Raw genomic sequence first — 144,179 nt, 5'->3', positions numbered from 1 at the left:
TTCATTCACTCTCTAGCTCCCTCTCTCTCTTTTTCTCTCGTCTTTTTTTAAAATGAGTCCGGAAACCGACAGCAAAGCCTAACTTTACTTTTAACGTCATCAAATGAAAAGAAATGTCCACCCCCCTCCTCTTGGTGTCTGTTATAATGTGACTGTGGTTTGTAGTAATGTACAAGTGCCACAAGATGGCGGCAGCTATATTTGAAGTACCATATAGGACCTGTACAAGTGTCAGTGACTAAATTTTCCATAACACCAATGCCACAACACTGTAGAGAGCGAACATGGCACCAACCAGACTGAAATTTGATGTCAAATTCCAAGAGAGAGTTTTGCAATATGCGGAGGAAAATTAAGGAGTGAAAGCTGCAGGACATTTTGACACTGACCCGATAAGAATCATATACTGGAAAAGACAGAAGCGTGAGCTGCTGTTAGCTGACAAGAGGAGAGCACGGCTAGCTGGAGGTGGGAGAAAGAAAGGTAGCTTGGACCTAGAGAGACAGCTTATTGATATTTGATATTTGGCTGTGCTGTTAACTGGCTATTAATGTTTATATCCAGCATAACATTACCTCAGATTTGTTTAGTTTTTATGTGACACTGGCCATATTTCCCCTCCGGTACTTGACCGGTCATACTTCACACAAGTTAAATTGAAATGTTTGTGTAATGTTTCACAATAAAAGTCAGGAAATGAAGGCATTATGTCCATGGGCTTTTAATTTTATTAATAGCATAATGCAGTAACAATAATTTAACAGAGAAAACAGAAGCAGATCAGAAAACAGGGAGGCTTCGTACTAAAATATGAGCAAATATACTTCAAACATCAAACAGAGGGAATTAGGAATAAAGGCCTCTCTCTAATATAAGCCTGCTTCCAATAAAGGCCTGGTACCCTCTGCAGTTGAGGTAAATAAAGGCCCCGGCCGCTATACAGTATGAACACAATGGTATTGCATCTCAGAAGTAGAAAAAAGTAGCAGTAGTTAAAGTACAATTTGGAGAAACAGTATGACAATATTAGGCAAATATAAGGGGTTTTTACGGTAAGCTTTGTGATGGAAACTTAACCATACAACTTTTTTTTTTTTACAATCTAGATGTTACCACACAACGGTCAGCTCTGGCTGGGTAACGTAACAAATGGAATTCCAATGAGAAATGGCAGCTAGTAGCTGTAATAACACTAACCTTGACTGCACTAATCAGTTAAACCTTGCAGGTGGTGAGAAATGAACTGATCTCCGTCCTTCTCACCCTCAGCATTGAGTTTCTGCTATCTGCCATCATGATATGCCAGATACTAGACACATGCAGATGCAAAAACTTGTCACATTAGAAACCTGCAATATTAGATAAAGAGATAAAGTTTCAGAAAGTATTGGGAGATGGAGTAACACCATGTTGTTTTAGATTAGGTTTTTCAGTCATAAACTGGCACCTTCATCATTCCAAACTCCAACCCAATTAAACTCAGTGGCACTTCCTGCCCTGCTCCATGTGTTTAGTCATGTAGAGGTCAGATATCTCCATGACCTAGCTTCATTATGCATCACGTGTCGGCTTGATTTTTACACACAAGGTTGAAGCACTTTTTTTTACCCATAAAAAACAATCTAGTCAGACACTGAAGGAGTCAATGCATGAAAATAATTGGAGCCCAAGGGGTAATATTTGTTCTCCTGAAATAATAATTATTCTCATAGTCTTTGTGTGCTAATGCTGAGCCACAGAGGGAGAGCAAAATCCACCATTATGTTTTCATCAATAACCGTTTGTGGGGGTCTGTGGAGGCAGCTGTATTTCATGCATGTCGCTACCCTCACTGTTTACATGGATAACATATCTCCTGCCACAGAGTACTCTGCTCATTTACCTTGTGGCTTTCTGATGGACCACATTATAATAACTCTCTCTTTTTTTCATGTCATGTTTGGGGTATTTTTACATTTTGAACAGGCATTGCGAGTGAAAAATAGCTTCAAATATATTTCCTAAATGACACGAAAGAAGAAATGAGGAGTGGATGCTGGTAAAGCAGAGTGAACCTTGCTTGTCAATGCTATCGACTCAGGAAACCTTTAAATCATATTTCAATCAGGAGGGACTCAATTTTATGAAGGGAATGATGTTTATTTGAACAGCATGAAAGATGAAGTGGAAAAGTCTTTGGATGAAGTGGAAAAGTCTTTGGCGATTAGACCCCATTGTGATTTCACCGGATACGAAAGGGGGAGGAGAATGCGAGAGTAGAATAGGATAACCCCCCTGATGGAGTCTAGACACTGGTGGTGGTGATGAATGGCGTGGATCTTGGTGGTGTAGGTCGCTGCTTCTGGTGAACTCGGGCCTGGTGCTGAAGTACATGATGGAGAAGGCGAGATGGTGATTGGGGATGAAGAAGAGAGGAGCGAGCTCCGGACACACCGTGGAGGAGGTTGGGGTGGAGGAGGGTCGCGATGATTGCTCTGAAATGACAGCTGACAGCGGCAGAGAGGAAAAACGGATTTTAAAGTTTGACAGCTGAGCCATGATTGGCGGTTAGAGATCGTGGAGGAATCTGATTTGATAACTAGGAGTGACGCCCCTAAACAGCTGATGTGAAGGCAGGACTAGCAGGGGAGAGTGAGTGAGTAGGAAATGAATGAATGATTATGATAGTCTTCCTGTCCGAATTTATGCTAAGCTCCATATTTTATTTTTGGTCAGTCAAAATCAAATCAATAGCTGATTTGATCCACCTGTTTTTGAAAGCTCAACAGCCTTGTGTCTGTTTTATAATTTGAGGATAAAAGAAAAGAAAAGAAAAGAAATACTCAAGCTGAAAAGGTTAGAGTAAGGCCAGTATCAGCAATGGTGAGATGAGTGCTCAATCTGACTTTGCTTCAGTGAAATTATAGCACATAGTACTAAATAAAAGTGAGTTAAAGAAGTGAAATAATTGTGACTGTGTGCAACAATACACTCCCCTTGTAACCCTTTACAAGGGGAAAATAATGGATGAAAACACTGTGCATTCCTTCACTCACAATAAAAAGAATGTCTGAATCTAAATGGCCAGAATTCTTCACACTTTCAGACTCACAGACTTTATGGGCATGTACATGTGAAGTCCAAATCTACTTTTCATCAAGTCTGCAGGAAGCCTCAAGTGCAATTTCTGTCTGTTCAGGATGAAACCAGACTTTGTTTGGAAGATTACCGATAATACATAGCAATATGGATGTGATGATATCATAATTTTCTTCATCATCATGCCAAGCTACCGATATGTTAAACACAATTTAAATATACAGATGGATGACAAATTAAAGGAAAAGTCGGTACAGGACTGAGTGCTTGACCCCTACAGTGAGGGGATCTTGTGGTTCTGTTATGCATGACGCAAGTTGCATAACTTTAAGGAAGGAACTTTAGCCCACACCATGTTTCAAGTGATCATTTTAACCCAAGCCATGATCTTTCCGTAACCCTAACCAAGTGCTTTTTGTGCCTAAACCTAACCAGACCTTTACCACAGTGCTGTCACATCATAAAACATCATTATTTTTTAGAGTTACTGCCAGTAGAGGTGGTATATTAGAAAAACCTACTATGGGTCATTCTGGAGTGCAGGTACAATTGACCTATGTGGTCATTTCATTATGAGGATGTGTTGGATTTAAAATCTATATATTAGAATATATATTGGAAACATTGTTCTTCAGATATGTCTGTATGCTTGTCTGTAGAAACATTACATGTTTACATGTTCAGCCAATCTTTTGCGCTCTGGAATTAACTGGAATTAATAATGTGATTGTGTGGCAATTTATTATTATTTAGCAACAATTTATGGACTGGTAAAATTAATCATTTTATGTTGTTTATTTATGTAGTGAGGCTTACACACAAGTTGCCAAATTCCATTCAGAAAAATATTTAGACATGGATTATAGGGTCAAGATCTCAGCATTGGTTGTATTCATGGCTATGATTTCCATTTTACAGTAGCTCTGTCTCTGAGAGCATTTTATTTCCTCAGACCCCAATTCCTTTACAGACTAGCTGTGACAACAATGAACACTTCAGACATAACACAGTAAATATGAAAAGTCTGTGAGGGCTAAGTCCTTAATGATGAAGAACCACTACAAACTGAGCAAAAGTAAAGATTTTTATGTTGGAAAAGCTTTGCCATCTTTCACCATCTCTAACTGAATAAATATGTTTACATAGTTTTTTGTCCAAAGGGAATTACATTTTTTTGCCCACATATACAATATATGCATACACACTCACATACACACTTCAGTGTTCAAGGACACTGAGCATGAGGAGCTAGGGACTGAACCACCAATCGTATTGGACAACTGCTTGGCATATGTTTTGTATGTGAAAATTGATACCTGCAGTAGTCACAAAATAGATATAATCAAGTATAAATGCTTTAAACCTGTACTTGACAGCACTAGTACTAGTACTAGTACTTGAGTAAATGTACCTTCATTACTTTCACCCTCTGATAAGCAACAATAGGATGGGAAGTGTTGAGTGCAGTGCATTAGCATAGAAACACTCAATCAATACCATATCCTTTCCCAGACCTCAGATAAAGAGCTATAATAAGTGAATGAAAGAAGTTCTTATTTAGTCTAAAATATTCCTATATAAATATATAGGATATATATTTACATATATTCCTATATAAATCGACAATAAAGCGGAACTTTTACAAAATCATAATTTCCTATTATTGACATGTGGTAGTTGAAAATCGTTAAGCTGTTTGACAGCAGTCATCTTATCTCCACAAGTATTTGCCTTTCCTTCTCTTATATTAATGTTTCCTGTGATATTAAGCTGTCCTCCCAAGAGATAACTATCTGCTGTGTAGCAGCCACACACACTATAGCATTTGATTATTTAGCCGGGTAATTCCTTCATAGACATAGAGCTGCAGCTGAGCAGCCACATCATATTAACTGCAAGCAAAATATCAATTTCAAATTGAAGCTTGGATGCGTTATTGATTGACCGCTGATATTGTTCTCTGAGAATAAGTGCCATTGGGTTATTGTTTAATATGAATGATAATGCCAAGCCTCTATCTAGAAAGAAGGTCCTGGTATCCTACCCAACCCCATGGAATGAGCTCTGATTTGCTCAACTGATACTGTGGGATTGTGAGGGAGGCAATACTGGTGGAAGCTAATGTTCCTTCATTATTAGATCCACATAGACAGCAATAAGGCACACATATGTTTGGAAGTTTTTTTACTTTGCTCTTTTATGTGACTTTGATTTTGTTTTGTTGTATGTGTGCAACTTTTCTGCTTGTCTTGCTGTGGCTTTCTCTGCTGCATCACAAATAAACATACAATCAATCAATCAATCAATTTATTTTTTATTTATATAGCGCCAAATCACAACAAAAGTCATCTCAGGGCACTTTTCACATAGAGCAGGTCTAGACCATACTCTTTAATTTACAGAGACCCAACAATTCCCTCATGAGCAAGCACTTGGCGACAGCGGTAAGGAAAAACTCCCCTCAAGCAGAACCTGGCCCTTGGTGGGCGGCCATCTGCCTTGACCGGTTGGGTTGAGAGAGAGAAAGAAAGAGGGGGGAGGGAGAGAGGGAGGGGGAGGGGGGGTAGACAGAATAACAACAATCCTAACAATAACAATAACAGCAGCAATAGCTGGGGAAGGACACCAACAGGACTGCAAAGGACCGCGAAGGCTCGGCCTGCAACCCAGGGATTCCTGCGAGATGAAAAGCACAAAAAACTCCGGGGAAGAAGCCAAGTTAATAACATGCATTGATGGTACATGAATGCACACAGATGGAGAGGAGGAAGAGGAGAGAGGAGCTCAGTGCATCATGGGAAGTTCCCCGGCAGTCTAGGCCTATAGCAGCATAACTAAGGGCTGATCCAAGGCGAGCCTGGCCGGCCCTAACTATAAGCTTTATCAAAAAGGAAGGTTTTAAGCCTACTCTTAAACGTAGAGAGGGTGTCTGCCGCCTGAACCGAATCTGGAAGATGGTTCCACAGGAGAGGAGCCTGATAGCTGAAGGCTCTGCCTCCCATTCTACTTTTAAAGACTGTAAGAACCACCAGTAAGCATGCACTCTGGGAGCACAGTGTTCTAGTGGGGTAATACGGTACTATGACCTCTTTAAGATATGATGGTGCCTGACCATTAAGGACTTTGTAAGTTAGGAGAAGGATTTTAAATTCTATTTTAGATTTTACAGGAAGCCAATGTAGTGAAGCTAAAATGGGAGAAATATGATCTCTTTTTCTAGTTTTTGTTAGTACACATGCAGCTGCATTCTGGGCCAGCTGGAGAGTCTTTAGAGACTTGTTAGGGCAGCCTGATAATAAGGAATTGCAATAATCCAGCCTAGAAGTAACAAATGCATGGACTAGTTTTTCTGCATCTTTTTGGGACAGGATGTGCCTGATTTTTGTAATATTAGAAAAGCAGTCCTTGAAATTTGATTTATGTGGACATAATCCTGTGAAGGACATATCCTGATCAAAGATAACTCCCAGATTCCTTACAGTGGTGCTGGAGGCCAGGGTAATGCCATCCAGAGTAGCTATATCATGTGTTTCTAAGGTGTTTAGGGCCAAGCACAATAACTTCAGTTTTATCGTCCAGGTCTTTATGTCCTTAAGGCATGCTTATAGTTTGTTTAATTGATTGGTTTCATCAGGCTTCATTGATAAATATAATTGGGTATCATCTGCATAACAATGAAAATTAATGGAGTATTTCTGAATAATATTACCTAAAGGAAGCATATACAAGGTGAACAGTATTGGTCCAAGCACAGAACCTTGTGGAACTCTGTGTTCCACTCTGTGTGTGCCTTCATGGAGGATTCATCGTTAACATGTACAAACTGAAATCCGTCTGATAAACAAGACTTAAACCAGCTTAATGCAGTTCCTCTAATGCCAATTAAATGTTCCAGTCTCTGTAATAAGATGTGATGATCAATTGTGTCAAATGTGGCACTAAGATCTAACAAGACAAGTATGGAGAGAAATCCTTTGTCCGATACAGTTAGGAGGTCATTTGTGACATTCACCAGTGCTGTCTCTGTGCTATGATGTGCTCTAAATCCTGACTGAAAATCCTCAAATAAACTGTTGTTATGTAGAAAGTCACATAACTGATTAGAGACTGCTTTCTCAAGGATCTTAGAGAGAAAGGGAAGATTAGATATAGTTCTATGGTTGGCTAAAATGCCTGAATCAAGAGTAGGCTTCTTAAGAAGAGGTTTAATTACAGCTACTTTAAAAGACTGTGGTACATAGCCTGTTACTAAAGACAGATTGATCATATCTAGTAAAGAAGCGCTAACTAAGGGTAAGGCTTCCTTAAGCAACCTAGTTGGAATGGGGTCTAAGAGACAGGTTGATGGTTTAGCTGAACAAATCATTGAAGTTAGTTCAGGAAAGTCGACTGGAGAGAAACAGTCCAAATATATGTCAGCTTTTACAGCTTTTTCTAAGGTTCCTTTGTTTGGGGATAAATTGGTGCCTGTTGAGGGTAGGAGGTGGTGAATTTTGTCTCTAATAGTTAGAATTTTATCATTAAAGAAGCTCATAAAGTCGTTACTACTGGGAGCTATAAGAATACATGGATCAATAGAGTTATGACTCTTTGTCAGCCTGGCCAAAGTGCTGAAAAGGAACCAAGGGCTGTTTTTATTCTCCTCTATTAATGCTGAGTAATAGACGGCTCTGGCATTACAGAGGGTCTTCCTATATGTTTTAAGACTATCTTGCCAGACTAAGCGAGAGTGTTCCACTTTGGTGGAACACCAAATCCTTTCCAATTTTCGCAATGTTTGCTTTAATTTGCGGGTTTGGGAGTTATGCCATGAAGGGGCGATGGAGTCAAGTGTTATTCGCAATGAGCCTGCGGCACTATCAACAAGATTATCAATTTGGGAGGGACTAAAATTAGCATAAGAGTCCTCTGTAGTATTGAGACATGGCATTGAATTCAGTACTGATGGAATTGCTTCCTTAAATTTAGCTACAGCACCGGATCATCAGAGACAGCCACAGCACCGGAGCATCAGATAGACATCTAGTGAAGACATTTTTGTCTAATGGTATGCAATCCAGTAATAGGAATTCAAAAGTTATTAAGTTATGGTCTGATAAAATAGGATTTTGTGGAAAAACTATTAAATGCCCAATCTCGATGCCATAAGTCAGAACAAGGTTGAGGGTGTGGTTAAGACAGTGAATGGGTTTATTTACACACTGACAGACGCAAATTGAATCTAATAATGAGATAAATGCAGTGCCAAGACTATCATTATCGACGTCCACATGAATGTTAAAATCACCTACTATAATTACTTTATCTGTACTAAGGACTAATTTTAATAAAAACTGAGAATTCAGATAGGAATTCAGAGTATGGACCAGGAGGACAGTACACTATAACAAATAGAACTGGCTGTAAAGTTTTCCAGGTTGGGTGAGAGAGACTAAGAACAAGGCTTTTGAATGAGTTATGATTAAATTTAGGTCTAGGGTTGATGATTAGGCTTTAGTTGAAAATGGCTGCAGCTTCACCTCCTCGGCCAGTGTCTCAAGGAATGTGAGTATTAACATGACTGGGTGGAGTGGATTCATTTAGGCTGACATATTCTTCATGACACAGCCAGGTTTCAGTAAGACAAAATAAATCAATATGATGATCTGAGATGAAATCGTTTACTAATACGGCTTTAGATGACAGAGATCTAATGTCCAAGAGTCCACATTTTATTCTCTTATTTTGTTGTACTATTGCAGTAGTGATTTTAATTTTTATTAGAATTTTATGAATGAATCCTCTGCTGTTTACTTTGGATTTAATTGATTTATGTGGTCGGGGGACAGACACAGTCTCTATGTGGTTTTGGGTGGGTGACTGCTCTAATGGAAGCGCAGAGAAGCATGTAGGACTGCAGCTCTGCCTCCTGGTCTCAACTCTGGGTTGTCATGGTTTTGGTCTACTAATAAACTCAGCCATATTTCTAGATATGAGAGCAGCTCCATCCAAAGTGGGATGAATGACGTCACTCCTAATCAGACCAAGTCTTCCCCAGAAAGTCTGCCAATTATCTATGAAGCCCACATCGTTTGCTGGACACCACCTTGACAGCCACCGGTTGAATTGTGACATGCGGCTATACATGTCATCACTGGTCAGGTTTAGCAGGGGCCCAGAGAAAACTACAGAGTTCGACATTGTTTTTGCATATATACACACCGACTCAACATTAATTTTAGTTACCTCCAATTGGCGTAATTGAGAGTCGTTCCTGCCGATGTGAATAACAATCATCCCATATTTACGTTTATCCTTAGCCAGCAGTTTTAAATTTGATTCTATGTCACGCACTCTGGCCCCAGGAATACATTTGACTATGGCTTCTGGTGTTGCTAACTTCACGTTTCTGACTATGGTGCTGCCAATGATCAGAGTTGGTTTCTCAGCAAGTTTGTTGCTGAGTGGGGAGAACCTGTTATAAACATGAACTGATTGGTGGTGAACCATGGGCTTCTGCTTAGGGCTATACTTCCTTTGGACAGTCACCCAGCCACCCTGGCTTCCTGGCTGCTCAGGAACTACCAGGGGAGTGGCGAGCTACACTAGGTCGGCCTGCACCGGATACTGGGGGCTGGCTAACTACATTAGCTACTGATTGGTTTTCCATGGTGAGGAGTGCGCTTTGAATTCACTAAGCTTCTCCTCCAACACTGCAAATAAACTACATTTATTACATGTACTGTTTTCACTAAAGGAGGCAGAGGAATAACTCAACATTTGACACACCGAGCAAGAGAGAGCAGGAGAGCAAGAGGGAGAGAGAGAAGCCATCGCTAACTCTTTTGCTAGGTTTAGCTGCTAAGCTAACTGCTGAGCTAAAGATAACTAACAACTGTGGGATTTAGCGAGAAAAGTCGGTAAAAGAAGGAGAGAGCTAAGTTTTTGAGCAGAACTGGTGTAGGTTTAAATATACAGCAGGTATTTATGCACAGTAGTGGCAAATATAGCAAAGTCAACTGAGCTGGGAGCAGCAAAAACACTATCAGTAACCACAGTCGGCAACCGGAAATGACACAATACACTCACCGTAGCACGTCAGCACCCAATTACCCAACATACACTGCACGATAGTTTTTCCATGAATAACTTATTACTACATTCAGAGATTAATATAATCACCATTAACAAACAAGCTGTCACTGAGACCTGTAATCATGCATTTTACATTTTGTATCATCGTGTAGGTGTTAAGGTAGCACTGGTCTCTAGTAGCACAATGGAACAATGTTTTTTATGAGAGGGTCTCTGTTTTGTTTGTTCTTCTGCATGCGCATGAGGACACCAATGATGCAATACACATTCCTACCCATGGATGTCACACTTTTCCATCTGCAGGAGGGCATAACATACCATGCAGCAATACAGAAAAAAGGCAGGGAACACTGCTAGCAAGTATGTAAACTATGTGAGCTTCAAAATTTTTGAAACATTGCTTTGCAATGTTTTTTGAGGAAAAAAAATGCATTCAATGCATTTGTTAGACTTCAGGGAATTATGCCTTTCTGAAGATGCACGTAAATGTCTCTGTGAACCTTTCAAATCTCAACAACACATTGTGTGGACTTGCATGTCAAACCAGTTGATTGATTGATTGACCTCATGTTGAGAGGCAGGTCCAAAACAGAGATAACAATAAATGTAAACATTAGTGGTGTGCCCTAATTCAAATACAGTATTCTAAAAATAGTGGGGGTTTTTTATGTATGTTTGTTTCATACAAATATTTTAAAACTTATTTGTTTCCGGGGAGAAAAAAAAAACATGTCAAATACCAGCACGCAGGTCAGTTACATCGCTATCTCAGTCTCTCTCCTCTGCTCTGCTGTTACATCTATTAGCAGGTCTCAACAAGGGGAGTCACATCCACCTGCAACATGACACACATTTCCTAATTTGGACATCACTCTCGGTGGGGGTGTTCCCCAGAGATAAAGCTGAGCTACTGACACAAGCAAAGTGCTTACAAGGGACTCTCCATAACCTGTTGTTCCCCTTCTCCTTTCCACAAAGGTAGGTTGTAAAAAATAAGTAATAAATGAAGAGTGCAAAGCAATAATGGCCTTTGAAGTAGCTCCCTACACATTACATGCTGTGCTGTCTCTGTGTTATGGGTATATAAATACGTAGAGGTCTGTCTGCGATGAGGCGATGAGTAAAGTTTTAGCTCAGTAGTCAGTGCAGTCATCTATGATCTGGGAGACTGAAGCTCAAGACCCAGTGTGGGGACCTCCTTTGTAAGGTAGTTTATTCATGAGCACTTATCGTAACACTTTAATTTTCTAAAATTAAAAGCGCAATAAAAACAAAAACAGGATTTTTAAGCCTCTTTCCACTTTTATTCGAATACAAATACAAATACAAATAATTTTGCTGCCTCAACAAATATAGATACAAGTCCAAATACTGGGCTCTCTGCACATCCCTAGTAAACATACTACATACAAGTATAAAAGGACACGCTAATATCCTGCGACCAGCGACCAATGCCAGCGACACCTGTGCATGGGCAATTACGGCTTTTTTTAAATTGGTGAAATATTAAATAGAAAGTGTCATGTATGCATCATATACAAAGATTATGACAGACAAAGAGTAGGAAAAAATAATAGAACAACATATAACAGTTGAAGTGGTCAGGAGGGTCAGGTTAATTATCTGGAATGCCATCAAAAGAAGTTTCTGAGTTTTATTGTCTATGTAATTTTCCTATATGAGTGTTTGTATGTGTTTTCTATTTCATGCTCCTAATTCCAGCATAACATTAAATGTAAACAGAATTTTTGGTTGTTTAGAAGAAAACATCACAGGGCATCTTTAACCACCCAAACATGTTATAAATAACATGTTTCAACTGATAATTTCCACCTGTACATAAGCAGATGCAATGGCAGTTTCAGGGTTAAGTCTAACAAGTCAAAGGCTGGTGGAAAGAAAAATGTCTTTGGTAAAGCCAAAGACTGTCCACCAGAAAGACCTTAGCATTGATTTGTTCAGCTTCTGCAGCTGCAAGTTTCACTTTCTCTAAAGTAGACACTATGTTTAATGAGTTCTGTTTTGTTGAGCTACTCACTGGTGAATGCTCCTGAGATTGCCTGATGATGGTGATGAAGGTTTGATGATTATGAATCAATATACCATGCAACAAAAAATGAACTACTTTACTTTTTGTTACCTTGAAATTAGTACTATTACTATTTCCAAGGTAACAAAGAAAATACATATTCTATGCTATATTCTACATTCAGTTCACAGTTGAAAACTATTACGCTCTTGGCATGTTCCACCTGGATCAAATACCGTCAAAAACCACCTGTGAGGCTACCTCCTGTATTCTTGGGATTTTCCTGTTAAAGTAGCTAGTAGATAATCCCTTCAATAGATGCTGCTCCCTTCAACATATACAAAAATATAAAAGGTGCTGACGGCTTGAAACAACATACATTTTTCAGATTCTTATGGTTGTGCGTATAATGACTTTCCTCCCTCACAAGCAAAGGAGAAAGTTGTGTGATGTCATGGCATTGCAAAGTATCTTATGGAGAGCCTGTCCTCTCAAGAAAAATGACACTATAGGTTGTAAATTCAGTCGCCTAAAACAACCTATAGTTACGTTTGAGTGACAGACACCATCTAGTGGCCATAGTAATTATTACCCAGGGAAGTGACTCAGTTTAGATGATGTCAATATAAGATGACTTCCTTATAAGACAGAGATGTGTTGGGTGGATGGATAGATAGTCATTTAGATGGCAAAAAGTGACAAAAGCTGCAGGAGACCACTGTTTGATTCCCTTTTCCAACCACGACTGTCATGTTTTCAATTGCAAGCTGGGACATTTTTTAAAAAAACATAATGTGGTGTTTACTATTGCCATGATGGCAATGGTTGCCACCTTTCGCCATGTTTCAACTGATCTTTTTAACCCAAACCATGATCTTTTCCTAACTCTAATCAAGTGGTTTTTGTGCCTTAACCCAACCAGACCTTAACCACAGTGTTATCACACCATAAAACATAATTATTTTTTAACTGTGATTTTAAATGGTTTTGGAAAGTGACATATTACGGTCTATTTAATTTGGAGGACTTTTTGAGACAGATTGTGGTTCACATCCTCTTTCTTACCAGCACTTGATGTTGGTTTCTTTAAACCATAACTATGATCTTTCTCCTAACCTTAACCAAATGTTAACCAGAGGTGTCATTTGTGTTTGCAATAGTATTTTGTCACTGTTCCATTGTTTATACTAATTAAATATAAGGAACGTGACATACACTAATGAAAAATAACAATAAATGTCAGGCAGAACCTGCTCTTTATCAGAACTGTTTGGTCTGCTCAGTCTTTTTTTTATCAGGTTCATACACATTTTCAAACAAAACCAGGGTCCCTCTCAACATACATAAGGACTAATAACATCCACATCATATTTCTGACAGTTGATTGGTGGTTCTCAGGATCAGTGCCAGCCAAACAGATGAAAGGATTTGGTGGATGATGGTTTGTTGCTGATTGTGCAACTGGATGGCTTCCCTTGTAGTGAATCTATCGCAAATCTAAGCCTCTGGCACACATGTCACTGCACACTGTTTGCTCATTAGCAGTTGTCACTTAATTCTGCTTCCTGTACTCCACTGCTGATTGGCTGAAGGCTCCTCTGTAACCTGGGATGTATGGTTTCTGTGTCTAAGGCTAGATTATCTGTAACTAGGCTGGTGCTGTGGTAAATAAGAGGTAAAATTTGTTACTTTACACAAGGCCTGAACTCTTGTGCTGGTTTACTGTAACAATTTGACAACCATGCAGCTTTGCAGCCACTGTAGCATATTTGTGATTTTTTTCATCACTGTAAAGTCCAGGCTCAGCACATACTGTTACTTGACTGTGTAGCAGCTGTGATTGAATACTAATAAAATGGCTTATGAAAAGAAGAAATTAATATCACTGTTTCCCAAAGACCATAAAGCAGGTGTCCTCTGCCAGGATTTCTGATTTCTACAGTATTTGAATCCCAGTCAAGTGTGATTTATCTGAACCAGAGGCTGTTTGGATTTGATCCAGTTGTCTGTCACAAGCTCTGGCTGCTGATAAGTACATCCAGTTGTAGGGCATTGATTTATTCATGGTGTTTCCTTTAAATATTCACATTGTGGCAATCCATGGAGACATGCATTCTGTCTCCAGCGCAATAGATGAGGTGATATACAGCCAAAAGAAAAGGACCAAGGACAATTAATTATTAAATTAGTCAAAAATAATCAGCAATATGTCTCAGGCCTCTGAAGAGCACAAGCATCAGCTCTAGAAGGCGTGTCACTGATATGATGGGTGCACATAAACACTAAAACAGTACAGGGGTCATCAGCTGCTCAGGTCAGTGTTTAGGAGCAGGAACTTGACCTCTAGCTAACTCATGTGTTTCAAGAGTCACCTCCTCTGCAGTGCATTTGAAATCTGAAGACTTGTAGTTACAAAACCTAACCTCTTCCTCAACACATCTGCTCTAAAGTTAAGCTTGTTTGGCTGTGGATATTGGGAGACATGTAGGCAGTGTTTGTGATAGGCTGAGCTGCTAGGTTGTGGAGTCTTATTTTGCCATGATATGAGGTCTACATTAAATTCATAGTTGAAAAATATTACTCTCTATGCATCTTCCACCTGGATCAGTTACAGGTAAAAACACCTGTGTGGTTACATTGTGTATTAGGCTTTGGGACCCCAGTAGCCCAATGGTTAAAGTGCATATCAGATAAACACAATGTCCTCTATTTGATTCAGCTGGTGGCAGTTTTTGGATGTCACTACCTTTCCTTTACAATGTCAACCATCAAATAAGGGCTTGGGGCAGATAGCCACATGTAGGGTGTGGTATTTTCATGAGAGCTGTTGACAATAACAAAAATAAAGAATGAAGATAGTATTATATTATAAATTCAGTATATAACAGATTTTTAAGGTTCAAGAGCATGTATGTACATTTCATTTTTAGATGACTTATTTATTCAGGGTTCACTATAAATATTACAATAGCAAAAAGTTGCTACAACAGTGCAATGTGTGGGGACTTGCAGAACCTAAGTAATCACTGCTGCAGTTGTTTAGACCTGACATTTCAGTATTTCGACTGTGCAGGGATGATAATAAGTGTGTGGATCTTTTTGTTTATCTCCATTTATGTGATTTTGTATTTTTATGTTTTTAGGAGGGTATTTACAAAGAAGACACATACATGCTCACTCTCTGCTTGGACTTATCTGTCACAGTAGGTTCAATTGTGATAAACTGTGTAAATATTTCCCAACTGTGTGCCTTGCCCTACAAGCTATATGCCATTTCCAAAAAATGTGTTGGGAGTTTGGGAATAAAAACAAATTTCCATAGTCAACTGATGTGCAACAACCATGTATGTAATTGTTGTGTGAGTTTGTGTTTTTATATAAGGCAAACCAATAATCTCTACATTGTTATTACCACCAAAACAACACTTGGGGACTTTGGAAAACTCTATCACCACATTTAATTTCAGACAATATAAACATATAGTCAAAATATAAGATGAGCAGATATTTGCTTAAGTCACTTTAGTTTTTATTCATGTGAACGCACCACTTTAACATGCATTTGTAAAATATTGTAGTTGTGGTTGTTGTTGTACATTATTGTGTAATTTGGATACATGTCATGTAATAATTCAATTCAATTCAATTCAATTTTATTTATATAGCGTCAAATCACAACAAAAGTCATCTCAGGGCACTTTTCACATGGATTAGGTCTAGACCATTAAAGGAACTTTAAAGGAGCATCCTTTAAAAGCCATCCAGGAGCATCTTTTAAAGGTCATAGTAAAATAGGGAGACAGTCATCACATTGTTGTTCTAACTCAATATCTTGTTTTAGTGCAGTGATTCCCAATCATTCATCATTGGTGGGGAAAGAGTTAAAATGGAGCAGTGGCTATCAGATGGCAAAAGGAAAGCTGTTAATGGAGAATCAACCTCGACAAGCAAGTCATGACAAGATCAAAGCGAATCTGTGAAAACAAAAAGAAGGATAGAAACTACTCAACTGAGTACCTATTCCTGGCATTTACAAGTGTGGGACTAGAAGACAATCCCCTGCCTGTCTGTGTGCTATGCTCGTAGGTGCTAGTAAATGAGGCCCTGAAACCATGCAAGCTGTGCCGCCATCTAGACACTAAACATGGACAATATTCATCGAAGCATAAGCAATATTCATCAAGAATTTTTTTAAAACAAGCTGAGAGACTATCTGAGCCATAGGAAAGTAATTGAATCCACGTGTGTCACTGGGAGTGAAAACACCAAGGCATTGGAGATGTCCTACTGAGTAGCAAAACTAATTGCAAAAATCGGGAAGCCACACACCATTGGTGAGGATTTGATTTTACCTGTTGCCAAAGAGATGGTTGGAGTGATAATTGGGAAGAAAGCAGCTAAACAACTTAACTTGATTTCTTTTCTGATAACAATAAAGTGCCATATTGATGATATGTCTGAAGATATATTGAAGCAGCTAATGAGCAGAATACCAGCAAACCATTTCTATGCTCTCAAGATTCAATTCAATTCAATTCAATTTTATTTATATAGTGCCAAACCACAACAAAAGTCATCTTAGGGCACTTTTCACATAGAGCAGGTCTACACTGTACTCTTTAATTTACAGAGACCCAACAATTCCCCAATGAGCAAGCACTTGGTGACAGCGGCAAGGAATCCTGCAAGATGAGAAAGCACGAAAAACTCTGGGGAAGAAGCCAAGTTAGTAACATGCAATAATGGTACATGAATGCATACAGATGGAAAGGAGGAAGAGGAGAGAGGAGCTCAGTGCATCATGGGAAGTTCCCTGGCAGTCTAGGCCTATAGCAGCATAACTAAGGGCTGATCCAAGGCGAGCCTGGCCAGCCCTAACTATAAGCTTTATCAAAAAGGAAAGTTTTAAGCCTACTCTTAAACATAGAGAGAGTGTCTGCCCCCCAGACCGAATCTGGAAGATGGTTCCACAGGAGAGGAGCCTGATAGCTGAAGGCTCTGCCTCCCATTCTACTTTTAAAGACTGTAGGAACCACCAGTAAGCCTGCATTCTGGGAGCGCAGTGTTCTGGTTGGGTAATAGGGTACTGTGAGCTCTTCAAGATATGATGGTGCCTGACCATTGAGGGCTTTGTAAGTTAGGAGAAGGATTTTAAATTCTATTTTAGATTTTACAGGAAGCCAATGTAGTGAAGCTAAAATGGGAGAAATATGATCTCTTTTTCTAGTTTTTGTCAGTACACATGCAGCAGCATTCTGGACCAGCTGGAGTGTCTTTAGAGACTTGTTAGGGCAGCCTGATAATAATGAATTGCAGTAATCCAGCCTAGAAGTAACAAATGCATGGACTAATATTTTTCTGCATCTTTTTGAGATTTGTTTTATGTGGGAGTTGAAGGACATATCCTTATTAAAGATAACTCCCAGATTCCTTACGGTGGTGCTGGAGGCCAGGGCAATGCCATCTAGAGTAGCTATATCATTAGATAATGTGTTTCTAAGGTGTTTAGGGCCAAGGACAATGACTTCAGTTTTGTCTGAGTTTAGTAGCAGAAAATTGCATGTCATCCAGGTCTTTATGTCCTTAAGGCATGCTTGGAGTTTGTTTAACTGATTGGTTTCATCAGGCTTCATTGATAAATATAATTGGGTATCATCTGCATAACAATGAAAATTTATGGAGTGTTTCCTAATAATATTACCTAAAGGAAGCATATATAAGGTGAATAGCATTGGTCCAAGCACAGAACCTTGTGGAACTCCATGTCTAACTTTTGCGTGCATGGATGATTCATCATTAATGTGTACAAACTGAAATTGATCTGATAAATAGTATTTAAACCAGTTAAATGCGATTCCTCTAATGCCAATTAAATGTTCCAGTCTCTGTAATAGGATGTGATGGTCAATCGTGTCAAATGCAGCACTAAGATCTAACAGGACAAGTACTGAGAGAAGTCCTTTGTCTGGTGCAGTTAGGAGATCATTTGTAACTTTCACCACTGCTGTCTCTGTGCTATGATGCGCTCTAAATCCGGACTGAAAATCCTCAAATAAACTATTTTTATGTAGAAAGTCACATAACTGATTAGCAGCTGCTTTCTCAGGGATCTTAGAGAGAAAGGGAAGATTAGATATGGGTCTATACTTGGCTAAAATTCCTGTAGGGTTCTTAAGAAGAGGTTTAATTACAGCTACTTTAAAGGACTGTGGTACATAGCCTGTTACTAAAGACAGATTGATCATATCTTCTAAAAAACTGCTAACTAAGAGTAAGACTTCTTTAAGCAGCCTAGTTGGGATGGGGTGTAAGAGACAGGTTGATGGTTTAGATGAAGGTCATCAGGAAGGATTCAGGAAGGTCAACTAGAGAAAAACATTCTAAATATATATCTGGTTTTACAGCTGTTTCTAAGGTTCCTGTGTGTGGGGAGCCTGTTGAGGACAGGAGGTGTTGAATTTTGTCTCTAATAGTTAGAATTTTATCATTAAAGAAGCTCATGAAGTCGTTACTACTAAGAGCTATAGGAATACATGGATGAATAGAGTTATGACTTGTTGTCAGCCTGGCCAAAGTGCTGAAAAAGAACCTAGGGCTGTTTTTATTCTCCTCTATTAATGATTGGTAATAAACGGCTCTGGCATTACAGAGGGCCCTATATATTTTGAGACTATCTTGCCAGACTAAGCGAGATTCTTCTAGTTTGGTGGAATGCCAAATCCTTTCAAATTTTTGCGATGTTTGCTTTAATTTGTGAGTTTGGGAGTTATACCATGGAGCCCACCTCTTAAGTTTTATTATCTTCCTTTTTAAAGGGGCGATGGAATTGAGTATTATTTGCAATTAGCCTGCGGCACTATCAACAAGATTATCAATTTGGGAGGGACTAAAATTAGCATAAGAGTCCTCTGTAGTATTGAGACATGGCACTGAATTCAATACTGATGGAATTGCTTCATTATATTTAGGTACAGCATTATCAGATAGACATCTAGTGAAGACATTTTTGTCTACTGGCATGTAATCCAGTAATTGGAATTCAAAAGTTATTAAGTTATCGTCTGATAAAATAGGATTTTGTGGAAAAACTATTAAATGCCCAATCTCGATGCCATAAGTCAGAACAAGGTCGAGGGTGTGGTTAAGACAGTGAGTGGGTTTATTTACACTTTGAGAGAAGCCAGTTGAGTCTAATAATGAGATATATGCAGTGCTAAGACTATTATTATGGACATCCACATGAATATTGAAATTGCCTACTATAATTACTTTATCTCTACTAAGGACTAAGTTTGATAAAAACTCTGAGAATTCAGATAAAAATTAAGAGCACAGGCCAGGAGGACAGTACACTATAAAAAATAGACTCGATGTGAGTATTACTATGACTGGGGGGAGTGGATTCATTTAGGCTGACATACTCTTCATGACGTGACATTTCAGTAAAGCAAAATAAATTAATATGATAATCTGAGATTAGATCATTTACTAATACGGCTTTAGATGATAGCGATCTAATGTTTATGAGTCCACATTTAATTCTCCTATTTCGTTGTGCTATTGCAGTGTTGGTATTATTTTTTATTAGATTTTTATGAATAATTCCTCTTTTGTTTATTTTAGATTTAATTGATTTAAGTGGTCGGGGGACAGACACAGTCTCTGTTTGGTTTTGGGTGGGTAACTGCTCTAATGGAAGCGCAGAGAAGTGTGTAGGACTGCAGCTCTGCCTCCTGGTCTCAACTATGGGTTGTCATGGTTTTGGTCTACTAATAAACTCAGCCATATTTCTAGATATGAGAGCAGCTCCATCCAAAGCGGGATGTATGACGTCACTCTTAATCTCCTAATCAGACCAAGTCTTTCCCAGAAAGTCTGCCATTTGTCTATGAAGCCCATATCATTTGCTGGACACTATCTCAACAGCCAGCAGTTGAATGATGACATGCGGCTATACATGTCATCACTGGTCAGATTTGGCAGGGGCCCAGAGAAAACTATGGAGTCTGACATTGTCTGTGCATATGTACACATCGACTCAACATTAATTTTAGTGACCTCCAACTGGCGTAATTGGGAGTCATTCCTGCCAACATGAATAACAATCATACCATATTCACGTTTACCCTTAGCCAGCAGTTTTAAATTTGATTCAGTGTTGCCCACTCTGGCCCCAGGAATACATTTGACTATGGCTGCAGGTATGGCTAACTTCACATATCTCACTATAGAGCTGCCAATAATCAGAGTTGGTTTCTCAGAGGGTGTGTCACTGAGTGGGCAGAACCTGTTAGAAACGTGAACTGGTTGGTGATGAACCATGGGTTTCTGCTTAGGGCTATGCTTCCTTCTGACAGTCACCCAGCCACCCTGGCTTACTGGCTGCTCGAGAACTACTGGGGGAGTAGGAGCTATGCTAGATCGGCCCACACCAGCTACTCTGGGCTGGCTAACTATGTTAGCTAATGGTTGGTTTTCTATGGTGCAGAGCTGCACTTCAAATTCACTGAGCCTCGCCTCCAACACTGTAAATAAACTACATTTATTACATGTACCATTATCCCTAAAGGAGGCAGAGGAATAGCTAAGCAAATGACACACTGAGGGAGCGGGAGAGCAAGAGGGAGAGAGAGAAGCCATCACTAACTACTTATCTAAGTTAGCTGCTAAGCTAACTGCTGAGCTAAAATAACTAACAACTGTGGGATTAGCGAGAAAAGTCACTAAAAGAAGGAGAGAGCTAAGAGTGCTTGAGTAGAACTAGAATAAGTTTAAATATACAGTGGGTATTTATCTACGATAATGAGGAATATAGCAGAATTAGCTGAGTTGAGAGCAGCAAAAACGCTGCAAAAAGATTTATGAGCTTGTCAAACTTGCTTGCTTTTGTTAAACATGAATATGACGGAAAAATACATAAATATTTTCTATTTTGCAAACCTTTACCCTCACATACTACAGTGGAAACTTTTTGAAACTCTGAATGCATTCATGGTTTCCATTTAAATAGATTGGACAACATGTCTGGGACTAAGCACTGATGGAGCTCAGGCCATGGTGGGGAAACTCACTGGAGTTGTTAAAAGGGTCAAAGATGTGGCTCCGCAGGTTACAGCTGTCCACTGCAGTGTCCACAGAGAGGGACTGGCCACAAAGTTGATTTTGGATGTGAGAACAGTCAGTTTCATCAAAATTTGTCCATTGCAATCACACCTGTTTACAATATTATGCACAGAGATAGTAAGGTGCTCACTCAAATTTTTGAACTGCGTGACAAAGTCAGGACATTTTTATGGACTCCCAGTTTGAACTGTGGATTCTATGACTGAAGTGGCTTTGAAAGTTGGCATATTTGGCTGACATTTTTGGCTTCTTAATGGACCCAATCTATCCTTCCAAGGGAAAGCAGTGACAATGTTTCATGTTCACAGTAAGACAGAAGCCACAATAAGGAAACTCAAGCTGTGGGACAGAAGAGTGGTTCAGAATAACTACGAGTCCTTTGACAATTTGTGTGAATTGCTCAACAAAGAGGATAGGCAGATCCTGAACTCGGTGGCAGGTGCCATCAGAGAGCACCTGAAAATCCTGAGGAGGCAGCTCCAGGAATACTTCCCTGTGCTCAGTAAGCAATACAGTTCAGTACAGAATCCATTTGCCCCCCATAATAAGGATGCCACCGGATGTCTCAGTTCGAGGGAGCAGGACAGCTTTGTGGGGTTATCTTGTGATACTGCTTTGAAACTGATCTTTACACAGAAGCACTTGGTACATTTCTGGATGCATGTTTACTTGGAATATACTGATCTTTACAATACTTTCTGATGCCTTTTGCTACCACTTCTTCGTGTGAACCTGGATTTTCAGCAATTGTGGCATTAAAGACAAAGTACAGGAATAAAATGGATGTTGGGCCTGATCTCAGCTAAAGCTGACATTCATTCAGCCAGACATCAAGACTTTCACATCTGCTATGCAGCAACTTCATCCTTCTCATTAGATGAGTTGCAGGTGACACAGTGTAACATTACCCAATTTGTGATTCATATCCAGTGTTTGGAGGTAAACTGTGGGTGATCTCACAGAGAATGGAGTAAATCTTGTCAGTTTACGGACTTGTGACAGTGAGCACTTTGTTTTGTGACACTAAATGCCTCAAAATATTACACAGCAATGAGCCCAGCTGTGAAGGATTGCAGTAACTGCATCTGAATGCATGTGTTGAAAGATATGCAAGTGTTGGCCTAATTTAATGTGACTATGTTATTCAGCAAAGCACAAATAGTGGGTTTTTTACGGTTTTCGGGAAGAAAAAAAACATGTCAAATTCCAGTCCATAGGTCGCAGGTCAGTCTCTCTCCTCTGCTCCACTGTTACATCTATCAGCAGGTCTCAACAAGGGGAGTCACATCAACCTGCTACATGACGCACATTTCCTAATTTGGACATCACTCCCAGAGTTGGGGGTGTTCCCCAGAGATAAAGCTGATCTACTGACACAAGCGAAGTGCTCCCAAGGGACTCTCCATAACGTATTGTTCCCCTTCTCCTTTCCACAAAGTTAGGTTGTAAAAAATGGACAATAAATGAAGAATGCAAAGCAATAATCGCCTTTGAAGTTCTTCCCTACACGTTACATGGTGTATTAAGGTTGTATAAATAGGTAGAGGTCTTTAGCTCAGTAGTCAGCACAGTCATCTATGATCTGGGAGACTGAAGCTCAAGATCCGGTGTGGGGACCTCCTTTGTAAGGTAGTTTATTCATTAACACTTACTGTAACACTTAAAAATTAAAAGCATAATAAAAACAAAAACAGGATTTTCAAGCCTCTTTCCACTTTTATTCGAATACAAATGCACATATATAATTTTGCTGCTTCCACAAATACAAATACAGATGCAAATACAAATGCTGGGCCCTCTGCACATCCCTAATAAGCATTTTATTATCCAGTGTCAAACAGTCAGAATACTGGCTTAACAATTCACTATTTGCACTTAATTTCTTACATTTGTTGCTTTACAAATCATTGTGTCATTACAAACGTTGTAAATCATTACAATCATGTGTATGTGGATGGATTATTAATATGCACTGCATTGCCTATGACCCACGTTCACATAGAATTGTTCTGTTTATGAAATAAAAAATACATAGGGAAATACTTCATCTCGGTGTCATGTGTTGATCAGATTTGATTAAAGGGTTGGGTGGGCCAAAGAAGATTTTCAGATTTCAAATTGGGCTGCAGCATTCTTAAGTTTGGGAATGGCTGTTTTAGTGCATCAATCTGAAGGCAAAACTAATGGAATTCTGTGGAGCAGACTGTCTGGCATATTCTGATCACTAGAAAATTGCAGTATTGACCAAATGTCAGCTATAGAGCAAAGCAATGATTGAATAAAAAAGGATACATAATCGAAGCTGAGGAGTCTGCCAGGGCTGACTGCAGCCAAACTCCTAACAACACCCTGGGTAATTCTGAAAATCATTAGCACACATGTACACACACGCATGCACACACTAACATATCACTGTTTATATTATTACTTTTGTTTTTGAACTATATATACATATAAATCTTAGCCAAATAAAGTAAGGAAATGTGACACTGGACATAGTCTTTTTTTTTTTTAACAATCCAAACTATTAATCTGATAATAACAGATTACCTTTGGTTTCAATCAGTTAAATACTAGTACAACAAACAAACAAACAAACAAAAACAAACAAAAAAAAGAAATACTCCAAGAATCCACAAACAAATGTCTGGTGTGTAAATACTAAACCAATAATTTTTTGATTGGGATGCAACAAGTATTTTGGCTTTGGAGATTTGTTTACAAATCTAAATACAAGTATTTAGAAAACAAGTATTCATTATTCTTTAGTTTCCTAAGCAGTTCCTGACTTACTGCCTCATGTTCCAGCCTAGCGGGTAGCTCCCAGTCTTAAAAGTGAAGTCAGTGCGGAAGTGCCTTAAACTTGCTAATGGCCAGCAGGGGGCAACTCCACTGGCTCCAAAAAGAAATCTATGAGAAAATAACTACTTCTCGTTTAATTTATTACCTTTGTAAACATTTTCATAATGAGTTTATTCTCAATCGCTAGTTTCAAGTCTTCTTCAGTACAGCGTGATGTTCATTTTGTATGTATATTATGGTCCATTTAGAGTGATATAAACGATAAAGCAATTTATGCTTTAAGGCATGCCTACCTTGTGATTGACAAGTCGCTACCACAGCAACAACATGATTATGTAACATAACCATGGTGTAAACCCAGATTCACAGAGTATAGGCATAGCTGTCACTATTGCACAGTGTGTTTTCAGTTCATGAAAGTGAATTGTAACATTTTGGTAGCCTAAAAAAGTCTTGTTCAGTGTTTGGTTGTACTAATAGACCCTCTAAGGAGTCAGCTGTTCACTTTTTCTAGTAAGTACATTTTGTTTTAATGGTTTTAAGCCTGTTTTTCACCAGAGAAAAGTAGCATTAGCATTATCACAGTTAACCGTAGACTATAAATGCACTGTGCTAACCAAGCTAGGAGCAAGCACTAAGGTCAGCTCCCCCCCTCTTGTCCAAATATGGTCACTTCTGGCTCCAAAATTGACAACACACCTATGTCAGATGCACGCCCGTCTACAAACCAATCAATGTCAAGTACTGGGAGACACAGCCCACGCAGGTGATGACGACAAGACCTAGGTATGTCATGTAAAGTTCTTTAGTGTGCTTGCATAATTGCAATGTGAAACCAAAACTAACCAGATCAAATGTATAGAATGTAATAAAAACAACCTTGGTTCAGACTTTCAGGTGTGAAAAGGCCCTTAGAATATCAAAAATGAAGCCCAAGAGCACTCATTCAATACAAGTGTTGAATGAGGGACTGAGTTACAGAAGCTAGTGAAACCTTTAGAGGCCAGACAGGAAGTCTCTGTTGCTTTTTATCAATTTGACTATCAAGTTGTACTTACGTTGCTTTATCATTACTTGATAAGCAATGGGTATAAATAAAAATAAAAAAGTGTTATTAAATTGATTGGTTACATTTGCATTATTTTATTTTACATTTAGCATTAATATAATAAATAATATATAATAATAATAATATAGGTCTTGACAATCAAGCAGATTATTCAGGTGACAAACATACAGGCTTTGGATAGTATTCTCATTTGAAATGTGGATAGCATGGCCCCATCTGTTTCACACAGGCCCTCAGAGCAACCCTCAGTATCACACACTATTTGATGGGAACAATACTTGCCTAATGGACCTACAAGAGCTCATTTGTTTGAAGCAGTTATTCCAAGGCAACTACTTTTGTGAAGTTTCCCTTCAGACAAAGATTATTTGCTCCTTGCCTTACAGAATAACTAAAGGGCATCTGAAGACATCCCATTTCTTTGCAGTTGTGCTGCTACCAATAAAGAAAGAAAAGGTAAAACTCTGGGAAAAGCTATCTGCCGAGACTGTGTGTATGCAAAGGTGGAGGGGATCAATCAATCAGCTCGTAATGTGGGAAAACAATCTCAAAAATGAAAGAAAAGCAAGCCTGAGCCAGCAGTGGGCTTCCTTTTGGTGGCCCAAGCCTTCACATCAAAATGGAGATTGAAATGCGCCCAAAACTGTGACAACATGGTTATATGTCCTCCTTCCTCAACAGGGGCATAATTACAGATGACCTAGCTCCATATAATACATCCTGACATGGGGCTCATCGTTCAGATTTGCCACATCCAGCAGTTTTCCCATACAAAGGAGTCCAATTATCCTGCCTACTTTCTCACAGCCCTTTTCAACCATACAGTCACATTTAGTTTGGAGACTCTGCCAACATCTCGACGTATACGTCAGCAGCCGCGGCACAGTCAAGGCAACAATGATAGCTAAATGCCTATTAGATGTGTCACCCACAGTATCACTAAAATAAATTCTCATTCAAAGACAGACAGCTACAGTGTGTTGACAACTGACATCTGACATGTAAGGACATTAAATATCAAATTCTCCTTTTTATCAGTCAACTATTTTGGATTTCCAAACCTGCTGGATTCTCTCACTCATCCTCCCCCACACTGATCAGTGGAGTGCATTTGAAAACAGCCCTTAGCCAAGCTGAAAGGAGCCTAAGACGGGGGAAAATATCAAAATGGCTACAGAAGATGACAGGCCCAATGTGTTACGAAGCCTGGATCTCTCAGCCTTATCCTTTGTGATTCCCTTCCTTTTTTCCAGCATATCAATCCCCCCAATGGATAAGAGTGAAAAGAGACAGCTCTTCCTGTTTCTCCTGTCTCTATTAGCTCCCTGGTGGATCTGCCTGATGTGAAGTGACTCCAGCTATAATCTCTTGCTAAGTTTGTATGTTGTACAACTTGGCATGATTTAACTCAACTTCTCACACTCTTTTCTTAGACTTTTGTCCCCAGTCAAGCTGTGGTGCAGTGGCACACATGCATCAGACAATGAAGAAGCGCTGCAATATTGCAGCCTCACACACACACACACGCATGCACACACACACACACACAAACACACAGACTCAGTAATGCTATCAACAGTATAAGAGTGGCTGCACATTCATGCTGCTTATCCAGGCTGAATCCAGTTGGGAAATCATTCCCTAACAGGTTCCTTTCATAAGCCTGTACATGAGGCCATAAAATGATGGTACCATGCTCTTGGTACCATGACACTTCCACTCGCCTTATTATGTATTTGTCTATATGTCTGTGTAACTGTGTGATTGTATTTGTTTGCATGTGTGGGTTCTGCTTTGATGGAAGTTACATAGTTTGAATAATTTCTCATTTAAAGTAGAACTGGTCTGTCTTACAGTAATTGTAAATGCAAAGCCTATAAGCATAAAACATACCCACAAATGACAATGGCTGGTTTACTGACTGTAAACATATGGCATGGTCACTGGGTTCACAATTTTTCAAGTCTTAAAACGGCGCTCTGGTGCCCAAATTATTGCACACGTTTTTCTTGCTGTAGTCATCCCATTAGAAGATCCCTTCATAATGCACTTACAATGTAAGTGATGGGGGACAAAATGCACAGTCCTCCCTCTGTGCAAAAATGTATTTTAAAGTTTATCTGAAGCTAATATGAAGCTTCAGCTGTCCAAATGAGTCAAATCAAGTAGATATCTTTCAACATTACAGTCTTTTTAGTGCCAAAGTCCCTCTTTTTGTTACTATACTTCCACTGCAGCTCAACAGGGAAACACTGTCCCAGGAATTTGATGCTAAAAAGACTGTAAATGTGTCAGATATCCACTTGATATGACTAACCCAGACTGATGAAGCTTCATATAAGCTTCAGATCAACTTCTGCATTAAATGCATAAATGCATTTTTGCACAAAATGACTGTGTGGATATACTGTGGATTTTGGCCCCCATCACTTACAATTGAAAGCACATTTGAAGGATCTTTTAATAGCCAGTATGAACAGGAGGAATGATTACAGCGAGGAAAACCTCTTTCACTGTTCATCTGACTGACTTTCACTGGAAACCTGACTGTTTTTTTAAGACACACTTGAAAAATTGTGAACCCATCATTTAATATTCTAGTTTAAAAAGATTCAAATGATACTTTTTTTTATCAGTTTTTAAACACTGAAGATACCTAAGCCTTTAGATTAAAACCATCACTGTGCTAAATAGTTGATTCACAAGTTTGATAACAGTGGAATTAGTAGCTGGAGCTAATGGATTAAAAAGATAGGGATATTGAGCTGTATAGGTAGAACCTCTATAGGCTACTGATGTCATAAACTGTTATCGCATTGAAACATGTTATGTAAATGTGCTTAGTAAAATGTTTTAGATCAGATTTGAGTTCACCATAGCCCTGTTAAAATCCAGCAGTAATCCTGTTTAGATTATTTATGCTGTAGCACAGTAAAATTTCACAGGATCTGACATCATGTTAAAAATGAAGACTCTCTCCCCTCTCGAAATTGGCTAATTTAGGCTATTTAGTTTCTTAACAGGCATTTCTTGTTATTTATCTGCTGAGATATATGCCGACACTGATAAAGCTCTGATAAGCGGAAATTGAAATTCAAAATATTAGCTATGCCAATGTATCTCTTGGGCTCTATTTTGAAGAAATATTTTCCATGTGGTGTTTTAACAGTGAACCTTATGTATTTTAAACACATTCATTCATGAAATTAGTAACATTCCTATAATATCAAAAATCATCTCCTCTCTGATACTCAACACTGAAATTTGACGATCAAATTTTATTTAACTATTTAACAGGATGACTTGAAATGTTTAATGCCAGAACAAGATACATGTGATTCCAATTGGAGATGGATGTCAGAGTGTGACTGATCATATTTGGTTGTGATAGCAAGCAATTTCAACTAATAAAAATTGTGAGAAATTGTTTTTAATTTCCACCAAATTTTCAAAATAGAATATTTCAACTGCCTGTAAATATGTTTGTGTCACATGGTTTCAGTTGTTGTAAACATAATATGATTATTGCTGGACCAGAAATCAGTGTTACAGCATTTTAGTATGGCCTACTATTAGGCTTTCTGCATCAGGGTCTAATCAGTCAAACTCCATCAGTGGCTGGTCATTGAATTCAAAGGCCTGTTTTCAGTCTTTTAGCACCCTTTCAATCCCTGAATTGCTCACCATCACTGTAGATCAGAAATGTTAGAAATGTCCAGCTTGTTTTATCATGTCACTGATATCAAACAACAGGTTCTGAGAAGAAGAGTGACAGAGCCTGCAGCCACTGTGAAATGAAATGATTAGCCATCTTAATTAGCTGTCGTGTTTGGCCCTGGCCCTCTCTGCATAATGGAAAGTTGTGCTTGGAGGATCAATAAGGAGAAAAACAGCAGCCACCCACAAACCTCTTAAACAACCATTCCTCTACTTGGAAGCTGAAAAAATGCAAAGGTGGGCAGGCCATTTAGGGTAGAGGACACTGTGTGCCCTCTCTATTGGCATCTGCTCAGCTCATTATTCATCCAGGGAATAGGTGTTACACTTTTTGCTTTTCACATCAACAATTGTCAAACTCAGCACCTCTGACCTCTTCTGTGTATCCATATTAAAGGAAAACATGCTACAATGTTTAACTGGATAACGTAGGAATAACCACTGTGGTCCTTCAGTTTCTCCAAACACTGAAATCCATTCCAGTCCAGATCTTTTAATAGCTCTTTTCCACTGTGGGAACTCGTGAGACTTTTGGCTTGCTTGTGCACTCTTGTGCATTAACAATGTACAAGAGTAGTTGTACAGTGGACACTTCTAAAAATGTCATTGTAGTCATATTGTTGTATGCTTCCTTACACACAGAGTAAATGATAGTGTGAGGAAATATACGTCATGGGTAATTGGATATATAAATTGTACATTGTACATTTTTGTGACAAGTTTAAGTTTTCTAGTCAGTTAATATTTGTGGGATGACACCTTTATTTTGAAGGATTTGGCCCTCAAGTCCACTTGCAGCAGGCAGGCTGGGATGGAAAGTAACTCAGTACAAGTACTGTACTTAAGTACAATTTTGAGTATATACTTTACTAGAGTATTTACATTTGATGCTACTTTATACTTCCACTCCACTACATTAGTTAGTTACTTTTCAGATGAAAATCTGATACATTGGATAATGTTCAAATGATCCAATTATTCACCAAAAATCAAAGATTAGAGAAAAAGTCCAAAAAGTAAAAAAAAAAAAATAGATTTGCGTATCAGAACTTTGCTTTTTCTTCTTTCCTCTCCCATTAATCATCTCATGACCCCTCAGATTTATCTGGTGATCCTTTGAAGCAGCCTGACCCCTAGGTTAGACTGTACTCTAGACCTGCTATATGTGAAAAGTGCCCTGAGATAGCTTTTGTTATGATTCTGCACTATATAAATAAAATGACGTGAACTGAATTGAATTAGGTTGGGAACCACTGGATGAAACTAGCTAACTGTAAATAAAGTAGTTCAAACTAGCTGCACCTCCAGCAGCTGTAACCACAACATGCTGCTTACACACAGATGCTTCAGTATTTATAATCTAACGATGTCATATATAAGAATATTTTGCTGCTACTACTTATTTACTTTTACTTAAGTACACTTAAAAAAAGGAGACTGTTATCTGTTGGATTTATCTAAATATCTTTAATGCATTTAACATAATTGTTTCATGTTCCGAGGCAAAATGTAACAGTATTGTGTTGAAACTACATTTTATGCAGAGAGAGTGCATGAACTTGTTTAGCTCGTGTTAGGATAAAGTGAATCAATTATGTGTCAATATAATTTTCTCGCGATATCCCGCGCAATGCATTTGAGGTAAGAGAGACTGGCTTTGTCATGTCCACGGTCACGCCATTACTCAGCTCAGCTTGGTAAATATGGATTGCTGGAATAAATTTGAATATTAGCCAATGCGTAACCATATGTTGGTGACTTCCAACACAAAAACAACATAAGTTAATGAACTGCCATGAGGTTATTTGCTCTTGCACTGTTTAATTGCCGTGTCTACTACGTTTCCTCGGTGAAGATTTCCAAGCAGACGCCATTAACTTACTGGTAACATTACCTAACTTAATGCAGCGCTGTTCATCTCTGTGCGCATTTCTTTGCATTGGTAAGTTGACCGACCGTAATAGTGAGATAATACAGAAAGAGTTTGTGTTAAATTATTTGTGTTAACATCACAAATATTTAGTTGAAATGACATCAGTTAACTTGATAGGGTGTGGCCGCTGGCAACGTGCGTTGATTTGTACTAACTTCATCTGCTAAGTTAGCATTTGTTAGCAAAAATAGTTAATGTAGCATTAGCTTTGATCAACGAGGAGTGCGGGTGCTTTGCTGCGGTTTGACAGTCGGAGGATTATTTTATTGGGCTTGTGCCGTTAAAGGTAGGCTATCGAGTTATTTTTCTAGTGTTGAACATTTAGGACATAGATTGCTAGAGTGTTTTTAGCGTTAGGCTGCGGTCACACTAGCAGAAGAAACTTTGAGTGCCCGCGTGAATTAAAAGGTAACGTTAACCGTTACAGAAGGCTCTGGCTACTAAGCTACCAGGTCCCAGTAAAGAAGATAGGCTCATAAACCATTTGATATTTAACAATTTTGTGAATATTCGAAAATTGTGACGCAACCCTAGTTTATACAGTGTTTTTATTATATGTCACTTTTGTTTTGTGAGTCACAGTTTTGAATTGTAGAAATGTTTGATTTTAATGTTGTCACTCTTGTTGCTGCTGCAGATTGCTGTTAGACATTCATAACGTTAGCGCTGCTGCTGTGGCTCAAGTTCTATGGTGAGTATGTATCTTTTCTCAAATTAACAGGATTAGAAGTGTCCACACCCAAAGTTATATTTGAAAGAAAATAACACTATACAAATGTAGTGATTTGTATTTAGTGCAGCTGATAATGAGCCACTCTACTGTAGAACTATATAGCAGCCTTACACTCCACTATTATATGAATGTATAAGAGAGCATTGGTGTCATTTACATTTTCAGATGCAGAAATATATATTGGCTATTTGCTGCTCTTCTATGAAAAGATTGGAATCAGCCATCAAAAAACATAATTACTTCACACTGTACACATTCAGTATTTTTTGTGTTTAGAGAAATACAGTTTTACATTATAGAAGTGTTTTTTTATGCTGCTCTTTTGGCTCCAGATTGACAAGCAAACTTAGTCTGTCCATATCAACTGGAGTCAGCACTTTCACTATGTGCTGTTTTTGGGGTGAGAAAATAATTTTTTTAATTTGCTCTGTTATTGGCACGCATATATAATTTTAATTTAACCCTGTCCCACTCTGTTATCGCCATTGTCTGTCATACCTTTAGAAATGATTTCATGTTGTTTCAGATAAATGCATGACAATGCCTCTACAGTCAAGGTTTCTATCACAGCTTGACCTACACTTTGCAAGTCTGCTGAGGGTGTTTGCGAAGTGATAAGGGCAGCAGAGCAAAAAGCTTAAAGACATGGCTGCTAAGATGAAGGTAAGACCCTTTTAACTATTTAACTATAAATTGCATATGCATTGCATTAGGTCAGTAAAAGATTTGTAAGTATCCATTACAGTGGTCAATTTTCCCATAATTCAACAGCTCCATACCACTGAAAGGACCAAGAAGATTTATAATGCAACCATACTGTCCCACTATGAGAAATTGGTGTGATTGTTTTTTTTTTTTTGTTTGTTTTGTTCTAAATCACATCCACTAGTGCAGGATGAAGTCACTATTAAAGATGCATTGTTATCTATAATGTAAATGTGAATGAGTTAATTTCAGTTGGACTAAGGACCTGAAATGTCCAAAACAAGGATGCACCTGAACCTAAAATACAACTTTGCCCACATTCTTCCCTGCTATTGACAATTTGAGTTAAAATGTTGCTATGTTCTTTGTTCTAATCCTTGAGGATGACATTGATGCTGGCATCATAAAAGGACTCTGCATCTACCTCAACGAGGATCCTGATGATCTGGTGCAGAAGTACATGGTGAGTGTGTGCAAAAGTAAGCGGTGCCTTTGCCATGTTTTAAAAAAATAAGTTTGTTAAAACATGTAAAAAATAATAATAATAATAAGGGGCCTAAATTATAATAACTTCTTTTTTTTGCATTTCTTAGTCCTGAGGTAATGGTTGAAATAATCTGTGTGGCATAAAATTGCCATCTTAATGAGGTTGAGAGAAAAAAAAAAAAAAACAAATAAATGAACCTATCCTTTAAGACATTCTTTTCCTTTCACCAAGACATGACTGAGGCCAACACACTAAGTCGCCAGAGAGACTCCCAGCAGTGACTATTCTGATGTTGGAGTAATCATTGAGGGCGTGGTGGTGCTTCGCGATCTGCAGAATGTGGCCCTTGCATCTGCCATGCTGTTCGGACTTTTTTATACCTTAAATATGACGTATCCATCAAAGCTCTGCTACACCTTCGAAGTTCTTCAAAAGGTAATAATGGACTTGGATGAAGCTGAACTATCAAGAAGGGCCCAAAGCCTGAAAACTAAAATGCACCAGTGAGAAGAGCTCACTGCTTTTGTTTTGGCCCACCGCTCCTGGAAAAGTCCTGTATAAGAAACCTATAGCTCCTTTTGACCGAGTGGTGTGGCTTGTTCTCTTACTTCCAATATTGATGTCTTACAGTTGTCACTGTCAAGTTATTTGCACATTTTATTGTTAATATTCAATTAGCTGTTTTACAGTTGTAATTGCTGTGCGGTTCTGTGCATATTTGACATTACTATTTTATATAGTCATATGATATATTTTTGAATAGTCTTTATCGTTGCATGGCGCTTTTTAAGGTGCACTTGTTCAGTGTATTTCTTGTTCAGGGATGTGTGTGAACTGTATGCAGACTCCTATAAATCAGGGAAAAGGAGGAGGGGAGGTAGGGGGTCCCTTGTAACACCATTTTTGCTGCTTTCACACTGTTTATGTAATCACACTGCTTTCATACTGTTTGAACTCTGATAGATACACAAGGCAGTTTGGTAATGTAGAAATTGGTGTCACTAGGTTGATCTGCAGTGAAGTGCCTTCTCTTGCTTAAAATATGACATTTTATATGTGACATTTGAACCTGCCACATTTAAAGCTGGGACACCTGCTGTTCTTCTAGGAATAAAGGTTTTGAAACAAAACTGTTTCATCATTGGAGGAAAAAGTGGGTAATGTTGAGAATGATCAAGAAAAAGTTCATTGACAAGTATTATACACCAAGAAAATAATTGTTTGCTGAAATTTTAATTGTAATTTATTGTTTCTTTAGTGTTTTATATTTACATTAAATTATATTAAAATTTGTAAATTTAATTTAATCTTAAATATTTAATATAATAATAACAATAATAATAAAATAAATATTAAGTGATCAAACAGTGTTGGAATAAAAAAGATTTGAATGTGTTGGAATAAAGTGATCAAATTGTGTATAAGTAAAATGACCACAGTGTTTAATTTACTTTATTCCATCAAATTTCAATAACTTTGTATCAACACAAAGTACTTGTGTTGATTGAACATAAACAGTTTGTGTTGATATAACAATTCTGTAAGTTCCTGCCAAAGCAAACAATCTGTGTGCAACCAATGTCCACTATTGAATTGAGTCTTTTTTTTCAGTGTAGGATTTTTCATGCAGGACTTTTACAATATTTTTACATTGCTGTATTCGTACTTTTACTTAAGTAAAGGATCTGATTACTTCCACCACTGCTGGCAGGGCACAAGAAAAAAAAATCTATTTTGCAACATAATGTTTTGCAAAATAACAAAAGTTTTGGCAAGACAACTCAAAAGTAGGTCTTTATTGTTACCAATCTAAAATATTTTCCTGCACGTTCTGTCTATGGCTCTGTACAAAACACCATGGAAAATCAACAATGCATTATTTTTCATACATTATATTAGACTGCCACACTATGATAACTAGCACTCTCAAGAACTTTGTCATTTAATGGCTGCTTCAAATTAAAGTGTTGTCATGTTATTACGCTGATACCAATTTTCCCCATTTCTATATTTATTATTTTCTACACTACCTACTGCATCTAGCTCTTGCACTTGCAGCGCTAGTTCAAGTGTTGTGCCTATACCAAACACACAACTCAGTTTTGGCGGACGAAACCACTGAGTGAGCTGTCCCTGGCTTGCTCTGGCTTGTTCTGCGTGGTGATGTTCTGCTTGACTGTGGCTCAGCTGTGCTTCCCTTCAGGGGGGCTCATTTGTAAGACTCCCTCCCTGCGCTGCTTCCCTGCACTACTCTAAAGCAAGGACTACTTGCTTACATATGGCCCTCAATTAGTTTGGTTACTGTGGGACTTGGAGAGACTGCGTTGGCAAATGTACTACAGCAAGTGACACGTTATTGTTTATAGCCAGAGGAAATTGTGACTGTTGTTATTGTCCTCTCATTAGAGCTGTGAATGTAGAGAAAATCACTGTATGATGATGATCTATTGTGCTGCAGAGCTCAATCTGCTGGAGCTAATGCTGAACTCAGTGTCGTAAAACAACTGCAGTTGGTTAAAAACACAAATTAAATATTATCTGATATTCCATACAAAAACATATCTGTCACCTCTATCACATATCATTACCATTTGATAAATGAGTCGGCTTTTCTTTTTTCCCATTTCCTGTCACTATCTACTGCTAAGTCAGCCCAGTATCCCTACCAACTGCAACCATATTGAATCACCAAGTGCCAGGAAGTAGTATGTCCTTTATATAGTGAGCCAGAGCCAGAGGTCGGGGTGGTAAATGAGTGCAGTGATGGACCCAGGCAGTCTGAGGGGCAGGTGCAAAAAAATATAAAGGGCACCTGATACATGGTCATTATGGTCTGTTGGGATGTCCCTCTCAATGGACAACAGCAGAAGATCTGAAAGCCTTCCTTCTTCACATCTGTTTCTAAGCTGGGTGTTGATCAGCTGCAGTTCTCAGAATGATCACTTGATTAATGCAGTTGTCACTGGCAATGTAGCATATATTTTTATTTTAGTCCAAAATAAGCCTTATTTTTATTTTAGTTTTGTCAGATTTGGGAAGACTGTGTCCACATTATTTTCTTTAAGGCACATAAGCATAGCTTGGACATTGCTTGTAGGGAGGGCATAGGAAGAGTGAAACACCTTCAGTTCAGTGACAATACTGTCTTCCTCCATGTCATAGAGTTTGTAAACATCCTTGACAGATTTGGCAGCTCTGTCATTTGTCATGCCTTTCCAGTTACTTGGGGTGGTAAGGCACTGACATACAGCACTAGAAGTGCCCTTGCCTTTGTCATGTATGTTATTACCCCTACCAAGAAAGTTATGTTTTCACTCCTCTTTGTTTCTCTGTTAGCAGGGTTACTCAAAAGGTTCTCTTCCAGATTTCATAACAGTTTCATGACAGGATCTATTTCTAAAACTTTTTAACATGCCAAGGCACAGGTTTAAGTTCTACTGGGCATCCCTCTAATTGCTAATAGCTAATGCAAACATACCTCTATCTCTCTCATCTCCCCCCTTGCTGCCTCTAGCTGCAGATCCCTTTGTATTGTCTTCAATTTTCTGTCTCTTCTTGGCATTCTGTAATCATAGGGTAACCCAATACTAATCTCCCTCTCTACAAGTGCAAGTTAATCCATGCTCAAGGGTTGTAAACACATTTTGAATGAAGAATACTCTAATGATTTCCTTAATTTGATTTTACTACACCACAAGGTTGATTTGTAGTTTGTACCAAATATTTAATATTTAGTAGGCTATGTGTCTAGTTAGCAAGCTACTATCTATTTAGCATATTGTTTAGCTTTGGACAGGTCTACATATAAAACCAACTTAGAAAATACAGTCTACATATATTAGTAATGCATCCTTAATAAAAATTTAATCCAAACACTTAATTGCAAAATAGCCTTGCTATGTGACCTGTCTCATAAATTGTCGTAGTATCAAGTAGGGATGTGCGGCGAACCCAGTAATTGTATTTGTATCTATATTTGTTGAGGCAGCAACATTTTTTGTATTTGAATTCGAATAAAAGTGGAAAGAGGCTTAAAAATCCTATTTTTGTTTAGTGTGTTACAGTAAGTGTTACAATAAGTGTTCATGAATAAACTACTCTACGAAGGAGGTCACCACATCGGGTCTCGAACTCCAGTCTCTCAGATCATAGACAACTGTGCTGACTACTGAGCTAAAACATTACTCATTGCCTAATTGCAGACAGACCTCTACCTATTTAAACACAGAACCAGCACACAGTGTAATGTGTAGGGAGGAACTTCAAAAGCTATTCTTGCTTTGCACTTTTCATTTATTGCTTATTTTTTACAACCTAACTTTGTGGAAAGGAGAGGGGGAACAAGAGGTTATGCAGAGTCCCTTGACAGCACTTTGCTTGTGTCAGTAGCTCAGCTTTTTTCTCTGGGGAACACCCCCAACTCCGGGAGTGATGTCCAAATTAGGAAATGTGCGTCATGTAGCAGGTGGATGTGACTCCCCTCATTAAGACCTGCTGATAGATGTAACAGCAGAGCAGAGGAGGGAGACTGAGATAGACCAGCGTGCAGACTGAGATCTGCGCGCTGGTATTTGACTTTTTTTTTTCTTCCTGAAAAGAAATAATTTTTAACATATCTGTATGAAACAAATATTTGTAAAAAAAAAAAAAAAACACTATTCGTGCTTTGCCAAACAATATATTTGGCAAAGCACCACTAGTATCAAAGTTACAAAAACAATCTAAAGGGACACCCCCTTCAGATGAGCAAACTAGTGAGTAGTACTGTGCCAAAATCAGCTAAATGGAATAATGTCAGTTACAACAACTACAGAATGTTTTAATGGTGCTCTATTTTTCCTAATGATCATTACATAAAGGATACATTAATTTATACAATAATGGCCAGTTTACTCCATCATAAGGGCATTTTATAGGGCAAAGTATCTCATGTTCCTCACTGGAGGGGCACTTCACCATGTTTTTCTCCCATACGGTGTACCCTATAGGGCACCTTTTTCAGTGAAAGGGCACCCAATTCTGCACTACAGTATGTTAGACTTAGGGGAACCCTAAATTGCACTTTTTCCTTTTTTATTTTTTGTTCACAAGAAGGGCGCCCATACAGAACCTTCAGCTCACCCCATTACAATGGCATCATAGGGCACTGCATTACATCCTCTTCATTTTAAGAGCACATCATGTTTTCTTGCTTTTGGGAGTACTTTAAGGGGCACTATTACATTTTCTCCCGCTGAAAGGGCATGCATGAAAACAAACTTCCAGATTGCCCTCTATAGGGCATTTCATCCTGATTTACCCACAACTAAACAACAACTAAAACAGTCATTATAGAACTTTGGTATATTTTCTCCTTTGTGCAGGCACCTTAAGGCCTTTACACATACACAGCAATGCAAATAAACAACACGAAATTGCGAAATAATTGCCTGCGAACAGTTCGCATCAAAACTGTTCACGCTGGCAGCGATACGAATTTGCGACAGAAACACAGAAAAATGAATTTGTGAGGGAATTTGCGACAGCTCATTCTGCTGTCAGTCAGCCTGGTGAGGGCAGTTTGTACAGCGGCTGCTTCAGTAGACAGAGACGCTGAACGCAGGTCAGAGACGTTGTGGATTGAGCGGATATAACCCTCTCCTCCTCTTTTGTCGAGTGAGGAGAACGACAAGATCATCATCACTGGAGGATGTTGATATCATCCTCCAGTGATGATGATGATCTCCGACCTGCGTTCAGTGTCTCATGTCCACAGAAGCAGCCGCCTGTCAGCTGTAGTACCTGGGAAGGCTGAGGACAAACTGCCTTCACCAGGCTGACTGACAGCAGGGAGTTACTGAACCAAAACAGTTTGCATGTCTGCTCCATGAGAAGAAATCTACAGTGTTTGTATTTATAAATACATGGTGATGATGCATATGATACATGATACATCAATGTATTGATTCATGTTCACAGTGAGTGAACCTACCTGTCTGCCTTCAGTGCTCACAGACAGACTAGGAGCTGATCAATCAATATAGATACGGTAAATAAGTTCAAGACACACACAGCGGGATATTCAACACCCCACATGGGCCTTCGCAAGAAACAGCTGTCTGTGCAGGTTACACTTTGTGATTGGTTGATGCTTTTATTCGCTGTGTGAAAAGTCAGAAAAATCGACCTGGGTCCGAAAAAAAATCACATCGCTTTTTCGCCTTGTAATATTCGCATTCTGTGTGAAAGTACTCATGACACATACAGCAGTTCGAAAAAATATATTAACCTGCGAATTAATCGCACGAAAAAATCGTGTCCAGTGTGTAAAGGCCTTTAGAAGGCATTTTATAATACTGTAAAGGCACCTTCGAGGGCACTTAATCATACTGTGGGGGCACCTTAAAGGGCACTTTCATTGTATTTTTTGTCCTGGGGGGCACCAGCCATTTTCATTTACAAGACCAGAGTTCATGTCCTGTCACAGATCTGCAATTAGCATTCACCTTTTCACAGTTTTTTACAATCACTAAGTCAGTTGGACTTAACTGTGGATCACTTTTCACTGCTTTGACACAAAATGCTTTTGCATTTAATCGCTGCATATTTCAAGATTCATTAACTGTTTTCTCACTCAAACTCAACCACCATCAAAACTCTGTGTCAACTCTTGTCAAAACTGTTACAATTACATTCAAAAACCTAACATAACACAAGATTAATGTAAATTAGACTGCAATTTGCTGCATTCTACTACATCTACCTCTAAAAAGAAATAGAAAAGATAATGCAAAAACTCCTAAAGGGGACATACAACACTGAGCACCTCATACATTCATTGATGACCTCTATAAAAGACTTGCTCAGGTGAGGAAAGAGGGCAGGTGAGGTGAATCCAGAACATTTTGTAATTGTATGGGACAATGTGGCATTTCCCAGTTCTCCATTCCTCAAACTCACAGAGGAATTCTTCTGTTCATAGAGGTGAAAAGTTCATGACCACCATCCACATCATTAGATGTCCCTCTTGGATGCAAAGAATGATGGATATCTTGTCATATTTGCAAAAAGATTATGCAGGTGTGATGTCGACAAGAACTTGTACAGAAGACAGGGTTGACAAGCACTATTATATTTCTGTATCTGTAGCTATCCTTCGCATACATTATATAGTATAGTATACTGTACACACATGCATGTACAGTAAATATGTATAGTTTTGTGTTGCATTACTGGAATTACTCTAGTTTCATTTTGTGCACTATTAAAGCCTATAAGCACATACAGTAAGATAGCAATGTCCATGCAATAGAGAAGTGTCATTCTTTTTGTTGTAATTGAAGCTTGGTTTATGCAAAGTAAATGAATAGGCATTGTGGTGGTCATTGAGTAATGAGTGACAAAATTTTCTTGTTGGGAGTCAAACATTGTGTTGGGATGGGCAGTAGTGCGTTTGGTTATTAGCAATTATTCATAATTATCATAGACAATTATGAATTATGAAATCAAGAGATCATTAATATCAATCAATAATTCGGGCACCAACTGTTGGATCTGTGAGGAGCACATTTGGTTATTAACAATAATTAACAATTATCAGTAATAATTAATTGAATATAAAATTAATAGAATTAATATGTATTAACAAATATGGGGCACCACCCGGAAACCGGGACCAATAACCAAACAAGGTAGTCTCATAAAAGGAGTTCACCTAGAATGTTAATATCTGAGAGATATCAACATTCAAGGGTGAACAAAGAAGGGTTGAATTCGAGCTCTGACTCCTTCAATCAACCACTTTTCACAATATGTTAAACACAATAATGACAAAAAAACTTCTCTTTAAAGATATAACAGTATTTATTAAACTTAGCAAGGTTAACAAAGTTAACAGATACTCTGATCAATAAACTACTATTCTAAAATCTAATTCTACCAAGCAAAACACAAACGGGTATGTACAGGGTTGAGCACGTGCAGGGGAATGCATGAGTGTGTGTGTGTGCGTGCGTGTGTGTGTGTGTCTGTGTGTGTGTCAAGATGGCGATGGGGCCTGACGTGATGACGTTGTCGGTCTGCGACGTGGACGTGACTATGGGAGGAAGTCACGTCACTCAAGACCCGCATGGCGAAAGTGCGGCAGTGTCTTGGTGAGACAACAGCAAGATGGCTCCACCTGGTGGTCGGCATCTTGCGCTTACCCAATTCCGTGAAAAACACACGTGTCTGATGGCGGATAAGGAAAGATAGAGCAGCTGCTGTATCTAAAGTTATCTGAGCATCAGATGTGTAAAAAGATGTCGGTGCGTGTATGTGTGCTCATGCGTGTGTGTGTGTTAGTCGCAAGAGAGGGAGAAGGAGGGAAAGCGATCATGAGGGGAGAAGAAGCAGTTCCTTTGTCCACAGACAGCATCCGTACGGACGGCAGTCTGTAACGCACATTGTCTGGTTTCTGATCGACAAAGCAACTTACTCACTCACGGTGGCACAAACACAGCGGTAGTCCCAAGCGGGACAAACACAAAACAGTCTAGCGTGGTGAACACAACTAAACAGGCAGCAAACTTAAAATACTCCTAAGAGTAAGGCAGAGAAAATGGACTTGGCGGTCTGTCAATCCACACAACGAACAATAGCAATAAGGCTAAAAAGCTAAATGCTAAATGCTAAACAACAGCACTGATGCTGAAAAGAACACAACTAACACTGCCTCTGCCCAGACTTATGCCTCTTACTTGGTCGCTTCAGAAAGCGAGCAGGGTGTGTGTGAAGTCCGTCTTTCTGTCTGGTTCTGTCCGGCTCTGTCCTCGGCTCGGATGCAGACAGTGGCCGTGCCGCTGTCCGTGGGCTTACCAGGGGCTGATTCTCACGGCACGGCGGAGAAACAGCAGAGTCGACTCGGTGAAGAAGAGCGGGGCAGAGAAGTTTCACGTCTTCCTGAAGAAACTCAGTTTCTTCCTTTTCAAGGGAATTTGAGGGCGCAGCAGTGGTCTCTCTCGGATCCAGGGATGGTGTTCGGGTGAACACGGTCGAAGTCTCATCTCGTCCGGCGAGGGGAGTCTTCGGTGAGGGGAAAAACACGTGCGTGGGGTACCCCCTTTAGTCAAGCTGACTCACAGAGGGACAGAAGTTACCCCTAGCTCATAGGAAAGGCGTGTTTTTCAGGGCATGTTCAGTTTTTAAAGGGGCAGTGATGTCATGGCTGCACCAATGAGAGACTGTATGTTGACTGTTGCCTGCTGAGGTGTGAAAATTGCAAAGCATCACTGGAAATGGAGTTTGCAATGGACTCCCATTGTCTGTAAGCAGCATTTTGGCGCTATTCCTTTGTCTCTGGGGAAACAAAGGAAAAAGCACCTCGTTGTCAGGCCTCAGTGGGTACATGTAGGCCTTCTCTGTGTGACCTCATGGTTTGAGGCCCAACAATTGTCAGTGTTCCAGAGATGATCCTGAAATATGGATGAAGTATTTTGATTGCATTAGTGCATTTTGAATGTAACATTAACTTTTGTGCTGAGCTGCATTTGGTGAAGAGAACTGTGTGAATAGTTTTGAAAAAGTGAACTCAGTATAAAGAAATGTTCATTAGCAATTGTAAAAAACTAATAACTGTAAACATGATCTTCCCTATCCTTGATCATTCTGTAGTTTCCATGTGCTGATGATGTAGAGGATTTTAAAAATATTGGTACAGAACATAATCCAGGGTTTTGCAGAATCATTCAATACTGACATTCTTGTCTGGTGATAGGGTGGGCTGAATACCAATAAAGACAAAATGCAATAAAACTGAAGCCTAAAATGTCTCTTCATGTGACAAAGGTCCATGGTTGGATTCAACCCAGGAGACTGTAGTTGTGTAATAGACTGGTGGATTCTCAGAAGCCACATATGCAGTTACAGTATCCATAAGGGCTTATCATTTTTAATATACTGATGTGTACATGTTGTATAACATAAAAGGTTTGGGTTATGTGTATGGGTATGTGTGTGGAAAATGAGGGGGACACATCCCTCCTATACCCAGTGGAAAGTATGCCCTTGACTTCCTTTCAGTGACAAGCACCACCAATTATGTTGCCATCCTAACATCTTTTCCTTGTTGGTTTCCTATTAATTTATAATTTGAATTATGTGAGTCTGATGACTCTTATACTACAAATCACCAATGTCCCCATTTGACCATTTAATCATTTTTATTTCCCATGACCAACCTTTCCATGTAGCCAAGAAGGACATAAGTTGTTAAAGCAAATGCCCAAAAACCACAAAGTGCACGTATAAAGCAGGTTGGGGTAAACAGATGGAACTTTAACATGGGAGACCACTGTTCCCATTTTCTACCAACAACCAGGCTCGAGTAACCCCACTGCTCAAAGAACCAACAATTAATCCATCGGAAGTAGAAAATTACACACTAGTTTCTCTTCTCTAATTTTTATACAAAACACTTAAACATGCTGTGTTTTAATAAATCTCTCACATTCTCTCACAGAACAACCTACTTGATCTCCATCTGTATGCATCTGTATGCATTCATGTACCATTAATGCATGTTGCTAACTTGGCTTCTTCCTGGAGTTTTTTTCTGCTTTCTCATCCGCAGGAAACCCCAGGATCTGGGCTGTGAGGTGAAGTGAAGTGAAGTGATTCTTACCAGTCTGGCTTCAAGAGTGGTCATTCTACTGAGACTGCTCTGTTGGCATTTCTGCACTCCCTTAGGTCAGTGAGAGTGGCAGATGGGTCATCAGTACTCATCCTGCTTGACCTATCTGCATCAGATCCTCCTGCCACTCTTTCCAGCCTCAGCATCATAGAGAGTGTCCAAGTCCTACCTCTCTGGGAGGTTCTACAGGGTGTATTGGAGAGGAGTCAAAGTCAGGTCAGCTAACCACTGGTGTTCCTCAAGGATCTGTGCTTGGCTGTCTTCTCTTCACGTTGTAAACCAGCTAGCTGTGTTCCATCATCAAGTCACATGGCTTCTTATCACATGGGTTGCTCACCACTGCTACCCTGATGACATCCAGCTGTTCTTGTCCTTCCCCCCAGAGGATACCACAGTCCCAGCACACATCTCGGCCTGTCTAGCCCACATCTCTGCTTGGATGACAGATCGACAGTCTGAGCTTCTTGTTTTCCCTGTGAGTTCAGCTGTTCATCACAACCTCATTGTCATGCCTGCCACTACCATCCAAGTCTGCAAGAATCTTTGTGTTATACTTGATGATTGGCTGTCTATCACTGAACACATTGTGACAGTCTCCCAGTCATGTAGATTTACTATTTACAACATCAGGAGGATTCGGCTGTACTTGTCTGAGCATGCAGTACAGCTCCAGTCTAAGCACTGGTCATCCTATGACTGGACTACTGCAACTCGCTCCTGGTTGGATTACCAGCATGTGCTGTTAAACCTGTACAGAGGATTCAGAATGCAGCAAGTCTGGTGTTCAACCAATGCTTGCCTTCAAGGCGACTAATAGAATGGCACCCTCCTACACTGAGTCATTTATCAGGCCGTATGTCCCCTTCCCTCCACTCCGGTTTACAAATGAACATCTGGTAATACCATCACTGCCTGATATGAAATCATAATCCAGACTCTACTCATTTGTGGTTCTGCAAAGGTGGAATGAGCTACTCAGCTCCACTCCCTTGGTGCACTCAAGAAATGCCTGAACTCTTTTCCATCAATATGTCAACTCTTGAGCCCCTTTAACCTTTTAGTACTTTGCTGATTGTTGCACTACTTTCTTGTTATCGTATTGCTTGTGCACTTTTCTATTTTTTCTTTTACTCAGTTTCTTGCTTTAACAAAGCTTCTTGAGAATTCGTGCTACGTCTGTTTTGAGTCACTGTCACTGTCCTTATGATTGTCTTGCTTCGTTTGTCTGCCAAATGACAAAATGTAAAATGTAATTAACGTTTGGTTATCTTAACCATGACCAAGGCCATTTCCTTTGTAACTAAGTGTTGATAACAAAGTAGTACTGACCCATACCTTTATCTTTCCTATCAAAGTTGTTTTTGTGCCCAAACCATAGTGGTTGGGGTTTGGTGTCATCCTGTCAATAGAGGCATCAGATCAGAAAACAATTATATGTGCTGTTCTGTGGGGCAAAAATTAGCAGCATATTTTGGTTAATTTGAGGGACTACATTGTTTGGTGCAAATCCATTTTTAATTTTCAAGACACACTGCCAACAGACAGACAGACAGACAGACAGACAAAGTGAGATGCAAACATATGTCCCTTCCAACACTGGCAGAGGTAATAATGGGTTCAGTGTGACTATTGTCTTGCTCCTGACAGAGGTAATCACCTCTGCTTTATAAGATGGAGTACAACACAAACAATCCCTATGTACAGCAGATTGCTTAATGTCAGAGGTACAATGAATTTTTCAGAGATAACTGTTCATATTGACAGCTTTAATCCAGAGTGAGATTAAAATGTGAAAAGATAGTGTCATGGAACACTTTGGCATTTTTCTCTCCAATTTGTTCACAAGTAAATCAGCTGTGTTTATTTTTCTTTTTCTTTCAGCCTGTGATGACCTTTTTTGTCTTTCTTGTTACAGTGTCTTGAAGGATAGAATGGAAAATGATTATGGAGAAGATGTCTGGAAAGCAATATCCCATCATCAGTGAGGGAAAAATGTGCTCATAGGTATTAAATTGACTATTCATTCATGTATATGTAAAAATGGCAACCGCAAATCCAATATAAACGTCCCATTCTAAGCAGCACAGTTTGACTGTCAACTGATGCTCGGCACTGCAATCAGGAATTGTCGGCAAGAGATTAAAAGATATTTTCCTCTTCAGGCGGAGTAAATTGGTTTTGGATTAAGGCTGATTGATTGCTGCTGAGGTATACAGCAGTCTGTTTGAAATGCTCAGTTCTGAACACACAAGTAATTTCAGCCTGAGCTACTCAAGGAAATCGCACCGGATGGAATCGATAGATATTATGTAGCAGTTACCAGCATTGCATTGTTCAAGGTTATCATTAAAGGCTTGGAGAAATATCATTAAAAGGCTCATCTTATGGTTCTGAATGAGTTTGCACGTTAGTATGAGATACAGATGGAGACACTCTTCTTGTGTTAAGATGTTGTCAGTGTGTGTATGTGTATTTGAGTACGGGCATGTGTAGTGGCATCAAACATGTGCATGTGTTACAAATCATTTCCATATGTATATTAGTGTTTATGGATGAATGTGCCTTGGCTCCAGGAATAAAAAGGACTTGAAATGAGGCAGGCCAAACTACTGAGAGTACATTAAATACATTGCAAGTAATGCAAGTAAGTGTCTTTTTTTTTTTCTTTTTTTTTTTTAGCTTTTTTAAGACTTAAATTTTTGTCCTAAGATCAAAAGTTCATGTGAGTTTTTATTTTTCGGTAAACTTGATTCATTTTAGTCTTGTATTAATCAAAGAAAACTATAAACATTTTCTTCTAGTCTTAATTGACTAAAACACTTTTCATTTTAGTCAAACATAAGCAAACTGCTTCCACGGTAGAAATCACAGAATCCACAAAAGTTTGCAACAAACTGAGAGCTTCTAAAATTAGGAGTGCTGCTTTTCCCAATATGCAGAGAGGGTGCCTGATGTTAAAGGATCTAAGTAATACATTCAGATATGAAACATATTCTGTTCAGTATATTTATATACTATACTATATATATTTTTATTTGAAACCAACATAAGAAAAATAATTAGTATAATTACCAATCAGTTAATCAACACCACTGAAAAATGAATGGAACAATACAAGGATGACAAGATCAAAAGACAACACAGAAATAGATTTTTTTTAGAAACAGTTATTAAAAAAAATCCAAACATATATTAACAGTGTTTACATTTTTCTTTTTCTGTTTTTTTCAAGAGCCTGAACAACATGTTTGGTGAAATGTTCCAATCCTGTTTTGGAGCCACTGATGTCAACATGTTAAAGGATTCTGGTAAGATTACAAGCGCTAATGAACTTCAAAAGCTTATTTTCCAGTATTATATGTACAGTGCTTGTTAAATTGGTTTTGTCCATATCTCATATTTGGCATTGACCAAAGTTAAGATTTGAGAGATTTGAACAAAACAGGTTTTGAGAACTTGCAGGAACAGAACAATGTTTGAAGTTTGTAGTTTGTAGTTGTAGGAGGAATTGTGGCCCAGGCTTTCCTTTGTTCTCTATCTGCTCAGTTTCTGCATTTTTGTCATCATGTCATCTTGGCAGAGCAAACCCTGGATTTGACGTGGAAGTAAGGGGTCAACCTATTAGATCCTGTAGAATTAAGCTACTACCCAGTGTGCTCCACCAGCTTTTTCATTTTTTTAAAAGAAAACTGTGAACAGCCATAAATGGGCATGGCAGAGCAGATTCCGTGAGTCTCTGCATGGTCCAAACTGTTGACTTTTGAAAATTAATTTTATTTTGTGTTATCTCATTAATTTTGTCACTAATGAACTTCCTCATATTCCTGCCCAAACAAGCAACCAGAGGAATAACAAATGTGCGTCTGTCTGAGATGCACTATGCAGATGAGCTGGGCCACACAGCTGATAGAGAGAAGGTTAGGAGACAGCAGGTAGTTTACAGCCCAACCAGTGAGCCAGTCTTACTCATTTGTGATCTTATATTTTTAATTAACAGAATGTAACATTTAACAATGATTGACATTTGGACATGTCCAGCAAACAGGCTAAATCTATGTACTGTATATCCATGTATCTTTGTCTAAAATCAAAACAAAACTGGAGTTAAAACATGTGACTCATTTAGATTAGATATCCTATGGTCTGAAAACTATCACTGTATTTTATACTACATATATTAGCCAATATTTGTGCAAGTAACTGCCTGCAGCCAAAGCTGACCAATACGGCCGCATTATCGCTGTAGCATCACAACTACATTATATAACAGGCCATGGACAATCTAAATGAGCCGCTTGGATTTTAATGCACTTTTGTTTGTTAAAGACTATGTTTTCTCTATGTTAAAATGTACCAGAGGAGGCTCTTCCATAGAGGCAGAGGAGGTTGCTCCTCCTCTATTTTTGAGAGGCAAGAGGGAGATGATCAAAATATAAAAAAGAGTAATTGGTTGAAATAAACCATTACCAAATCTCAGTATCATTTATAAAATATTTTTTCTGTCTTGTTTGAAAAAAAATCCATTACTGAAATTCTTATTAAAATGCTTCATAAGTGACACCTGGGGGGCAGGCAAGAGGGGAAAGGGCAGTGTGTGTGAAGTGGTGGTGGGGGGCAGAGCATGGATGTATAATAAGAGCTTGATAGAAGGGTTGGGCCCATTATTTGGCAAAGCACAAATAGTGTTTTTTTTTTTTACGAACATTTATTTTGTACAAATATTTAAAAAATTACTTGTTTTCAGGAAGAAAAAAAACATGTCAAATACCAGCTGCAGGTTGGTTACATTGCTATCTCAGTCTCTCTCCTCTGCTCTGCTGTTATGTCTGTCAGCAGGTCTTCAGAGAGGAGTCACATCAACTTGCTGCATGACGCACATTTCCTTATCTGGACATCACTCCCGGAGTTCGGGGTGTTCCACAGAGATAAAGCCGTGCTACTGACACAAGCGAAGTGCTTTCAAGGGACTCTCCATAACCTGTTGTTCCTCTTCTCCTTTACACAAAGTTAGGTTGTAATAAATAGGCAATAAATGAAAAGTGCACAGCAAGAATTGCTACTGAAGTTCTTCTCTAAATGTTATATGCTGTGCTGTCTCTTTGTTCTGGGTGTATAAATAAGTAGAGGTCTGTCTGCACATTTCTAATACACTTGGTTTTATCTCAGTAGTCAGTGCAGTTGTCTATGATCTGGGAGACTGGAGTTCGAGACCCGGTGTGGGGACCTCCTTTGTAACATGGTTTATATTATTCATAAACACTTCAAAACTTTAATATCCTAAAATTAAAAGCGTAATAAAAACTAAAACTAAAACTGTATTTTTACACCTATTTCCACTTTTATTCAAATACAAATATAAATAATTTTGCTGCCTCAACAAATGTAGCTACAAATACAAATACTAGGCTCTCTGCACATCCCTACTGGATAGAGCTCCGCTGCTCAGCCTTGCAACCAATTTTTCCTAGTGGTCACTCACAATTTGCATTGAAAAATCCCACTGCAGCCCAAAAAGCATTTTCCCTATAGACCACCAATGTAAAAGACACATCTGTAAAACTGTTGACAGGACACCTCAAACTGCAAACAAGGTCTGACTTTTTATATTATGAGTTTTTGATCCATGGAGATTCTATATTTGTAAAACTTTCCTCAAGCCGAGAAAAGCAATTTAAAAATTTGTGACATCATCGCAATTTAATGTCTATAGGCCGAGCGGGAGAAACAATACTGTGCATATTCAGTGGGCCACACAACGTGTAACCAAACCCGGAGGCTAGAAACATATTCTGGGGTATGCGCCAGGCGAGAGGTACTTGTTGGACTGAATGGGCACCATTTTTGGTCTAGTATCCAACTCTTATAATACATCCATGGGGCAGAGGAGGACACGCTGCTGCTGTCCTCCTCATGGTGTAAAATGACAGGAAGGACATCCTCCCTAACAACCAGAATATAATATTAACATTGCATTGGTCCAAAGACCACTTCACCTGCAATTCTCTACCACTGTATGGTAAAGCGATAGTAAAAATGTCCTTTTTTCAGATTTAGCTGTTACTTTCCCTTCTTTTATCGAGCAGTACATAGCTGCTTGTGTTAGCCAACGCAACAGTTGGCTTGTTGTAGCAGCCCAGAAAGGACTGCTAAGGACTGCTGTTAAACTAACGGGAGAATGGATTTGGATTAGGGGGCACAGCAGCAGCAGGATGCCGCTAGGGAGCGAATGGAGAGCTCTGCTCTGCTGGAGCTGCCTCGGGCATCGCTGCCTCAGCTGTCCGGGCTGGACCCATAGCGAGACTATGGTGACGTGCTGCAGCCCAACATGCTGCTGCTCTGATGTGAGCTCCTCTCAACAACAACAGAAAATTAACAACACAATTAAAATGAAACAACCGAGAGAGTTAGCTTGTTTGTCATTGATGCTAATGATATCAGACTGGTTAACCAGCAGCGACAAAGTTCTGTTAACAAACAAACAAGATGACCAACCAAACCAGCCACAAATGGATGTCAAGACATAGATACTTCATCCTCATGAAAGAAAGAAGACGACATCAAGTAACGTGAGTCAGATACACCTTTTCGCTCTCTGTCTCTTTGGTCGCTAATTTCATCTCTGATTGTTAAATGTCTCTCTGTGGCTGCTGAATTTATCTCCTGAACAAGAGATCACATAATGTGCTGTAGGCAGTTTGCTTGTTGAAGAGTTACAGTGAGCTGTCTGGACTCACTCATTCATATGGAATTGATCCAGTTTTTAATTGAGTGGTTCAGTCACCTGCTGATGTTGTGTGATTTGTGAATGAGTGTGCAGGTCTGGCTGCTTGCTTGCGGCAATTTCTTCATTGTTCGTTTTTAAGCTGAGCAGTATATTGGACTATAAGACTTTTTAAGCACTAACATAGGAAACATACGTAGGACACACATGTAAATCATGTGATATTTTTTCTGTTTTTGATGAGAACATAAATCTGTTGACACAATAGGACAATACTATAAATTTGAAGTTAACTTTGTTGGTGAAATGACACATCTGTACCACTCCAGGGCTAAATAAGCACTTATTTGTTTAGAAACAATATGTATATGCTAAATGTCTTTAGAGAAGCAACCTTCTCACCACTTGTTTTATTGGCATATAAAATTGATTTAAAAAATGATATAGTATGATGCAGTTTGTTGCAAGATTCCATGTTGGTTATCCTCCTGTCCTCCCCAATTTTTTGAGTCATCAGCTTTCACTAAAACGTACAATATATTTAATGCTATGTACAGTTAATTTGTGCTCAGGAATTAGTGATTTGTGTACACTGTTTATTAATACAATATTATGCACAACTTATTCAATTCTACTCACTAAAGATGTTTTTCTTTCTGTTTGATACCTAATGGGACCATATAAATGTGCCTGGTACTAAGATACTAACAGCATATAATCATGGGCCTTCTAATTGCTTGTTTGGTTATTTGTAGTAAACCAGACCTTATCCATTAAAAATGTAGCATACTGACACCTTTCATTCCATTTCAAGCCCTCTTCATATTTATTCCTCAATAGTTTCTTCTTGAGCTGATTTTGAAACAGGCCGTGTTTTATTTTCCTCTAGCTACAGTAAAGTCGGATGTCTTGACCTTGTTAGGTCTGTTTCTCCATAACATATTCACAAGATTCAATTCCAGTCATTTTACAGTGCTGTTTTGATGTCCAATCTAATTCAATCTCGTGTACATAACTTTAATTTGCATTCGTTGCACAGAAGGCCAAAGGAAAAACTTGTTATTGTGTTGTTCCAATCAATAAGTCCCTGAATTTTACATTTGAAATGTAACAAAATGCATCTTTACTATTTGTCAGAAAATACAGATTAGAATATATTGCTTTTTCTTTTGAGAACCATGTTCACCAGAGATTTGCCCAATATTATCCAACACCAATCTCTTTTCAACAGTAATATAATTTTGTAGCCTACCTGACATCAAATAGTCATTCAATTTTAAAGATATTCTATCATCTATGATATTGTTAATTTACAAGGATAAGCAGGTGGATTACAAATAATCACATAATTACTACAGATTGAAATAATTCCTCCTAAATAAAGGTAGTGTTGATAAAGTTTGAATTTTGCTTCTTTTTTGAATCAGAAGAAACCAATATGATGTATTGAAAGACGTTGTTGACCTTCCTGCAACTGTTGTCATTTTCACTTTAGTGTAATAACTACATAGATTGCCTTCTAACCAATAAATGTCAGGTTTTAACATGTAAGCTAGTTGCCAGGGTCACAAGACTAACATGGCAGACAGAAAAAACAGGGAGAGGAGAAAGAAACTTGTCCACCTTTTAAATAATGATTTGCATACATGCAGACCTCACATTCGTCAACTAGGTTTAATATTAACATATTACATTCATCATATTTAATATTTAATCTGCAGATTTCTTTAATGTAAAGAACACACATTTTTTTCCAAATTCCATTCCAGTGGACATTAGGTCTGGAGTGACAACTAAAGGCAGATGAAGACAAGATTAGTTAGCACAGTCATTTCAGTCTTTTTTCACTTTTATAGTTCTATGGATTTCAAGAAAATCTGCCTGGAGGATCTCAGAATCCGTATAGCCTTGAATGTGCTGTAAAATAAAATACAAATATGAAAATATAAACTGCAAATAGAATTTCTGCCAAGGCTGGATTATCAGCCAGGCAAAGTGTGCAACTGCCCCTAAAAGCCCCTAGAGTTTTTTTGGCACTGCTTGTCAATTAATTTGGTAATTTGATTAATTGTTGGGGAATGTGCACTACTGAAGTTCAATATTAATGAAAACGGGTTCTGGATTATTACTTTATCTTGTACCCCTTCCTTGCAGAAGGGTTCTGTGTTGAAATCTAGTTTTAAGACCTTTTAGTTTACACTGTGCCCACATTGTGCATTGTCCTAAATTAAGTGATGTTAAATCAAATTGGCCAGCTAACTGACACAGAGCAATCTAGGTAGTTTTATTCCAGCATAAGAGTTCTGGTTGTTTTTTTTAAGTCTTTCAGTGTGTTGTACTTGATATGAATGTAGAGGTGGCAGGTATATACAAAGCAGAAAGGGTGGGAGGGGGGTGCAAGGGCACTCAATAGGGGTCCCACAAATGTCACCCTGGGGCAGCCCATTCTCACTCCCAACTCGTCACATACTGAGGCTTCGTCAGGACCCCATGGCGTCACTTTTTAATGCACTGGGTACCCCTTTAGTGTCATTTTTCAACATGCAGGGTAGTCTGATAGACTGTTGAACACCCACAATGTCTGAAATAGACGCCATGAGACCGATGATGTCTATATAAGGTGACAAATTTCAGCGTGGTTGCCAGAATAAAATGTTGCCATTGTACGTTTCTGCAAACCACAGATACGTTGAATATCTATATTTCAACACCTGTAATATGTAGCATATTAACATTTCAACAATATGTATTATATTAACATTTCTGAAGTGACGTACTTCACATGACATCTATATAAGCTGACTTTCTCATTAGGAGGTGGAGGGGTTGGTGGATGGCTTGCAACGTTGTTGGAAATCAAGTTGGAAAAGTTGGAAATCAGCAGAGAGCATGGTTTGAGACCACCTCGCCATTTTTATTTTATTTTTTATTTTAACCCAAACCATGATCTTTCCCTAACCAAGTGGTTTTTGTGCCTAAACCTAACCAGACCTTAACCACAGTGTTGTCACACCATAAAATATAATTATTTTTTAACAGTGACTGCCGTGATACTGCATGTTGAAAGGGGTACACAGTGCATTAAAAAGTGACGCCACAGGGTCCTGAACAAACTTCGGTATGTGACGAGTTGGGAGTGAGAATGTGTTGCTCAGGGACCTCCTTACAGATGAATCCAGCCATGACTTTTACAAAAAATGTGTTATTTTAAAAACAAAATTTGAGTAGCTTACTTCCGAGTCAGCAAGCTTAATAAATTGCTATTAAATATTTAAGGACATTAACTAGTTTTTACTTCTTAAGCATTTTGATATTACTACAAATTAAGTTCTACAAATTGAAACTAACCACACAAGCAAATCAATTTTGTATTTTTTTTCCTAAGGGCCGCTACACACTAATTCCTGATCCTGCCTCCATCTAATACAAGTAAAGGGATGTATTAATGTGTATAGTTAAAGGTGCCATGTGGAGTTTCTGACCACTACTATGCTGCACTACTATACATGTCTTTTCATGAGGGTCCACATTTAGTTTGTTCTCATGCCCATGCATGATGACACACAAACATGCATGTGTGCATGTGGATGATGCAATACACAGGTGAAGAAGACTGCAAGCTAGTAAACATGAATTTAAACAATGCAGAAGTCAAACTTTGAAGAAAAAAATGTCTTTGCAAATGTTTTTTGAGGAAGGGAATACATTTGACACATTTGTTAGACCTCAAGTCTAACATGGTGAGAAACACTTAATGTAAACAAAAATGTTGTTAACAAGAAAGCTCCACAGCACACCTTTAACATACATGGTTTAAACAATCATTACATCATATCCTCTTTGATTCACAAAAAAATTGCATTCATTTTTTACAAATGAGTTTCATTAAAATAACACAAATTCAGTATGAATGTTAGGTGTTTCCAAAAGGTAAAGCTGTAGCTGCCCTTTGATTGCAGTTTCTCCCACTCCCCCATCTCCCACTTGCCACTGGCCACTGTCTTTTATTTGCTGTTCAGAGTCTGAGGGGATGAGACAGCCTATTAACGTAGTCCCAGCTCTTTGACTGCTGCTGTTCTTGTTTTATATTCTGACTAAATGAATAGGTGCTTGAATTAAGTAATCTCCATTAACTCTCAGTGGAGTAATAAGAAGGGTCAATACTCTTTGGCCCAGCTATTCTTTAGATTTGGAGGGCTCCCTTCTGACCTATTACTGAAGGTGATTCTTCTGACTTTTTGTTGAGAGATAGCTCTGGAACTTAGTTCTGCCACTTCTCTCTCTGCCAAAAGACAAAATTGGCCTGAGGGGGAGAGGAAAAGTTGTCATTAAAATTACGTATCCCTTGACCCCACTTGAAGGTCGTATACTGGCAGCAATTACTGAGTGTGTCTTTAAGGAGTGGCTCTGCTGGTCGTTAGTGTAGACAGTCCCCTGGGTTATCCCCCTGGGGGAGAAGAGGGCGTGTATGTGTGTGTGAGTGTGTGTGTGTGTGTGAGGGGCTGGAGGACCAGAGTCCAGTGTCCAACCCGTAAGTTCCTGGATGGCCTGTGAGGACTCTATGTGGGAGGAGAATGATAGCAGTGAGGAAATGGAGTGTCCTCTAGTAAATGTCAAAGCCCTCAGAGAGGAGATTCTCTTAAAGAAAATGTTAATTTTAAAGGAAGTGAAATGTTACTGATGGGATAAGCAACTTTCATCTGGTAATAATGACAGCTTGATATCAGTATTTCGTATTGTTCCTCTCTGTTGCTTGTTGTGAGTCAGCCTACAGCCAATTCATGAAAACCTTTACATCAGCTTTTCTGAGCACCTGCTGTCATTGGAAAAATCCTCACACGGAGTGATATGTTTGTGGGTCATATGTTTAACATTTCCAGGGTGTTTGGAATAAATTGGAGAAAAAGAGGCGGGTAGTAAAGATGAGCAGACATAGCTGAACAGACAGAAACAAAAAAAATTCATCAGCAGGAAATCAAAGGTAAAATCCTGTAAACTTACTGAACACTAGATTTGACTGGCAAGGTATCTAGATGCAATGCAGACAATCATACTATGAATTTGCATTGGCATCTCACTTTTCTCAGGTGAGAAGTAGTGGTGGAATTTAAATTATTTGCTCTGTACTTAAATGCAATTTTGAGGTATGTCCATTTTTTGCTACTTTTTATTTCTATTGCATTTATCTGACAGCTGTAGTTGTGAGTTACTTTTCAGATTAAGAATTAACATGCAAAACACACACACACTGTCAGTTCAAAAATATTGTAAAGTAAATTTGCCTCAATTAAATACATGTTAGTTTGAAAGATAACTAGTTCAGAGTAAAAATATACAATATACTGAGGGGACCATTCTGGACAATGATAAAAATTATAAAAAATAAAATTATCACACAAGACTTACTTGGAATGGAGTATTTTTATGTTGTGCTATTGCTACTTTTACTTAAAGCTGTTAAAGCTGTAAATATGTGTCATTTTTTTTTTTTTTTTTTTTCATATTAACAAAAGACTATGTGGAATGTGAAAGCTGTTGCTCAAAGTGACAAACCCACAGCTCTACTGAGCTTTTTAGCCTCTTTGAGCTCATTGTTTTGGTTTTACAGACCACAGACTTTGCTCTCATCAACATAGTGCTGCTGGTTTCCAGTTTTGAAAGGGACTGACAAATGACGTCCTGCTGATAGTGGCATTGGATCACAAAATGATTATATGTGTACTTCTGGAGGGCAGTTACAAACTATATTTTTTACAGGAAGTAAACTAATCAGTAATATGTATGTTCATTGTCCAAAAAAACAGAAATTCACTGCAATTCAGTTTTATTTATATAGCGCCAAATCACAACGAAAGTCATCTCAGGGCACTTTTCACATAGAGCAGGTCTAGACCATACTCTTTAATTTACAGAGAGAGAAAAGCACAACAACAACAACAACAACAACAACAACAACAACAACAACAACAACAGATACATGACTAGCAACAACAAACAGCAGTAACGGCTGGAGAAGGACGTCCCCACGGCCACGGGCCAGAGCTTGGTCCTTGGTGTTTCCTGTGGATGAGAAAGCACAAAGAACTCCGGGGAAGAAGTCAAGTTAGTAACATGTAGTAATGAATAATATACAGATGGAGAGGAGGAGAGAGGAGCTCAGTGCATCAAGAGAAGTCCCCTGACAGTTTAGGCCTATAGCAGCATAACTAAGGGCTGGTCCAAGGCGAGCTTGGTCGGCCCTACCTATAAGCTTTATCAAAAAGGAAAGTTTTAAGCCTACTCTTAAATGTAGAGAGGGTGTCTGCCCCCAGACCGAATCTGGAAGATGGTTCCACAGGAAAAGGAGCCTGATAGCTGAAGGCTCTGCCTCCTACTTTTGGAGACTGTAGGAACCACAAGTAAGCCTGCATTCTGGGAGCGCAGTGTTCTAGTGGGATAATAGGGTACTATGAGCTCTTTAAGATATGATGGTGACTGACCATTAAGAGCTTTGTAGGTGAGGAGAAGGATTTTAAATTCTATTCTAGATTTTACAGGAAGCCAATGCAGCAAATCTAAAATGGGAGAAATATGATCTCTTTTTCTAGTTTTTGTCAGTACATAAGCAGCTGCATTCTGGACCAGCTGGAGAGTCTTTAGAGACTTTTTAGGACAGCCTCATAATAATGAATTGCAATAATCCAGCCTGGAAGTGACAAATGCATGGACTATTTTTTCTGCATCTTGTTGAGACAGGATGTGCCTGATTTTTGCAACATTATGTAAGTGAAAAAAGGCAGTCCTTGAAATGTGTTTTATGTGAGAGTTAAAGGACATATCCTGATCAAAAATAACTCCCAGATTCCTTACAGTGGTGCTGGAGGCCAGGGTAATGCCATCAAGAGTACCTATATCGTTAGATAATGACTTTGGTTGTGTCTGAGTTTAGTAGCAGAAAATTGCAGGTCATCCAGGTCTTTATGTCCTTAAGTCATGCTTAGTTAACGGATTGGTCTCATCTGGCTTCATAGATAAATATATTTGGGCATCATCTGCATAGCAATGAAAATTGATGGAGTACTTCCGAATAATATTATCTAAAGAAAGCATATACAAGGTGAATAGTATTGGTCCAAGTACAGAACCTTGTGGAACTCTGTGTCTAACTTTTGCCTTCATGGAGGATTCATCATTAACATGTACAAACTGAAATCGATCTGATAAATAGGACTTAAACCAGCTGAATGCAGTTCCTTTGATGCCAATTAAATTTTCCAGTCTCTGTAATAGGATTTGATGATCAATTGTGTGGAATGCGGCGCTAAGATCTAACAAGACAAGCACAGAGAGAAGTCCCCTGTCTGATGCAGCTAGGAGGTCATTTGTAACTTTCACCAGTGCTGTCTCTGCGCTATGATGCGCTCTAAATCCTGACTGAAAATCCTCAAATAAACTATTGTTATGTAGAAAATCACATAACTGATTGGCGACTGCTTTCTCAAGGATCTTAGAAATAAATGGAAGGTTAGATATAGGTCTATAGTTTGCTAAGATGCCTGAATCAAGAATAGGCTTTTTAAGAAGAGGTTTAATTACAGCTACTTTAAAGGACTGTGGTATATAGCCTGTTACTAAAGACAGATTGATCATATCTAATAAAGAAGTGCTAATTAAGGGTAAGACTTCCTTAAGCAGCCTAGTTGGGATGGGGTCTAAGAGACAGGTCGATGGTTTAGATGAAGAAAGACAAACAAAACCATCTAGCCTACCATTTACACACCACTGTGAATATTTTTACACTGTCTCATATTATGCTCTGAATGCAGTGTGAGAACATGTCTAAGAAATGGTTGCAGCTGGCACTGCACAGTGTTGCTTTGCACTGGCATTGTCAGCCTGTAGTGTTTTACTTGTGAAAGAAGAAGAGGAAGTAGTGACGAATAAAGAGGAACTGCATTAAATGGGTGAAACAACATGTAGTTGTCTGTGGGCTCTTAATCTGACTCTAAACTTAACTGTAACTCTGTAATTCTTAATTAATTCTTCTGTTTCCTTGTGTTTATATTGGAACGACGTCTATCCACAAGGTCCAGTTTTGGACCATTGTTTTTTCAGTAATTTACTAAAACAGCTGGACAATGTAGTTTTTAGCAAATGTTACTGAAACAGTAGGAAATAGTGCATTTGTTAGGGACTATTGTATTAGGGACTATTTTTGGGGTTTTGGACTGTTGGTCTGACAAAATTAGACATTTGAAGATGTAACCTTGGACTGTGGGGAATTTGAATGGATATTTTGCACTATTTTCTGACATTTTATGGACAAAATGATTAACCGATGAATCAACGTGTGAGTAGGGGTCCCAGGTAGACTTTGCTTTATTTTAAGGGGTCACGGGCCAAAAACGTTGGGAACCACTGCTCAAGTGAGTATTTCTATCAGCAGGACAGTGTAAACTACAGTATGTGTCCATCCATCCATCTATCCATTTTCTATACTGCTTATCCTCTAGAGGGTCATGGGGGAGCTGGCGCCAATCTCAGCTGACATTGGGCAAGAGGCAGGGTACACCCTGGACAGGTTGCCAGTCAATCACAGGGATGACATACAGTATACAGACAGACAACCATTCACACTCACATTCAAACCTACAAGCAAATTAAGATTCACATGGAACCTCCATGTGAGGCACGGCGGTGCAGTGTGTTGCCTCACAGCAAGAGGGTTCTGGGTTCAAACCCGTTGGCCGGCTGGGGCCCTTCTATGTGGAGTTTGTATGTTACCCCCATGCCTGCGTGGGTTCTCTCTGGCTTCCTCCCACAGACCAAAAACATGCAGATTAGGGTAATTGGTGACTCTAAATTGCCCGTAGGTAGATTGCAGTGTGTGTGTTGATGGTAATGAGAACATGTCACCCGTGAGTGTTTTTAGTAGTTTTTGGACAAAAATGGAGCACTATGGCACAGAGGAATAAGATATATCAGATGTGATACACACACTGTACTTGTAAGGATGAGTTCATAGTTAGTTCGTGTCTGAACATGAGAATTGTTGACAATAAAAAATATATAGAATATTACAAGACTTTTGTGACCTTTAAACTTGACCTCAAACAGAGGAAAGTATCTTAAACAGCAAACTATACATCTGTGCTTACTAACAGAAACAATGCATATACCGATACTGTCACCATCATGATCTCAGTCAGGAGCTGCAGGCCGCATACAAGCACAACAGTTTCACACATTGATGTGTGCTGTTGTGGAAACACACACACATGAAGCAACATTTCAATCTGGGTCATCATCCGTGACAACATAAAGATGTGAGAACATTTTATCCAACATTGCTGCTCAGAAAATACTTGATTAAACCCAATCACAAATAGTTTATTATGCATCAGTGTGAAAATTGCCTTCTTTTTAAAGTGCAAAAGCGTGACATTACCATCTCCCCAGTTTTAGCACGCTGACTAATTAGATGGGTGATAGGAGTGGCACTGATTGGCATTATAAAAGCTGCACTATCACTTCTCACCGGTTCCCAGCATCAGCTCTCCTCTCTCTGCTCAAAGTTGCCATCAGAGGAATTATTTAAGATAAAAGACACTGGAAAAAATATTCTCCCCTGACAGATATTATCATTACAAGCCTTTATGGAAAGTGCTAACTTACTTTTTTCCCTTCCTCTCTCTTTCTCTCTCCATCTGTGCCACTCACTCTGTCTCTCTTTTACTGTCTCTTTCTCCCTGCGGGTAGAAAAAGGCAAGGAGAGAGACAGGAGGAATAGAGGAGTGAGTGAGCTCTGTCAATTGGAGTGAGTGCACTCCTAAGTCTGGCTTCACTACAAAGGTTAGCAGATCTGACTGTCAATAGTGTCTTGTGGGTGGGAGGGGGAGGAGGGAGGAGACGTGGAGGTGAGGTGGTGGTGGGGGGGTCGCCTTGAGAGAAAGAGATACTTTGATATTTCGGAATGTTAGAAGGGTGAATGTGGAGAACTGGAGGTTGGGGATCTAATTACCGGGCCATAATTGGGGGCTGGGGAATAGGTTGCCGTCCTCTCAACTCGCTGCAGATCAATTATGTTAAGAGAACATCTGTAAGTAGAGCTTAATGAGGTCCATTAGAGCAACATGCGCTGCCTTCCCTAACGGTGCTTGTCAGCTTCTTGGATGAGCTGGAGTGTGCTGCTGACTGGGGACCTGGTGGAGGGGCTTAAATAGGAGAGGAGGCTCGACTCTCTGCCGCTTTTCCCTTCCAGAGAACCAGAGAGACACACACAGACAGACAGGGGAGGGAAGGTGAGAAAGTAACAAGGGAAAGGAGAGACGCCCTGTGAGCGGGGTCCGGGACTAAGCAGAGCCGCGGGGGGGGGAGCCGAGTTTAGGGCGCTCCGACATCCCAGGAACTTGAGGGGAGAAGCAACTGTTCTCTAACTCTTTCCGCCAAGTTTTCTTTAGACAGTTTGGAGTTGAACGAGTTTTGAGAAAGTTGCCTCGTGGACACTTTGAATCAAAGTCAAGAAAACAGAGAAGACACACCGCTGCAGTGACCGTCACCATTTGTTTTTGGGCATCCCTGGCTGTACTTCAAAGGTACGTGTGCAGTCCTCTGTTGTATTTGTGAGTTTAAAAAACGCTTTCCGCAGAATGACGGCTGCGCTCCAAGTCTCGGGCAAGCTCCGCAAGAAGACATAAACACAGCAAGCATATACCTGCTGAGGAAACGACATCTAAATAATTGGCTTCCCCAGGAAAAAAGGCTTTCTTCTCTGATAACCAGTCATCGGAGGTTAAATGAAGCCGCCGACGGTGCTGAGGATGTAGTGTCGGGTTTTTGGTGCAGGTCCCCGCTGTCATTTTATTTCTTCATTAGAGTCAGAGACGGAGGGCTGGCTCAGGTACAAACATAACAAGCTTCTCCTCTGTCCGTTTGCGCATACATGTGTGCGTGTTTTCGTCGGGATAAAGAGACTTGATCCGCGCCATTTGACGGTCTCCTCCATCCTCCACCTACACTACTGCCTCTTGTCTCTATTTTCCATTTATACGGAGGATGAATAATTGGTGGAACGCAGTGAGTGAAAGGAAGGTGGAAGGGCACCGGGAGAGAGGTGACAGTCTCACACACTACACACCTCTGCAGCAAATTGCATGATTGCCAAGATAGGCCGCCTTGAAATAATTCAATCCATGACAAAACCTAATTACTGGCAGGTAATACCCTGTCAGCTTTAATGCATCTCATCACTCATAATGGCGCAGAGAGCATTTTATGACCCATCTCATTATCGCTGCATTTTAGGCTGGAGCAGCATGCCAACTATTGACTTGTGTCTCCTCCTTCCACAGCATCCTCCTTATTTGCACTCAGATATTCTTATTTTCACACCAGTCTGTCACTGAATTGAATGGAAAAACACCGCATGGTAACCAAAAAATACACATGCTATGAACAAACGGTTGACTGGTAGTCTTCGTTCGCTTTTGTGCACAGACTAATTGTTTTAAGGTTCATTAATTCTGGCTCCTAATGAACTTGACTTGAACAGCCCAGTTAAGTATAACACATTATACCATCAGTCTGACTGCATCTCATGATGCGGGTGATTGGTCCTCATGCAGTCAGATGTTGGAGAGCTGGTGTTTGTCCTGGAATCACCTCTATGTACACATCTGAGCTCCTGTTTAAATAGTGAGACTGCACCTCACTTTAACACTGTCTGGGCTTTACTTTGCTGCCGTTAAGATCTATAGGTTTGAATGTTCTCTGGTATAATTATTGAAGGACAGGTGCCCGTCAGGTGTAACAATGGGCACCAGAGAGCAGCTTTAAACTAAAGAAATGCCGATAAGAACTAGTGCTGACACTGGCTGCTCTGTATGCACCTCTAAACAAACCTACCTGTGTTTCTGTCTCTATAATGTAATGAGTGTCGTGCGTCTGCGCGCTACCGCGGCTCCAAGAATGAGGGACGTTGGAAAAAGTGGGCGTTCCGGAGGCGCGCACGCGATGCATGCTCTCTGTTATAGTGGAGCAGCTCGTAATAAGTAAATGACCTTATCTTGGCGTATTGGTAGTCTAATGATTCACCGGTGAGGGACTGGGGATTTGGACAAAATAAAGGTATACTTCTCCCGTCTCTTGCCACTCGGACGCTGATGCATTGGGACGCCGGCCTGAGCCCCACACACTCCCTGCATGGTCCACGGCGGGCGGATGAACACCTGTAGCTGGGTAGTAGGCTATCCAACAAACCGGTGGCTCTGATCCATGTGGAGTTCATTATTTCCACCCTGATGATCAGTGCGGTCCCACATGCGATGTCAGTTTGGTGAACTTTTTTTGCTCAGAGGGGATCTGTAGCTGGAATCCGCTGCTGGAGTTCAGGATTCTGCTTAACTAGTTAAGAAAGGTGAGAAAGCTGGAGACGTTTCTATTTTGACATTTTTTTGCATTTTGAACAGTCCTTGCTGGTACTTAATTCTCATAATCATTCAAACTATACGGATTGAGATTTCATGAATACATGAGTATTAGCCTACATCTAAATATAGACTATGAGTGAAAACAGTGTCGGGGGAGCATGTTATGTTCCTGTGGTGATGCTGGGAAAGCGAACTGTCGCTGTGTGCGCGGTGCCCAGTGGCACGTCAAAGAGCTGATTAGCGAAGCAGCGTGCAGTAGGAGCCGCTGTGATTAGGTGGCCAGTAGGATTAGATGGTCGCTGCGCCGCGGAGGAGAAGCATCTCTTTGTCGTCCTGTCATTCGTTGCCTGCGTCCCATCGTACATACAGCTCCGGTCGGCGATAAACGTGCTTTCAAACGCCGTGTAACGCCCGACGGCAGCAAACAGCTCGCTGTAGCTCCTCCGCCTGCGTTTTGTTGGCCGGTGTTCCCCCTTCTTTTCATTCCTCTCTGATCGTCGTGCTGGATTGTTCTCTCTCTAACAAAGCCCGATCCCAGCCTGCCTACAGACAGCTGCTTTCCGGACCAGGCGGCTCCGGGTTGCATGGTGGTGCTTCGGCTGCTGAAGCGGCTCAACAAATGCAGAAAAGGGAGAAAAGTTTCGGTAAGGCGCATTCTTTGCGTTTTGGCTTCTATGAACCGCACGTTTCATGTGTATTTAGTGTGTTCTGCGTCGACAAGTTACAGCATCTCTGTGCGTCGACGAGTCAGATCTGACCTGCTGCCGCTCTAACCTGATCCATTTTATCTGTTATTCCACTGATTACCTTTCATTAAGATATGCTCTGATGTTATGTTAGTGATCATGCGGCTGATATGTTCCCGCGTTCATAACGGCTCCAATTTTCGTTATGTGCTTATGAAAGCTGCATGTCAAATAGAGTCTCTGCGTTAAATCCGTTATTGGCCTCTACCAGCACTCCGCTGCCATGGCAACAGTAATTAAACTGATAGGGTGAAATGCCAGCATCTCGTTGCCGAACAGCTGGGACTGAAATAGCAGGCTATTCTCCCCTCCATCCCTCCATCATCCTCCATCCGCTCAGGGCTCAGATGATGATACATGTGGCCGGGGACGCGCAGCGGCAGCAAGCCTCGAAGCCCACAATGAGAGAGTGGAAATGAGGAAAGGGAGGATACGAGCCAGCGAGCAAATAAAACAGATATCATTAGGGGCTTCGAGCAGCTGTGATTTCCCTTCCTTTATGGAAAATTAAGCTTTTGTTGAGCGCTTCCCCCGGTAATCGGAAGAGCGAAGTGGCCAAATTCCTTCCATGCTTCTCCCCTTTTCCTCTGAGTGGATTGCACAGTAAAAGGGGAGTCGAAGCTCTGCTTTCTTTGGTTTGGTAATGAGTGGCGGGGACTTTGTAGTGTTAAGGAGGCTGGACGGATCAGTGCCGCTGAAGAGGCGCGGCGGAGAGCAGCCGGCCGAGCAGCCGTGCTCTCTAAATCCAGCCAATTAACAAATCAGCAACCCCAACGCACTGGAACAAATGAGCTGAGCTGCTCGCCACACTGTAACCAGTTTGATACTGTCTTTGCAAATTATTTATTATCAAAGTTTTTATAAAACAATGTGTGGCAGGTGAGGAAAATTGATCTTTATGTACAGGGACAACATTTTCTATTTAAGAAGTGGGTTTTTTATGTTTTGAGCCCATTTATTACAACTCAGGTGTAATGTTCCTCACTGTCATTGTGGCTTAGTTTGTTCTGTTTTGAAATGTATTTCCAGGCAGCCACTGGTTTCTGTTCATTGACAGTATTACAACTCGCAGAAACTTGAAACCTACTTGAGGTAGATCATCCATTCCAGTGAACATCAGGTTCAAGAAAGTGTGTGGTCAGTATACTGTGTACAGACTGTAATAATAACATATCAGCTGACATGATTTTCACTGAGATGGAACAACTTACAAGTTTCTGTAAGTTGTTTGTAGTGAATTTAATGGAAACCACTGGCTGCCAGGAAGGTAGGAACAAACATCTGAAAAAGTAAAACACTACAGCACCTCTTTAGCAATGATCTGCAGTCGTGATGTGATAAGTAATAAATGGACCAAAAAACATTCAGAAACATTTTAAGTGTGCTTCCACACTAAAATGGTATAGTGTGAGAAATATCAGTAATGCAATTTGCTCATTGACATGTTTGGAAGAAAATGGCAAACAGAAAGTTTCACTGTTTCAAAATGAGTAAAACTGCAACTATACCTTAAGAAATATGGAGCGTGTGTGTGTGTGTTTGTGTGCGTGTGTGTGCATGTGCGTGTGTGCGTGTGTGTGTGTGTGTGTGTGTGTGTGTGTGTGTGTGTGTGTGTGAGTGTGGTGAATGGGGCACAAAGGAGAGTGGGGGTGTGCCTCTCCTCAGGGAATGGTAGGAGAATACTAATTCCAGTCTGGTACGAAGCCACATTGTCCCCCCCTTCTAGCCCCCAGTGGGCCAACAAAGGCTCTCCACAGTCAGTTCAGGCCAAACAATACGGACGCTGCAAAGCTTCTCGCCTGTAGCCACGCCCCTTTAAACACAGAAGAGGTCAACGTAAGAAAAAAGTGTCCAGAAAGAAATGTGAAACTGTGGCTTTGTGTCTGTGTGGGCCGCTTGTTGGTCTCACAACACTTAAATTGTTCTGCTGTTGGTGTTAGTTTGTGATCTACTGTCAGCTGCTGTTAGGTCAGAGCTCAGCCTGCTGACCACTAAACAGTCTGCATGCACTTCTTTGTTACAGTCTATTGCTGCCAGCAATGTATATATACACACGGATGTTAAATTAGAGTTTTGCTTAATATTGTTATGAATTTCTGTTGTCTTCAAATGACAATGGAATTACAGCCACACCTGTTTTGTGAAGCTTTACTTAAAATTACTTACATGCTGTAAAACATAGGTCAAAAATTTTAGTTAAGGCCAGGATAATGCAAACTATTTTCCATGAAAAGTGGAGTGCAAGAGTATGTGTTTCTTGCGTAACATACCACATCTTAAAGACATAAAGACTAATGTGCTAATTGGTGAAATCACCAGTTATATCCTCGATCTGTTTTATTTTGATAGACTTGGGTTGAAGCTAACACTGGTGTGTGTTCTCAATGTTTGATATAGTCTTTGGATTTAAAACAGACCTGATTGTGTCCCCAATTTGTACTATATACTAACTGTATGCTGTGTATTAATTGTTATGGCATACTGTTTAATCACTTAGTATTCAAGAAATCAAAGTATTTTACACTAACAGGAAATAATATATGACATGTCTCATCATCATTTGTAATTTATATTAATTTTGTGCAGCTATGAGCAGCTGCTCCATTTCCTTTGTGTATTGCATTGTGCAACAACACTCAAAAATCTGGTGATTTTTAATCTGCGTACTGAACAGTGTACTTAATGTACTAAAAATTATATAATTGTAATTTTAGTATACTTCCATACACTGGACTTCATGAATAATATACCTAATGTGTGGAGTATCGAATTAAGACACAGCTAAACTCTGACTTATGAATACCATTGCCAATTAAACTTATTTTTTTTCCTTTGTGTGAACTTCCTGAAGCTGTCTCATCACTTACACATTTGTTATGTCTTTGCAGCTCCTTGTGAAGTGTGCAAAGGAACAACATACTCAAAAACCAGACAGTCTTTAGGCTGTAAACAGACTTTTTGAGTATACTTAATTTTGTCCCTTTTCCAGTGAGAACACACTACATATTAAAAATCGTGTGAATTGGGATACAGCTCTGCATACTCTTAGCTCATTATGTACATATATGATACCTAGTATACATATAGGAAATTTACAGTCTATGAATACTGAACACATGAATACTGTACGAATAGAACCGTTGCTGCTTAATCATCAAATAGCATATTGAAAACGAGTTTCTGTTATCCTTGAAATATCAGTGGACTTGTATCTGTCATCATTTCACTTTTATCATCAACTAAACCAAACTAAACTTAACTAAACTATACTAAAAAAAAATCATCAAACGTTAAATGGTATTTTTAATGGGTCACATTCCTTGCTTGATCATGTAGCTTCATCGTGTCTTAGAGTTTTTGTGTGTTTCTTTCTTTCACTGTGAGGGCGTCATTATTAAGAAAACATCTGCTGCCTCCTCAGTTAGCAGTGCACCAGGGTTCGATGAGTGCTTGAAGCTTCTCTCTGTACCCCTCCCAGGTATACAAATGCTCTCCGTCCAGCCGGACACCAAGCCAAAAGGCTGTGCCGGCTGCAACCGGAAGATCAAGGACCGCTACCTGCTGAAGGCCCTCGATAAGTACTGGCACGAGGACTGCCTCAAGTGTGCCTGCTGTGACTGCAGGCTGGGCGAGGTGGGCTCCACACTCTATACCAAAGCCAACCTCATCCTGTGCCGGAGAGACTACCTACGGTAAGAGTGGCAGCCAACATCTTCAGAGCATCTGCGTGACGTTAAACAAACACTGAGTATGATCCAGATGGCATATAGTCTGGTCACTGTGTGAACACGGGTGTTAGTAGTGAAGACTTTTCTCACCAAAATGCACTCTCACATGTTTAGAATTCAGGTTGAGCTCTCTTATAGTTTGTGGAATGGACCACAGCCAGATTTTTATTTACAAGAAGGCTCTCCTTGGATTTTGACCCATGGCCTTGTTTCACATCTTCAAAATCTGTCACAACCCAGCAATTAGACAGCAGCAAATCTGACATGTAAATTACAGTATGGCATATATTTGTATACTTCTTCCAGTTTTTTAATTTATTAAATTAGTGTGATATTTTGTGATATTTTTTTCATATCGATTTGAGTTTTTACTGACACCTATTACTCAGAAATTCTCATATTCTCAAAGGAACCTTCTCTCCTCACTAGCAGATTATTTTCACTAATTTTAAAGCCCAGTATCTTTTAACATTCAATAACAAGCCGAATAAAGGTTAAAATGGAGTTTTTTTGTCAGTCTGTGGGTACATGTCATTTTTCTCCCCAGAGCTGTCAGTGCTGTGGGGGTCTTACTAAGGCCTGCTGAGAGACAAACAGCTGCTGGCACTAAAGCTGTTTACATAAGAAATGAATTAATAGCTTTTGGAGGCCTGACGTGTAACGCTGTCAACTGACATGGGTTTCACATACAAGGATTTCTGTTTTACCTTCATTCAGCTGGAGTAAGATTTGAAACATCCAGAATTTGATTTCTGAGGGACAAGATGGTGAATAGTTCAAGTGGTTTTCTCTACTGTATTTTAACATGACATAGTTTATATATATTGCACTTAATATAATTTTACAACATCCAATGCATTTTTGACAGACAGACATGTAGTATTTATTTAAAACAAAAAAAGGATGACAGGTTCATATATCATAGTATTGCTGCTGACACAGGATCACTTTAGATTTTTCTTGCCTACAATCATCCAACTGTTTTTGAACGGTTAATTTATTTTCCGCTGACATTGTTTACAGGCCCAGTCATTAATATTGATAATATATATAACAAAATCAGCAATGTGTTTTGTTTCTCAACTGATCATAAGGAAATATACAGGTCTGTTTTATTTTTGCTGGAAAAAGTGCAAGTAGTCATATTTTCATGTTGCATATTTCCTTGATGCCAGCTTCTTTTAGGACATGTTTCACATGATGATATACACTGTCATTAGATTGTTTTGGAGCAGGGAGCCTTCCAGGTGAGTTGGGACATTTTTTGTTATTACGGAAAGTATGTTTACAACTACTTCTTTTATGCACCTATCACATTTTCACATAGAAACATCTGACTGAAGAGAAGTAATGAAAGTGATGTAGGGACCGCTGAATCTCAGTTGATAGCACGGGTCATCTACTAATCAGAAGGCTGTTGGTAACTGGCTGGTCCATGCTGAGGTGTCCTTGAGAAACACACCGAACAGAAAATTGCTTCTGATGTGTGTGAAAGGTAAAATGTAAGTTGCTTTGGATCAGAGTGTCTACCAAAATACATATTAGATGACAAGCAGTAATCAAGAGTCACAATGTTTCACAGTTACATGCTCTGTCTGTATGTTTCATGGACATTACTGAAGGGGCCTACCAGGTGCAGGCACTAGCATCTAAGGTGTGTAATACAGCTGTGCAGTCGATGCTTAGGTTATAAGTGTATAACAAAATGAGTCAAAGCACGTCAAGTGTTTCATAACAGAATAACTTGTTGTCTTTTGTCTGGTATCTTAGAATCTTTTGCATTGCAGCTGATAATATTTTGTATAACGTATGTGAAGCAATGGTGAATCAGGGTACAGCATAACAGTTGTTCAGTGGGTGGAGGGGGTTAACCTGCCTTCTTACCTATAATACACAGTACCTGTTTTTAAGGGAATTTGAGATCTTACTGATATGAATCAGAGTAACCGTGGAGAATGCAGTACTATCAAATTAACCCAGCCCAATACTTAATATTTTTGCTAGCTGGCAAGTTGCAACCTGGTGACTTATTGTCACTGCTGATACAGTGTGTGTGTGTGTGTGTAGATCTGGAGTTGCTGAGTCATTTGTGTGTGTAATATGAACATTGTAATTTAAAAGTTGAAAATAATAAAGTGAGAGTTAATATTTAATGGTAAAATGTATATTTAATGCCCAAACCTGAGCATAATCCTCAGTATGCACATGAAAATGTTCCTGAACCAACATGGAACTGCTTGGGCCAAATTTCAGACTTTAACTGAGAACATCCTGTTTCTTAAATGTACTTTAACTGAAAGAGGAAATAGAGATTAGGTCTCCTGGGGACTGTTATAGTTTTGTTCAGTTGTCAGACAACTGAAACTGAAATATACATGAATGATAACACCTCACAACTCAATTGCAGAAGTTCTTAATGACAGATATTTCGGTTTCTGTTGTCAGACAATTGAACAAGCATGAAATAGCAATTTGAACACAGCTCATAAATGATACCTTTTAACCAAGCAAACGGTAACTCCTGCACTGCTGCAGTGAGATTTTGATTAAATCATAAAGTTGTCAAGGAAAGGTAAATATAAATACAAGTTAATGGCATTACCTGGATTGGGTGATCAGCTATTTCAACATTTAAAATGAGTGATCACAGAGGTTAGAGGAGAAATTTGTCTTCCTAACTTTATTGCCACACAGCATAGGTTTGCATCATTAAAAGGCTGGTAAGAAGCAGGTAAGAAAAAAGTGCGTAAAGAAGGCTACAATGGAGAGAAAAATACATGCATAGAAATATGTTTACATATCTATCTATACATATTAACTTTACGTTCACAGCACTATTGTATAAAGGTAACTTCTAAACCTGAGTGCCAGGCCCACTCAAAATATTAGTCCATGTAGTGCCCAGTGTCCATAGGTCCTTCTTGTCCTGGTGGTTGCTGTGCAACAGAACTCCAGAACAAAAACTGTAAATGTCATCAGTTAATCAATTAACGTGGACATTGTTTGCCTAACACCAATGCCTACAGTAGCAGAGAGGCTGGCCGAGCATTTCTGAACAGGCGTGCAGGCTAAGAGGGAGACCAATTCCAACATGTTATTCTTTCATCTTCAAAGTTCAAGGTGACTGAATTGATTTGATGCTTGCTATCATGCGAGTGGCCTGCCTGCGAATGCGCCCTGACATCTCCTCACTGCTGGCTAATGAATGGCAAATATAGCAAACCGCAGCACACCACATCTGATCTGCAGAGCAACAAAGAAAGCCAGGCTCCATCACTGAGTCAATCAATGGCTGCAACATCACAACGCAATACAATTTTACACACACACACACACACACACACACACACACACACACACACACACACACACACATACGCACACACACACAAAATCCCTCACTTAAAAAGCAACCTCAAAAACAGTATATTATTTCTACTTGTGTTTATCTCAGTGTGCCAGCCTTAGTTAGGGACAAGAGAGGAAAAAATAAGGATGACTTCAGATTTATTCCATTTTTATATTCCATTGGTTTTAAAAGTAAATTATTTCAGCATTCATTATACCCCCCGCCCCCCTTCTCGAGTCAATCCTAGTCTGTTTAGCAGGGTGGCATGTTATTAGGCCTGACATAACCAGGGTTAATAGAATTCTTCAGGGGTCTAAAACCATGAGCGATGTGATCCCACCAGCAGAGAAATAATAATCCTCTATCACAACACATGCACAAAAAAGAGGAGAAAAAACAAATACTAGGAGAAAAAACGTAAAGCTTCAGTAGTCCCTGTGTGATCAAACATGATGTACAGAGAGGAATTTGTGTGTGTGTGTGTGTGCGCGCGTGTGTGTGTAACTAAGCCATCCCTTCATAAACCTGTGACTGCAAACATAATTACAGGTATTATCTCCTAGAGCTTGATTTGTGCCTTGTTCTCTGTGTAAATGGAGAAATGCAGCAAGAACATTTTATCAACAAATGATCCCTTTGAAACCAAAGCTTACATTGAAGATACTGGTAATAGCGCGACGCCACTGTTTATGCTGATGTGTGATTTTCACAGTACTGAGCGATAATGTTTGAAAGCCCAGAGGAGGGAGGAGAGCAGACAGACTGACACATTTAAGTTAAAAAACGCTGAGAAAATGAAGACTGCAGCACAGCGGCCTGCTGAGTGCCACCGCGTACACACAACACCACCGCTGGCTCCAAGGCCAGGATGCAGGCGTGAAAAAGCTGTTGGGCATCAGTTAATGGAAAACTGTAAATTCCAGGCATCCATTTTAAAGACAGCACCAGGAGAACACTTATTTATTTATCTATGTATTCATTCATTTTTTTAATCCAACTTCAATTTTCCTCTACAGTGGTTTTACTAAGATTGTAAATGCAAGCAAACTCACAGAGCCGTCAACATGGCTGGATTTATTAACGTTTTGGAAAGCTGGCTATCAGTGAGAGATAACCAACATGTAGAGCATGGTTCAGTGTAATAACTTACATTTTTTCATCCTTCAGAATCAACTTTGTAGTCCGCCGCCACCTTGTGTAACTATGTATGTAAATGTAAATGAAAAATGTATCTTTTTTCATCTCACATCAGGCTTATGACGCATTGTCAGTTTGTATGTCGGCATCAGGCGTGACTATGACATCAAGTCAAGCTTTATCTCCAGGGACTGGCAGGGAGTGAAGAGAAAAGGCTCAGGCTCTCTGAAACTCATCTTTTCTTTTCAGAAATCTCATTTAGATACATTCTTTTTTATGAAGACGTGTCATACCTTTAATAAAAATTTTTTTAAAAAAAAAAACGCTGTTCGCTGTGTGATGGGAGTGGTGACTTCCAGGATGACAATACCCCAGTTCACAGGGCATGAGGGGTCACTGAATGATTTGATGATTATGAAAATGATGTGAATCATATGCTATGGTGTTCCTCAGCCTTGGCATTGATTCTACAGTCTCTGGAACTCTTCTTGAGGGATGAACACCATCCTTCAAAAAGATATTCCCTCATTTGGTGTTTTGATGATGGTGGTAGAGAACGCTGTCTAACAAAATTTTATTTGGTTCCAGTTAATATATATATGTGTGTGTGTGTGTGTGTGTGTGTGCTTGAATTTATTTGTTACCAAATTTAAAGTTACAAATAAAACAAATAAAATTTCAAATTTGGTAACAAGTTTTCACATTAGACAACAAACCCAGTATGAACTTTTAAAACCACTCCACATGCCTAATATATTTGGAGGCATGAGTAGAGTGATAACATGGCACAGACGCAGTATAGTTAGCAAGAGTTTAAAAAATATTCTTTTTGAAGTACACTGAGCATATTGAAGGATAGCAGAACATATCATTATTGGAATAATTAATATCATTGACATGAATCCAAACTGACCATAGCCATTATGAAAGACTAAACTACATATAAACTACATAAACTCTTTACGACCTCCTTTCCTAAAGAGTAGGCATGTCAGACTGAATAATGAAATGGTAATTAAATGGCCATTCAGTGTGAATATCAGGCTAAATATACATCATAGTACTACCCAAATTACGCATACTACAGTGCAGACTGGACTCCCAGCTAGACTAGTCATTAAAGCAGCAATGGATTGCAAACAGCACTAAGAAAGCCTGTGATTTGAGAGTAGCCACTGCACAACATCCCACTCACTTCACGATAGGTGTGTTCCTGGGAGATGTGCAGGAAGCTGGGTGTAGTTTGTCATCAGCTCTCTCCTCTCTGATTCTCTGCAGGCTGAAAGATTCAGGCCAGCTCCTCTTTCTTTAATGACTAGCGCAGATGTTCAGCTGTTCTCCCAGCTAACACTGAAGGGCACAAGGACATTCTTAGCTAGGCCACTGGTCAATGACACCATGGCTTACTTTTCTGCAGATACTCGAGCTGGAGTATAGGGTATGCATCTTTTAGTCAACACCTCACTCATTGCTGCGGACCATATCTATAGCATTTTGTTGTGTTACAACTTTTATCATGTTCTGTACCTTTTATTCAGGGAGGTGGGAAGTGAGGATGTGGAGGTCGGTTGGCAGCATATCCAACTTAATCGCTGGAAACTGGAGTTCCTGTCCATCCCATCCCAAAACCCTAACCCTAACTTAAGTGTTTTATTGCAAAAATGTTATCGTACCTTAACCAAAACCACAGTCCATTTATCTAACCTTTTCATCAGTATAACAGTAACCTTACTGTAGCTGCTAGGCATGGATATTCATGCGTGCATGCATGGGTCCCACATGGTTTCTTTTCTTTTGATTAGTTAAACATGTTAAAATTAACATGAGAATAAATTATTTCATCTTGCATGTAGCACATTTGGTGAAATGCATGAACGACACATAGAAGCATTTTCTGATCTGACGCCCCTATCAGCAGTAATCAGCAGGATGACATCATTTTGTTTGTGTCTTTTAAACTGTTACAAATCAGTGTTGAAAAATACATTTGTTTTATGATGTAACAACACTATTGTTAAGGTCTGCCTAGGTTTAGGAAAAGATAATAGTTTGGGTTAAAATAAGTACATTGTTAAAGTAAAGTGACCTTCATCGCCATGGCTACAATAATAACCACGTGATAAGGTTAACGGATGATCGTGGTCATGTTTTTAAAAAACCAATGTCGTCTCTCAGTTGGAAACAGGAAATGAACAGTGATCTCTTGTGTTAAAGTCTGTCCATTTGTTGACCTCCAATCCACCCTTGCCTACCTCCTCATGCAAACTTTATCGCTCTATAATGTCATCTGAAAAAATCTGTGACTGTGTCATTTTTACAATTTGTACAGATTGTATTGAATACCATGCTGCAACCACTCAAAATACATAGTTCTCAAGGAAATAAATGTAATCAGATTTTGATATTAAAATCTGAAAAAGAATGGAATAGAAACAGAAGAAGTATCATAAATATTTCTTTGTAAATCAAGAAGAACAGATTAATTTTGTTTAGCTCACAGTGTCCTCCTTTCTCCTGTTTAACAGCTGTAAGGTCAACTTCAGCAAGTGTATGACATCAAAGATAGTGTTTCTTTCTTTCTCTCCCATGACTGCACCTGTGCTGTAATTGATTTTGCTCTTTTTTTGGAGGAGAAAGAGGAACGTTGTGTTTTTTTGGTTGTGGTTCTCTAAATGTTACAGTGCCTGCTGTGCCAGTGAATGCCACCAGCATCCTTGTGCTTCGCCACATTTTTGTATTTCTTCGGTGTGACAGCAGCAGAATCGAGCTCTTTAAACAGCTGCAGTTTAAATCTAAAAGTCCAGTCAGTTATATACGGACAAACCCGCAGACTTTAGCTCATCCGCTCACTTGATTTCACTATCATCAATCAGGATGTTAAATTACACAAAATCACCCCAGGGTTAAGTTTAAAATCTGGAATGAGTAGGTCTTCATCTTTAACTCAGGACAAAATCATTTTTGAGGCTTCCAAAAGAGGTAGCCTTCAATTTGTTGAATCCCTTGAGCACTTGAGGGGGAGAATTTGTCTGGAATGCATTGCTTTATTCAGGCCCCAGATTGAATCCTGTCTTCACTCCTTGTTATTACAATAGAGCACTCAGCATGCTCAAAGGGCCTCTCCTGCTCAAGCTTTTAATGGGACTTCTAGGTGGAGAATGCAGCACTCAGTCTGTAAGCCTTGCCACTTTACCTACCTATTCCTTCATCTTTCTCAAACACCCACCCATACACACACACACACACACACACACACACACACACACCGTACCTCTCCATCTCCCTCTTAAGTCCCAGCCCTCCTGGCCTTCTTTGATGCTGCTAATCAGGCTCTCCATCACTTTAGAGGGGCCATAGATGATTACCTGATTCTAATTACATGCAAGGGGGGAAACTTTGTTTGATGTCTTTTGTGTATATCTCTCTCTGGCTTCTTATAGCTACATATGCTACACACACACACACACACACACACACACACACACACACACACCTTTCCCCTCTACCCACCCTCCGTCCCCTTCCCCCCGGAGACTCCTGTATGAGGCTAGACATACACGCAGTGGCCTCAGCGCTACAAGGTGAACTATTCCCCGGCACGTGTTATTATTAATAACTGCCAGAGAGAGGGGTCACTCGAGACAACTCCTTGAAAAGAATCCCAGGCGAGGCAAGTAGGCTGCAGCTGGGTGTGTTGTAAAACAATACACCTCCTTCCCCTTGAGGAGATGTGCTGCTTAAAGCAAGAGTAATGCATGGGGGAGAGAGGGGAGAGCCGTACAGCCACATTTTTTGGCTGTGAAAAATTAAGATCTCACCACCTGGCGCTTTTAAGCATACCTTTACCACTGAGCTGTAGGTATTAGAATATGAATAGGTCGGGGCTATAACTTTCAACACCCTTTCTCTCTGTCTTTTCTCCACACCCCTGCACTGTGTCGTTAAACATCTGATGGCAGCGTTAAATTCAGATGGCTGGTGAGCACAGAGCCACTGGGAGGAGCGGAGATGAAAATGAGAGAAATGCTAATCACGAGTCAAATTATGAGACATCTCCAGTTAGTAGAATTCATGGTGGTTTTACAGCCATTTTAGCAGTGCACTACAACAGTGTAGTCTTGGTAAAATACAGTGGTAGTAATTAAGGTGTGAAAGCATGGTCTACGTGTCTCCACTTACCAGTAAATACAGTAGATGCCACCATGGATTTGTTGCCTCAAGTATTTTGCACCCTGAAATTGCTTTACAGCATGGCTCACATATCTGAATCCCACATGTTCCTGTTTCTCTTAGATATTTCTTTTGAGCAAGGGAAATATGTGACCACTGTATCTTCCCTCTAACCTTTTCATAAGGTTTCTTTAGACCTCACTCAGTTTGTATGCATCAGAAATCCTGCTTTAATGTCCTCAACACCATGGCACAATTCACCTCTCCAGTCTCTCCAAATGAAATTGGTTCTGGTGGGGTCAAGGTTCACAGAGTGGTTATGTTATGATTTGATTTGATCTGTGCTGAGGAATAGAATGGGGTAATCTTCCCCATGCAGCTATCAGAACTGTAGCTTTGTATTTTCATGCCTCAGTGTTAGGGCCTAAAATTGCTGCATGACTTTCTCTTGTTTGTTTTTGGGATTTGAAAGGAACTGAGATGTGTCCTGCTGCAGCGATTCCTCCCACACGGTCAGTAAGTGGAGAGTCTGATGGTTCAGGCTGTTACAGTGAAAAGGATGATAGAAGATTGTCTGAGGAAAACTCCTGCATTGTTTATTCTGTTAACAATTAGATTTCTGTGAATCCCAGTGGATCCTCTCTTAGAAATATTTTTTTCAGCCGTATTGTCTACCACTGATATACAGCTTGACATATGCCCAGAGCAATAATGTAACTACTTACTGTAAGTAATGGATGAACAGTACTGTGTACAAAAGCTACTTTCTTTTTTTCTACAAATGATTTCACTTAAGGAATATAGTTTTTAGTTTAGGAAAAGTTAAGGAAAGTTTAGGCGGTGATTTACAGCTGTCAGTTCTGTACTGTGCGTGGCATAAATTTTATAAAAATTTGACTAGCCACTAAAACAATTTTCTTATTGTTTTCAGTATTTTTTATATTCTTCATCTTCGTATCAGTGTTTATCCGTGAGAAGATCTGCTCTCCCTCCAGATAAAAGTAAATAACTACAGATGATAATAAATAACTAGAAACTTAAGAACTATTTTGCCATTTTGTTATTCAGTGTAAAGCTATCCACCTGTCCTGCTGATGTTTCACATTAAAAACTTACTAATGGAAGGGATTGTGCCCTTTGACCTAATTGAAGGCTTGTGATGTAAAACATCTGTGCAGGAAGCTGTGTATCAACAATTGAAAAGATGGCAAAGTAGAATTATTTGGGGACTCAGAATACAGTTATGGACTTATAAGAATATTATAAGTGAAAAGAATTTTCGGTAAAGTGTTTCTGTAATTTTTTCATTCCCAATTCATATTATTATATTAGAGAAGACACATCTTCCTGCACCCCTGTACCTGATGTCTCACCTGCCACTGCCTCTGATGTTACTTGTGAATCCTTAAGAAAAAAAATATACATTTATGCCTCCTAAGAATATAAATTGTGTTACTGGAGATGTATTGTTGTTTGGTAAAACATATGAATGTTGATGATCATGATGTCATTGGTCATTTTGTTATACCCCTTATTTCCTTATTGTGGGTATTTGGCTGAGGAAGGCCTATAGTTGGACACAACGTTCCAAAATAAAATAAAAGGGAGCTTTGATTTAATGTGTGGGTACCCCTGGCATTGCAGTTTGATTATTTTTTGTACCCAAACCCACTGAGGGTTTGTTGATGTGCACATGACTACTCTGATTCAAAGTAGAATTTTAAGTCTGACTATCTGAGAATGGGCGGTAATTTGAATTTGAATCGTTCAAGTGTTTTGTCACATCGCTGTGTCATATTTTGTTATGCTTATGTGGATAACATGGTCATTCTAATGCATCTTTATAGCTTTCATAAAGGAAAATGAGCAGCCTGAATTTAAATCGTCCGGGAGCATTATCAACTGATTCTATAATATCATGTGTGCATTGGTAAAAGTCAAGGCATGGCATTAAGCAGTTATACACTGTAGACTAGCCTGGAAACATATCTCCTGGTAATCAGCTTGAGGATAGACGGCAGCAGCACCTCTGTTTTCTGTCCTTTAATTAGATCAACATTATTGTTGTGGGTACTTTCCTGGGATTTAGTGTCAGGGTCCACTCTACCTGGCTACAAATATGATTGACTATCATAAAATCCAGTGTGGATTCTCCTGTTGTTGAGTGTGAGCAGAAGGTGAGATGATAGTGATTACTCAGAGGTGAACAGACAGCTCACACTAGCTGAAATGGTGTTTACTGTAATGGTTCAGCAGTAGAGTGGGCTGTGTTTTGTGCAGCCTTCACTTTGTGCCAGTTGTTGTTCTCGTATTGATTTCTCACAGCCACATATTCCTGGTAGAGTTATGTAATTCTCTAAGGATTGAGATCCAACATCTTAACCAGAGGTGTCACTGGGCTCACATATTCTCACTCGCCATCCAACTACATAAGTTAGAGAATTTGTATCATCATGGCAATGACACACATAGACTTCAGGGCAAATCCACTTTAAAATGTTTCTATTATAATTGCTGTGATGTACTTTATATTATGTAAAATAAAAAGTATCCAGGTACAGAGGAAAGAGGTGGGTAAGATTAGTCATGTTTTACTTTTTTTTCTCAGCTAGATGAAATGAAGGAAAAGTTATGGTTTGTTCAGGCTGAGTGCAATTTTAGAAGCAGTGCAATTTCATATAAAGTCGATGCAAAGACATGAGTGAATCTGAAAAGATGAAAATTCATCCTTGGCAGTGCAAATCATTAGGTGATGATCTGAAAATGGTTCAGTTGGAGTAAAAAAGACAAACATGCTTATTCCAAGACTTTACACACCACAATGTACTCTGTGCATATGTTGCGGTACATTAACACACTCACCACAAACAGTCAGTTGGTCAAAGCCATGCAAATAAATGGAGAAGAGTGAAAATTTTCAGTCTTAAAATAAAATGCCCATATAAAATGTTGAATTCCTGAATTGAAGATTGTGTAGCTAAAAACAAAATAGTGTATCAGGTGAGTCACTGGATAATTCACATAAAATAACATAATACATATCCATACATATTTCTGTGTCCTCTAAGATATTGCTGTCACTCTCTAGTTTGTATTACTCACATATTTTTTTAGTTATTAGTTTTGTCAGTCAATTCTATCAGTAATAAATGCACTCACAAAATATTGTTGTTTTTGCCAAAATGAGAAAATAAGACCCAAGTTGGAATATATAGAGAAGCACATTGTTGCCCTCCACCTTTACTTCCTGTAGAAACAGGAAACTGAATTTCAGTGTTAACATGAGGCTAGTGGGCCACTACCTCTCAAAATAGCCTGTGCTTCAGTCATCATAGTGTAGGTCTCGTTTAAGTATACACATGGGCAACAAAATGTACAATCCACCCAAAACCTTCTCTCTTGATCTCTGTCCATCCATCTCTATCTATCGCTCAACAAAAGTAATTATTATTTGCTATGCATCTATGTGTTACTTCATGCACCTACAACCTTGGCAAAGCACATGGTTTCTCCTTGATCTACTATGGCTTGGATCGTACCTCATTTGTACGTCACTTTGGACAAAAGCGTCTGCCAAATTAATAAATGTAAATGTAAAACTGAGCACACTGATTTATCCATAGAGATCCTATGAGTCTGCTCTCTCCTGTATGGCCCTGAGGGCTGGCTGATACACAGCCTCAGCTCTGTGTTTCATCAGTGGGCTTATCTAATTCAGTGTCCCAAACATATCAACCAGGGTAATGAAAAATTCATTGAGTCAGTTACTTTGTGCAATTGAACACATCCATCATCTCCTGATGCTTTGTAATATTGTAAATCATGTGACTGTCCTAGTCATGAACCCCCTCTGACCAGGCAGACCTCTTTGTAATGAATATTGACTCGTATTGCGTTAAATTCATTCAAGCAAATCAAGCCTTTTAAATGTTTGAAGCCCACCATGCCCCACTTTGGTCACGGGCACCAAAGTGTCAGCATTAAATTTCTTTCAAGGTTTTCATTTAATTTTCAAACAGTGTAGAAGTTGATGTTGGTAACTCCATTACCTGCTGACTGGACTCAGGCTAAATTTAACTTTCCTCCACAGTGGTTGCTCATGTGGATTTCTCTGCTCATCCCAACTATTTGATATCCTCTCTCCTTCCAGATTAACCTTTATGGCCCTAATAAATGGTCTATATTCACATCAAAGGGATGAGAAGATGGCGCTATGCCTTATGGGAAGGGGAGCATGGGCCTGCTGAAAGAGCCTGAGCCCAGCTCTCCTTCTCACTGAACAGTAATCGTGCCTGTCCACTCCAAAATTATGCTCTTCTTTGTCTTTTTAATTAAACTCAAGTGCAGTTTGGAGGCTATTTGACCTTTGCTGGCCCCTCTTTATGGGGAGTGCTGCAGGTCATTTCCATGCATATATTAATATCCCTTTTCCTCTTAGGCAAGGCTTTACAGATTAAGGAGAGGTTTTGGTCTCAAGTATTGCCCATTTTTAATCTGCTATGTGGGAAGTTCTTTGTAAGAGAAAAAGCAAAATGTTTAAGACTTTAGTTAAAATTGTTAAGGAAAAGTGTATTTTAAGTGATTATGCTTTGTCTGTAGCCACAATTAACATTCTGAACTCTGATTTTCTCCTTCAGTTTTGTCTTTGAGGAATTTTTTTTTTGGGTCCACTTGTCCCCTTAGAGAGAAGGGTCACTGCAAATAAATACAAAGTTGTTCACTTTTATCCTATGATGAAACATTTCTATCCTGATGGGAGTGCCCCAGTTCATAGGGCACGAGGGGTCACTGAATGGTTTGATGAGTATGAAAATGATCTGAATCATATGCTATGGCCTTCACAGTCACCAGATCTCACCCCAATTTAACACCTATGGGAGACTTTGGATGTGTTAGACAGTGCTCTCCACCATCATCATCAAAACATCCTCCAGAAGAGTTCCAGAGACCTGTAGAATCAATGCCAAGGCTGAGGAATGCCATAGCATATGATTTATACATATTATGCACTGCCCTATTCCTTAATGGAGCTACACTACCAAGAGTTTCCCAGGCAACAACACAGAGGTTGACTCACATTTCGGAACAACACTGCACAGAGGCTCGCAAACGCTATTGATTTCCGAATTAATGGATATTTGGCTTTATTTTTGGCATTATTTATTTATTTATTTTGGTCTGGCAGGGGTTCTTGTTGTAATACTTATAGGAGAAACAGTGATTCAGTAAATGTTTAGTATGTTCAGTAAACACTCAGTAAACATTGAGTACACTTAGATCCACAGTTAGACCCAGCAGTCTCCATTAGGTTGGGCGAGTTCAAAGTTGTAAAACAACAGGGGTGTTTTGAATACAGGTACAATTTATAATAATTTGTTAGTCTGTCCCTTCCGGCACAGGAGATAATGAATTAATCCTGGAAGGCTATTGATGTTGTACTTAAGTAATATGGCGATTATTCAATCATTGAGAATTTGGTCAGACGAGAGCATATCAACCAACTAATTGACCGGTCGACCAGGAGACTACAGCCCTAGTTTAGACAGTTAAAACTACTTGGTTAAGGTTAGGGAAAGGGAAATCATCATTATTTTGTATGTACAACCATTCACCCAAATCTCCAACTTTTAACCTTTGCTTCTGAGAGACAACAGCCATTATTCACATGACTACAAGAGATCCTTGCCTGCAAAACATGAAAAATTACTAACATGATTTTTTTTCTGTTGTAGCCAGGATAACACTGAGGTCATGAATCTAAATCCACCTGGTGACATCCCACCTCTTGAAGAATTTTTTGACCAGCCACCAACTCTATTTAACCTTTTTTCATTTAATTAATTTATTTATTTGCAGAAACAGACTTGATTCAAAATATCACATGTGCACAAGAAACTTGTTTTGGTGCAAGTGATAGTACAGCAAAATAAGGAAATTTGAGAGATCAGGTCATTTAAGATTAGGATTTAAAAAATGTGTACTAGAAACAAATATAAATATGTATGAACATTACACATCAATATACAAACACACAAATACACAAAACAATATATCTAAGTAAGTTTAGAGAGGGAGTAAGTTTCTGTTTAATGAGTTAAATGTACATAGTGTGCAAAGATACCAGGAATGTTGAGAGTTTAGTGCAGTAGTTTGGATAAAGTTTAGTGCAAATATCTGTAGCATGCAAAAGTATTTGGATACATATGTGCAAAGTACATATAATGGATTATATATTTTAAATCAATTAACATTTTTTGTCTTAAACAATCAGATTTAAAGACATTTTAAACTGTTAAAAAACCTTTAAAAAAACAAATTCCCCAGCACGATACTGAGGACATGACCTTGGTGATAGCTACAGCCTTGTTGTGAGAACAGACTCACATTTTCCCAAAATGTGTCCTGTCAGTATTTGGTACCTTTTTGAAACTGGGAGCATGACTTGATCTTGACAACACAATGTTAGTTTAAACAATGCTACATCAGTTTTTAATGATAAATGGCAAAAAAAGGATGTATATGCCACTGGTTGTCAGGGGTTGAGTGCTCATTATAGGATCCTGTGGAAGAAAAAGAAGGAATTATCTTTTTTTTTAGTTGCATCACTGCTGAACTCTATAGCTTGCAGCAGTCTCCATGTGTTGTTTCCATTGTCATGTTTAATATTGTGTGTGTGAGTAAAGGGCCCTCCGTGGTCACTGCCTCTGCAGCACGGGCCCTATGCCTTGTCTGGAACACACGGCTGGCTGCAGCTCCACCACATATTTGGCTGACACCTCTTCTCTGCAGGCATGTGAGAGCATGATAACTGCCCTGCTGTTTGACACACAGTGATATGCAGCACCCCCTCCCCTCCTCCACCCAACAGGCTTCGGCACACATTGGTCTTGTTTTGTTTCAGGGCTATGTGTTTGGGAAGCATCCACAGTTTTCAGCCTGTATGCACTCACACACTCATAGTCAGTCCAAAAAGAAAAAAGAGGCCACCTCACCTCTGGAAAGTTGAGTGTGGTGGAGGGCAAGGTGGAACCTGTCTGATGTCTGTTTTTTAACTATTGATGCTAAATAGCTCCAAGTGACAAAAGCAGATGTGTTGTGGCGGGTGGGATCAAATGCCGCCATGATTAATGGGGCCTGCCGGAGCAGATGACAACAGACAAGGGTCTGGCTTTGTGCCTGTTGAAAAGAGGATGGATTGAAAGAATGAAGAAGAAGAGGGAAAGATACAGAGAGATGGAGGACAGAGAGAGAGAGAGAGAGAGAGAGAGAGAGAGCACCTGTTAGTTAAACACTCCCCCTCTAGAATGACCTTCAACCTCTGTGTCTATATGTATAGGTGTCTGTGTAAACACAGCAGTTACCAGCTCAGTAAAGATCCAGCCAGTATAGGGCTGAGAGCAACTCAGACCCCAGTGCACTGGTCTGGGATTAGCTGAGGCCAATGAGGCTTGGGGTGATGTGGGGCTGCTGCTGCAGGTTCAGGGAGACAGTGAGTTTCATCTCTTTCCCTCCATCCTCTCTACTCAGGGCTCAGCCTCCAGCCTCCACACACTCACTGGGGATGTTCGAGGTAGGGCTGAAGCCTCAACACGACCCAGATGAGTTTACGTACAGGAAGTAAAGAGAAGACTGTAGGTTTTCATGCAGATTTCTTTTTTTTTTAATAGTTGGACTTCTTTGTAGTGATGTCACCATGTTCAGATCTCCCTCTCTCTCAGATCAGTGTTACTATTACTGATAGAAATAATGGAAAACAAGACCAAAGTTGGAATAAATTAGAATTATCATTTAAGTAAAAAAAATAATGCAGGATTTTTCCTGTACATTATGGTATGTTATTTATACTTTTACCTAAAAATAATGTAAATACTGCCCTATTCCTATCCCAGTGTACTCTGCTAGTTTCTGACAGAAAAATCTGTACATTTGAATTTTGCTGAAACAATGTGGACATTGTCAATGATTGCAGTTATCATGCAGTTTGCTTGTGTCAGAGGTGGTGTTTCACATGAAGGAGGTTACCTCACCTCGAACCATAAAATTGTAAATGGAAGTGTGTAAGATGGAGTCAAACTCTATTATGGAAGCATGGAAGCAGCTCTTCTGCATGCATTACACTGAACCTGAGCTGCAGTCAGTCAGCTCAGCTTGCCAGCAATTAGTGTGGTGGTGTGTGTAGACATGGTGGTGTGTGTGGATGGCTTCAGCCAGGCCTTCTGTGCCACCCCTGGTTAATGAGGCCTTTATGGAGATAAAATGGGGGTGCAGGAGAGGAGGACGTGGAGACGAGCACTAGCCAGGGAGACTGGAGCTGGCTGCAGCTGTTAGAACAGTGAGGGGTGGATGGGGGCGGGGGCAGCACTTTGGAAAACAGGATCTGAAAATGCTGATTGGTTGGTGTCAGCCCTCACTTACAGGCGTTATTTGGATGGTATAGGCAGAGCTGTGAGGCCTGCGCTGAACCCCTGAGCGACTTCTCAATTAGTGGGCGGCCTAGCGGAACTGCCAGACACTATTGTGCAACCACCCCCCATACACACACCCAGTCCTAATCCAATCGCTGCCTCCTAGGCTGTACGGCAACCAGATCTCTACAGTGATCAGGCACTGGTCAAGTTATTCTGTGCTGACTTGATGAGAGCATGCTATGGTAGAAGCCTTTTGTAAACCATCATATGGGAGAGCACTGAAAACTCCTTATCAGGCCCTTGTTGTTTTCATAGTACAAAAGCTTTGAAAACATAATATGATGTTTTCAGTGTTGCACTCTCTTCAATGATAACCACAGGGCTCAGAATGGAGGAATGTGATGCTTTGTGATGGGTCAAACCTGAATCGCTCAGATAACACATGCCACAATGAGGAACGAGAGAACCCGCCTTGCTTAACCAAGTCACGCCAGTCGCTGTGCTATGCTTGTGTAAAATAAGATGTAAATTTGGCAATTTTAACAGCCAATTTATTCATGAGGAAGCCAAAAAAGAGAAAAATGCTAATGCTACACACTGCTTTGCCTTTGGCCAGGGCACATCGACAAACAAGTCGCTCAGCAAAGGAATTAACAACTTCATTAAGTTATTTGACAGCGTTGGCACATCCAGTCCTGCATCACTTTGTCTGTGCTGGCTGATGCAAGATGTATATACTCGTACAGAAGGTGCCAAATATACATTTGCAGACTTAATATAACCGTTTGCTTCATCTGTTTTTAAACCATCATCTCAGCATGTTTGCCTAAGCAAAATTAAAAGACATCTGTAAGAAGGAATCAGTCCGGTGAAATCAATACAAAGACTCATTATTGAGAAGACATCCAATTTATAATTGGTTTGGGGGGTTTAAAAGAATCAATGTGTGGCTGAGGTCCTGCCTGCGTCTTGTATATCTGATGTATATCTGAGCACATGGTGGTGAGAGGCTGGGAACACACAGCAGTGACTGCAGAGGGGCCGCTGCTACATTGATTGCACCTTCCACCAGTTTTCCATATGCTTTTAATCTGTGAAATGCTAAAGAGGCAATCAAAGCAATCTGCAGCCATGCTGTCAGAGCAGCGTCCATGTGTCAGTCTGGTGATTTCTCAGCCACCTCCACTGCATTAAGAAGGCCTGATCAATGGGTGGGAGAGCCAGACTTATATTGCACACAGACAGAGGTGGTGAGCTGCAGAAATCCTCCCTGCCAGCTGACCTCACAACACATCACACCTCAAATAACAACTCTGAAAATTAAATTAAATAATTTGTAATAAAAATGGAGAAAAATAAAAAAAAAACTGCATTAATCAATTAGCATCAGAATTGGAGACAAAATTTTGGCAACTGAGCAAAAACACCACAGCATTGACCACTGAATGTCAGACTGAATTTATTAAACAAACAGATACCAAAGAAACAGCTAACACAAAAGGTGATACAAAATAATTGCAAATATATAGAACTGTCATTACTAAAATCACTAGGGCATGAAAGTTCATTCTTGATGAGTTTGCTCAGAGCAAACTCTATTTGCTGAAGAAGACTGTGAGAGGTTGTTTAAAGCCTCAGAAAAAGCTAGAAGGGTGATGCTGAGTTAAGATAATTTTGTCAGTCACTTCATTTTTGAGTGTGGTATAGGGCTGGGCGAGTAATCACATTTTATTTTCAATTACGATTTTGGCTTCCAACAATTATGAAAACAAGATAATCGAGATAAAAAAGATTATTGTGCTGCATTCTGTCTTGCAATGAGGCTCTCGTTTTTTTCTTGTGTTATAAATCACAGCGCACCCCTTTCCTTTACAGCGGTGTGCTTTCACCCCTCCCTAAAAGCCCAAACTCACTCTCACTGGGAATCCACATATGAAGTGAGATGTGAGCGGCGTGTAAACGCATTTTAACTGTTTAATCCACACTGACTCCAACCTGCGTTCAGCGTTTCTGTCCACAAAAGCAGCTGTCTGTCAGCTGCAACTCTTGGTGAGCTGAGAGGACAGTGGCTAGACAAACTGCCTTTACCAGGCTGACTGACAGCAGAAATTTACTGAACCAAAATAGTTTTCATGTTGGCTCCATGGGAAGAAATCAACAGTGTTTGTATTTATTGATTGATTGATTTTATTTCCCCGCCCACCGTAGCAAGTGAGGGGAATCTGCTTGTAGTGAAACAGGCAGCTCACAGATAGACTGGGAGCCTTGATCAATCAATGTAGATACTGTTAATAAGTTCAAAACACATATACAGTAGGATAATTGTGTGATTTAAACAGCTGTCTGTGCAGATTATGCTTCACTAAACGCGACAGGAACAGACTCGGAGCTTAAAAAAATGCGGGGGATCTCTGTGAGATGCATGTCACTCGCATGTGTGATTATGGATTATACATTTAAAAAAATGGAAGTGTGTCTGTTCTGTGAGACAATAAGTAATTGTGTTAAATAATCGTGATCTCAATATTGACCAAAATAGTGATTATGATTTTTGCCATAATCAGGCAGCCCTAGTGTGGTATTGATCAGTGTATATTCAATGTATTTCATATTGAGTCTGAACACAGTGTGAGCAGATTCAAAGCAATGAGAACACAAGAATATATCCAGATACAGATCTAATAGCAAAATCAGGTGTATCTTTAAAGATGTTGAATGTCAGGACAAAAAAGCAATGATGAGCAGATTCAGTGAAGGAATACTGACACAAGAATCTTTATAACATTTAAAAACTCATGTCAGTACAGCACTTGTCACTTGCTGACATATAAAGCACATTTGTCCTCTGTTTGTCTTCCCCAGTCTGACAGGACAAGTCGTCTTAATAGTGATGCCTTAGTCATTCTTTCTTGCTAATGATGTAGCAGCTCTCCTCTGGCTGCTCCTAACACAAACTCTTAGAAGTTGGTCTACCTCAGTGCTATAGAAAGCTTCTCAGACTTTAATGGTTTCACATATTTGGGTTTGGCCAGACCTGAGGCTTTTGTAGGCTCTCATTAAGTTAATTGGCTGCACTCTGTCCATTCATTAGCAACATTTCCTTTGTTCCACAGCTTGCCTGGCTTCATTTTCACACATTTTTGCCTCATCACCACATTTTTACAATAAAGAGCCATTACACCCCTGGAAATGTAGGTGTTCCCGTCCATAATGCCACACTGTGATACCCAGATGTAGTCACTCATAAAGCAGGGCTGCTTTTGATACTTAGTGATGTGGATATTCCACTGTATAGAAGAAAATGTATTGATTAAAGGGTTAATTTGCTTTCATCCCTATTCCTTACACTGAGTAAGATCACTGTGTCAGGGACTCCAATATATCTGTGGGGGGGGGGGGGGGACAGGGGACATGCTAAAATCCCAGTTTTGTCCATCCACTGCCAGTTTCAGTTACAGTTTTATTTCCTCACTAAAATCTCTCTAAACAGTGTCCTCTGACTGAGAGGAGCTTAGCAAAATGCACTTACACTCTAGTTTAGAAGGTAGCTTATACAAGCTCTATAAGCATCAACAAACACTTTGTGGTCTGTCAGGCCATGTACAGGCTGCCCTAACCATCTGATTGGTAATACTACTACTACTACTAATTATTATTATTATTATTATTATTATTATTATTATTATTATTTTATCATGTACATTTGACAAAGTATAATCCTAATATTCTCATAAAAAGATATAACTGAATCAAATAATTGTGAGTCAGTAAAATACAACATACAACATTATCTATGATCATGTGGAATTAATGAAAATGAGTGTGATAGTAAGTAGGATTACACATAAATGTAAATAGCTTTTAAAATGTTTTGGTTATATTGCTGTTTAGGTCTGAAAACAATTAGTCACTTACTTAATTAATTGAGAAGAAAAAATCAGTAGCAATTGATTAATGATAAACATCCTCTGGTTCTTCAATGCAAGGATTTGCTGCTTTCTTAATTGTAATTGTTAATTAAATCTTTTGGGGTTTGGACTTTTTGTCTTACAGAGAAAGAAGAAAATCTGACGTCACTTTGGCTTCTGGGAACTTGTGATGAAACAACATGAATATTATGATTTCAGTCACTGTATTCCTAAAAAAAAAACTTGGACTTTGTCCCGTAATCAGAAGAACCTTTATTAAGTATCTCTTTATACACTTAACTGTGTTAAAGCTAAGGAAATGAATTAACAACGCTGACCTGGGAGTGTATGAGAATTAGATAGGTTGTACTTTCCACCAATTTCCTTGATGGAAAGAATACGCTACAATATTTATTAAAGATTTACTGTCGGGGAATAAATGTTGACCTTTTTTGACGGCAGATTGTTCACACATTTCCTCTGACATCTAGCTGATAGGATAATAAGAAAATGGAATGAATATGAAAAGATATTACTGCTGACAGCTTGTGAGGGTTGGGTTGGAGGCAGCGGTGGGAATATTTATAATATCCCTATCCATGTCAGTGTTTCAACAACATGTCAATCAGCCAGATTTCACCTGATGGGCCACATGTCAAGCCAACATCTTCTAGATGCAGATATGGAGGTGTAATAATATGTGTCAGCTCTGGCTGCTTAGGGAGAGTGGAATTGTTGAGCTCCCCATCAGATATTTGTCCAAAAATGACTTAATTTTACAAAATGAAACAAACCAGAGCAGCTGTTTGGACCCTCTTAAGCCACAAACCACAATAGGTAGCTGCTGGCTATGTTTTGTGCATGTTCTAACTTGAAGTTAGTATAATTTCTAAATTCTCAATCATACGTTATATTTTTCTGTGTCTCTTAAAGGTTCAAATGGCAGATAATATGATGCAAAGAAATTTGTGTCTATCTCCGCAGCTTCCACCTCAGTTTGCAGTTTAATGAGATGGCACATAGATGTTAAAAGCTCTGAAAGCACCCTATAATTGTTATGTTGTGCTTAGGAAAGCTTGGCTACCATTAACCTCCCAACACCACAATTCACTTCACACGTCTAGCAATTACCTCGCCAATAATGCCCGAGCTCACAAATGCATGTGTTCTGAATTTCCTGTAATTAAATTGGGCTTTTCACATGTAATCTGGAAATGCTAAGGGGTCAAACTGGGTGCCAGTTAATCGTGAGTGATTGAGTCTGAAGGAGGGTCACACATACTGGAGGGTCTGTTTCCACCCAGTGCTTAATTGTCCCGATGAGAGGGGTCACATTTCCTTGAGGAGAGGTCAAGAGTGGGGTACCTTTGTTTTGTTTCCCAAAAGCGCAGAAGGAATGTCATTTGATGGAAAAAAATTACAGGCCCTTGGTGACAATGTCATTTAGCTTGCACATGAAGTATAGCCTTTATGATTTGGGAGAAAGCTATTAACCAAAGCTCTTAGTAGCCTTTTGTCATGTTCAATATCAAAATAAAGCAGCTGTACCACTGAAGAATTGAAACCAACTCAGAGTGATGAATACATTTAATCCCAGAGCATGCAGTTGAATTTCTGTATGTTGAGATATAAACTAGAAAGAGTTTATGAGGCTAAAACATTACTTTTATTCAAGTTTCACATGGTAAAAATCTTATTATTAACAAATCATTTTTGTCCCTAATTGAATTCTTAAAGATAAGTCTGGTGATATTCTATATTTGTTTAATTGTCACAAATGCCCCGTGCAGCTCTAAACCAACAATGAATTGATCTACTTACAAGTATTGTGTGTGTATCAAACCCTGATATATCATTCCTCTGTGTCATAAAACTCTATTGTCATCCAAAAACTATTAAAAACAAATCAGTGAACCACACTGATTCACTGAGTGAAATGTACCTTTATTACCATGGACACTCACACTAGTTTATTTTGACTCCATCCCACACATACTGTCCTGCTGCCAGAAATACTCATTGGAGCACCAAATGTGGATTAATCCACTGCTGAAAATAGTCCCCGACAAATGCACTGTTTCCCTCTGTTTTAATCATGTTTGATAAAAAAAATATCAGTGATCAGCTGTTTTAGGAAATAACTGAGTCTTAAAAAAAGAAAATGTATTTATGAGCTGTTTTTGAAGATTAACATCTTCTGGAGGAACCAATAAGCTTGGAGCTAAGTGCCACAGACAGAGTAGGAAGTCAGAAAGCATTAAAAGCCTTTATAGTATCCCTTTCTTAAAACAAGTTAACAAACCTGCCAGGGCACTGACAAGTACTGCACTACCATACTGATTTATTCTCTTTCAGTATTTTCCAAAACCGTGCTACTACAATTGTTCTTGACTTTAGTATGGCAACCTGTCAAATTATTGTTTGTTTCAAAATATATATACTTATTTTTCTAGAAACAAGACTGACATATTCTCACTGCACTGGCAGATTTTTTGCTTTTCTCTCACTTTTCTTGAATAATCAGGCCATCATTTTGTCTCCATGTAGGACACAACTCTAGTAGTTTCATTTTAACTAAAATGCCTCCAATTCAGTCGCCTGGACAGATTATTTTTTGGACTGTCCCCTCTTGTTGAGATTTGCTAAATTAGCTGTGAAGTGCAGTGACTCGTGGGACTGTGCATGTTTGGTGCAGATAATTGCAGGGCTAGTGTGCCACAGCCTGGCACCCAGCTTGGTATTGCAGGTGGGTTGGCGTAGGGAAGTGCCTATCGAACTGCACATCTGGCCCCTGCGGGGGTCACAATCTATCATACACCCTCTTCAAAATAGACCCAAACACAGCACTGCCAAAAACCTGTGCTGAAAGCCTTTTTCTGCTTACTTGTGCTTGTTTTTTAAATAGTTATTTCTCATTTGTGGACAGAGAAACTGAGTAGATGTAGGGGATGAATTTAAGAGATAGTTTGATTTTGATGATATTTTCAAAAGATTTGCAGATGCTCTCACTGTGGATAAAACTAATGGTAGCAGTGCAGGACATGACAATGACCAATAGTTTATCTGTTCTCACAGTTTCAGACATATGATGCGGAATGGCAAGTGTTTTTCAACCTTTTCGAGAAGTTTCTGTAGGAGCTAATTAGGTAGCACTTTGTGGCTGCTCTTCAAGCTGACAGTTCAGGGGAATGTTCCTTTGTATGGTTGGCAGTCTCTCAGAAAGCAGGCCATAATTCATCATTAGGATATCAGAGTCCAGGTGCAGATGAGAACTGATAGAGCCGGCAGCCTGGCAAGTCGGGGCACTCAAGGAGGAAAATCTTATCCCAGGGACAATTCCCAGGTCATGACCGCAGTAATTGAAATAATTTTGCCCCAAGAGTTGTTTAATCACTGACAATCACACATGCAGGGGGGACTAAATTGAGGGACGCAAGAGTCTGATTACATCTGCCACCCTTAACTGTCTCCCCCGAAACACCACAGTTCACATCAGCACCTTGGATTTCTGCAGTCCCTGTTCTGTTGTCTTGCTACTGCTAAGATTTTCTTGAGATGAAGCTTTAACAGGCAAACCAGATGATCAAATATGAACTCAGAGTTGCATTATGTATGAGTATGATTTTTTTCTCCTTTCTATGGTCCATGGTTGCACAGCCAAACTTTAGCTTCTCCTCACTGTGATTAAATTCCAAGTGGGACACCAGCATGGCTCCAGCCAGGGTGGATCATCAAATGGACAAAGCACAATCCCATTAAAAAACCCTATGTTAAGATGCAACAAATCATTTGTCTGTTATTAACCCTGAGCCTGTAATTATGCAGATTGCCATAGATTTTCCCTGGGTGCCTAGAAGTGAGATCCAGGGGTTGTTCTCAGTGTGGCAGGCGGACGAGGGAACGGCCGTGCATTACTGAACTTGCCACATTCATCATGTTGACTGATGGCACAGGGAGTCGGTCCCTGGGTCCCGGTGGTTAATGTAGTGGGTAATTAACTGTCATTTGCCTAGTAATAGGCCGATGATCAATGGTTTGTGAGGAAACAAATTCTAATCCGGCAGCTGATGAATGCATGCCGAGGCTGGAGCAATTGAAGTAGTAGGAGGGATGGAAGAAATGGGGACTGGGGGGAGGGAAGAGGAAAGCAAACCGCTGATGGAATTTCAAACGGATACTGGAAGCACTGGTATCCCCCCAAGTTAAATCGATTAACCCCAAAAAATTCATTTTTTGCCCTTGATAGTGCTGAACTACCTGGTCAGGTGAATGATGGAGGACTTGATTGATCCTCTTGGCCAAACCTTTTGCAGTATTTCAACATTCAGGCACTCGTTCACTTTTAAGCATTGAGTTCACACAAATAAAACAAAAAGCAAAAACACTTTCTCTATTTGTCCAGGTTTGTCTCTGAGACAATCTTAGTAGGAATTTTGTTTGTGTTGCTCACAGTGTTGAAAACCACATTTACACAGAACACCCTGAAAAGTTTTCATAGGTACAGGAAAACACAGGCCACAGGTCACAACATAAGTTTTTCAAAAGGTGTCAGCATTTTTCTTACCTGTGTCTGTAGTGCTGAGGACTGTCGTCATGTTGTTTTGTGTGTGGTATTTGTTTGAGGGGGGTGTAGTTCATGTTTTGAGATTGAAAATTGCTTTGCTTTGGAATCCTTTTATAATGTAATCCCTTACAATGAAATGATTGCTCCAAACACTGTTACAACCCACAGTGTTACTCCTGTGGTGTGATGATATACATACAAGTCTGCACTATTCGGCATTGGTTGAAAAAACACAAAAACATACCTTTTCTAATTTTTCACAACCATACTTACAAAAAATCAGTGTTCTCCTACACAGTAAAGTAAAGTAAAAGGATATGGCTGGCAATTTTTTCTACTTTTTTTTTTGTCAACAAATCGCATGTGCAGAGCCAAACCAATAATGAATTGATCCTATGTATCAACGGATCCACTGTGCTCTCCCACTCATGAGCAGTGCCTTACACGTACCTACTCTAAGGAGACTAAAAATGTGAACACTGTTATTAGTCTTTGGAGCCGTTTCAAAACTAACTCTCCAATCAGATTTAGTCAAAGGGGAGACATAAGTTTTACAAGAGAAATTACAACTCCCATGATTTATAAATGTAGAATTTGCTGTGTATCTCAGCAAAGCACTGTTTTTTAAGCTGAGTATATCACCTAAATATTTCATCTTTAAAACATAAAAAATTCTGCAAAATACAATGAAAGTTAAATGTATTGGCATGCTTTGACAAATGTAATATTAGGTATAGAAGGAAAGTAGTTATTTGTCTTAAACACCAAATTGTCCTTACTCGGTGAGTGTATCAGGGTACAGTAACAGGTGTGCAGGTAGGCAGTAACATAAAAACAATGCACTATAGAGGGTTAAGCACCTGCAGGCTACATTGAGTTGCTGGTATATGGCAACTACAACCAAAGCTTTGCAACAGGACCTTCAATACACCTTTATTGGAATAATAACTGAAATTGATATGAATGAAAATTAATCTCTAAACATTTTATCCTGCCTAATCATGGCCTGGTTCTGTTTTTTTTTTTTTTTAATCTTAGCCAAAGGTGAATTAACTCTTCTACATCGCTGATTGTGCTGTGATCAGAACTGCCACAAAGTCTCAGCAGTGCTGCAGCACCTTTCTGTCTGACATGATTTACTTACTCTTTAAAGCTGCTTTTTGTTCCATTTTTCAGCAGCAGCATGTTATAATAACATTATAACATTATATATATTATATATAACATTATATACTATATATATATATATATATATATATATATATATATATATATATATATATATATATATATATATATATATATATATATATATATATATAATGTTATTATATATATAATGTTATTATAACATAAAATTGCATAAATCTTCTGAGAGGCAGCTTTGGAAAATCACTTTACCATCAGACATGTCATGTTTGTCTTTGTACAGTATCTGTGGCTCTGTGTATATATTCCAAAATAATATAATGTAATTTCTTCTTACACTCCACTAATCACCGGGGGTGGGGAGTTGGATTTTGGATTTAGGCTGACAAAGCTGAGAAAAAGCATTGGCATGACACCACTCCTGCATTCTCCACAGGGGATGGGGGCCTGCAGACTCAGATTGGGTTTTGGGGTCCACTGGGCTAAAGCCTTGTGGAATAATTTAATTGGTGTCTGTTTTTCTCTCATCAAATAGGTATCACTGAGCCATACCAGGCTGTAATGCACAGTGAATGTCTTTTGACTGAAACAAGGTATTGGACACTGACTGCCGCTATTCTCTTTCAAATTCAGATTTGACCAAAGCATGAATTTTAATCTCATGTTGTATCTTCAACCTCTTTAAATATACATGCTATCTTGTCAGCCATGGATATAAAGTGTATGTCAAGCCCACTATTATACTTATGTTATTCTGTTTTCTTTTTTTTCAGCGGTCCCACAGTTAACAGCCTTCTTTATATAGCAGACAGCTGTATGTTTGTCAGCCTCAGAGAGATGCATTAGAAATTTATATATTTATTACCAATTATAATCCATATAGTCCCAGGCCCTGGGCCTTGCACAAAAGGCCTCTAAAGTGTCATCCTCTGATTGTGTTGGAGCCTGTGCCTTTGAATTCATTACAAGCAAACCACGCTTAATTTGCCTCCTCCCCTGAGAACCATTAGTGTTTGTGGCATCAAACTGGCAGAGCGGCGAAAGACGAGTGGCAGGTACGCTCCATCCATCTCCCCCCCCCCACAGGGTGAGGGTTTGAAGAGTGTTTGCCACACAAGTTCCCAGCAAGCTCGACTGGCTAGATGTTTGCTGGCACTGCCACAGATTTAGTCTGGGAAAATCTCTGAAGACTATTATCAGCCACTACATTAAACTCAGCTTGTCAGAGACACTAAAAATATAGCTTGATTTGAAGAGCTGATGTATGTATTGTTCCCATAAGCCAACACAGGTTGGGAGGTGGTTTTTAATCATTTAAAGCAGTGGTTAAAGTAGCACAGGAAGGTACGGGATGAATTATGCAGCAAACAAGTGGATGAGAAGCAGCCAGGAGTTTGGATGTTCTGTTTGGGAACCCTGGGGGTCTTTGGGATTTTTCAGTGAGTGAAACAACTTTTCAGGGTTTTATCTTGTTGAGGGGGTCTTTTACATGGATTCCATTTCCTTAGTAGGAAAAAATCAATGCATGTATTGGCTGAAAAATATTCTCGAAAATACCATCTCTTTTTTAGTCCAATAACTCAGCTTGAAATGGTAGAATGTTGGTGTCCACTACAGGTTTGTATTTCTGGGGGCAATAACATTGCATAAAACAACTATCCTCTATCTATCTATCTTTTGAGCTATGTGGTGCACTATGACATTTTCTTTAACTTGACAATTTTGCCATAGAGTATGACTAAATATATATATTATAATGGTGTAACGGAATATAGTTGATCCGTGATCCATACGGTTCATCCATATGGTTCAGTGAACTGCGGATTAATTGCAAAATTTAATGTTTCATCGGAGACAAAGTAAACAAACTGCTCTAAGTACAAGTCATGGACAGACAGCATGTCACTAACAGGGATTTTGAAAAGCAACAACCAAACCAGCATCTAATGAGTCCGAAGTGACATATTCAGGTATGTTTACATGCTGTTTAATGTGCTGCAGCTGAGCAGCTAGCTATCGAGCTGCTAACTACCGTTAGTGGTGCACTTTTCCCCAGTGAATGTTTGTTTGGTGGCTTGTTCAAGATGATAAGCTGCAGGACAAGACTTGTTCATGTTTGTAAGTTATCATTAAGTTTTGATGATGTGCACACAGGCTATTTTTTCATTCACTACCGTGTTTAAAGGTAGAAGGTATCATGCCTCATATTGCATTTTAATTTAACAATTGAGTATTAAATATTTTATATATTTTAAGATTTTATTTAAACATTAGACGTCTTGAATGTTGTTTTCATTTAAGACCATGGGCAAAAGTTCCTTGCCTTAAGTGTTTTACAGAATAATGAAGAGCAAAGTTATATTTTTCTTCCCTCTTTTTTCTCTCAGATGTAAAGTTGTTTTTTTAAATGTATGGGCTTCCGCAGTGTGCAAAGCTTTAAGTAAGTTGTTGGTGGTCTTATTCTGGCTTTTTAGTTTGACACCTAACCTCAACAGTATCAATCAGTTTCTGAGGAAAGTAGTGGTGTTGATTCAAGTGGTAGACACACACACTAACAAACACTGTATGGTCACAGATACAAGGACTTTTACCTAGGATTTCTCAGAACATAGTAGTGTGACAGTCCCTTTCAACATTGCAGGCCACCTTAAATTTGCAAGAGATGAGAGAAGAGCGTGGACAGACACAGTGAACAGTGAAACAGAACACCGTTTTGATTCAAGCTGACAGGCAGAAAGCTTAAAACATTGCTTTTTTACACGAATACCTTCCATCATTTATAATCCAGAGCCTTGAGTGCATGCTATCTGAAAATGATTCAGGTTACTGAAAGACAAGGACACTCGCCCCTGCACAGTGAGAGGCGGCACTGTGACTCTCTGTCGAAAGCTGCCATACAAAGTGCCTCTGTTATGCTCAAACACTCATGCTCATTATCTCACACTAAATCTATCATTTCTTTTTCTTTTTCTGAGGATTTTTTAGATCAATTACTCTGCTTTGTAAGAAGATCATCATCATTTCATCTATTTCATGTGAAGGCCTTCCGGCAATGCACATTTGTACAGAAAAGAGAAAGGACAAGAGATAACACAGATATATCTAAATTTAGATGGCTCAAAGGAAAAGGCATAATTCTTTTAATTAAGTCAGCACTAATCTATCGAATTGGCCCTCTTTGTTTTCACCCACCTACCATGTTACAAGAGATATCCTTCATTGTCTCAAGGTGTGTTGACAGTGGCCCTTAATTCTGTAGGTATTCATGAGGGCACAATCTATCTGCTTCCTTTGCCTCTGGGAAACATACTTTCTGAAGGTTAATAAACAACCCTGCATATCCCAAGCCCTGAGATCATTTATCAGATTGCGATCTCTTACAGACTCTGAGAGTGGCATGCTGTTTTATCATTTTAACAACGACGGCTAAAAGTGCCTCAAGAAGTCTGCCTAATAGGTTATTTTGTTATATGATTTCGTTATCAGATTTTTTTTCTCCCTTGCTAGCCTGGTCTAGGTCGCTGTGTAGTAACAGCCCTGAATCCCTAATGAATACTCGCATTAATGTCCCTGGAGCAGGCGAAGAAATAATAGGATCCTCCCTGGGCAGTATTGCTAGCCATGTCCCATCTATTTCCATGGCACAAGCTGCAGCCCTGCTATTTTTTACTGCGCTACTCTGGCCCGGCCCTGTCCAACCTATTTTTGTGACTGATTCAGAGACCCTATCTGTCTCAACAGCTCATGTTAGTGTGTTTACCACAATCCCTTTGACAGCTGTCACTCTCATTTTCAGAGCCACCAAGAAGCAACAGAAGCAGTTGTAGTCCTGTAATTCTGTTTTGTGTATTTCTGCTAACCAGGGGAATCAAGGGTGGGATATAGTTGTGGGTGGAGTCAAACATGTTCAAAAGGTCAAATGTGCTGTGCTCATACCCTTCAGTTCACAAAATATGGACACAAAAAATAATAATATAAATACTGTATGTTCTATTCATTGTGACATGGCATCTTGAAAAAGTGTTTAACTGTTGTTTATTTTCTCCAAAATATTAAGAACAAAAGGAACTAAAAAGGTTACCTTGATCATTTTCATTGGTTTTATTTAAAACTAAGGGACTAACAAATCTCTCTTTGGTTTGAAGCTTTCATCAAAGCATGTATGACAGCAGTGAGCTTTCTTATTAAATGACATGCAATCAGTCAGTGGGAAAACAATCACACCTGTACCCTGTAACAAGATCCACAAAACCAACAAAAGTAAATAAATAAATAAGTAAAATACAGATTTGATTTATTAAAATAAAAAAAAGAGTAAGGAAAAAAAAATACTATTTTACTGGGTTATCAGGTTGGGGGGTTGTTGTTTTTTCATCTGTGATGGTGTTAATGGTGGAGTATTTTTCTGAAGGTTGTATGTATGATATTAAGAAATATATGTCAAGAAAATGAAAAAAAATGGCTTTGTAATTTTGTATATGGTTTTGTAATTTTGTATATGTGTGAGAATACAGGAGCCGTCCTTTAACACTATCCTTTAACACTTACGGAAAAACCTGTGTATGCTTGATTGAGTCAGATGAGAAATTCATCACTGTAGACAGGTAAGTCTTGGAGGTGTTTAGCCCAGCTTAGCACAAAGACTGAAAGTAATGGGAAACTGCTAGCTTAGCACCTCCACAGCTGTTTTAATTATACACTTATGGTTCTTGGTTGTCACAATTATTTTTCCTCACAGGTTCAAGTCAGGCTATGATAGCAGTCCCCCTGTATTTCACCTCCCAGACTTACTGTTTTGTACTGGATACTAACATGCAGTATGCTTTGAATCCTGAGACTTGGGGAAAATATTTACATTATATATCTTTTTTTCTTGTGTGTGTGTGTGTGTGTGTGTGTGTGTGTCTGTGTGTGTGTATGTGGGTGGCTCAGGTTGTTTGGTGTAACAGGGAACTGCGCAGCCTGCAGCAAGCTAATTCCAGCCTTTGAGATGGTCATGAGGGCCAAGGAGAACGTCTACCACCTGGACTGTTTCGCATGCCAGCTCTGCAATCAGAGGTTAGTAAGTAAACCACACTCCTGCTCCTCTCCCATACCTGCATCCAGTCAAATTACCATTTAGGGAATCAATGCAGAATGGTAAACCCAAGTGCTGCTAATAGTTGAAGAAAGATCCCACATCAGAGATCTATCACTCTTAACCAGTAACCAGGGCCTCAGGGATACCTGCTGACCCAGCACAGTGATTATGATCTAGGACTACTACTGTATAGTGTCAGCCTAGAGCCGCAGGTGCAGCTCCCGCAAAATCACAGTAGTGTTTGATGGACCATCTGAAAAAGCACTGCTGCCGGTTTGAACATGGGCCTCTGCTGTGGTGGTGAAAGTTAAGGCCCGAGTCTCCTTCAAATTAACTAGTTCATATGATATTTTATCGTACCATGTCCAAAAGCAATAGTGTCTATTCCTCTTCTGAATGGCCACATTCAAAGGCGGAAAAAAAAGCCTGTCCTCATAGCTTCCTCCCAGCTGCATCCCGCTGCCTCCTCATGTCACTCTAAGAATTCTGGGTCTCTTGCGTCTGTCTCTACAGTTTTGATATGAATAGTCATACAAATGGAGATGGAGAGCATGCTTTTGGACAGTCTCTCCTTGATGGAATACATATGAAAAATGACAGAATTAACTGTGTGAATAGTCTAACATGGTCTGTTTCATAAAATTGTCAGGCTTTTTGAGGTTTTTTTGAAGGTTACAAGAAGCACTATCAAACAGAAAACTGTAGGGGAACATCACACATCATCAGGAAGATTACATGTTGGCTGGGTTCCTGTGTCTCTCTCACTTTCTTTCCCAACCTCGGCTTTGTTGCAGATGTCCGCATGCAGACACACACACACACACACACACACACACACACGCACACACACACACAAATCAGACACACTGCGCATGCTAAAGGCAAAGGACCTGGTTACGCACAATTAGCACTTGGTTATTGTCTTGCCACTTCAGCCGGCTGCACCAGACAGCCTCCTCTAATGGGAGAAGTCAGCTAATCTTCATCAGCCAGGCCCAGGCAGGCCAACTCTGCTCTCCTACATTAAAACCCATTTAAGCGCGAGCAAATCTTTCTTTTTACATTAGGGCAGCTGATGAACTGTTGAATAAAATAGACTGAATAAAATAGTTTCACATGGTCTTCTGTGGCCTTGTAGGCACTGTTCAGATGCCCATCACAATTTCACTGGGGCCTGGCCAAGATTTATGGTGTGGCACTGACTTCAACTGAGGCTGTTCCTCAGCTTTGACTTTTTGTTTTCCATTTTGTTTCTTTACATTGGTGGAGAGATTGTGGGAGAGATATACATTTAAAGGATCATTCTGTGTGCCTGAATTCACATCCTACAGAAACTGCATTGCCCCAAAAGTAGCTGATATAACTGATGATAACATATTTCAATGGGCATTTAAACTTTGAAATCAAATTCTGATGTGCAAATTATTACTGTAATTCCCTCTGTCATATGTTTATACTTTTTTTTTTTTTTTTGCATCTTTCAGAATTGACATTGCAAACATGAGACTTGTCAAGTCAGCCAGCTGTTGTTCTGAGAGAAACTGTTTTGGAGAGGGAGTTTTATGCCACAGTGATTCAATCTCTAAATCTACATTTATGACTTATGTCTTTTAGAACATTTGGGATTCACAGCAGGTATGATGCATTCTTAGTGATGTCCACAACGTTACTAATAAGTCTAAGTGGGTTGTCAATATTTATATCCTGATTAATAGAATGACCTTTCACAAATTTTCTCAGCCTCAGTCCGAGATCTATCAGGAGATCTCACTTAAGATTCCCTGTTTCTCAACGTCTCATTGTGGCCAGTCTGAAAATGGGCTCCTGTTCTTTGTCTGGAATACTGATCTGCCGCCTTGTTCATCTACACCACACCATTTCTGTCCCCTCTCATTTCCCAGCCTCAAACAAACATGAAAGCCCCCATCGACCCCCTCCCCCCACGGGTCCTTCAATAAAGCAATCTAATCCATCTCACAAATGGCTCAGAGATTTCTCTGTGGAACATCGTCAGAAAATGTGAAATCTGATAAACAGAGCAGGCTATAGGGGGGTCAGCAGGGGTCACGCGGTGTAATTATCCATCGCTCCTGCAGGTCAGCTGCAGCACATGTTGGCGTTTGAAGGTTGAATTGCTACAATCAAGTATGAACATACAGCAACCCCCCACCACACACTCACACACACACACACTTACTCCCATGCATCTATCCACGCCATCAGTTACTTTGTGGGTACATCCACCCTACCGAGCAAGGGCAGGGAACTCAAAGCCAGTGATTACTCTGATTTCATCAGGGACTCACAGGCAGGACTCTAATGGTCATTGCCATGCTCAGCTATTAAGGGCCATGCTTAAGTGATAGGCCAATTAGTGGAGGACAGAGATGGAAAGATGGGCCGGTTAGCTGAGAGTGGACATGTCACTGTGATCATGACCTGCAACTGCTTCTTTGTTCTTTGTCATCATCACCATCAAATTGGCAGTAATCTCTTGCTTGCCACGAAAGAAGCATTGAGAGCTGAACCTGCTTCAGGAATAAGATAAATGGAAAAGCCTCACCAGTTATCTTACTTGTGTATCTGCCAGAGAGCAAAAGCCTTTTTTCCCTCCCATTTCTTCGCTCTGTGCATGACTTTGAAATGGTATCAAGCTGAGGGGAGTGAATAGCTCCTGTCCCTGGTCTATCAGTGAAAATATAGGATCCTACATTGGCTCTGATTGCTCATGTCTGCACCCAATGTGGCCTTACTCTGTTAAACTGGACATAAATCTACCATCATGACCTTCCCACCAGCCAGACCTGTTATTTTCCCTACCTTAGCTCGGGGAAATGAAGCACCACCATGGTCTTAGAGCCAAAGGGACAGGGGGCAGGTTCTGAGCAGTGTGGGGTTGTTGGTGTGGGTGGGGGTATTGGGAATAAGGAAGGAGATATGAGACTCCATCCAGCAAGCAGTTAGCCACAGATCAGCCCTGGGGGACAGCTAATCGATGGAGCTGTCGTCCAGCCTCATCATCTAGCCAGTGCTGGCCCAATTTCCCCCTGATGAGCTAGAGGCCACAGTCTTGGGAGGCTGGGGGAAGGTTAGAGTAGAGGGGAGCGGAAGAGCGCAGGATGGGTGACAGTGCAGGGGAAGGTCAGTGCTGATAAGGGGGGAGGCTCCATATTGGAGCCTTGGAAGGAGAGAGTGACACCAATTGGGTTCAGCACAGCTAAACTCAGCCACTGGTGCCTTGTATGTCATGGGTTAGGCTTGTTAGATGGGGGCCTAATAGGTAATAAGGGACATAGTTGTCACTTTGTGTATGATTGGTGTTGAGAACTTAGAGCCTGTGAAGCCAGGCTGTTAGAGAACAGAATTCAACTTCCTAATCCTGCACTACTGAAGAAAAAAAAAATCACAATAAAAAGTAAAAATTACAAATTTTATACAAATAAATGGTAGTTTTTCTCCACTCATCAAGGTGAAAGGTGTTTCAACCAGTTTATACATTTTCAACATTCTGAAGACCCTAGCTGTATAACATGAGGGGCCACATCCTTCAAAGTTTTAAGACAGAACATGTCATGATGGGCTGATGTGCATGTCTATAGTTTTGAGCTGAGTCTCACTTTATGAGCTGCCTCTTTCAAAGTGCATGTCCTAAGACAGGGTAGACTTCAGAGGACTGAAGGCGAGAGCTGAATCCACCATATTCAATGCACAAAACAAAAAACAATAAAAAGGATGTATCAGTTGAGCCCTCTGAATTTAGGCAAAAGTGGACTGCATTTGGAAGAATCTTTGGAATGGGACTGCCTTGTCAACCGTTATCAGTAAAATGTACTGATGCATCCTCATGAAATAGGTGGTAATGGAAGCTTGGTGATGTAGGGGACTTGTCACTAATCAGACAGTAAGCTAACATAGTTCATTCAAGGTAATATTTGTACCATCCACTCCTGGCTCATGACTGCATGCAGACCATGACTAATCTCTTTCTGGAGTTTATACTTCTGCAGAGCAGAGTCATATTAAATTGGATTGTGCATTACAGCTAATATGATGCCTTCCTCCATTTTGGACCCACCATTTTTTCTAAGGTCAGTACTGTCAAGACAGTTCGCGGTTGGTCAAAGGCAATAATTTGCATTTTAACATTCACAGCAGGAAATAAGGGAAGGGAATCATCTATAGATTGTCGTCTGTGGGCGTAGGTGTAGGTTGAGCCCAGTGTTATCTGAAGGCTAGTCAGTATAGTGTATATGACCATCCTTCAAGGAGGCAGCCCTTCAAATACAGCACTGTGTCAGGGTGGTCTTTGCCTGGCACACAGGAAGTGATGCGTTTTTCTCCCCAGAACTGAACAAAGAATCCAGGGGAAAAGACTTGTGGCCACATTGTTTGATTAACAATTGATTTTTCAGTGGTACAGTACAGAAACCTGACATGTGAGTGCTGAGCTTCACAGATGCAGACAGAAAATGAATGCTTTAATGAAAACCAGAGTTTTAAAACACAATGGCAGTGGGTGTGTAGCAGCAAAAATGGAGACAAAATAAATAAAAAATTATGATTGCCCCATTTCCAGATGTGAAACTATATTACCTACATTTCATTCACCAAAGAAAAAATCATCTTTAACATGCTCTTGTACTGCTGCCGTCTGATTGCCCAGCAGCAATCTGCCAGGGAAGATTTACAACATGCTGTTACAATTAAGCATCAGTGTCATAGGGCCAAGTGTTTCTGGACCTGCATGCATCCTAACAGTAATTAGATTTGGTGCAATTGAGACTATTTTCTCTCTTTGACAATCTCACTGTTTCTTCATTTGAGTCGAAAGTGACTACTGTAGTTAACATGGGCCTCCGAGGCAAATAGCTGGCATCGCAATACATCTTTTAAGTGTGTGCCTGTGGAAGCCATTCTTTCTCTTCCTCCTACAACAAGAGGTCTCTAAAGACTCATTAGTCACAGTCACCTCTAAATAAAGGAAGGAAGATAGAGGGAAGAACGTGAAGGGAGAGAGGAAGACAGCACCTGCAGAGGGCAACTGAGTATATGGTTAGAACCATTATATTGCAGACTGTAATAAACATACAACTATATAGATACCATACTTGAGAAAACACATGCGATGTTCAGGAATGCCTTTGATGAAGCTATAGCTAGCTCCTTTAATGAGTACTGAGCCCTCGCAGTAATGTGTTACAAGGTATAGATTGGTGAAAGATTAAAGGAAAAAACTGAACCTGAATAAATGAGTGGAGAAACATAATGAAAGCAGATGCTCACTGAATGGTTTGATGAGTATGAAAATGATATGAACCATATGCTATGACATTTACATTCACCAGTTGAATTGAACACCAATTTCAGATTTTGGAGCAGTGTGTTAAGGCATCAGTATGCTTCAAAAGAACTATACAACATGTCACCTGAAAATGTCTAAAGGCAATGTTTATAATTGTAGCCACACTAGAAGGTAGGGAGCATTTAAGCTAGCCTAGCTTGGTTCCAGACTTCTGAATCACTGCCCACATTTCGGACTTTTTCAGTGATTTAAATACATCTGGTATTGTGCTCATTCACAACTGCCTCCTCCTGTTGGACAAAAAAATGGAGTCAAAGCTTTGTAAGAGGGTTTACTAATGGGGCCGGCATCTTCTTTTGCTAGTGCCAGAAAAATAATACGTCTATCAAAAACCAAGAAAGTGGCCACAGGAATGGCAACATTTCAGTGTCAACTGACAATGACATTGGTGGAATAGAGGTCGCTCACTAATGATTGGTGAGGGAATTACAAAATAAATATCAATACTATGTCAGACTAAATGAATAGTACGTGAAGTGTTTAATTTTTTAATTTTTAATTTTCATCTCAAACTATTCTCTAAAATTCAAACTTAATAAAATCTGTATTTGCATATTTGACAAAATAATTTAAACTCCTGGACCTTTAAGACCTAGACCTTACAGCAGCATCTCATGGTTTTCATCAGCAGATAGAGTTTCATTTGTATAGTGTTTTTCCACACTCGCATTATGTTCCTTCATATGATACAGTTATGGACATAAAATCAAATATTTCAAAGAAGTGGAGCAGATTGAAAACAAGATAATAATTACCACAAAATGAGAAAGTCTGTTTGATGATTTGATTCACTGTGTAAACGCTAAACTAAAAAGATGTGGCTTAACTTTTTTGCTGAATATTTAGAGGATTCATTGTTTTCAGTGGGGTATTGAAACAGGCGTCACTGCAGGTTTCATATATATATACTGTATAATACTTATGACGGCTAATTCAGTAACACATCATATCCCTATTTATCATATCATCAGCAACAGTAAATAGCTGTTTTTTTATTGAAAGTCCAGTAGCAGCAAACCAATGTATGAGTGTTCTCTAACAAAGAGTTATATAGAAGATGTACCCTGCAAATGTTTTTTAAGAAACTGGAAATACTAGGGCAACACAAGGTCCTTTATTAGACATGCCCTTGATGGGCCCAGCGTAATATCCTCATCATAATTGGTGCACAGATGTCACATATGCTGTTGACATTTCACCGAGCAGAAACAATTTGGCTGTGTGAAATAAGTGGAGGGCAGGGATAAGGGCTATGGGAAGAGAATGAAGGGGAGGAGGAGGAAGAGGGGTGGGAGGAGTGAAAGAAGCAATCCTACTGGTGTAAAAGAAATAAAGGGGTAAGATGAAGCTAAAGTGGGAGTGGGCATGGTGTAAGTAAAGGCAGACACTAACAGATTCTGAGAGACAAGGGGTCATTCAAACAGGACAATTTATTAGACTGGAGTGATACCATTACATGAAATACACCTGTGCCTCTGCTTTATCACTGAATCAAACAGCAGAGATGAATGGATATTAGTTCTCTGTGTTAGGAGTGGTAATAAAGGTGTGTATATACAGACAGGTGACAAATTAAAGGAAAAACCAGCACAGGTCTGAATGCTTGACCCCTACAGTGAGGGGATCCAGTGGTTATGCTATGGGGGGGATTTTGCTGGCACAGTTTGGGTCCACTTGTCCCCTGAGAGGGAAGGGTCAATGCAAATCAATACAAAGTTGTTCTGAGTGATCACTTTTATCCTATGATGAAACATTTCTATCCTGATGGGAGTGGTCTTCCAGGATGACAATACCCCCATCCATAGGGCACGAGGGGTTACTGAATAGTTTTATGAGTGTGAAAATAATGTGAAACATATGCTATGGCCATCACAGTCACCAGATCTCAATCCAGTTGAACACCTATGGGAGATTCTGGACTGACATGTTAAACAGCGCTCTCCACCACCATCATCAAAACACCAAATGAGGGAATATCTTTTGGAAGAATGGTGTTCATCCCTCTAGTTGAGTTCAGAGACTTGTTTAATCAATGCCAAGGTGCACTGAAGCTGTTGTGGTGGCACGTGGTGGCCCAACACCTTACTAAGACACTTTATGTTGTTCTGGATGCCCTTGTTTATTCATATCTCTGTAAATAAACCATTTTGCAAAAATACTTCAGCTTCTATTTGTCAGCCATAACTGTTGTTGCTGATTTGTGTTGATACTCAGCCTTAAAGTGGATATGAAACAGTCGATGAAGTTAACATAATTTACTAAAAGAATATCCATTCTAATCAACAACTATATAATAAACATGACAAATATAAACATATAAAAGAAAAGAGAAACTGTGGTATCTTTCTTTGGACCAACAGACTGAGGTTGCACCGTCTGTTTAAATTTCACTGCCTATAATATGTACTCTACCCAACATACACATGATGACAGTGGTACAGAGGCACTGATTACGCCAAATGAACCACAACCATTAAAAACACCTAAAACTCATGTTATTCCACACCATTCATCGGTTGAATCCTTAGCCAGAGAGAGTCATCCCAGCTGATGCAAACCTCCAAAGAAATATTTCTTACCGTGACCTCACATTTTCCGTAGCAGTAAGTCAGGCTCACACTCCAGACTTTGGACTCCAAACGTTAGATGATTCCCAGATGTTATCCCCAATTCCTTTATCTTCCTCACCATCATCTTGTTTGTTCTTCTTGCAATGCGTACAATAAAGTTGTTTAGCATGTGGGATAGCTGGCATTTCAATCACATGGCTTATCTGACAAAAAGGTATCACACATGGGGCGGCTGTGGCTCAGGAGGTAGAGCAGGTCGTCCACTAATCGGAAGATCGGAGGTTCGATTCCCGGGTCCTCCAGTCTGCATGTCGATGTGTCCTTGGGCAAGATACTTAACACTAATTGCTCCTGATGTGAGAATGTGTTTGAATGCTTAGATTTCCTCTGATGGGCATGTTGGGACCTTGCATGGTAGCCCCTATACCCATTCAGCATATGAATGTGTGTCGCTTTGAGTGGTTGGAAGACTAGAAAGGTGCTATACAAGTACAGTCCATTTACATGTCTAGTGACAAATTTAAAAAAAATATTGTTGCCATACTGAACCAACATAAAGCACAATAATTTGGGATGAAAAAGCAAGAAATTGTTCCATAAGTAAATTATTTTGTGTTGACCATTTGACCGTCCATCCCAGAAATTGCCTGAGGCCTGACTTGTTTTTGTGGGTTTTTTACCACCCAGGAATTGGCTCACAACTAAATAAGCATTTTTGATTGGTTGATGTCAGTTCTACCTGCTTACTCCTGCAATGGTTTTATTCGTGATCTAAATGTCCATAACGCTAATAAATTAACAATATGAACCAAGGTAGCAGCAGTAGGCCAAATAATATATTTATGCATTTGTCAATTTCTCCGTATTTCAGTCTAGTCTAGCTTTTGCCTTTTACTTAACATATATTTTAGATACTATCAGTTATAGTAATAATCAGTCTCCAAAAATAGTACTAGTAACTACTATAGCACCTAGTAAAAAATAGAAAAATCAAAGTAAAGACCAGAAAAGAAACAGGACATTAATAAAAAGATAAGATGTGATTTCAAATGGAGCCCAGAAATGCTTCACTGTCTTCACTGGCCAACAGAACCAACAACCGTGTTTTGTAGGCAATGATGTCACTCCAAAATGGTGGGTCGCTAGCTAGATAGATAGGTAGAAATTACGCAAATAAATTTGTCATATCTGTGGTTTTAAAATCTGATTTTCGGCATGGTGTTTTTCAAATATACTTGGTTGCTACCAGTGCCAAAATATGCACATTTCATGTCCCCTTTAAAGAACAATGGTGAGGTGAAGCTGCTTTTATGTGTCTATTACTGTCTCTGCTATTTAAAAATACTTTTATTATTAAAAATACTTGATACTCTTGATGCTGATATGATGCTCTTGTGTTTCCTTGAACAAAGATTCCCAGAAGGAGACAATGATGAGGGGTTCTTAATTTATTTCCTACAGTACTGTGAAGGTTGGCAGGATGACATCACTAAAATCAGCTTTTATATTATATTATACAAGATATAGATGACTGACTGATGCTCATTTCATCCCGCATTGAAATGTTGATGATTTAAAGAGACTGCAGCTGAGTTATGAGTGTGCAGCTTTACATGATCTGTGTTTCAAAATAATTGTCATCTCTTCCCCAGAACATTTGGCATTACACATTATTGTCACTCTTTTTGGTATTTTGTGCCAATACCTACGGTGTATTTGAATCCTGCTAATTGGTCCCAAATGGATGTAACAAATCATGCTCTCAATCTGCCCTCCAGCCCTGAATAAATGCTGTGAACAGCCTGAGCTTGTCAGGTACCTGAGCTCCATCCGCTGTGTGCAGCTCCCAGCACTGAACTCAGCAGTCTTAACACCAAGGGAAGTCAAACGGAGGTGAGCCTCACTGTCCCCACCCCCCCCACCCCCTACTGCAGCTACACCTTCCCTTGGTAAACACTGGCACCAGCGCTTGCCGACCTTGTCCAACCTGCACAATGAGGGAGATAAGCAGCCCTCAGGACAATACAGCAAGAGTTACGGCTCTTACACGTTCAACATAATCTCTGCTTGGCGCTGTGCTGAAAGGTCAAGCATAACTGTGGTCCCCCTGGCTGGAGCAGGATGGGGCTGCCGAGGTCGGTGGGGGTTTCGGTAACACCTGCAGGTGGAAAGGAACCCCAGCAGTCTGAAACAGAGATAATTCCATCCATATACATCAGACCACCCCCGTCTTCTCAAACTAACCCACATGCCTCAAGCCCTGCATTTCTTTCCTCCCTTGTAACTGAGTTGACTGCTTCCTAGAAGAGAGCTCCTTGTCTGCACACAGCAGCTTTGCAGCTGAAGGGTGGGTTGGCACTGAGGTTACAGTAGGTGAGGTAGAGAGTTTGCACTACAGTCAGGAAGCTAGTGCTGCAGCTGGCTAGACCTGCTAGCCTTCAGCTCAGTGCTAATGATGAGATTCTTGCTTTGATGCTTATGTAAACCCCTCTCTCTTTCTTTGTGTGGTGCAGGTTTTGTGTGGGAGACAAGTTTTTCCTGAAGAACAACATGATTCTGTGCCAGACAGACTATGAGGAGGGGCTGATGAAGGAGGGCTACGTTCCCCAGGTCCGCTGACCCTCAGGCCAACACATAGGAAAAGGAGGAGGAAGAGGAGGAGTGGGAGAAAGAGAGAGACTGAAGGAGCGCTTGCAATCACACAACAAAAAGCACTATTGCCTCCTGTCCAGCTCCTGTCCCCCACATGTACATAATGAAGCAAGCCTCCATGGGAGGGGAGACACTCTGCTGTACAGAATAGCCATAGAGACTGCAGTGTGGCAGGGAAAGGCCCTGGAAGCCTACAACAGACTACAAGTATGAAATAAAAAGTTTGTCCATTTGTTTGTTTGTGACTGACGGATGCTGCCTCTTTTTTCCTGGCGAACAAAACACCGGCCTCAGAGCAATTTTTTACCAACAGCTTCTCCTGGTTGTTGGGGAAAAAAATTAACCTGCCCAAATGCAGTCTTGTCTCATCTTATCTGACAAGGTGTCCCACCTGACTGCACAGGCCAACAACTTCTACTTGAATCTAAAATACACTGAGGTATTGTCAATCAATGTAATTTTGAGATAAAGACCTTTTTACTGTATGTTAAAAAAAAAACACTGCGAATGTAAAGTGAAGAGGGGCAAAAATAATGATTTTAGATTTGTTGCTGTGTGTGTGTGTGTGTGTGTGTGTGTGTGTGTGTGTGTGTGTGAGAGAGAGAGAGAGAGAGAGAGAGAGAGAGAGAGAGAGCATGAGCATGTGTGTGAGCATGTGGTTCACTCTTCAGGCTGCAGAGTTATCTGTCACGCAGTCGCGCAAAGGCTGGGTCTGGTCCATATTGTGCACTCAGAACATTAATCATGGTATCAACATGCTTCCAAATCACACAGCTGTGTTGGCCAACGAGTTTGTTAAATGATCAGTGCTTTTCTCTGGACAAAGTTCATAAATATTTTTGAGATTTTTCGGGGGGGTAGTCACCACTATGTCACTATGAGTCCAGCCACTGTACTGTCAACCTGTGAAGACTAGTAGGTCTGCTTTTCTAATCGCACCATCTCAGAAGTGACAAAGTAAAAGTGTGGTCAAGTGAGGTTTGAATGCCACTCAAAAGACTTTTTTGTTCAAAATACGCATCTCTTGAATACAATTAAAGCTGCTCTAATCACTTTCAGCTCTTCTGAGTTTATTAACCTCTTTTAGATCATTGTTTTGGTTTTCTGGCAAGCAAACTCTGCTTGTATCAACCTCATTTCGAGCAGCAGCAGACAGCAGTTTACAGTGAAAAAGCTCTGAAAAACCCACTGTACACTATCTGCTCAGCACCAAACAGCAGACAGACACAGTTAGAGACTAGCTGGTGAACATAGTAGAGGATTTAGCAGTGAAAGCGATAGATGTTTTTCTCAGAAGTTGGTGGAGATCAAACCAGAGATAAAAAGAGAGTCAATTTTGGATTTACATTCATCAGGTGGACACATGACTTCAAATAAATTACAGTGATGCTTTGTGTCTGCTGGATGTGTAAATAGGCAACTGTTAACTGCTAACACGTTAGCCAACAAATTTACAATTGTATTTTCAGCTTGTTCTGCTGTCCCCAAGTGGCCAAAATCAATGGATGCAGCTTTAAACATTATATGGACCAGACTTTATGTCTGTGGAGTATTTTTCATGATGTGACAAGTGTCAGTTCCATTCCTAATATGTATTCCATCTGAGCTACTTTCAGCAGTATTTGAGCAACCTGGATTCAGACTGACTCCAGGCTCTCACACTTGCTTGCTTTCACACCGGTCAAACTGAAATGTGGGGAAATGCTCTTGGAGGCAGGTTATTGTAGCGGTTGTAGAGGTGTACGGATCAGTTGGGGGTTGAGGGTTGGTTACTTTTTGTACACTATTTATTTGATAACCATTCAGTGTTTCACCTGTTGTCCAAAATTTGGCATTGTTTGACATGCTGATACTTGAATCCAATCAATGATTTCTTGGCCAATATTGAGGATGGGTGCGTGACTTGCATCACAGCTTTGGCTATAGTTAAGTGTCCTCTGCAGCAGGTCAGTCAACTTAAGACTCGGTCAACTCGGTCACAATAGCTCCGTGCTGCAGAGGAGTTGTGTCCTTTTCTGCTGAGAAAAAAAATCTTTAATCTTTCAGTATTAAATATCAGCATCTGAGCGTGTGCAACAGTGCTCAGCATCATTTCTTAGCTGGCAAATAAAAGAAACCCTCCATTAATTTGTAAATTGTGGGTGTACATAAAAGAAATATTCATTTTTGCTTGCTATTGTACAATGATTTCTTTTTATGTGTCATCCAGCATGAGATGTTTATTTTTAGGACGCTTGTAAATACTGTAATTGCAATAATTTTAAGCACAAATGTAATACAGTTTTATTGTGTTACCAGTGAGTGTGGTGTCTTTTTTCACTCTTATAAGTTTGACTGTTATTTCAACTAGCTGTCAGGCTGAGATTTATATCTGTTAAAGTTTACACTTTCATATTTTACATATCCATTTATAAGGCACTGTGTCTGCTGAAGCAACTAAGGTTAAGTATCTAGCTCAAGGGCACAGCATTAGATGCAAACTAGCCACCGGAAAGAGCCTGTTCCCTGTCCATTACCTTAACCAACAGAGCATGTTGCAGCCTATGATATATGATTGATCTAAAGTACAATCATTTCCTCAGCATGTTGTCTCTGCTGCTTGTAAAATGCCCTTTTCAGTTTTGTTCCGATGAAAGGGAGCTCACAAAATCTCAGAGTGAAGAGGCTTGGTTGGAGGGTTGAAATTCCTCATTCAAATGAGATCTTCATGTATTTTTCCATTCCATCTTTTGTTTGGCTCTAAAAACACAATAGGCTTTCATCTTGTCAGAGGAAAAAGTGGATTTTGGTACTGTCATGTGTCAAACATGGAACAAGAGAAAAACCAGTGCTTCATTTATACTTTGCCATCAGCAGCCTTCAAGAAGGGGCACCAGCTATCTCCTCGTGGGTTGCAACCGATTACCTGGATTTCAATTTAGAATCATCTGGAATGTTGAGGTAAAACATTTGGATTAAAGTTATGCTCTAATTAACGAGGTGTTCTAAAGTGCCCTGTGAAGTTTGTCGACAGTGATGCTTACATCACATTACAGAGTATAATATCCAGGCCAATTAAGTTAATTGAATTTCCTTATCCAGAGACACAAAGAAAAGAGAGAAACTCTTTGATTAGGCTCAAGCTGTTGAAAGTCCTTTAGTAGATGAAAACACTCGGAGTAGATGGAGATTATAGCCTAGTCAAATTAAAAGAAAGTGTGGCTACTGTGGGGAGGATTCTCGCTAATGGCAGACGTGTCATGTGTTATGGCTCAGCTGCTCTGGAGTAAGATGTTAACCCCTGCTGCTGATAACATGGCATCATTAGCGCCCTGTTGTCTGGTGTCACAGGGATGATTCAACACAATGTGATGGCCATCTGCACCATTACAACATCACTGTAGTGTTGCTATGAATTTGTTCAAGTCAAAGCACACATGATCATGTCCTCTGTCTTCCTAGGAGAGGTTTACTATAGAACTCATATGTGTTCTTATCATTATGGTAACTGATTTTACATGCTTTAGGGCCTCTAAGAGGGTATCAAAGAATATAGGGTCCTTACAAAGAATATAAAAGGCTCATAGTTCTGAATATATTCTGCTCCGAAAATGTATAGTTCTCTGTGACGATTACCCAAGACTAGCGCATTTTAATTTACTGCATCCTGAAAGGTAGAGGTATCACAAAATCATTTTAACAGAAATGTCTAAAATGACAAACCCAAATTAAAATGGCTGCATCCTCCTCAGTTTGTGACCACCAATGCAATGTTGGATTTTCTCTGCAATTCAAGCATAGCTATTATTTCAGAAATAAATCATGATCAATATTATAGTTATAATAATAATAATAATAATAATAATATAGTTATAGGATATAAACATATGTTTTCTACTTAGCTTAAAGCCTAAAAATCTTTAACTATCCTCTCTGACACCAGCAGATACCACATTAAGGTCTTCCTCAAGAATCATTTTTGGCTGCAGAAATGTTACTGAATGTTGCAGATAAACTCACCTTTACTCAGTTAGACATAAATGGCATGTGTAAGTAGCCCATGACCAATCAATGTTAACAGTTTCAGAATAAGGAAAGTAAAGCAAATAAGCAATTGTTAGTGATGCAGCTTTAATGTTATAGTACAAAATCTCGATGAAGACCCATAGGAAATGTGGATATTGCTTTATCTGGAATCTAGGGTAAATTAACCCCGTAGTTGCTTCTTTTCATTTCATTCTGTGCCTTGTGAGAGTGACTAGAGGTCATAGTTTAGCCCTTTTTTATTGTCACATTACCTTTTCAATAGTAGCAGTAGCAGTACAGTGACACTGAACATTTCGTCCATCTACAAAACTGACTTGAGAAAATTACTTACATCAAGCAAAATTCAGCCTCCTCTGGCTCTCTTCTGTGTCTGTCTGAAACTTGGAGCATTCCTTCACATAAACACTCAGCTTAACCAAAGGGAAGGCTGAATTGGGAGGCATAATACTGCAAGACTGTGTTTTATTTAAGACTCTTTATTACAATATCAGCCACTCACAGCTCGCTGGGGCCTTCAGTGAGACATGCGCTTCTGCCCTCCCCCCACCCAAAAAGAGGGTAAAAATATCAAAGTAGTGGAAACCCTGAGAAAAGTTTTTAAAAAAATGAAAAAGCAACAACTCAGCCATGCCCCTGGCAGCTACAGTGAGCTGACCAAGCACAAAGAAAAACAGAGAGCCCGAACTCTCCCACATTAGGGTCTGCAGTCATTAAGATCATTTAGGAAAAGCATTAGCTGCCAGGCTGCGTATCGTTAGCGTCTTCATCCCTGTGTTACAGCTGACCCCTGAGTTAGCACTGGGTGTGCAGTTAGCCCTGCTTTCCTTTGCCAAACGGCTCCAGGGGCAAAAATAATGATCTTTACAGACATGCCAATGCTATCTGGACCAGATAACACTGCTTTAATGACTCCTTATCCTTTGGCCCTTTCAAGGAGATGGGTGCCCTGGCAAATATATTCCCGTTGTTGGGTCATTAGCTCTTTATTGCAGGAATAATGGACTTTTGTATTTTTGGTCTGATTTGAGTGTATTACCAAACTGAGTACAACCCTCTGAAGAATTAGTAAGCCCTCAGTAACAACAAATCTCAGGTCACTGTTACTGATTCACAAATCACAGGCTGGTAGGCAAAACAAATTATGACATGACACAATGCTATAAAAAGAAAATACAAACATCAAATGAATATATATAATTATCTGAATAACGATTTTTTTTGTGCCACAGTTTTGGCTCTTTGAAATGGTTGTTAATACTAATTATGTAGATGTCTTCTCTGTATTGGTGATCTGTATCATTCATTAAAACTTGACCCATGTTGGTGCTATTCAGGGCCAAGCCATTTTGGACATGTAACCACAGTTAGACCCCTTCCAAACCTTTTGTATGCATTGTGCAGTCACAAAATCAAGGGAGGGAACAAGGAGCAAGGAATAGCAAACTGATTCCATACGGTGTTCTTAAATATTATCAAAAGCAATACTGAAAGATAACAGTGGTGGTATCTGGAATGCAGCTGCTGCTATATCTCAGTCATGGCTGTCAAAGCAGCTGCTTTTCATCTGCTGTTAAAGTCAAGAAAGCACTTTGACACCCATGATTGAGGTATAAATATATGTGTTTTCTGCCCTGAATTGATGACTTTAATTTCACCAGTACATTATAATGGCTTTCATCACATGCAGACATTGTAAATCCATTTCAGTTGGTCTGTTCGCCTATCTAACCAGATTGCCACAGAATTCATATGGATATTTGTGGTCCCAACAGAGTGGTGATCTTGTAACTCTTCCTGTTCCACCATCAACACGACCAACACTTTGGTCCATGACAGGTATGTTGAAAATGAATAGCTGGATATGCGGTTTATGAAATTTGTCATGATTATTCATGATCACCAGCAGAGAAACCCTAATATTGTTGGTGATCCCCTGACCTTTCATTTAGTAGTAACAGTACACCAATATTGAACCTTGTATACAACAATTATTAAAATGAACAAAGGTTGCATGTACATGGTCCCACTACCTATAAGGCTCTTAATACATGGTCACATCGGTAGGTGCCAAGGCATGACTCATTTGGATGTCCTTGCAATGCTAGGTGTTGCTTGACTACATACGTTGCGTTTTGCTACTGGAGAATAAGCTAACAGTTAATTCAAGGGAACATATTTGTACTATCCACTCCTGTCTCATGGCTGACTGCAAATGATGCTGTATCTCTCAGTATGCAAATGATCAATGGTGCAAATCCACATCCCAGTTCACTAGAGCGTAACTCTACTCAAAAGCACTGTGGCAGTAAATCCACTGATTGTAGCAATTTCACTGAAATTAATCTATTTCAGTACAAAACCTACCTGTGATAAAAACCAGTGTGACTGAGCTCTAAGAATTGCAAAATAACTGTTGTTTCTTCTGTCAAACACGTCTCATTGGTTGTAATGAACATTGCAGCTTTCAAAGGTCACCAGCAATTTTAAATTGCAAACGTCTGGTACCATGCATCATAAACTTGCTAATGTGTAAAAGTATTGTATGCAGTTTTTGCAGTGGATTAAATTTATTATTTTGTCTAATTATCAGGCCAACACTCAAGCAATAACTTTATGGGTTCATGTCATCTCTTCAATAAAATGAAAGCTTTTGATGCTGAGTCACATGCTAACTCAGTCAATTATTGACGTTCTAGATAGCAAAGGATACCAATGTCCCTGAGACATACAATTAGCACCCTATTGATTGTGTAGTTGCATCTCACTAATGTGACCCAGTCAACTGGTCTTCCATTCAGAGAACACATTAGGTGAGTTATCACCACTGAGGAATCTGCCTGTCATTAGCCTCAGTGCAGTCAGGACGCGTAGTGAGAGGCAAATGGTCAGGGTGATGCAGGATTCTGCAGGCATTCAGCTTCCTGGCTCACTGAAATCTTTCTTTTGATGTAGCAGGGTAACTTTTACCAGATGCCCATTTAGGCTTCAGTCTACCAGCTCAACCATGCAAGGAAAATTACTGCAATGCCCCCCCCCCCCCCCCCCCCCCCCCCCCCCCCCCGCCGTTATTTTAAGCATTTTAGTGATAAAAGTGAGCCTCTTGTAGTGCTTACAGAAATATTAATGTTCTTCTTAGATGGTAGCACTGATGTCAACACTGTCGTATTTCAAACACTGAGAAGTCGTTTGTTTGTTCAGATATGATTTATGTTGAATCAAAAGAAACAGCCAAAGCCATAGTGTGTTTACTGATCCAGCAGCAAATCAAACATCCAATCTGGTCATGCTGCTTCGGGAGGAGTGTGGGGGGTCGACTTCTCTCTTTCTCCCAGTTAGTAACAGAGATCTGTGGATTTCTGTTTGTTTGTTGCCCTGGTTTCTCCCACCGCCAGTGTCATGGCAATCAAGACTGGCTGCGCCCTGAACAGGGGGAAACGATGCCAGCCTCCCCATCCTCCATCTCTGGTGTGCCGACCCTGTGTGTTTACGATGCGCTGTTTCCATATGACCTAATCTCAAACAAATTGGAAAGATGATTGTCATCTGCAGGGGGGCAGGAGCTGTATTATTCTCAACAATAACCTTCAGAGAACCTTTCAGGAGGAAAAAAGGAAAAAAATCAAGAAGCAGATTATTCAAAAGGCAATTTTCTTTCAGTTTCCAACCCACCCAGCTCGTTTGGTGGAGAAGCGTTGTGCGATGAAACGTCTTATTTTGTTGTGTGAAATGGCGGAGGAGACTCAAAGGTGCTGCTCTCTCTCTCACTCTCCTCTCTCTGGAGGATGAGTGTCATCAAACAGGGCAGATGGGGGATCTGAGAACTGTGTGTATCAGCAATAAACGGAGGTACAGTTTTAGAGAATACAGAAAGCAATAGGCCTCATACCTACACACTACACATACTTTCAAACGTTCAGTTAAATGTACAGGCAAGCAATGGAAATCAAAAGGTATGTGTGCCATGACCAAGAGTATATGGGCACCCCTGTGTGCTTTTTGTTCTGCTGTTCCTGCTTTGGTCTAGGCCACTAAGTTTCAATGAAGTAAAATCTTAATGCTTCAACATAAAATTATATTTTAACAGTGTGCTTATATCAGTTTGTTTTGTTCATTTGCTGTTACAACATTACAATGACCCTGTGCAAAAAGCTACCTCCATAAAAAAAATGTTTTTCCCAGTTTAATTTGTAAGAACTTGACTGGCCTGTACAAAATCCTAACCTCAACCTCATCCAACACTTTTGGGATGAATTGGAACACTGACCCTGTAACCTGACATCAGTGGCCAGTCGCTGATGTGACCAGTGGTTAAAGAGGCCATAAATGAAAAACTCACTTTTTCACTGTTTGTGTGTACGTATTTGGGTCTCTGATGTGCCTACTAACACACAAGCTATGAAATAAGACCACCCAGTCAGTTTGGTGTGGGCTGGCTTGCTCTGTACTCATGTGATTCAACAGGCCATTCAGATTTGATGCCCCTTCTGACATCACATGGGGCAAAGCAAAGCTGAGCTAAGCTAAAGGCAAAAAATTCTAAACACTGCTGCATGTCCATAGATTGAGTTTGGAAATCTTGATCAGAATTACATATGCATCTTAGTCTCTGGATTTGTTCATAAGGGATATTCTTGATGAGCCATGGGGGGTGAAAACTGTCTGCATGCAATATGGTGTTTTGGTCAGTTTTTTTTTTTGTCTAAAGATGGAGGTGTGCAAGTATCCTCAGTCATCCTTTGAGATCCGTAGGTCCAGAAAGTTAAAGACTTGTAGGTCATATTCCAAGCTCAACTTCAGGTTTTTCATTTAAACTATTGACATGGAAGTCTAGAGGCCCTTTTTCTGAGCCTGAAAATAACAAGATCACATCATCAATGTATCTGCCCCACCACACAATTTTTTCTATAAATGGGTTGTTGTTTGTTTAAAAAAATGTGTTGTTCTTCCCATAGTCCTAAAAACAGATTTGCATAATTGGGTACAAAACATGCACCCACACCCATCCCCTTTTCTTGTCTGTACAGATTGTCCTGGAATAGGAAAACATTGTTTTTGAGAGTCCACTCAGTGAGTTGCACAATAATTAGTATTTAGTATTTTATTGTGTGATGCTCCTAGAGGCCAGAGAGAGAAAAAAATATTGCATGAACTCACTATTGCCACTAGCAGCCAGAAAGAAAATGATGCAGGTACTCAGTGCTGCACACCTGTGGTGACTGCAACTATAATTTCATTGTTTGTGTCTCCACATCCTGAAGAAGGAGCAAGCTAACACGTGCTGGTGTGTTTTTTTAATATTTCAAGACCGATGCAGTTGTCATTTTCCCGTCCAGCACCCACGTTGTTAAAATAGCAATGGCACTTGCGCCCATCAGTGCGCCCATGGGCATGTTGGTCTAAAAGTAAGGTGTGGTCAGGTGCATTGTTGGCGCATTGCTATCTTGAGGCAGTAGAGAGCAATTGCATCAGTGGCGGCTGGTGACTCAAAAAATTGGGGAGGACAGGAGGAAAACCAACATGGAATCTTACAGCTAACCGCATCAAACTATATCATTGTCCCACCTGATGAAATTGGAGGGGTGGGGGGCAATTTTATATGCCAATAAAACAATTTGGTTGAGTGGTGTAAAGGCTGCTTCTTTAAATACATTTAGCATATACATATTGTCTCTAAACAAAGAAGTGCTCATTTTAGCCATGGAGTGGTTCAAATGTGTCATTTTACCAACAAAGTGAAATTCAAATGTATAGTACTGTTCTATTGTGACAACAAATTTATGTTCTCATCAAAAACAGACAACATATCACATGATTTACACGTATTTCCTATATATTTTTAAAGCTTATAATGTGATACAGGTTCAGATCAGTGCTGAATACAAGAAAGATTGAACACTAAAAACATTCACAGATCTAAAAGTGTAGGTTCACATCAGAAAGTATTAATGCATGTATCAAATACATGACTTACACACTCTAATCTATGTGCACGACATACAAAATATAGTCTACAAAGCTGACATGTTAACACTAGGGGTGTTAACATGAACACAAAACTCATGGTACGGATCGTATCACAGATTTGAGTCACGGATCAGATCATTATTAGGATCAGCGGAAAAAAGGGGGAGACAAATAAAACTTTGTTTTCCATTTATTCTGTAACACACTTACAGCCAGAAACAGCAAGGAACTTTTGCCCATGGTCTGAAATGAAAACAACATTTAAGATGTCCAATGTTTAAATAAAATAAAATAAAATATATATAAAATATTCAATGGTCAGTTATTGCAATATGGGGCATGATACCTTCCTCTTTTAAACAGTAAAACAGCCTCTGTCCACATCATCAAAACTTGATGATAACAAACATTCACCGCTAATGTAAGTTAGCAGCTAGATGCTAATTAGTTGCTCAGCTGCAGCACATTAAACAGCAGGTAAACATAACTCAAATGTCACATCGGACCCGTTAGATGCTGGTTTGATCGTTGTTCTTCAAAATCCCTGTTAGCGACACGCTGTCTGCCCGTGACTTGTTCTTAGAGCAGTTTGTTTACTTTGTCTTAAATGAGACATTAAATTTTGCAATTAATCTGCAGTTCATATGCCTGCCGAACAGTGGGGGGAGATCCGTATGGATCACGGATCAACTACGATCTGTTACACCACTAGTTAACACTTGTTATTCTAGTTACTTTAAACGTATTACTCAATATACAGCTCAGCTTAAAAACGAACTAAAGAAACTGTCAGAAGCAAGCAGCCAGACCTCCTGCACACTCATTCACTAATCACACATCAACAGGTGACTGAACAACCACTCAATTGAAAACGAATGAATGAGTGAGTCCAGACAGCTCACTGTAACTTCAACAAGCAAACTAACCTTACCCACAACACATTATGTGATCTCTGCTGCATTCTTGTTAAGGCGATAAAAAACACAAAAAAGCCACACAGAGACATTTAACCATCAGAGATGAAATTAGCAACCAAAGAGACAGAGAGAGTATGTATGCTGTATCTGACTCACGTTATCTGACGTCTTCTTCTTACTTTCATGGAGATGAAGTATTCATGTCATAACGTCCATTTGTAGCTGTTGGTCATCTTGTATGTTAGTTAACAGAACTTTATGGCTGCTGGTTAACCAGTCTGATATAATTAGCAACAGTGACAAACAAGCTAATTCTCCTGGTTGTTTCTCCGGTTGCTTCTCTCTCCAGCCTCCCCGGCAGCGCTCTGCTGCTGCTGTGCTGCACAGTGCAGATCATTTCTCCTGTTAGCTTAACAACAGTCCTTAACAGTCCTTCCATGGATGTATAAAGAGTCCCTCAGGCTGCTACAACAAGCCAGCTGTTGCATTGGCTAAGCAAGGAGCTATCTACTGCTGCTACTCTGCTTTACGGTGGAGAGAAATGAAGATGAATTCTGGAAACTATCATTGGACCAACTCGATGTCAATATTGCATTCTGGTTGTTGATTGGTAAGGGAGGACAGCCTCCCTTGGAGCGTCATTTTACGTGTCATGGCCAATCACAGATTAGCATGAAAAAAAATGAAATACATTAAGTCCAATGTAAGGGATTCCGCCCTGCGGAGGACAGCAGGCACCTGTCCTCCTCTGTCCCCCACTCCACCTCCACCAATTGCCCCCTCCCGCCCTGCAGGTGTTGCTGTTGAAGCATTTTAAACAGAATTTAAACAGAAAGTAATGGATTTTTTCCAAAGAAGAGAGCAAAAATACTTTATATTATTTATATACTTTATATTGGTAATGGTTTATTTCAACCAAATATTCTTTTTTATATTTTGATCTCCCTCTTGCCTCTCAAAAAATAGAGGAGGATCAACCTCCTCTGCATCTATGGACCAGTCTCCACTGAATTGCATTTTAAGGGCGCATTATCAGGACAGTAATATGCACCTACACAGGCGGGTGCACAACATGCACTCTGTTTGTTACACACACAGGACGCGCAGCAGCGCACAAATATGCAAAAGGTAACAAATAAAAGGATTACAATGTGAAAGATCATTATTGTGTATACTTATATATTTTAAAAAATACATGTCATAATGCTTAGTCATAATATTTATCAGAATTAACTAATCGCAGTAATGATGGATTAAATTGTTTAATTATTTGACCAAATCGTGGCAATACATGTAGGTATTTAAACAGATGGACAACAATGGATCAGACACAGATCAACTTTCCTGCAGCGTCAGTACATGATGACATGAGGAACACATGAAGAAATAAATGAGGTGAAAACAATGATTAAACTAATGAAGGAAATAAATCTGCACACCTTTTAGCTGCTACCAGCAGCAGGATCAGAACCTTGGAGAGCTGATCAAGTCCTGATAACTGTGTTGATGATTCCTTACATGATTAAAATTAATGATTTAGTTTTTGAACAATATTTAACAAGTATTCTTTATAATTAAAGAATATAATAGCAATCCGCCAAGGTGCAAGCGCACCTGGCTCTTAAAGGGAATGGGAGATGACAATGTGATTAGTTTATTGCATGTTACGCTGAAAACACACCCATGATTAATTAGGAGACTATGGACAACCCCTTTGCACCATGCGCCTGGCGCATGGACCATTTTTCCTCCATTAAAATAGCAAAAGTGGATTTGGACACACCCTAAGTGCACTTGCGCCATGCGCTTCAGACCATGCACTTTAGATCATTAAAATAGGGCCCCTGGTGTTGAAACCTGGGTGGGGAGTTTTTTTTTTTGAAGAAAATACATCAAAATATGGTTAAGAATATTTCTGATCCCACAGTTTCATTGAACTCCATTGACCATAAGCTGAATTAATCAGATGGATAGTCTAGTCTATGAAATTATGAGTGATATAAAATCATAATCAGGCATTTACAAGGTCAGCAACATTTCCTCTCCGTGATTTGAACATCTGCTGTCGCCATGAGAAACTCCCGACGTTTACAAACAAACGTAACCAGTTAACAGGAAAGCCAGTTGATTTGTAACACCAGGAAGGAACAGGATACAGTTTATACCAGCCTCTCAGTCTCCAGGAAGGAACAGGATTCACGCTGAAGTCCAAAGATGGCGGGGTCCGGCCCATGTAGTGAAAAGTCTCTCTGAGCGTAAATATGGTCGTAAAAAGATATATCTACTGAATTTATCAAATATCTAGTACAGCTGAACTCGTAATTACACTGCATCTAGATAATCTATGTTAAGAAAAAGTAGATGTTAACATCATCCAATGTTGTTTGTGTGAATGCCTCAATAAACCAGCTGCACACAAAAATCTTAATCAACTTGGAATAAATAAAAGTAAATAAAAGTTTTGTAGTGTAATGCAAAGCTGACTGTCTTCATCTCCATAGAAACGGTCGACGAGGCTCATGGGTAATGTAGATTGAAAGACACAATCGAAAACTGACCAAAAAAAACTTCTCAGAATCGAAGGAGGAATATTTAAAACTGATGACCTTAACATTAACCTATCATATAGTTGAGTTATCAAGAACACTTTTGTGTTTTTTTGTTGAGAAATGTTAAAGATATCATAAAAGAAAACCTTAAGACTGTGACAGTGAGGAAAATACTTCCAGGTGGCAGGTCCTCCAGTCAGCCAATCACAAAGCTTCAAATTCTGGATTTCAAATTCAATTAATCCCTGAGGTGCTCTAAAATCTGTTTTTTATTGAAAGAACATCAAACAGTTGCATAACACAAAAAACATAACAGCTCAGATAACTACACAACACAAAGACAATGATTCAAACAACATGTAACTATGTGGTTTCAGCTATAGCAGTGTCCATAGCAACCACCATAGAAATCATAGAAAGCCTGAAAAAATCTACTTAATAACTGACAAACTAAATACCACATTCACTGAATGAAGATTATGAAAGTAAAATGCACATTTCTCACTAGAAATGTTATCAAAACACATTTTAATGCTAACTATTTTAAAATATTGGCTTTTCCACTGAGAATAAAAGGAATGTCAGCCTTTTTTTTTTTTTTTTGACAGACAGAAACTTCACAGTGATGTAATGTGGACGCAGGCCATTAGAAAAGAACAGGTCAAAAAAACCACAGACATTTCAGAATTTTAGAGCCGTTATTGTGAAACTAATACATTTTGCACTGTGGACCAATGTAGCTATTACACATTTTGATGTGAGACTGGGTTGACATAATTTTGGCCAAATTGTGTATGTACTTATGAACAAACATACAAAAGTATATAGCCAAACAATAAAAAGAAAACACCCCAACCCCCAGAATAAACCTCTTTCTTTATTTCAGTAGCAAGACATCCAGAATGTGACTAGAATCAAATATTAACCCAAACTATCCATATAAACTCTAGGCAATTACAAATCCTGCAGACTTCTTGTTTTTTCAATAATAGGTCCAGTGCACCACAAGGTCAGGCTCTCTCTACCAATCAGATCATGTAACATCACACGGAAATCGTAACCCTCATCATTAACTCACCCTGCACGTCTCACTGTGCTGACTGTGGGTCTGCAAGCACTACTGAGTGCGTTATTAAGGAGGCTATGGACTGAGGTGACGCTAACAACAACAGTGAGCTCCGCAAATGAGCGGGCCTAGCTGTAATTGTGCAGTCAAAGAGCACAGGGGTTGGCTTGATCAGGACGCTGGGCCTCCGTCTTAATGGGTCCTCTGGAGACTCCAGGCCTGGAGCTCCTCCTGCCAATCCAGCGCTCTCCTCCTGACACCAGGGGATCTGGACAGGGGCCGGGGCCTTGCTATAATTACTGTTCACCATCCCGTCACTGAACCTGACACCCCTAATACCCTGGCAAGCCCCAGCCTGAAAGGCCAAGGTGGCCCTCAGAGGCCTGCAGAGGCTGAGGGAGCTTCATTTCTGATCTGTCAAAAATCAGGAACAGTGAAAAGTCAATAGGATTGTGGGGCTGTCAGAGAAAGCCCCCCAATGCCAGAAACTGCACCGTTAGCTTGTATTGACTTCAGATACAGTTGTCATTTGAGAGTTATTGTTGTGACAATTTGTGATTGTTTGCTGTTTACATTCAGTCCTGCAGGAAGGGAAGATGTCTGTGCTGTTAGATAACATGTCTTTAGATGACCTATTGCAATATTGCACTTTTCATACATCACACAGCTGCTATTGGTATGACACTCACCATGTCCCCCCTCTCCTCTCTCCTCTGTGTTTGTTTGGTGAGAGGTATTTGCATCAGTGAAGTCATGAAAGACATCTTCTGGCCGCCTCCACTGTTGACCTCTTGACCCCACTTGCACAATGTCACGCCCACATACAGAACTTGTAGGGTGTAAACCATTTTGGATTGAATACGTGGGCAAAGTGAGATAGGAACAGAATATGAGAGAAAGCAGAAGAGAGAGAGAAAGCAGCTGCTGATGAAGACTGGAGTACTTATATTTGTCTCTGAAGATTGACGGACCAGTTGAGCCAGAGCAGTCTCTGGAGAGTGGCTGGGCCAACGCCATTGCCTGAGGCTCTACCCCAGGGCCTTCCCGCCCCATGCAGTACTACTAAAGCACCAGGACTTACCTGGGACTGCCTGCAGGGACAACAAAGAAACCAAAACTGTGAGTATGAATTATAGATACATGGCACAGAGGGAAGCTGCCTTACAATACAGAAATACAGGGAGTGAGTTACAGCTGTAATTAACATGGTACATAAAAGATTTTTTGAAAGAATCAGCACAGGCAAGGGTCTATAACTATCATTTATACTTGACCAGAAAAGATGTGCTGTGGATACAGTACATTCATAGATTGAGTAAAAATGCATACCATTTTGAACCATGAACAAACTATTAGCTCGTCATGCAAAAATGAAAAAAAAAATGAATGACATGTTTTTCCTCTGATGTGTTAGATCCAAATCTTTAATGGTATCCCAACTTTTTAGCACTGCATTGCCATTAATTTGGGGGTCTTGCAAGACACAGATTAAAACAATATCCAAACACATGTAATAGATTCTCTCTGCCTTGTAAATACCCATGTCTTTTAAATTCCTCATCTCCACTTAAAAGTATCATATACAACCAGAAATAACCCTGATGATCATATTTTCTCAGACTTGACAAAGCTCCCCCAGAGCTACAGAAGATATTATAAAACTGTTTCACAGGCTGCATGGTCTACAACTAAACTGATATTCATATGTAAAATCAGTGGACTGCCCCTTTAAAGTGAGGATGTTCATGAATCACCAATGCAAGTCAAAATCAAGTCTCAAGTTTTGGAGTTAATATGCACATCAAGCCTCATGTCACCATAATGGTTCAGGCTTAATGATATGTATGGCTACCTTTTTGGAAATTTCAGGTGAATTTAGTTTTATTTAGTAGTTGAGTGCAAAACCAGTCTGAAGTTAACACCTTTCAAGATCAGTCAAAGTTGGTTTATTTGCACTATCATTTACATGTATGAGTTTCCAGTCCAAGTGTCCACTCTGCATTAAGCACAATACACAATCCTAAACAAAAAGATTGCCCCACCACCAATATTCAAAATAAAGGATAGGAACCTCCTGTCACTCAAACTGATTGGGACTGTGGAAGTTATTTGCTGCCACAGATTAATGTGTATTTGCATAAGTAATGTTTGGAAGCACAGCAGTAAAACAGGCCTATATTTTCAATTATGATCAACTGACAATAAATAAATGTGCTTGTAAATAAGGCTGTGCGATATGGATATGGAAAGAGTTAGAAAGTAATTTTAGAATATTTTATCACAGATAGTAAAGTGCTAATGTCAATATGCCCTATATTTATATGCTCAAAATTGTACAATATATGATTGAAGCCTTCAGTTTTTTTTTCCAATTAGCAATAGGAGTATTCAGATTAAGAATATATGCATATACTGGAAAAAACTGTGTAGAAACCTCGGGATGGGCATCAGAAGAGGAATCTCTCTTTCACATTGGACCTGCAAAAGGTGATTTTCATTACTGATTAATCTGCCAATTATTTCTCGCCATTTTCCTTGAGCCTAAGGTGACATCTTAAGATTGCTTATTTTGTCCAACCAACAGTCTGAAAAAAAAGATATTCAGTTTAATATCATGCATGTGAGGGCAAAATGCATTTGAGAAGCTAGGATCAGAGAACTGTTTGCATTTGGCTTAATTTTTTTTTTTTTAATTATGTTTTTTTTATTTTTTTCAAAATTGTTGCTGGTTGATTTTTGACTAATCAACCTCATCATTTTAGCTCCACAATAGAGGTTGTATATACAGAGTAGACATAAGTAGCAGTACAGTACATACCGTAATTACAATCTAAAGAAACAGAATGACAAAATTAGGTCAATGAAATACACACATATAATATTAAATAAATATTAAGTGTAATAAGATGTATTATAAACTGACAATAAGAACACATTAGAGGAGGGCTGATATTGTGCTTTTATGGCTAATATCATTGTTGATATTTGAGAAAGAAAAAAATAATTATACCAACATAACATGATCAAGATATGAAGTGAACAGAACATTTTGTTGTGTAAAGATAAACTTGTTGGTGCTCTTTTCTGTACTGACATTTCTTCTTACTTGATGTGTGACCAATAACTGATGTGTCTGTCAGTTGGTCCCTTCAGTGTATCGGTCAGGATCTAATACAAACTGTGTGAACATGTAAAATTTCCTGGGCAATTAAGTAGACAATGTCTCAGTATGGAGATTCAATAATCCACAAAACACTGAGAACAGTACTCACTGTTACTTCCTCTTCTCACCAGTCCCTGCTCATAAATTATGTTCAGCTGGAACAAACAAACAAATTTTCTGCATAGTCAGCATCCTGCCAAATTCATTACCATTGCTAATAAAGGTTGAAATGGAACATCTGCTGCAGTTGGTCCCCACAAATAACAGAAGTTTTGCATGGCTCTCATTGGAAACATTGGAGGGTTTTATTTTAAATTTGGACTGAAAAGGACTTTTCCCATAAGACAGCATCCACACTGGAACCCTGAAAGTACCCCAGTCAAAGCAACTCATCCAAGACCTATTTACTGGGGCTGGCGTTAAAAGGTGTTCTTTTTTTTCCCCTTTTCCTCCCCTCCCTAAACTTAATCAAGCAATGGAGTGAGGAAACAAGGGGTAGTAGATAAAAGTGTTGGGAATGGTAATGATGCCAAGTAATGATTTCCCTGGAGGAAATCTGATCTATTGCCACAGGGAAGAGATGGAGAAGAAAGACCTGGGGGAGGGAAGGGGGAATCACATCAGCATTTCATGCAGGAGCACCTAAGCCATAGGAGAGAGAGGAGAGACCAAAATAATGGAGAGGAAATACTTTTTAGCACCCTGTGGGTGGCTTCATCTCTCTCCCTCTGTTTTTTCTTTCTCTCTCCCATTCTCTTTCCTGTCTCTCTCTCACACACACACTCTTTTTCTCAATTCTCTTCATCCCTCCTCTGTACTCAGAGCAGATAACATGTAAAAAGACAGAATAGTTGGGGGGAATGAAGGTCTGGTGCAAGGTGGAATTAAACAGCTGAAAGGTATGATTTAACAATGTTCAAAACTCAATAAGTGCAAAGTAAACATCAAATTAAATGTGTCTGTGTTTGGAAGACAGGAAAAGGAGGCAAAAATCTCTATTGATCCCAATGTCAAAAATGAATCTCGTTTTCTGTTGCTCCTGCCAAGGCTGGTGGAAAGTAAAGAAATCAAAGCACAGTGGACAGCCCTCATCTGTGCTGCTTCCCATCCTCCATTTTTACATTCTCATTTTCTCTAGATGCAATTTAAAACTTTCCTTTTTATAAAATTAGTGTGAACACTGCTGAATAAGCATTGCATTCACACTAATTTAAAAAAAATGTTGTTTTGTTTAAAAAAAATATTCTTTTAAGCTTTATTATTAGTGGGAAAGCTGATTCAGCCTTCATGAGTCAGCTTTTTAAAATATTAAGCTTTTTTCAATAATTTTTTACAATGTAAGTAAATGGACGGAATGTTCAAAATGTGAAAATTTGAACATTATGTCAAAAGTTTTATGTTTATTCCAATGAAGACAATTAAAGGAAACCTCACCTCCTTCTCAGTACACTTTAGCTCATTTAAGTCCTTGCTCTAAAACTCCCATGTGAACTTCTTTCATTCCTTAGTCTATATTTTGTATCCTTCATCCATTTCCCACTTTTACTATTCATACTGCTTCAGCTTCTTTTTCATGCATTTTCAATCCTTATCTACTGATTCATTTTCTATTCAAACCTTAAAATGTTACACATCTTTCATACATTAGGAGTTTAATTAACTTTCAAATTCTTTTATACTTTTTGAAAATCTTCAACACAGCTGATTGAGATTTCCTAATTTGACCCACCCATTTCCCACTTTTCCAACTCATTCATACTCCTTCAGCTTCTTCCAGTTTAGTGTAAGCCTTTTAACAGCCAGCATTCACACTGCAATTCCCTCAGAAATGGCCTTCTCTACTTCTGTTTAATCTCTAGAGGAAAAATTTTGAGACACATGTGCTGTGGTATGGACATGGCCTACTGCAGAAGTTAAATAAAGGAGCAGGGAGTACAGATTTGGTTTTAGAAGAAAACTGAATATCTGTATATTTGTATATATATTTTCCGTCATTTTTAACTATTTCCCCCCAGGGTGGCACTACTCTTAATATAATATTTTTAATAACTGCTTTTCTTTAACATCACAGGGCTGATATTAGGTACAAAGGTGCCCCCTGTCCATCCAACCAATTGCACCACCTTGTGGCTGTTTATTGTGCCTTGTCTTCGGCCTTTGTCTTTCAGCCTGTGGTGCGCATGCTTTCGGGGACAGCCATGCCAGGTTGCCAGCACACCTAAAATTTCTTCAGAAATTTCTAGTTCTAGCTCTTTCTAGTTCTGACTGGAATTTTTTTCCACATACACAGTCCTGTTGCCAGAAATACACACCAGAGCAACACAAGTGCATTATTCCACTGGTGAAAAGTGTCCCCAACAAATGCACAATTTCCCCCTGTTTGAGTAATGTTTGTTAAAAACTGTCTTGTGTGTCTTGCTGTTTAAGGAAATTCCTGAGCCTTTAAAAATAAATTAAACTATGTATCTGTGAGCTGTTTTAAAGACTAACTTATCAGCAGGCTGAAAAGCAATGTTTCACTGCCAACCCTCATTGAAAGTTTCCAGGCTGGTTTGACCTCTGACCACAGCCAGCATCACTAATCTATTGCACCTGTAACCACACCCATCAGTGATGTCATGGTGCACTGACACCCTAAGGTACGCTTTACGCCACTAGTTACACCACTGGAGATTAGCAAAAAGGTTTTCAGGGAGCAAGTAAATATATGTCTTCAGTAGGAACAAATGGGCTTGAGTCTGACATTTTGAAGATAGAAAACCCCAGGGTGTGTTCAGTAATATGTTTGAATCCTCGAAGATGCTATGATTAAATCTGTACTAACCAATACTGTTATATAACCAATACGTCTATACATTAACGAGGGATATATTGATTATGTGTAATGCGAAAAATGTCACTTATGACAAACACACTGAGAATTATCACCGAATCCTGCTTTTCAACATTCAGATTCACAGAGCTTCTGTCATCTTTCAGGGCATTGTTTTAGTTGTACACCCCACAGACTCTTCAGCAGCAGGCAGCTGTCCAGCACCAAAGAGTAAACAGTTAGACAAGTTAGCAATTAGCTGGTGAACATAGTGGAGCATTTAGCCACTAAAGAGTCAGATATTTTTCTTAGCAGTTGGTGGACACCAAAAACAGAGCTAAAAGGAGATGCCAATTGAATGTTAATGTTGCTCTGTGTCTTGATTATGTGTCAGTGTTGTGTTTACAACTTGCTGTGGAGTGCCTTTGCCCCCCAAGTGGCAAAAAAGAATAAATTATTTCTACGATGGTTAGAGTTTGGTTAAAGTAAGGAAATTAATGTGGTTATGGCAAGTAAACTAAGGTTTAAATATGGTTAAGATGAATTGGTTGGTTAAAATTGGGGAAAGATTGTGGTCTAAGTTTTTAAAAAAAATATTGTGCTATATGCAGAGCAACTGCCACATCCACCACCCTCCACACCCTGCTTTTCACTCACTCACACATATTGGCATCGGAGGAAAAACACGTGATACAAAACCATCAAGGAGGGAGTGATTGGCATTGTCAATTTGACTTTTCCGCGACTGTACTCAATAAAGAACAGCATTAATTTTGTAACGTGAAGAGTACTCACAGTGACAACAAAACAGAATATCTATTTTTCCCTTTTTTGTAATTAATTAACAACATCAGTCAAGTCAATAAAGAGGTAGATATGTCTCCTATGAACAACCTTTCTTGAATTTTAGCTCCCAACTGTTCCCAATAGTACTAATAAACAATGGTGAAGGTACGCCACCCAGAATATCACAGTTCATGAATGATTACAGTAGACAGACTCTTGCTCAATACCTGCCAATAACTCAACCTAATGAATTCTAGACATTAGATATCTATTACTGATTACTGTTCTATCTATAACTGTTCACTATAGTACTAATAAACAATGGTGCAGTTACACCACCCAGAGTATCATAGTACAAGAATGATTACAGTAGACAGACTCTAGCTCAATACCTGCAGATAACTCAACCTAATGAACTGTAGACGTTAGATATCTATAGACAACAGTAGTGGCTTGCACATTTCCTAATATGGACATACATCCCGGAGTTGGGGGTGTTCCCCAGAGATAAAGCTGAGCTACTGACACACGCAAAATGCTCCCATGGGACTCTCAATAACCTGTTGTTCCCCTTCTCTTTTCCTCAAACTTAGGTTGTAAAAAATAGGCAATAAATGAAAAATGCAAAGCAAGAATTGCCTTTTAAGTTCTTCCCTACATGTTACATGCTGTGCCATCTCTGTTTTATGGGGGTATACATAGGTAGAGGTCTGTCTGCAATGAGGCGATGAGTAAAGTTTTAGCGCAGTAGTCAGCGCAGTCGTCTATGATCTGGGAGCCTCCAGATTGAGACCCGGTGTGGAGACCTCCTTTGTAAGGTAGTTTATTCATGAACACTTATTGTAACACTTTGAATTTCTGAAATTAAAAGCATAATAAAAGGAATTTTAAGTCTCCTTCCACTTTTATTTGAATACAAATAGAAATACAAATAATTTTGCTAGTTGCAAATAAGTTTGCAAGTTTATGGTGCTTTGTGTACGGCAATTACCTTAAAAGAGGGAAAATAGTGAGGAGAGAGGAATGAAGAAACCAGTACACTGTTCTCGCCTTCACTTATCTGTATTGAGCAAGGGAGAAGAAAAAGAAAATTCCCCCTACTGGAGCCCTGAGGCATTACCAATAAATCAACACACAATTAACCCAGACAAGAACCTATTTGTACAATCTACACTCTGGCAGCATATTCTCCACAGTAATAACCTTAGCAACATAGCCGAAATAACTTATCAATAATAAAATGATGTGTTATAAAAATGGGATGCAAGGAATATAATTGCACAACTCTGAAAGGAATGAAATTATGTTTTCTGAAAAATCAAATAATTTTTAAATTCTTAACTGCCACACATAACACCTTGTAGCCTTAAGCTGATCTTAAAGTGACAACATTACCTTAACAAAAAGAAACATCTATTACAGTACTAATTCCAGAAGCAAATCATACCACACTATCTAAACAGCCCATGAACACACTCTACCCATTGTTCTCCTGGCTACATGTAAGCTTCAGTGTGCAACAGCATTACAGTAAGTTGCTTTGGGGCCACATACAAATCCCTGAGAGCAGCAGCTCTCTTGGCTGTCATCACTGAACAGCTCAGCATCTATTTTCCAGTGCCATCTTTATCTACACATACAGCTCAAGAATCTTCCTGACTCCCAATACAACCCCAGAGTTGAGAAGGTCTGCCCCAGTATTTTGCAATTTGATTATGAGATGACCACAGTACAGCAGGCCTCACCACAGGGATGTCATAAGGATTCAGGAACAGTGTCCTTTTCTAATCTGTGGAATGAGAGATCAGGTCATATATTCAAGAGTTATTGTGACAGGAAGTGGGAGAGGAAACAGATAAGTGTTTTATGTGTTGGAGGACATGTAAAGCATTGACAGGATCCCAGCATGCACGCTAATGTGTGCACAACCAACACCACTCTCCATTCATCCTTCAGAGAGGAGACAGGTGAGCAACTCTGGACCACGAACAGCAATTTATTTTGCCTCCAAATGAGTTTTCCTCGCCATACTCAGAGAGTGTTCGGCGTGTGTAGCAGCTATTATACTCGCTCTGTTCAATTATTGATTTGTGAGTGCCACAGGGTGAAAGCCAGAGCACACCCCACACAGGCCAAATAAATCTGTTTGCACTTTTTAAGCTTCATCTCCATCTTTCCCTCCCTCATGTTGCTGTTTCCACATTCGAGTTTTGCCAGCAGGCTCAAACCTTCAGCAGCCCTGCTTTTCCCAAGTGCAGTCCCAGTCCCACCCTCTCAGCAGCAGCATCAGTGACATCTCCACAGTGCATGAGGGATGTTGCCTTGACAGCCCCCCCCCCCCCCCCTTATCCTCACAATCTGATCTGTCAGAGGGCTGGCAACACAACTAACACACTGACATCATTCTGTACTCAGTCTTTTCCTACCAGGAGCAATTTGTCTATGACTCCTCGGCATGGAGAAATGTTGAAATGATCACACACAAACTGCTATAATAGTCAGTTACATCGCTGTAGCACAGACACTCAGAAATCTACTGTGATAACATCATCTTAGATCTTATATCGAAGAAGTATTTGGTCTCATGTCTCAAATCTAAGAGACCGTATCCTGTGTTAAAAAAGATATCCTGACAGGAGTGGTCTCATCCAAGATGGCAGTGCCCTCATCCACAGGAAACAAGGGCTCATTTAATAGTTTGATTAGTGTATCGAGTATTACTACACTTGGAAATTAATAGTAAGCACTCATAAAGTTAAAGGACCAGTGTGAATAAGTGGCATCTAGTGAGGTTGCAGTTGCAACCAACTTAATACCCCTCCCCTCACTTTCCACTTCCAAGTGTGCAGGAGAACATACAGTGTTCACAAAACTTGCGAAAAACACGAAAGGCCCTCTCTAGAGCCAGTGTTTGGTTTGTCCATTCTGGGCTACTGTAGAAACATGGCGGTACAACATGATGGGCTCAGATGAAGAGGACCCGCTCCCATTGTAGATATAAAGGGCTCATTCTAAAGTAACAAAAACACAGTGATTCTTATTTCCAGGTGATTAAAAACTAATTAAAACATACTTATGAATATTATATTCCATTTCTGCACAGTCCGTTCCACAATGCCACTAAATTCCACACACAGCACCTTTAACAGGGGCACCACCACAATTAATTAATTAATTAATTAATTTCTTGTTAAACACATGCACATAATTTCCAGTTATTGGGCCAAGTTTCATGGTTTTCACTCATTCCAGCTCACAGCAATTTGAGTGGTCGAAGACGAATAATAATAATAATAATAATAATAATAATAATAATAACAATAATTAAAGCTGCGAGCAGCGTTGAACAGGCTCTTGCGTGCAATCGAAGGGCTTCTGTCATGGGCACGTGTCTTTAGAGCCGGGCTTTTTTCAGACAGTGCAAGAAGGAGATAAATATCACTTCCTTTGTCCACTATTTTGCCTGCTGCTGGGGTTGCTTTGCTGAAATTTTGTAGGGGGCGCTATTCAGCCAGTTTGCATCACTGATGGAATATTGTCATGTAGACGTGTTCAGGCCGGGAGAAGTTTGGTGCACACTGGAGCATTTACAATAAAGTTATAGCAACTTCCTCTGTCATGGCGAAACATCAAATCTCAACGGTGTGAGGATGAGAATTTTCTGAAGGGTGAGACATGTCTGTCTTGCTCACACCTGTGTCATCAAAATGATGCAGGTTTTGGGCCCATTCACTTGCATTTCAATTAGTAAATTGAAAACTCTTGATGAGTTTGTGTGTAAAACAAATTAATTAACTAATTTTCATCAGGTCTATTTTTAGAAAAGTAAAGACTTTTAACTCACATGACCTGGTATACTCTCAAATTTGAATGGAGAGTGTGAGCGAACCCACACCTTTTTGAACATTTATTGCTTCCACATAGTTTTAGATACAAACTTCATTTGATCTTTAAATGAGTCATGAGACTTTGACCTGCAAATCTTGAATTTACATGTCGGACATGTGCAGAGGGAGGGCATTCCACTGAGTTGTGGCTTTCACAGAGAAAGCTGACTGCCCAAATGCAGTGCAAGGAAATGGTATGGTACAATCTTGTATAGAGGATATTCTGGAGGATCCAATAGAGCTTACTGAGCGAGTGTACACAAAGTCACATAGTGGAGGAGGGGCCAAACCATTTAAAAAATTTTAAACTAGGCACAAATTTGAGAATAATCTAAAATTGTCAAAGCTCAGTAAATTGTATTTCTCCAGTACCCTACAGTGATTGAAATGCATTGGCTTTTTGTCCAGAGTTTTTAGAGTTTGTTTGTATAAGGACTCAAGAGGTTTTATGGCTGTTTCTCCAGCCTGCCCCCAACATGTGATGCAATAAGACATATGGGAAAGAATCATAGCATGCATAAATATCTTGGCTGTATCCAAAGAGAGACAGTTTCTAATATGTCTAAAATTTGCTAAGTTGTACTTTATGGTTTTAACCGTTTTTTTAACATGTTTCTTAAAGTTCAAATTTGGATCCAGTGTCACACCAAGATATTTAAAATCAGTAACTATGTCAATCTTTTCACCTTTGATGAAAATATCAGCGTTAGGAGGTTATACCATGGTTTTAGAGAAAAACATACCTTTTGTCTTGTTTACATTTAGACTCAGACATGTTTGATCAAGCCAGTGTGTGATCCTTTCCAATGCAATTGTTAGCTTAGCAGCAGCTAACTCAGCTGTTTTTGCATGTGTACACAACGGTGTCATCTACATACATTTGTATTTCTACATCATGACACTGGTGAGGGAGAGCATTAATATATAGGCTAAATAATAGGGGACCTAACACTGACCCTTGTGGAACACCCATTGTGCACTTCATGTTACTGGACAGTGTGTCACCAACTTTAACACACTGTATCCTATTAGATAAATATGAAGACATCCATGCCAGTGCTCTAGATGAGAAGTTAAATTTAGAGAGTTTCGATATTAAAACATCATGATGGACTGTGTCGAATACTTTACACAGATCTAAAAATACAGCACCAACTGCTCCTCCTTTCTCAAGTCTTGATTTAATTTGCTCTATTAAGTGCAAGGTAGCAGTTTCGGTGGAATGATTTGCTCTAAAGCCAAATTGCATACAATGTAGACCAAAATTGCTCGTATTAAGAAATGCTCTCAGTTGTTTAATGATAACTTTCCATCAATGTTAATTGCTCTGGCGAGACTGACACGTACAGGCAATAGAGCAATGAGTATCAACAGTAGTCCAAAAAGCACTCCATGAAACACAGCCCAGGTGTTTTTGCTGATGAAAACTGTTTTGAACTTGATGCAGTTTTTGACAGGCATGCTCTATGGTACGATAAACGGCCTCCTATGTAGCAACCCCATCTAGGATCCTGGTGGCCAGAGAGTAAAGCTCCGCTTAAGCCCCTCAGCGCTGACCCGGTGCACCCAGAACCTCCTCTCGACCTCAGGCCACTGATATCAAGACAAGAAAGCTCCTCACAATGCATGGAGGGTTTCACCCCAAGTCCAGCACCCTGAGACTGTACACTAAGCGGAACAAGGGAGACCGAGGACTGGTGAGCGTCAGAGCCACTGTCCAGGACAAAACAACCAAGATCCAGGAATACATCAGGAAGATGGCCCCCAAAGATGAACTGCTAAGTAAATACCTCAGGCAGCAGAAACCCAATGATGCAGAGGAGGAGGAGGAACCATCATGGAGGGACAAGCCCCTACACGGCATGTACCACCGACAGATAGAAGAAGTGGCTGATATCAAGAAATCCTACCGGTGACTGGAAAAAGCTGGACTGAAGGACAGCATAGAAGCACTAATCATAGCAGCACAAGAACAGGCACTTAGTAGAAGTTCAATAGAGGCAGGGATCTACCACACCAGACAGGACCCCAGGTGCAGGCTGTGCAAAGATGCTCCTAAGACAGTTCAGCACATAATAGCAGGGTGTAAGATGCAGGCAGAAACAGCGTACATGGAACGCCATAACCAAGTGGCTGGTATAGTGTACAGGAAAATCTGCGCTGAGTATGGGCTGGAAGTCCCAAGGTCACAATGGAAGACACCTCCTAAGGTGGTTGAGAATGACCAAGCCAAGATCCTGTGGGACTTCCAGATCCAGACTGATAAGCTGGTGATGGCTAACCAACCGGACATCGTGTTGATTGACAAACAACAGAAGAAGGCAGTAGTGATAGACGTAGCAATCCCAAGCGACAGCAACATCAAGAAGAAGGAACATGAGAAGATCGAAAAATACCAAGGGCTGAAGGAGAAGCTAAAAAAGATGTGGGGAGTGAAGGCAACAGTGGTGCCAGTGGTAATTGGAGCTGGGGCTGTGACCCACAAACTGGGAGAGTGGCTCCGGCAGATTCCAGGTACAACATCTGAGGTCTCTGTCCAGAAGAGCACAATCCTAGGAACAGCTAAGATACTGCGCAGAACCCTCAAACTCCCAGGCCTCTGGTAGAGGAGCCGAGCTTGAGGAAGACACACCATGGGAGGGGGGTGATTCAAATTTGCAGTACTGTTCTATTGTGACAACAGATTTATGTTCTCATCAAAAACAGACAAAATAGCACATGATTTACATGTGTTTCCTGTGTATTTACAGAAATATATAAAGTAGCACAAAGCTTATAATGTGATACAGGAACAGATCAGTGCTGAATACTAGAAAGACTGAATACTAAAAACATTCACAGATCTAAAAGTGTAGGTTCACATCAGAAAGTATTAATGCATGTATCAAATACATGACTTACACACTCTTATCTATGTGCACGACATACAAAATATAGTCTACAAAGCTGACATGTTATTCTAGTTTCTACTTTAAGCTCATTACTCAATATAGTACTGAACTACAGAAACTGTCAGAAGCAAGCAGCCAGACCTCCTGCACAGTAATTTACTAATAACACAACATCAACAGGTGACTGAACAACCACTTAATTAAAAACGGGATCAATTCCAAATGAATGAGTGAGATCAGACAGCTCACTGTAACTTCAACAAGGAAACTACCTACAGCACATTGTATGATCTCTGCTGCATTCTTGTTAAAGAGATAAATTCACACAACAGCCACACAGAGAGACATTTAACCATCAGATATGAAATTAACAACCAAAGAGACAGAGAAAGAGAAGCTGTATCTGACTCACATTATCTGTTGTCTTCTTCTTTCTATCATGGAGATGAAGTATTAATGTCATAATGTCCATTTCTAGCTGTTGGTCATCTTGTTTGTTAGTTAACAGAACTTTATGGCTGCTGGTTAACCAGTCTGATATCATTAGCAACAATGAAAAACAAGCTAACTCTCCTGGTTGTTTCTCCGGTTGCTTCAACAACAGTCCTTAATAGTCCTTCATGGATGTATAAAGAGTCCTTCAAGGCTGCTACAACAAGCTAACAGCTGACTCACGCAAGCAGCTATCTACTGCTTGATAAAAAAAGTGAAATGTAATTTATCCATATCTTACCGGTCTTCTTCTATTAACAGTTTGTCACACTCATGTACTTTACAGTGGTAGAGAATTGAAGAAGAAATCTGGAAACTATCATTGGACCAACATGATGTCAATATTGTATTCCGGTTGTTGATTGGTTAGGGAGAACGTCCTCCATTGGAGCGTCATTTTACGTGTCTTGGCCAATCATAGATTAGCATGAAAAAAAATGAAGTACATTAAATAGATGTAGGAGATCCCGCCCTGCGGAGGACAGCAGGAGCCCGTCCTCCTCTGTCCCCCACTCCCCTTCACTATCCCCCACTGCTCCCCACCACCACTTCACACACACTGCTCTTTCTCCTCCTGCCCCGCAGGTGTCACTGTTGAAGCATTTTAATCAGAACTTCAATAATGGATTTTTTCCAAAGAGAGAAAAAATATTTTATAAATATTACTGAGATTTGGTAATGGTTTATTTTGATCAAATATTATTTTTTATATTTTGATCTCCCTCTTGCCTCTCAAAAAATAGAGGAGGATCAACCTCCTATGGCTCTATGGACCAGCCTCCACTGATATATATATATATATATATATATATATATATATATATAAATAGAACTGACTGTAAAAATTTCCATGTTGGGTGAGAGAGACTAAGAACAAGGCTTTCGAATGAGTTATAATCAAATTTAGATCTAGGGTTGATTATTAGGCTTGAGTTGAAAATGGCTGCAACTCCACCTCCTTGACCAGTGTCTCAAGGAATGTGAGTATTAATGTGACTGGGGGGAGTAGATTCATTAAGGCTGACATATTCTTCATGACACAGCCAGGTTTCAGTAAGTAAATATGATGATCTGAGATTAAATCGTTTACTAATACAGCTTTAGATGACAGAGATCTAATGTTCAAGAGTCCACATTTAATTATCTTATTTTGTTGTACTATTGCAGTAGTGGTTTTAATTTTTATTAGATTTTTATAAATGAATCCTCTTCTGTTTACTTTGGATTTATTTGATTTAAGTGGTCGGGGGACAGACACAGTTTCTATGTGGTTTTGGGTGGGTAACTGTAATAATGGAAGTGCAGTGAAGCGTGTAAGACTGCAGCTCTGCCTCCTGGTCTCAACTCTGGGTTGTCATGGTTTTGGTCTACTGATAAACTCAGCCATATTTCTAGATATGAGAGCAACTCCATCCAAAGTGGGATGTATGCCGTCTCTCCTAATCAGACCAGGTCTTCCCCAGAAAGTCTGCCAAATTTCTATGAAGCCCACATCGTTTGCTGGACACCACCTCGACAGGCAGTGGTTGAATTGTGACATGCGGCAGGTTTGGCAGGGGCCCAGAGAAAACTACGGAATCCAACATTGTTTTTGCATATGTACACACCGACTCAACATTAATTTTAGTTACCTCCGATTGGTGTAATCAGGAGTTGTTCCCGCCAATGTGGATAACAGTCGTCCCATATTTACGTTTATCCTCAGCGCGCAGTTTTCAATTTGATTCTATGTTGCCCGCTCTGGCCCCAGGAATACATTTGACTATGGCTGCTGATGTTGCTAACTTCACGTTTCTGACTATGGAGCTGCCAATAATCAGAGTTGGTTTCTCAGCAGGTGTTTTGCTGAGTGGGGAGAACCTGTATGAAACATGAACTGGTTAGTGGTGAACTGTGGGCTTCTGCTTAGGGCTGTGCTTCCTTCGGACAGTCACTCAGCCAACCTGGCTTCTCAGCTGCTCGGGAACTACCGGGGGAGTAGGAGCTACACTAGGTCGGCCCACACCGGATACTGGCAGTTGGCTAACTACATTAGCTACTGATAGGTTTTCCATGGTGCAGAGCCGCGCTTCGAATTCACTAAGCCTCGCCTCCAACACTGCAAATAAACTACATTTATTACACGTATTGTTTTCACTAAAGGAAGCAGAGGAATAACTTAACATTTTACATACTGAGCAAGAGAGAGCAGGAGAGCGAGAGGGAGAGAGAGAAGCCATCACTAACTGTTTCGCTAGGTTTAGCTGCTAAGCTAACTGCTGAGCTAAAGATAACTAACAAATATGGCATTAGCGAGGAAAGTCGGTTAAAGAAGGAGAGAGCTAAGAGTGCTTGAGCAGAACTAGTGTATGTTTAAATATACAGCAGGTATTTATATACAGTAGTGAGAAATATATCAAAGTTAACTGAGCTGGGAGCAACAAAAACACTATCAGTAACCACTGTCGGCAACTGGAAATGACACAAAACGCTTACCGTAGCACGTCAGCACCCAAGGACCCAAGGCCAAGGACACCTCAACATGTGGACTGGAGGAGCCTGGAATGGAACCACCTATCTTCCGCTTAGTGGACGACCTGCTCTACTTCCTGAGCCACAGCCGCCCCATAGTAAAGGTTAACACAGTGAATGGTCATGTGTAATGGCCATGCGTAATGGCCATGCATAACGTCACTGCACTCTGGCATGGCACTTCTCAGAACCTGCGGATTTATCAACAGAGAGACGTGGCCGAAATTATTGGTACCCTTGCATTTTATTAAAATAATGCACCATTCGCTGAACAGTGTTGAAATTTAAAAAAAAAATATTATCAATGTATGTCTATGTTTGGTTTGCAGTGGAAAAAACAAAAAAGTTGTGAAAATAACTGAATTCATGCTTACACTACAAAGACATTCTAAAATAGCCTGGACAAAATTATCGGTACCCTCTAGATGTTGTAAAAAGTAATTGATTTGCAGTGACACTTTCAGCAGACTATTGTGTTTTAATAGCCAAGCATTGTCAACGAAAAGCTTACAAGGCCATCTCCAAAGAGAGTTCCTGTGACCACTGTTGCCAATATTATTAAGAAGTTTAAGGCCCATGGAACTGTGGCCAACATCTCTGGATGCCAAGATTGAACAGAAGGATTGCTTGAATGGTCGAGAAAGAACCAAGGAAAACTTCAGTACAGATCCAAGCTGATCTTCAAGGTACAATAGTTTCAAGTCGCACCATCCGTTGCTGTCTGAATGAAACTGGGCTCCATGGTACAAGACCCAGGAAGACCCCACTTCTAAGAGAGAGACGCAAAAAAGCCAGACTGGACTTTGCCAAAATGCATGTTGACCAGCCACACTTCTGGGAGAATGTGCTTTGGACAGATGGAACAAAATTAGAGCTTTTTGGTAAATCACATCAACCCTATTTAATTTACACTTTAGTCTATCAACTCTAATCGCTATCATAACTCACTGAATTGTCAATCAATCAATCAATCAATCAATCAATCAATCAATCCACCAAAAAATTTTTCAGCAGTTTGTGTTGTCAAAAATTAGATTAAAAATGATGGTTTTCATACCAAAAGACTTCTGTTTAATGCAAAGCAGCAGTAGGCAATATTAATACAGTGGAAATCATGTCCGTCCGGATCAAATTGATCACTATAAGCAAATGATTATTATAACCGATTTTTTTTCTTTTTCTTAATTTCTCATGCAGATCTAATTGACATTTGTGTATTTATTACATGAATATAAATAATGAAATGGGCAGCTTTGCTATTCACTGAATTTTATTGACTGCTTCAAAATACAGTCCAGCTGTTTCAAATGCTTGTTGTTTCACCGCTGCAGCTCACTGGCTCGTTTTTGGTAGTTTGTCATAAGCTTCAAGGAGACTACGTTTTTCATTGAGAGAAAATGACTTTCTTTCTCCCATCACGTATTCAGTGTGCATGCAGAACCAGTCTCAGTGGTGTTGCAGCAAGAAAGTTGAACCAGAATCAACTTTTGGAGAAACGCAACCTGTAAGGCTGTACAATCCTGCCATGAGGGAAGACGAAAACATTACTAGGAAGAGGGGAGGACATTTCTCTTCATTTGATAACATTAAAAGTAAAGCTTTGCTCACGGCTTTCTGACTCATTTTAATAAAGACTTGAGAAAGAAAGAGAGAGAGAAAGAGAGAGAATGAGAGACAGAGAGAAACAGTGGACAAGTGAGCTAGAGAGTGGATGAGGAGAACAAGCAGCGGTAGCGAGAAAGCCGGTGAATGAGAGGGATAAAATGTTATCTTCTGATTATTTTAACAGCGGTTACAATAATCACGCCACAACCACACCCCGCACTTCCACACAAACCTGCGGAAGTGCAGTGCCTGATAATGGTGCTGCAGCTGCTAAATACACATCATACATGTATTATGGGAGTAAGGTAAAAAGAAAATAGAATTACTGCAGTTCTAAAAAATTTTTCTATATTCCATATTCCATATATTTTCCAGACCCAAAATGAACACTGTAAGCAGACCACTTGATTACTATAAGCAAATGATTTAAACAGCACTTGTATAGGGATGATTCTGTCCCAAGCTTTTTGATCCATATAAGCAGTTGATCACTGTAACCTCGATCACTATAAGTGGTTTCCACTGTGCAATAAATTAAAATTGACTCTACATTTTGTAATTATTTTACAAGTATTTTCTTACAGCGTTGTAATATGGCTACAATGAGGATTTTAAAGGAAATAGAGAGTCAATATGTTTTTAACAGTTATAACTATCAAAAATGTCAAATGTCAATGCATATCTACATGCTTCACAATTCTGTTTTCATAACATTCATATTTTCGCACACACTCTACTGGTATTACTCCTGCTTTTAATATGAATTATGTATACAGTAAGTTTGTGCATGAGAGACATGAAATTTTTAGAAAGAAATATATAATTTTAGCCCTAATCTCATTCTTTTGTGGGAGATGACCAGTGCTTGGACACTGGTTGGCTTTGATGAGTATATAAAATATAAGCAGTATAATACAAAATTCACTTCACTCATAAATTAACAATAGAAAGTCTGCAAGATAGCCACTTAACATTGCTTATAGTGATGACCGTGGAGTGATGTGAAATAACTACTCGCCAAGAAATTATTCCTTGTTTCTTGGTCTCTACTGTAGAGAGCGGCCAGAACCCTGGACGAGTATGGTGGCAGCTTACATGCACTCCACAGTCCAGATGTGGCATCTATGTGTGTATATATCTATGGTTGAAAATATTTGAAAAATTGCACAAAAAATTCTTAATTTCTGTTTGTTTACTGAAGACATCTGAGAACACAGTGACATTGCTAAAAAGAAGTTTGACGTGTCAAGAAACAAAACCAGGCAGATGATGGTTAGAAACAAACCTCCAGGTTAGTCAAACTCATTTGGAAGAGAAAACAAAGTTGAACAGTAAAATGACTACCCAAATAATTTGTTATAAACATTCATCACAGTTTATAGACCCACTTCCTGCTGTACTTACTGTAGTGGGATCACACAGTTTTTCTGAGACAGGTGTGATTTACATTTCAGGTGCACTCACTTTCAGTTTGACCTCCAAACAAAATGGTTTAGATAATCTGGATAAAATGTTGGCTGATGATCTGACCGCTTGTGGTTTTTGTCCTGCAGGACTTGTTGTAGCAGGTTTCCAGATCTCAGCAACTGTGGTGAGTGCAATGTTATCAGAGGGACTTAATAAGTGAGAACTATCCTTTTGGGCAGCACGGGGGCTCAGTGGTGGCACTGTTGCCTCACAGCAAGGAGGTCCTAGGTTTGAACCCCAGCCATCCCAGCTCCTTTCTGTGTGGAGTTTTTATGATCCGTGGGTGGGTGCTCCTGTTTCCTCCCACCATCAAAGACATGTATATCCTGTCAGTGCCCCTGACCAAGGCACTGGCAAAAATAACTGGAGTTGGTCCCTCGGCGTTGCACTGTGGCTACCCACTGATCCTAATGTGTGTGTATAGCTTGGATCAATAAAGTGATCAATAAAGTACTTCTTCTTCTCTTCTTCTCCTCTAATCCCCCAATCTATGCTGCACAACAAAGTTTCCACCCAACCATCCATACTGTGCATTCTAACTGTAGCCCATGTAGTCCACACTTTCTGCATTTGAATGTAAATAGTGGACACTCCACTACATGGGAAACGGAATTGATGAGCAGTAATATAGACTTGGGCAAAAACAGCACCAACACCAGCATTACTTTTATAATATGTGCATATTTACAGGCTG

General features: G+C 39.6%; 1 protein-coding gene and 2 long non-coding RNA genes across 12 annotated transcripts; 2 read left to right on the top strand and 1 right to left on the bottom strand.

Annotated features, from left to right (window-relative positions):
* Positions 1-30,514: 30,514 nt before the first annotated feature.
* LOC121890948 lies at positions 30,515-33,235 on the top strand. Of its 7 annotated transcripts, XR_006093984.1 has the most exons (7): positions 30,540-30,589; positions 30,748-30,834; positions 31,463-31,516; positions 31,891-31,958; positions 32,085-32,221; positions 32,646-32,726; positions 32,982-33,235. It is a non-coding gene; the product is annotated as an uncharacterized LOC121890948 (long non-coding RNA). The 7 variants fall into 7 exon arrangements; XR_006093988.1 differs by lacking the exons at positions 30,540-30,589; positions 30,748-30,834 and adding an exon at positions 30,515-30,533; XR_006093983.1 differs by lacking the exon at positions 30,748-30,834 and having other exon boundaries at positions 30,536-30,589.
* Positions 33,236-49,889: 16,654 nt separating this feature from the next.
* Positions 49,890-109,868, top strand: lmo3 (LIM domain only 3). Of its 4 annotated transcripts, none has more exons than XM_042402554.1 (4): positions 49,890-49,964; positions 66,751-66,964; positions 98,618-98,743; positions 109,211-109,868. In XM_042402554.1, exons 2-4 carry the CDS (start codon positions 66,759-66,761, stop codon positions 109,314-109,316), a joined length of 438 nt encoding a protein of 145 aa, XP_042258488.1. In that variant the 5' UTR covers positions 49,890-49,964; positions 66,751-66,758; the 3' UTR covers positions 109,317-109,868. The 4 variants fall into 4 exon arrangements, with proteins under 4 accessions (XP_042258488.1, XP_042258489.1, XP_042258487.1 ...); XM_042402555.1 differs by lacking the exon at positions 49,890-49,964 and adding an exon at positions 60,106-60,693; XM_042402553.1 differs by lacking the exon at positions 49,890-49,964 and adding an exon at positions 61,456-62,513.
* A 13,496-nt stretch (positions 109,869-123,364) lies between these two features.
* On the bottom strand, positions 123,365-140,534 carry LOC121890382. The gene is made up of 3 exons (XR_006093767.1): positions 140,378-140,534; positions 124,561-124,962; positions 123,365-124,285 (listed from the first exon to the last, which is right to left on the bottom strand). It is a non-coding gene; the product is annotated as an uncharacterized LOC121890382 (long non-coding RNA).
* Positions 140,535-144,179: the final 3,645 nt, after the last annotated feature.

The sequence above is a fragment of the Thunnus maccoyii genome, chromosome 23 (assembly GCF_910596095.1).
Source record: "Thunnus maccoyii chromosome 23, fThuMac1.1, whole genome shotgun sequence".
Lineage (NCBI taxonomy): Eukaryota > Metazoa > Chordata > Actinopteri > Scombriformes > Scombridae > Thunnus > Thunnus maccoyii.
Note: the sequence above shows the minus strand (reverse complement) of the source record. Positions and strands in the feature narration are given on the sequence as shown.

Excerpts from the sequence above, each read along its gene's own strand:
- lmo3 (XM_042402556.1), top strand. The coding sequence starts at position 63,146 with ATGCAGAAAAGGGAGAAAAGTTTCG. Across the intron at positions 63,171-66,750 it reads GAAAAGGGAGAAAAGTTTCG|GTATACAAATGCTCTCCGTC; the intron begins GTAAGGCGCATT and ends TACCCCTCCCAG. Across the intron at positions 66,965-98,617 it reads TGCCGGAGAGACTACCTACG|GTTGTTTGGTGTAACAGGGA; the intron begins GTAAGAGTGGCA and ends TGGGTGGCTCAG.